Genomic DNA, 144179 nt, shown 5'->3' with positions numbered 1-144179 from the left:
TGACATCAGCCGGCAACTGGAGGCTGAGAAACATATCCGAATTTGCGATGAGGAAGTGCGAGTTCATGCAGTGTTTTATTTAATCATTACTAGTAGCAAGTCGCAATTTGCCACCTCCCAGTTATAAACGAATGCACCATTATTCAAGAGCTATAACTAACTGCCTGGGAAAACTGGTCAGTGGGTGCTTTATCCATAATATATAAGGCTGTGTGTCCACTGGCAAGCTGTATAGCTGAATAGCGCCAATCACAGCTGCTTAGAATGCATTAGTGCTGGAGTTTAGAGCTGGCTCCGACGTTTACACCTAACGTTAGCTACATTAGCAATGAGTGTCGTGTTTTGCAGACTGCAATTAACTAGCTAAGGCAAGATGACACGCACCCTAACCTCTTGGCATTAACACTTGCTCTAACTGGGCGGGCGCTGGGCAACTGCTGTTCTATGTTGTCAGCTCTAGAACACAGAAAAATAATAAATAATGTAGGATTTCTGGTGAAATACACAGTTCATTTTATATCTGGTGAAATACACAGTACATTTTATTTAAAGTAATCCAAAAGTAACTGAAAGTAATCTCTTACTTTACTTTTAAATTGTGGTAATCGGATTACGTTACTGACTACAATTTTTCACAAGTAACTTGTAACTGTAAGGGATTACTTTTTAAAAGTAACCTTCCCAACCGTGCATGTAAATAACAACGTCAACATCATAGGCATGGTCACAGGAGATGATAAAATACAAAAAAATTCTGACATGCTAGACTTTTCGTTTGGGTGTTGTAGACGCCAAATCGCTGATCTTTGATCATTGTCACACTACAAGGCTTTTCGTCGTTCCCGACGTTCATAATCTGGCCCGACATTAGACACTTTGTCGTCGACAAAAATTCAGCCCAAAATCATTAGAAGAATTAGAAGAATTTATTTGTCTCCCAAGGGAGAAATGTGTCTTGGGCATACAAGGGTTGTAGCGTAACAGCAACATATACACATAAAATACATAAATAGAACAAAACATTCACAGCAACACATGTACAGTGCCTGCCCACCCCGTACAGTATCACACAGAACTCACAATATATATTGTATACACATACAAAACAATTATCTCATAGATCTATCCATTCAGGGCTTAATTGAAAGAGGTACAAAAGAAAATGTATACTGTACCTATTTAGTCTACATTGTGGCAGCCCGAAGACATCAGCTCAAATTCCTTGTGGAGGACATGGTTGGGGTCCCCAACAATTTTGAGGCCCTGCCTCCTCGCTGTCTCATCAAGTATCTTCTGAAGGGGGACGGGGGCATCATGCCTATTATTTTATCTGCCCTATTTATCAAGTTAAGCAGTTGTGATTTGAACTTGACAGACAGGTTGCCATACCATGTTGTGATGCCATAGTGAATGAACTATGCAGCTCTAGTCGTTAGCATATTTCCCGTACGAATCTTCACAACCAGCTGCTCAGGTCTGTTTGATGTGGCCTGAAAATCTGACCAGAAGAAATGTCTCTTTGTACAGTATATACTACTGCATGTACTGTATGCACATACTGAAGGGCAGTTTGTTATTGATGTGCATTATGTTCTGGTTCCTATCTAGGATTTATTGTCGCCCCCATCTTCATCCATCCATACCAAATCACCTGAGCCATTGGGAGATATAGTGCTGTACCAGGTGCTACTGCTCTTTTCACTATGCATCAAACACAACAGTCATTTTTACTGGCTAACGTTAAGATATGTGGCCTCTACTTGCCCCCTTGCCCCCCCGCCAGGTGCTAAATCATGCAGAAATACCCAACACTGCACTTCTCATCTTTTTGATCCATTAGCCTGCCAGCTTATCGGCATCAATCAACAGACATTAACGATGGCCGGGAAGTTTGCGACCTGCGTGATCTATCGTAATTCCTGTGTTTCTACTCCCGCTCAATGAAAGGGAGCAACAACTCATTCTGTTTCCTAGAGAAAAGAACATGGACACGATGTTAATCGTCGGAGCCGTTCGTTTCTCTTTAACTCCCGAGCCGGCCGGAGGCCAGGGGAACGGCCGAGTGCTGATATCACTCTCCATGGCCGTCTTATCGCAATATTAATTGTCCAGCTCCGTCCCTTCATTATCAATCTTTCCCAATTGTACTTTATTAAATAAAGACACAATTACCTCCTGGCTGCTGGCCTGCGCTGGTGGTCTTCATCATTCCGTAACCACATCAGTCTCCTCAGGGGAGGTTCTGCAGGGCCTGATACAGGCAACACGGAGAGGCCACTAACTAACTGCCTGATGATGTGTCGGTAGATATCCCCTTCCCATTCCTTTTACCATTAGTGTTTGCTTCTACCGATTGATAGCACATGCTGGTACATGTGTGTGCATGAGCATGAGTAGTCTAAAGTTTGAACGTATACAGGTATGTGTGTGTGTGTGTGTTTGTGTGAGAGAGAGAAAGAGAGAGAGAGAGAGAGAAAGAGAGTGTGAGAGAGAGAGAGAGAGAGAGAGAGAGTGTGTGTGAGAGAGTGTGTGTGTATGTGTGAGAGAGAGAGAGTGTGAGAGAGAGAGTATGTGTATGTGAGAGAGAGAGTGAGAGGGAGAGAGAGAGAGAGAAAGAGAGAGAGTGAGAGAGAGAGAGAGAGAGAGAGAGAGAGTGAGAGGGAGAGAGAGAGCTGGAGCTTGAGTGGAAGTGGCATTGCTCTGGGACAAGAATGGTTACCTGGCTGTTCTGCAGCTTCCCAATAATGTGCTGTCTAACCCCTTCTGTAAGGACACAGGGGCACTGATGGGCTACATAGATAGCACACACAGCAGGGAGGAATTCAGATCTTTACTGTTGATGGGAAGCACCTTATTTCCTTTATGAGCAGTGGATTCTAACCTAAAAGAGAACACTGTGACAGTCTCCAGGTGGAGCAGATGACCCAGCAGAGTGATACAAACTGACCCAAGAGGATTCTGTTCGAGAGTACTTGGTGATTCTCCTCTTTCAGGGCAGTAATTGGAAATGAGGTGGCCTGAGGCTCTGTTAGTGCTGGTTGATTCTGAATACAGTATATCCAGTTCATTTGAGATCCAGCCAGCCGACTAGCATATGACAATTTATATTTAGGATGGCAGTTTGCAGAAGGCAGGCTTGCTGGTATCAACCAAACAATACAGTTCTCTCAAGTGTTTCCCTCTAACCAGAGTCCAGCTATTGGAACTTACCAACGGCCCCAGCTTTGCACAAGGCCTGAAAATAATACAACAAACAATAAAAAAAATAATGAATGCCTCTTCGTGTCCTTTGGGTTCTGCAGAAATCATACATGGGAATTGTTGGAAACCAGAGCACAGACAGATGGTTCCATTGGTGTTTCATCTCAGGCCTTGATTCCATCGGAATGTAGAACATTCCCAACTTTGAAACGGGACGTTAGACAACTTGTTTCGGTTTTTGACCCTAGAAGGAAAGTGGGTCACAAGCATATTTTCCATAAACATGTGATGTTTTCTTATGCTGTTCATTGTACTATACACATTCATAAAGTATTAATTCAGAACCTTTCATTTTTTCTAACATGGATTACATAATGTGTTTTCTCATCAATCTCACACAATGCCCCATAATGATGAAGTGAACACAAGTTTTTAGTTTTGTTTTCAAATGTATTAAAAACAAATAAACATAAATATCACATGTACATACTGTACATATTCAGTCCCTTTGTTGAAGCACCTTTGGCAGTGATTACAGACTCAGGCCTTCTTGGGTATGACGTTACAAACTTGTCACACGTGTGTTTGGGGTATTTCTCCCATTCTTCTCTGCAGATCCTCTCAAGCTGTGTCAGGTTAGATGGGGAGAGTCACTGCACAGCTATTTTAAGGTATTTCCAGAGATGTTCAATTGAGTTCAAGTCTGGGTTCTGGCTGGGCCATCAAGGACATTCACAGACTTGTACCGAAGCCACTCCTGAATTGTCTTGACTGTGTGCTTAGGGTGATTGTCCTGTTGGAAGATGAACCTTCGCCCCAGTCTGAGGTTATGAGTGCTCTTGAGCAGGTTTTCTTCAAGGATCTCTCTGTACTTTGCTCCATTCATCTTTCCCTCAATCCTGACTAGTTTCCCAGTCCCTGCCATGAAGAACATCCCCACAGCATGATGCTGCCACCACCATGCGTCACCGTAGGGAGGGTATTAGCCAGGTGATGAGTGGTGCTTGGTTTCCTCCAGAGATGCTAGCATTCAGGCCAAAGAATTCAATCTTGGTTTCATCAGACCAGAGAATTTTGTTTCTCATGGTCTGAGAGTCCTTTAGGTGCCTTTTGGCAAATCAAGCAGGTTGTCATGTGCCTTTTACTGAGGCAAGGCAAGGCAAGTTTATTTGTATAGCACATTTCAGCAACAAGGCAATTCAAAGTGCTTTACATAAGACATTAAAAGCATCAAGACAAAGTGCAATACATAAAACACACACATAAAATGAAATGCAAAAAAAGGCATTTAAAACAAAATGCAGGAAAAATAAAATGCAGAAATAAAAGTTACAGTGCAGTGTATGAATGAATAATTATTTGATTTAATAAAAAGCAGTGGTAAAAAGAAAAGTGGCTTCTGTCTGGCCACTCTACCATAAAGGCTTGATTGGTGGAGTGCTGCATAGATGGTTGTCCTTCTGGAAGGCTAACCCATGTCCACAGAGGACCCCTGGAGCTACGTCAGAGTTGGGTTCTATGTCACCTCCCTAACCAAGGCCATTCTCCCTTGAAAGCAGTCAGTATATATATATATATATATATATATATATATATATATATATATATATATATAGACTTTATTTAACCAGGAAAAAGTCCCATTCAGATTAAAAATCTATTTTTCAAGAGAGACCTGGCCAAGATAGGCAGCAATGCAATCCAAACACAGAGTTACAGACGGAAATATACAACAGAAACACAGAGATGCAACAGTTATACAGTTTACACATGTGACTTGGTGATTTGGCTATATGGCAATACGCTAGTTAAAAACATGAACATACTGTTAAACCCACCTCTAAAGCCTTCATAGGTGATTTAAAAACATATATTGAGTACATCTATTGAATACTTTCCGAATGAACTGTATATTCCATATCTGAAACTATGCCATTTATTTTCTCTGCTGTAGTGCACAAGCATGAACCTGGGTTAATTTCCTTTGTGGTGTTCAAAATCCACCCACTGCTAGCTTTTATCAGAATGGTTATCTAATGGTGAAAACGCTCTCTGGTTAGACCTTGTGAAACATATCCAGTTTGATGAAAGCCTAAAGGACCTGGATCCTGTTTCCTCCCACATCAGCCTCACTCTCGCCGGCTCCGCCATTAACTCCGCCACCCATTATCCAACAGAACCATTATAGTAGTCAAAGTCAAGCAGCAGATCAACGTGTGCACATTAAACATGCCAGAGTTCATTGTTGCTTCTCCGACCCTCCCACTCACCTTCTATCTACGGATGACCTTAGGTGCCAATCGCAGAGCGTGTTAGATTATTATCCTGTGCAGCCAATCAGAACCTGACCTTTAAATCACCTCCAGGTTGGCCTCTTCTTGAAGTTGGCCCATGTATGGTATAGATCCCGATTCACGTATGAGATGAGGTATCCTGCCTCAGTGCCCTGAAGGTATTAAGTCTTACACATTAAGAGCAGCCAGATTCAGTGTTGTCCTCCCCAGATAGCAAGCGGATCTGGGCCATATACAGGCCAGATCTGGCCCTTGTGGCTTAGTTCCAGCCCATATATGGCCCAGAATCATTACACATCCGCTTGCTATCTGGGTATTTACTGTTCAATGATGTACTGTTGAAGCCCAGGCTAAAATCCACTTTGTACTCCGATTTACATGTATGTTTTATGATCTGGAGGTGATCCCAATCAGATGAAACCGAAATGATGATTGGATATTTAATGTGTCTTCAAAAGAGGCCAGAGGAGATGAATCTGAGGGAACTTGTGTCCTGTCTTTTTGGATGGGTCGTGAGTGACCACAGCTTAGATTTATCTTCAAAGATACTCTGCAGCACAAGTCCTCACTAAGACTAGAGTGCACACATCACACCAGTCTTAAAATAACTACACTGGTTACCTGTCAGTTTTAGAATAGAATTCAAAATTATTTTATTCATGTGTAAATCTCTCCACAGTCGCTCCCCTGAATACATTTCAGACATGCTTGTCAAGTACATGCCCAACCGACCACTCAGGTCCTCAGGTACTGAACTCCTAACAGTTCCGAAAGCCAGGACCAAGAGACACGGAGAGGCAGCGTTCAGTTTCTATGCCCCCAACCTCTGGAACACCTTGTCAGAGTAAGTAAGAAGGGCTGAAACAATGGACGTTTTTAAGCGAGATCTTAAGACTTACCTTTTCAGTCTAGCCTACAATCACTAGCCAGGACCTAGAGACACAGAACGGCAGCCTCCAACCTGCTTGTGAATCCTTCGTATACATTGGTGTATATCCTGTTACTGTATGCACTGTGCGTATATATAGATGCTGTATACAGATGCTGGTTGCCCTGCGACTGGCACGGTTTGCTTTAATATCTGTGTTGCTTCTATGGCTCTGCGTGCTACTAACCCTGTTCTGCCTCCCCTCTCCCTAATGCCTCTCCCTCCTATTTTCTAACCAGGTCCAGTGGATGTCCCACTGTCACCTGCAGACCACCCTGAGCCCGATAGAAAACCCTGTATCTGCTGTGGATGTCCAGTACAGCCATTAACCCTGCCTTCCTCCCTCCTCCCTAGTGTCGCTCACTCTTATACCCTAAATAGGTCCTATGGACACCTCCCTGTCTCCTGCAGGCCACCCTGTATCAGATCAAAATGTGGTGGGGGACACCACACAGGTCCACAAAAGCACCGTTTGACTGACTTTAATGTTAACCGTTAATAAATGTTCAAAGACACTGGGGCACGAGACATGTTATTATGTAACCATTAATAAGTGTTCAATGATCCGGCATGATACATGTTTTTACACATTGTACTACGATAATGACAATATACAGCGATTAAGATGAGAGTAGGCTAGCCTACTTTATTTTCTGAGAAGATCACATCATTATTGTGGTATAATGCAAAGAGAAGTAGGCTATCGTCTACTTGCCACAGATAATTCATATAATAAACCATATCTTTTTTAAACCATTTGGTAAATAGCCCAGCCTATTATTAATGGCCGGATTAGCTACCCAGGGGACAAAAGGGGGAAAGGGATGATCAAACGTTATCGTCTTTCCGCCTGCTTCAGACAAGCGGGGCGACTGTGATGTCAACAGTGTAGCCGGCTGGCGATGATTAGCCACAAACATCGAAAACATCATTTTCTGCAACAATGTTTTGGTTCGTGTGGACTTCATGCCAGTGTAACTAACTTACGTCTCAGTGGTGCAGAAGCTCCAGCGCTTTACCAGAAGACTGAAGTGGCTACAAAGAGAGGGTTGTCTAAGCATGTGTGCGTGCATGTGTGTGTGTGTGTGTGTGTGTGTGTGTGTGTGTGTGTGTGTGAGAGAGAGAGAGAGAGAGAGAAAGCAAGAGTGACAGAGAGAAGGGAGGTAGAGAGATACTGGTATGGTCCTGGCCGTTTTCCCCCTACTCACGGCCTGGACCCTTACCCCTGGACCCTGAGCTCCAGTGCCCCCCTACCCAGGAACCCCAATTTGCCCTGAGCCCCTATTCCCGGCTTGGATCCCTGAACCTGAGCTCCAGTGCCCCCCCGGACCCACCTGGACCCGGAGCGCCCCCCCTCCCAGTGATTACCCCTGCTCTCCCCCCAGAGACTTTAACACATGTTGCTCACATTGTCACCAGGTTTTGTTCTGCCTACTTGTGTGTGTATCATCTTGTCTTCATGTTCCTGTCCTCCCTGTGTCTTCCCAGCCTCTTCTCTTCCCCACAGTCTCGCTTCACTCCCTGTCCTAGACTTCTAGCCCCCTTCTAGAGTTTCTGTTTCTGTATTCCCCTCTCTAGTTCCCTGTCCCTAGTTCTCTGGTCTCCTCTAGCTCCCCACCCTCTAGTTTCCCCTAGTTTTCTGCCCAGTCCCATTCCCATTCCCAGTCCCAGCCTCGTTCCATGTTCCCTTACCTTGTATCCTAGTTCCCTCTGTCCTTGTGTTGGTGTCTTGTTGGAATCCCTCCATGTCCTTGTCTGGGTGATTCTCTGCACCTGTCTCCTGTCTTGTTGCACACCTGTACTTTGTTCCTTGATTGTTCTCCCAGAGTATCTATGTCCTCCTGTTTCCTTTGTTCTCTGTTGGTTCATTGTATGTTAGTGTGTTGCTCCCAGCGTTTCCCCGGTTTTCTTTTTGAGTTTTAGCATTAAAACCCATTTTGAACCAGCACTGCGTGCCGTCTGCATTTTGGGTCCAACCTCCACCACCCAACCTTAACAGGTCCATTGTCTTTGTTAGTGCATTGCTCCCTGCGTCCCTCTATTTATTTTCCTTTTATTTTTTTTGACTTTTGCCGTCTGCATTTTGAGTCTTACCTCCAACACCCTCGAACCCTAACAGATAAAGAGACAGACAGACAGAAAGACAGAGAGAGAGAGAGAGAGAGGGACTGAGGGAATGTGTCACACAGTTTCACATTTGTGACGTGAAGTCTTTCCTGCCATGAGAGAACCTGTGCTGTTTTTCCCCTGTCTCCGCCAGCTCACCCAGACAATGCTGCCGTGTGGCGGGCCGGCCAGGTGTCATTGGGAGACTAATGAGATGGCACCGGGCCTGTGAACGCCTCATTGGCCTGATGCACATTTCTGCTTGTAAGTGTTTCCTCATCCCTCTCTGGCCAGCCATGCAGCACCCCATCAACCTGTAACTGAAGCACAGCCTCAGTCTGAAACAAAACACAACAATACTCACAGAGCCTATGCATCATTACAGCAACCATGTAAAGACTTGAGTCATTCGTCACACAGCAATATGCACCTGTACCTGTGCACTCAACCGAAGACGGCAACTTCACCATGCACAGGCACAGCATTGCGAAATGTGATAAATAATACTGTACATACTGTACATGTATGTTGTTGGCCTTGATAGCATCCATTCTGTTATCTCTGTGGTAAATATGAGCAGATCACTACTACTGCAATGAGATGCGATTGATTAAAAGGCAGTGTTCCAAAAAACCGTGGAGAAACTCCCAGCCCAGTGCTCTTATTCACATTCCTCCTGCCTGATGTGAGAGCTGCGGCTGAGCCCAGGGCTGGATCTCTCCACGGTTCTCGTCTCCCCGCCGGCCCCCCCACACACCCTGAGAACCAGGCCAGCGCGCCAGCAGAAGCAGCAGGGTCCCAGAAATGGGAACACATGAGCGGGCCATGCTTCAGCCTGGGAGGCCCAGGCAGCCTTTGGGGAGGTAATTAATTAACAACAACAACAAAAAGGTCTAGGCGGGGACCTCCAAGGGCCCCTCACACAACCCTCAGATCCCCGGCCAGGAGATGGGAGCGCCAGGTTGGACGACGCCATACAACCAGCCCTTCAGAAAATCTGTGCCGCGTGAATCAAACATTTGAAGGAGGAGAGAGATTGAGGAGAGCCCAGCACTAAGACAAGACATCTGGAAGGCTCTCTATGGTGACTGTCTCTGGCTCACTCTCAATAGCAGCTAGCCCATGGATACCTGGAAGGCCAATTAAATCCCTGTCAGCAGCAAGTCTGTGTGTATGTGTGTGTGTGTGTGTGTGTGTGTGTGTGTGTGTGTATGCGTGTGTGTGTGTGTGTGTGTGTGTGTACTGTATGCGTGCGTGTGTGTGTGCACGTGTGTATGTGTGTATTGTGTGTGTGTGTGTGCCTGTGCGTGGGTATAACTATAATGATGGAGCAACACACCTCCGCAACAGCCATGTGTTGAATGGCGGAATCAGTGAAGTAGACAAATATGGAATCGTTTTTTCATATTTTTGCAGAGCATATGATTTATGCTGGTGGTGTATGTGCTGTTCGGTACATAGAGGTAGAGGAACAGGCAGTACCGTTCCTCTAATTCTAATTAGGCCTAAATGGGGTTAGACTAAACAAGGGATAAATAATGCCTTGACCGTTTTCCTCACTCAGAAATTAAGCCAGTGGGAACTATTTGTCCAGATTAACCATGCTTGATCCAAACAGATGTTTAGGTATTGTGTATTTAAGCTTTCTGTAAGAAAACTCACTGTGTGTAGTAGAACAACAAGGTATGAAAGTGCTTGGCTTGTAATCCATAGAACCCAAGATCAATGTCAGCCAAGGGCAGCCGGTTTTGTTCTGCTAATAATGCCTTCTCTTCTGCTTAGCTTAACTCTACTCGAGTTGAATATCTAACTTAACTGCATCCGAATCACGTAAATTGCATTTCTATGCGTCTAGCTGTTTACTCTTTGCTTTTGTATAGGAGAAAACCCTATTAGCAGTAGGGAATGTGTTTTGTGCAGTTTTAACACATTGGAATGAGAACATGTTGTTATAAAAATGTTCATCATCTAGCTGGCAGAAGTGTGCCTTCCACCTCTGTCTATCATGAGGTGTCAACGTTGACACCAGTGAGTGACGGGGAATAGATCATTATTATCACCTTAGAGAGAAGAGCAGGAGCAGGGGAGGAGAGAGATGGGGTCGATCTGACAAAGAAACATGACACAGAATGCTTGGTAGTGATGTGACGGCAGAGTGATGTGTGAAAGAGCGTCACCACGAAACGCTCTCGCGCGCACGCACACGGGCACACACACACACACACACATATACCGTACACACACACACACACACACACAAACACACGCACACACACTCCAGCAGCCTTGTCAGGTGCTGTCACTCTGAACCTGAAGTACAGTGAAGCTGGTTTCTCCTCAGACAGCGAAGACGCTCAGCCAGAGCCGTCACATGGCAGTCAGCGCAGAGGCAACTTTCCAACACTGTTGAACTGTAATGATGTTTGGAATCCTGTGTTTACGACCCCACCGTGACTCTGAATTCTTAAGTACTGTAGCCTACATAAGGAAAACACAGAGTTCTTTCATTGAGGGAAGGAACATAATGTGCAACTAATAAGCATACAGAGATTCACACTGTGCCTGACACAGGAACATGGTGCAGGAAGGATCGTTTGCCAAATTTAGTCAGAAGAACAGAGAAAACATAAAAAATATTTTCCATCATTCCAAACTCCACTAGTGCACTACTCCACTACTTGTTCTAAATAGTAAAAATGAAATAGTAAAAATGCATATATGATATCAAAGTTTAGTGTCTCATTAAACATCCACAATAATCTGAGTGAAAATAAACATTCATAACTATTAGCAAACCTAGTAAAACAAGGCCAGGTCCAGCCTGGCTTATGGCTGATGGGCGCACATACTGTACAGCTTTCATGATAGTTCTGGACACATTTCATTGCCTGCCCTATGCACTTCCCTTTAGGTGGTAAAGTAAGTCTTATCTGGACATGTACACATATTTGACTGATTCAGCAGGTAGCATTACACCATGTTCAGACTGGATGTCGAGAGCGTCGTGAAGCGTCAACTCTCACCAGAAGTGCATTTCTCCGTGCTGGTAACCAAGCAGTCCTGCTCCTCTTCACTTTAAGCACACGTGTTCGCTCCCAGCTTGTGAAAAAAAAGACGTCAAACTCTGCAGCGCGACGCGGCCGGTGTGAACAGTCACATTGGTTAACGTGGGCGCCGAAAGGAAAGGGGCTGCGCTTTGCGCAATGTCAAAGGGATGATGTGCTAAGCAATAAGACCTCACTTCCTGCTTGCTCAGCGTTTGGTTGCGTTGCCATTGAGTGGCGGCCATGTTAAATTTAGCATATTTGCCCTTATGGAGTATGCATATTAAGTAGAATGTCAAAGGGATAATGCGTTAAACAGTGAGACCTCACTTCTTACACAGTATTGTATTGATGTTGAGTGGCGGCCATGTTAACCCAGTCCGCCCGTAGGGTTTAGGAAAGAGGGGTTTGGCCAAACTCCAGTATAGGGCTGTCAGGCTCTACCCTCAGACCATTTCTCATGACCATGAGTTTCAACGCATCACTATACGCATCACAATGTGCGCTCACCATGATAAGTAGGGCCTTGTGATATCATCAGGCCCTGTTTTAAAAATCAGGAAAATTAAAATACAGTTCACTAACTCCTCAATTCAGTTAGTTCACAGACTTTCCAATATTTTCAGCAAAACTTTGTGTAACACATGTAATGTGTTTAAAAACAAATCTTGTAATTCACTTTTAAGTCTACAATAAGTGGATAATGTTACCACTCAAGAGGCTTCATTAGCCTACTATTTTGCCAACGGCCTGTATTTCACGTCATCAATTACGGGATCCAATCAGGGGCTGCGTCCCCACTGGGGGGCAGAACAGCAGTTAGGACGCAGTCCCTGATTGGCCCAATTGCAAATCGCAATCTCTGGTAATTGTTTTAGATAGGGGGAAGTCCAGACTGATCTGCAGAGAGAAACTGAAAGTGGCTGGTGTCCGCGGGGCCAAGATGGCCGCTGTGTACGGTGCTACAGTATAATGTACAGCATGCTTGGTATGGAGATAGAACATGGCCTTGCACTAGGGGGCTGTAGCAGCTTTATTAGCTTCCCTCAAACCCAATTTCCATTTAATTTCTGAGCTGGCTGCCGGAGTCTGTGCCTGGCGGCAAAGGTGTAAATCTGGCCTTATCTGGTCCAGGCATGCACAGTTCATATCCACACACACACCGTCACCAGGCCAACAACAGATCTATAATTCATTGCTGCGCAGAGGCATGTTATTGGCTGTCTATGTATTAGAAAATACAACACAGGCGGTTGGGAGAATTTCAATGTGGTGTCATCCAAGTGCTTCAAGAGAGCGCAGGTGAGGGAGGGGAGGGGAGAGGGGGGGTTGGTGTTTCTGAGGAGAGACCCATAACATGAACCCCTCGTGTTAGTGCACGGATGAGACTGGGATGCACCAGCATGATGGGATGTCATTCATATCCTGCTGTGTGGCTTCGCCTGTCGTCATGGCGAGGCAGAGGTCAACGTCAAGTCCCCGAGCTGAGACCTACAGGTCGCGGCCGTAGGCTGAATTGCAATTGGGTCCCAATTAGACTAATTGAGGCAGACATGTCTGGGTTAAGCCAAGCCTTCTGAAAACAACTAAATAAAGGGACCAGGGTGAAATACCAACACCTGCCTTGGAGGAACATTCCATAAGGTTTGTAAAGACACATCATTAGGTGATGCTATACTCAAGAACACAATTCATGTGTTTTTCTTTCCTTCTTTTTAATAGAAAAGAACCAATGGAGTGTGTCTGGCAGCAGTTATAATATTTGTTCTGGAATGTTCAAGCGAGGGCCAGTATTGTGTCATTATCTAATAGGGTCGTCTCTGGAGATTCGCTGTGTCCTTCATGACATCTCTTCCAGGCCGTTAGAAAGCAGCCTCATCAATAATTGAAACTATGTCCCCCAAAACGGCTCCTCAAAGACACTGCTGAACATTCACAATCGCACGACTCTCTTTTTCTTTCTCTTTTACCCAGAAATATTTCAATCATCAGAAAGAGTCTCTGGAATAAGTGCTGATATTGTTGAGCTTGCAGGTGAACTCTGAGAAAGTTTTCAACAAAGTGAACTGGCTGCCTCGCAGTTTTTATGAGGAGAAGCTGTGTAACCAAACGAAAGGCTCCCCTTTGTGTGTCATCAGCTGGTCAGGATGTAAGGTCATTCATAGGGCAGCGTCTCACTCTTCCACACAAATAGCAGGGGGTTATGGGGATGGGAATGCGTCATGTCGAGGTGAGGAGTGTGTGTGGGGATTGTCTCCTGAGCTCTGTCAGGCTGTGTGGAAGTGAGAGGGCAAATGGAGGCCGGGTGATGAAGATTCAGGGCTAGTCCCTCCTGTGTTCTTCTTAATGAGGATCACTGTGCCAGGAGAGGACAGGAAAGGAAACAAGAGGAGAGGAGATGAGAACAGAGGAGAGGGGAGCAGAGAGGCCTGGCTGGGGACCACACATGAAGAGGAGAGGAGAGGAGGGGATAGGAGAGGAGAAGAGAGGAGAGGAACGAAGATTATAGGAGAGGAGGGGATATGAGAGGAGAAGAGAGGAGAGAAGATTATAGGAGAGGAGAGGATAGGAGAGCAGAAAGGCCTGGCTGGGGAACACACATGAAGAGGAGAGGAGAGAAGAGAAGGGGAGAGGAGAGAAGATTATAGGAGAGGAGGGGATATGAGAGGAGAAGAGAGGAGAGTAGAGAAGATTATAGGAGAGGAGTGGATAGGAGAGCAGAAAGGCCTGGCTGGGGAACACACATGAAGAGGAGAGGAGAGAAGGGGAGAGGAGAGGAGTGGAGAGTAAAGGAAAGGAACGGAGGGGGAGGAGAGGAGAGGAGGGGAGAGTAAAGGAAAGGAAGGGAGGGGGAGGAGAGGAGAGTAGAGGAGAGGAGGGGAGAGTAAAGGAAAGGAAGGGAGGGGGAGGAGAGGAGAGTAGATGAGTGGAGAGGAGAGAAGGGAGTGGAGAGTAAAGGAAAGGAAGGGAGGTGGAGGAGAGGAGAGTAGAGGAGAGGAGAGTAAAGGAAAGGAAGGGAGGTGGAGGAGAGTAGAGGAGTGGAGGGGAGAGTGGTATGCCCGGCTGGAGAACACGAACGGAGAGATACATCAGACACAAGATAATTAGGAGCTCTCTGGTAGCGAGATACCACTGCTAAACACCTCCCTCGTTAGTCCTCAGGGTCATGCTTGTTTTTGCCTTGATATCTCTCTCTCTTAACGAAGGTGAGCTGTGTTTATCGCCCTGAAGGGACTGCTGCCAGGGGCTGCAGGGTGGGGTTGGGGGGGGCTATGACGTTGCAGCGTTTTGTTTTTGTTTTTCCGAAGCAGCTGGAGGCGACGAAGAGAAACACAAAAACAATTTCCAAAGTGTCGTGTGAACGGATTAGCGCTCGCTCATCACAAAATCATAAACGCACATTAACGCTGTGCCATGAACACACACCTGTTGTGACACAGAGCATATGAGGTATCATTTCCACCTACAAAATAGACGAGTCCACCTGGATTACCTGCCGGCGTGTGATCATGAGGACTGAACCACTCGGGAATGATCAGCAGTATGCTGCCTAAAGGTAGCCAGATATCAGACAGAATGTGGTTACACTTCGTTGAGATCGTCAGTCTGACATTGTTTACACTCTAACCAGTTTCCATGCGGGAGGGAGATTCAATTTTCCCTAACCAATCATTAGAGACCAACACAGAGTCATTGCTGATGCATAGCCATGACAAACAAAGACTCTTGACAACACGTAGCAATGTAATTGTAGTATACTACATTTACTTTGTTACTAATACTACCAACTACTACCAATCGCCCTCCTCTAATACATCCATGCTCTCAAGTAGTCCTCTAAGTAATAGCCTTCGGGTGTCGCATTGTCCCAACGCACAGTTTGACAACGCTCGACAACAGCTTGACAACGGTGTTAGTCCCGCCCTTGGCGGTGATTTGATAATAGTTAGAACCCGCGGCGATCATTGGTCAGATGTTTCATGTAGCAACACCAGACCAAGAAGCTGTCAACTTCGGTGGAGTGGGCGGATTTTAATGTCTGGACCCAGGCTTTATGTCAGTCGAACAGTCCTTTCAGTGAAACCCTTGGCTTTATAGGCATGCTGTGATAACATAGTCTGTGAACTTGTCAAGCAATGCATAAATGGTCATGGTAAATGGACTGCACTTATATTGTGCTTTTATCCAAAGCGCTTTTCAATGAAGGCATTCTCATCTCACCCATTCACACACACACACACACACACACACACACACACACCAATGGCAGCAGCTGTCATGCAAGCCTGCTCATTGGGAGCAAGCTAGCACAGTGTCTTGCCCCAGGTGCAAGTGTACTTCGACATGTCGTCAGGCGGAGCCGGGATTCGAACCACTGACCCTGCGATCATTGGACGACCCGTTCTACCTCCTGAGCTACAGCCGCCCCAATGCAGTGCGATCACTTATCAACACACCGTCTGAACATCTGCCCCAGGATCTTTCCTCTGTCAACCTTATCTGGTCACTCTTACCCTAACTGCCCTCTCCACTCCACTCCCCCTGTCCCCACTCTGCCCTCCCCCTCACCCCTGCCCACCCCTACCCTTATTTCGGCCCTTTATAAAGGCTACCTCACCCCAAGGCTACCTACCTCATCTCCTCCCATCCCCCATCGTCCACCTCACCACCCCCCCACCCCTCCTCAAACCCCCATCCTCCACCCTGTCCAGATGTTACATGTATTCATGTGCCTGATGAAATATTCACACCTGTGCGTCTCTCGCTAGCTCACAGCCAACTCGGTCCCCTCTGCAGATGTGGCCTGTCAATCCAGATCAAGAAGAACATGGCCAGCTAATCAGAGCAGCGCGGGGGCCGGCTGCGCTAGCCTTGCTCCAGGGCTTTTTAAAGGGGCCTTTATCTTTATTTATATTTTCCCTGGTGCTCCTCCAAGTGGATTTATATATTCCAGGGTCTGTGTTGCTGCTCTGCAACCCGATCCCCCAGACAGTGGCTTGCTCTAACGGGCACGGCACCTGAGTACGTAATGGCACCATAAAGGCCTGTTTATGGGTGTTATGTTTGTGGAGATCATTGGAAACGTGTTAGCTGTTAACCAGATTGTGTCATAAACACAACAGCGTGGGAGGGTGGGGGGAACCCATGGGGAACATAATGAGTACTACAGTATATTATCATCAGACTTGGCCATGCGCGGCAAGCGCAATGATTAATACTGGGTGCCTTAAACATTTTGTGTATCGGTCGTTGCCGTGAAGTATTGGAAGTGTCTTGCCGAGGCATGGGCATCGGATTAAATGAAGACGCAGATGTGAGTTGTTTGGAGAACAGGATCACTACGAACAGTCTACTGGTATTTGATCACCCTTTGGTGTAAGTGATAGTATTGGATAGCCCTATGTAAGCAACATGTTAACCTTCCATTGTGTTTAGACTGCACAAATTGGCACTTCAGAAGCTTTACATATTTTCACATACAGTACATTCTGATCTGCACAGGCGTTTTACAGGTATGCTTGATATTGGCGAAAGGGTTGACTTATTAGACCATTTGAAAAGCCGTTGAAATTTAATCCACTGACTGAAAAATGTGAAAGTTCTCTCTAAAGGACATGCAGGGTTTAGCCATTCTCCATATCTCCTTCCCTCTATTGGATCCTGGCTGAATAACGTTTCAGGTGGTGGATACTGCAAGTGTGAATCCAGACAAAGAAGGATATTAAGACCTTTAAAGGTGAGTTTAAAGATGAGGGCCACCTTTGTGCTTCTAAGGCTAAGAGAGAGAGAGAGAGAGAGAGAGAGAAAGAGAGAGAGAGAAAGAGAGAGAGAGAGAGAGAGAGAGAAAGAGAGAGAGAGAGAGAGAGAGAGAGAGAGAGAGAGAGACTCCTCTGGGGATCTACCATATATACTATTACCTGAACCCTGCCTGATGAAAAGTGCCCAGAGTCCCGCCCGACAAACACTCACAACTGAAGATAGCAGATTCCATCTCCCAGACACCCGCCCTGGCTGGAATGGATATCTCACGCGGAGATGAGTGAGGGAGCGGAACAGTGACCATATGGGCTTGCCACAGCCGCAAGGGGATCGATCGGTGAATATTTAATTATAGCCTGAGCTCAATTCTCTCCCAATGCATTATGTCCCTGAAGGTCTTGGGCTGTGTAGAATTTGCATTTTTCCCTTCAAACTAATATAATTTATAACATTCCATACAGGATGTAGTGTTACAGCCCAAGTGGCATTTGACTAAGCAAAGGGAATGCCAGAGAGTTAATTACCACAAGTCTTTGATGGAAGTCTTTGGTGGAACTCCTAAATAAAGACCATTTGGGTTGGTGGTTCAGAAATAAGAGCTCAGTTCAAGGAAGCTGATGAAGTCCTCTTGTGGACAGATACGGCGGGAAGGTCCAGTGGAGGATATGATGGGGAGGTGAACACCTATTTCAAAGAGGGTTTGATTCTAACCTAGAGTACCAGATGGCCTTGTGCCTTTGTATCATCAAACTGTTCAATGATTGGTTGATTTAAATACTATGCTTACATTGGCTAAATGAATGTTTCGGGGTGTATTTAAAAGACAGTATTAAGACAAAGATTTTTATTTTTTTTAAACCTCTAGGAAACGGATTTGCTTGGAAAACATTCCTCCACTGCAGTGGTAAAAATAAACTAGGTCTTATGCAACTGAGAAACAAGGCTACTTCTTTTTTCCTTTTTATGAGTTTCCCTCACCAGCTGCCATACAGCAGGCATGTTTATTCATACAGCGCCCCTGCTGCCTGTAGCAGCGATGGACAGAGGTTATTAGCTTCCGCTGATCCTGTTTAGCCTCCTTGCCAGCCAGGCTCTTGATTGCAGTGAACACAGAGAGACTAGATCAAGTTAGTCTGGGGTAAACTGATAAAAACAGGCGCGACGTGCTGTGCATATGGAGCGTGCTACAGCGGAGGCTGTTTGTGGCAGGTGTTGAACGCCCGATGACGCGGACGTCGGATCGGGACAGCTTTATTGCGGTCCCGTCGCGGCGCATCTTTCTCCCGTGTGACGGGGGGCAATTACTAATACGCCCTAATCTTCATCTCCTGCTCCAGCAACAACAGGAAGAGGAGAAGGAGGAGGAAGACGAAGAGGAGGCCAATAAGCCTCTGTCAAAGCTCTTTATCGCCGTTCCCCCTCTCATCTCTCTCTCCCTCAGCTACCGTCGTCCTACTTCAACCTTTATCTGTCTCTGTCTGTCAGCCGGTATCTCTTCTGCTCTCTCCTCTCTCTCTCTGTCTTTGTGTCTCTGTACAGAAGTGTTCCTCCCTCTCACCCCACTCTTTCCCTTTCTAACGTTTTACCTTCTTCCACATTCTCTCTAGCCTCAGTGTTGACTTGATCTGCTGCTGCCATGTGGGATTCAGTGATTGGTTCTTTGGGGAGCTCTGCTTTTTGGAAGTGCTTCACATGAGCATCGTTTTCTCACACAGGCTCACTGACATTTGTGCACCATGTGATAGTTTGTTTGAAAGATGATACTACAGCAGCACAGTAATGATCCTAAATCTTTCAAACTATCATTTCATCCCCTCTTACCCATATTGTTTGCTTCTTTCCACTGAGGGCGAGTGCACATTGGCTTTCTCATCATACCAAAGCACTTTATAAATCATTGAACTCTACATTTCCCTCTCTGTATCTCATTCTGTCATATGAAGCACCATATTGCCTGGGCTGTACCAGCTGGGGCATACAGTAGTTTTCATTATCATTGAAACACAGACAGCATTAATCATACTCTATGGAGTGACCTGTCACACTACAGTCTTAAGATGAGCTCATCATGTTAGACAGGGCTCCAGTTTCCTCCGCCGGCTACATATATGTGCGGCTTGACTGACTTTAACAGGTCTATCAGCGTGATGACAGGCTCTGCATTACAAATCCAGCAGTACTGTTGAGACGGACTACTGATGTCCTATTAGCTAGTTACTGTATAGAGACGGCTACTTCCCACACTCAAATCGGACCCCTCTGCACAAGGAAGAGGGATGACTATGTTTGACTTTCACAGTCACTTAAGATTAATAATACGTAATAGCACTCATGCACTATGGCCTTTCAAATAATGGGATAGTAAGAAAAACATCTCTCCATTATCTTTTTGTTTGGGGTGAGTTGGCTGTTCCAAAAAATAAGAAAATTAAATTAAAAAATCTGCCCCCTGCCCTCCCCATTCCCTCTGTATGAGGACAGGGGTCCCCGTGTTCCAGATGCCATGAAGCAAAGCTTGACTATAACCACACTAACGTTCAGGAGCCATGTTCAATTTATTAATGCATATAAATATGAAATTAGATCCATGGTAACTATTTGAAGGGGGGTGTGATCAGATTATATACTGTGAGTCTCATTCGGTAGCTGTGAGCGAACCTACAGAGTGTGTATGGAATGTGAATGTTTGCATATCCATATCCATGGAACACCAAGCAAGCAGATTTTCCTCCGGGGAACGCTCCTAGCTCCAGTGACTAATGATAACTCCCAGCCTACTACATCTGGTATGAAATGCCCGACTTAAACTGCTGTCTGCCTCCCTTTTGAAATGTTTGCTCACGTTTGCTTTCCTCACAAGTTCTTACATTTGATGCAGCACCATGTGGCAGCAGTCTTCTCCCAGGTTTTAGCGCACAAACGCACAGAGAAGTGCAAGGGTAGTCAAAAGGGTCGCTCTGTGTTGAGCGAAAATAAATCATCTATTTTGCACATCACAGGGTTTAAGCTGCGTGTTTGTAAGGCGGTTTGTAGAGATAGCACTTAGTGTTTGTGTTCGTGTGTGTGTGTGTGTGTCGTGTGTGTGTGTGTGTGTGTGTGTGTGTGTGTGCGTACCCGTGTGTGTAGGTGCTGACGGGTGAGAGGAAGGTATTTTTAATCACTGTAACCCTGACACTTCGCTGACAGCGTCAGAGGGGACCTGGCTCACCCCCTCTCTGTGATCAGCATCATCAGCTGTCGGCTTAGCCCTCTCTTCATCTCTTCATTATTTATTTATGTACCTCTAGTTTGTAAACACACGGTCCCTTGGGAGCGGCTCCTCTGAACGTTTAAGCGGGCGCCCAGCTAAAAGCACCTTAGCACAGGATCCCTTCATTCTTCTTCTGCTTGTGTACGGTTTGCACACGCAGCAGCAGCAGCAGCATCAAGGCTCAGAGTTTAACTTTGACATCACTTTTTTCACTTTGACAGAGCTTTTTTTTTTTGAAGGATGGAAACAGACTGATCTAGGGCAGCGTGTGGAGTTTGACTTGATTGATTTTGCCTCAACATCACATTGCAACTCAGCACCAAAAATAACCACGTTAATGAGAGGCCAATAGACGGCGAATCAATTTGACTGGCTGTGTGCCGGTATTCATTTTGATGTAGAAATCACAAACACTATGACTGGACTTGATGTTCCTTCACTTATTAGTGTTTTCATGAGGAAGGTTATGAAAAGTCACATTCCGCCTTTGGAGACCACCTTTCATCCTCCAACCAAAGGAGCTTTTGTAGTCAAAACATTTGCCCACGCAGGACTCAGCAAGACCTTACTTCCCCCCCCCCCCTCCACACACACACACACACACACACAGCAGCAGTCTTTTCACGCCTCCCAACCACCAAGGTCAAGCTCTGATGTTTGGTTACAGTTACTGGTCCTCTGGGGCAGCTGTTGGCCAGGGCATGCGACACCAGCTTGTGGCGAGAAACCAGAGCTGCCCCCCTTCCTGATACCCACACCACAGGGGTAAAAAGGGGTGATGATGGGGTCTGCAGGGGTAGAGGGTATGAGACCAATGGCCCTCTGTCCAACAGAACCTCATCTAAGAGGTGTTTAGCGCAAACCACACATACCCAGAGACCTTAGACAGAGAAACAGGACCCAGGATCCACAGACACACAGGGATTCAACTTCCTCTGAAATAGTGATGAAGAGGGGAGAGCAACACCCCCCCCCCCCCCACACACACACACAAGCTCCCCCCCAGGCGACAAGGGGAGAGGAAAATCTGGTCAAGGACAGGGCCACCCTCCATCTGCCCACTTTACTGTAACTATAGACTCCCATAAGCACCCTGCAAAAGTCAAAAACACATTCAATAACTCTTCCATCCGACAGATAGAAATTGGCTGGCTGTCAATGGCTTTGATCACTCTCCATGATACAGTACATGGGCATGGGAACAGCAAAGCATTGAGACCTTCACAAAGATGATACACCTCATCCAACCAACCCCAGGTGAGTGTATTAACATACAGTCAAACAGTAAAGTCTGCACACACCATTTCACCTTCTCCACGTTTTATTATGTTACAGACTTATTGTACAATCATTTCTTGCCTCAAACATCTACACACAATAGCCAATCATTGCAAGCTCCATCAGGTTGGATGGGGGAGCATCAGTACACAGCCATTTTCAGCTCTTTCCATAGATGGTAAATGGACTGCACTTATATAGCGCTTTTCCACCTTAACGGCACTCAAAGCGCTTTACAATGACTTCTCATTCACCCATTCACACACATTCATTCACACACATCCACCAATGGCGGTAGCTGCCATGCAAGGTGCTAACATGCTCATTGGGAGCAATTTGGGGTTAGGTGTCTTGCTCAAGGACACTTCGACATGTGGACAGTCAGAGCTGGGATTCGAACCACTGACCCTTCGATCATTGAACGACCCGCTCTACCAACTGAGCTACAGCCACCCCATAGATGTTCAATTGGATTCAGGTCTGGGCTCTGGCTGGGGCACTCAAGGACATTCAGACTTTCTCCAAAGCCACTCCTTTGTTCTCTTGGCTTTGTGCTTCGGGTCATTGTCATGTTGGAAGGTAAACCTTCTCCCCAGTCTGAGGTTCAGAGCGCTCTGGAGCAGGTTTTCCTCCAAGGATCTTGGTGTATAGTGCATTCATCTTTCCTTCTATCAGGACTAGTCAGCCCGTTCCCGCTGCTGAAAATGTCGGGTGCCTGCTCACCTCCTTGGCCGAGGCCTGTCTTCCCCGATTGCCAGGTCTAGGAAGATTCTTGGTGGTTCCAAACTTCTTCCATTTACCAATTATGGTGGCCACTGTGCTCTTTGAGTCGTGTAAAGCTGCAGACATTTGTACATACCCTTCTCTAGATCTATGCTTTGACACAATCCTGTTTCTGAGGTCTACAGAAAATACATTTGACCCCATGGTTGGAGTTTGCTCTGATATGCACTGTCAACTGCGGGACCTTATATAGGCAGGTGTTGGCAATCCCCAATCATGTCCAATCAATTGGCTTTACCCCAGGTGGACTCAAATTATGTTGTAGAAGCATCTCCAGCAATATCAGTGGAAACAAAATTTGGGTGTCATATCAAAGGGTGTGCACACTTGTGTACATATGATATTTTACATTTTAATAAATGATCACAAATGTCTAAAAACCTGTTTTCACTTCGTCATTATGGGCTATTTTGTGTAGAATGTTGAGACAAGAAATTAACTCAATCTATTGTAGAATAAGTCTGTAACGTAATAAAATGTGGAGAAGGTAAAAGGGATGTGCAGACTTTGCAGCGTGACTTTAGGCTGAAGACCCACACACACACACACCAAGCCCCATGGACATCCAATCACAGGCAGGGAACACTTACTTGCTGTCTTACATGCAGACAGAGAGACCTCCACACATGCCCTCATTGATTTTGAGATACAGATACAGATACAGGAGATATCCGCCATGCTCCACATCACACATGAATAAGTCAATGTAATGATGTGAGCAGTGGTCTAGCGCAGGGATTAGGGCACCCTGAGCCAGACAAGAAGACTGGGAGAATCCCCAGTCAAAGGCCCAGAGGTGTGATTGATGGCCTGGGTGTATGTAATACTCCCCCCTCCCCCTAATTCACATCTGTGCTGCTGAGCGCTTCTACTAGATTCCCTCACTTTCCTCATGTTATTCATATGGGTATAAAGATCAATCCAAGTGTTACGTTACCCCGGGCTGAAGAGCTTAGCAAGCCACAAACACATCCAAAAGGCCTCATTTCTCTAGGAGCAAACAGGTTCCTGCACTATCTCCCTCTCCAGAACCCCCCCCCCCTTCCCATAGGTACTGTACACTAAAAGAACACACAGACTTGCTTTGATGTAACAAGAATTGTAATAATCCACACACCCCCAACGCCAGATGAAGGGGACAAGGCCAGCTTTAACCCAGCTTCACCTGGTGGCGGCGTCTGCTGGTGTTCGAGCAACGGGCATTGCCTCCAGCGTTCAATCTGTCCAGCTCCATTTCGTTAAGTTTATACTATTCTAGAAGGCCCATTAGTGTTCTCCAACAATTGTCCATTTGCTGTACTTCCAATGGTTTCGCAGGGAAAGAGTACATTTGAGAGAAATCCTGTCCCTGTCCCTCATGTGCTCCAAAACAAACAAACAAAATATATATTTTATTGGTCACGCAGTGAGACACAGGACATGGCGTTGGAAAACAAATGTGTCAATATGAAAACACAGGAGAATGAAATGAATGATGTCGTAGATTATCACAGCCTATCCTTAATTATCTACATTTAAACAACACTTGCATCAACACCACAACAAAGGAGAACAGCTGGGTTGCAACCTTACGGTAGTGTGTTGGAAAGCGGATGTGTGATGACGCCTGCACTTCCATCGAAACAGTCTTGGTGGTCGACTGTTGGCGAACGCTGAGGTTCGCGGAGATTCAGATTTCAGTTTCAGCGCTGCTCAATGTACAGCAACTGAAATGGCTGAGAGTTTAAAAGTCGCAAATGTCTTGTTCAAACCTTCTGCTCTCTCAAGAAGTGGATTGTTTGAAGAGTTTGTGGAAGTTCTTTAGACCCTGCTCGTCAACTCACAGATATCTTAAAGAGGTGGTAGCTTTCCAGCAATTCAATGGAGACAGATTGATTTTAATCTATCAGGCATAAGCTTGATTTATGCTTAACCTTTAAGTTACACGTTAGAAAACAAGAGTACAACACAAGAGAGAGAGGGATCTGTCTGCGGTCCCACACATATAAAGGGCATGAACTGAGGTGTGTCCTGTTTGCAGGGACAGTGACTATTGGTCACTCACACAGAGTGAGGGGTGTGGATGAGCTCTGACCACCCACTCACTTCGGATCATAAAAGGGGAGCCAAGCTCTTAAGATTCTGGAATCACCAAATATGCCTGTTATGTTTTCAACATGATATCACATTTTCCAAACATGCATAATCAACTGATTCATGATTTTAGCTTCAGATTGATACCAAACATTGCTAGGTTGACTTAGCAGCATATAATCAGTTATTTACAAAACACAATAACACTTGGTTACAAATACAATGCATCATTGCCCATGCTTTATTCCCAGGGCTCATTCTCATCGTGGTTGCATCACATAGTTGGGAGAAAGTAATTCAACTTAATCAATGAAAAAAAGAGAAAGAATGTATATCCTCTTTGTTTCACTGTGTGGAGAATCTGCTGGGGCCATGTGGCCTAAAGGAATGTAGAGGTTGGTTTATTACCCTGAGGGGAAAAGGAGAATGACCACTGTGAGTAGAGGAAAAGTTACTGATTCCCCCAAATCCCCTTTCAAGGGACCATGGCTTTTGACTAGAGAGGGTTCTGTCAGGTTTACTGTGGGTTTGAAATGAACCAGTGATTGATTAGTCACTGTGCAGGGGAGATGAGGATGTCCCTGGCTCAAGCCTGGAGGCCTGCAGATCTTTATTAGCTTGCTTGAGATCCCCAACATTCCTGTATCAGTCCCACAGTATGGTCTGTATAATATTTGTCATGTCCAGAATCTGCTACAGGGAGAACCAGAGACGGGCTCTTGTCTGCGACTTAGACTCTAGTCGCACTTAAGTTGCACTCACGGTAACTTGTGACTCGACTTCAGACTCCTACTAAAAAAACTCCAGAAACTTGTGACTTGACTTATACTCAAAAAACTCGACTTGGCTCAGACCCGAGATATGGGACTCGGGAACAATATTTGTTTTACAAAACAAACTACCTACGTATTTCCATCACTGTATCCATACTACAGGACCTCGTCATTGGATGCAGTCTCCCTCTGTCTTTGATTGACAGACCTAGCTTCAAGAATGTCATGTCAGTGGTAGATGAGAGATACTGCCAACAAGACGAACCACCGTAATCAGACATCTGACTGAGCTAGCAGCAAACAAAGAGTCCAAGATCAAATCCAAACTGGAAAAGACAGACACTGTGTCTTCTGGAAAAGGCATGCAAAGGACTTCTGCTTCTGCTCGCTGTTCTTGCCTCCAGTGTCCCAGTGGAGAGAGTATTTAGTCATGGAGGCCTTATCATGCGCCCTCACAGAGCCAGGCTTAGTGCAAGGACACTGTCAAGCTTGATCTTTTTAAGATGGAACCATTCTGTTGCATAAAAACTTAAAAGGTCTTAAGCCACTGGAGGCATCATCATTAGGAAGTAAACTGCAGTGTCGCTTTACATTTCAAATTGGTTTAATTGTAAGCGACTTGAAACTAACTGCTACATACATTTTGTACAGTGTGCTACATGTAAACATTTTTTATGGCAAATAAAACGTATTCTATTCCATTCCATTCCTATCAATGCTGATAAGGTAAAGAGCATGCAGCAGATGATAGAACGCTCATTACAGCCATGGGGGACTTGCTCAAGGACACTTGGGCACACCGCCGGGTGCCGGGGTTGAACCGGCACCTTTCGATCCTCAGCCACTTCGTCAGTGCTCCATCCGCAGTTACTCTGTGCATAGTCTCTACGGGAGAGAGTCTGGACTTCAGCCGCTTAGAATTTGTAAAAGGAAGTTCTTAAAGGATTAACATGGTGGTTCAATATAACACTTTCCAGGTATCTTTAGGCAACAACAAAACACATGTGTTTAACTATTTCAGAATTCATCCATACAAATTCTTTTAAAACATGTTTTTAGAGGTCTGAATCTGCCACTCAAAAAGTTCACTCACTCAAAACTGGGCGTGATTCATTACAACTGATTGACAGTTCTCTGAGCAAATGACCAACTGGAATCATTATGATTGACAGACGTGTGCCCCGTTACCATAGCTACCACCGCTCCGAGCTAAACAACACAAGAGCTAGATCGCGCAACAGCCAGATCAATAGCCATTTTTCTAGCTGCTAATCAGGGGCATTTACAAAGTCCTTAATATTATATTAACCCCCAAACATTATAAAGATACACGCTACCTAACAGGCCGTATCCTCGAATTTGCATTAGGCCAATTTGGGAAAAGTACGATAAAAGTATAACGACGACACGTCTCCCCCACGACACCGAGGAAAAGCACCCTGCAGCCGGCCACGCAAGCTTGGAGGCTTGGGCTATTAGACTTATAGCTTTCAGCCAGCTACGAACAGTATAGACCTAGTTAGTCAAATAATTGCAACTGTGGGTCTTACCAGAAGACAGATCATTTGCGCTGTGAAACCGACATAAAATCCGCATTGTTCACCAGTCTAACGTTATTTATCTTAGTAGGTGTCCAACAAAGCCAGTTGAACACTGAAACGTTACTGTTCTGGGAACATCTGTCAGTTGTGGTGATGTAAAGGAATTGAGTGGAATACCACCGCAATAACTGATTATTAGTCAGATCAATTCAATCATTATAGCTTGTTTCATATACAAAGGCAACACAATGTGCGCTTTACAGAAAGGGGGAGAGGATGTAGCCTACATGTAGCCTACTTATCCTACCCCGAATTATGTGGGAGACTGCATGCGTTTGGAGAGATAGCGGGCCGTGCACCACGACTCCGTGAGCGCAGCGGTCAAGGGGGATAGCCTACTCCGGAGTCTGGAGACTAACAGGTCATGCAGTCAATAGATCTCGTTTTGAATGTTATTGTAATGCCCTCTGGTTATAATAGAATATATCTACTGGAGCTGTTTAATCCCAAAATGCGCAATGCTTCCTGAAGTTGGGTCGGATCGAGGTGCTGGGATGATCAACATTATGTGGAGCAGATGCCACAGTGATGATAAGGTTTACACAACTTTCAGAATGAGCCTCTATATGCGCATCACAACGCTGCAATACAAGACCTTAGGACAAACGATTCAGTACACAGGTGTTTGATCAAGTTAAGATCTCAATGTGAGAATAAATAAATGACAAAAACCCGCACGGGTACTGTAGGACTACGTCTTTATTTTCCGAGGTAATTGTTGCGCATACAACATGACATTAAATTAAGACATAGACTACTTTCTCATAAAACAGGGGGTGTTGTAACATATTTATAATATCATTAGGTGACATTGGCTGCAACCTGTCCTCCAGGACCTGCACACCTCCAGAGCCCTGAAGCGCGGGACCTGGACCTCCCGAGTCCCAGTATTGGAAATGTAGTGATCGGGTTACAAGAAAAGGGGACAAATTATAAAAGCGATTAGTAATAGCATCGATATTTTGCATATGCAAAACAGCATAAATTACAACAATAGGCTATTTATCAGTAAATCTAAATTATATCGAATTAAGTTTGAGCGAGAGATAATCGGGAGATTCTTGTGGAGACAAACTGACTTATATCCAACTTTGACTTCGTAACTTTGCCTATTGTATTGGCCTATATACAAGCACGCTCACAACAGTTATGGTAGGCTATCGCTCCGGAAACCTTACAGCACAGTTTGCACCTGGTGCAAGTAGATTTTATGCCAGGGAAGAGTACAGTATGGTGCGCTGTGTTTATACCAGGGAAGAGTACAGTATGGTGCTGTGTCTCTGCCAGGGAAAGGTACAGTATGGTGCTGTGTTTATGCCAGGGAAGAGTACAGTATGGTGCGCTGTGTTTCTGCCAGGGAAGAGTACAGTATGGTGCGCTGTGTTTCTGCCAGGGAAGAGTACAGTATGGTGCGCTGTGTTTCTGCCAGGGAAGAGTACAGTATGGTGCGCTGTGTTTATACCAGGGAAGAGTACACTATGGTGCGCTGTGTTTCTGCCAGGGAAGAGTACACTATGGTGCGCTGTGTTTCTGCCAGGGAAGAGTACAGTATGGTGCGCTGTGTTTATACCAGGGAAGAGTACACTATGGTGCGCTGTGTTTCTGCCAGGGAAGAGTACAGTATGGTGCGCTGTGTTTCTGCCAGGGAAGAGTACAGTATGGTGCGGTGTGTTTCTGCCAGGGAAGAGTACAGTATGGTGCGCTGTGTTTATACCAGGGAAGAGTACAGTATGGTGCGCTGTGTTTCTGCCAGGGAAGAGTACAGTATGGTGCTGTGTTTATACCAGGGAAGAGTACAGTATGGTGCACTGTGTTTATACCAGGGAAGAGTACAGTATGGTGCTGTGTTTATACCAGGGAAGAGTACAGTATGGTGCGCTGTGTTTCTGCCATTGCACTGGAGGGCTAACGTTACCAAAAGCAAATGCATTGAGAGCTAACGTTAGCATGCTAGGATAATTAACACAGCTAGCTGACATTCCAAACATTAGGCTAGCTAACGTCAACATGCTGGATAAAGACAAATAGCTAGCTGGATCAGACAGCTTTTTAAAAACTGTTGCCAATTACAGCTAACGGTTATGGTTCGTTTATCTACCATTAGCTAGGTTGGCTACTAATCAGACACGATCATGGTAAAAACTTCCCAATTTGTATGACAACCACAAATACAATTAGGACTATAAAATGTACAAATTATATTAAAATAAGAGGTGGTCATCATTGAGACTGCAACTATTCAATTGTTCTCAAGATGAGAAAGGGTTCAGAGCTGCCTTACCATGTTGGATAGATGGTGAAACGGCGCAGACAGCAGGTGCGGGAGGCAGACAGGTTTCTGTTGGAGGCGGTGCAGGGGAGTGGAGGAGGGTTTTTCAAACTTTAGGGTGACGTCAACAATGGGAAAAACGTCACGAATTCGGAGTATTTTTACCCCAAGTCAAATTGGACTGAAAATGTTACGCTTCCAGTTTCTCAAAAATGACAAAACGGATATATTTAATGTTTTTATTGTGTTTCTTCAATGTCCTATTGTGCAAATAGCACGTTCAAACTCAAAAAAAGTGAAAATGACCATGTTAATCCTTTAATAAAAAAAACTCAGACTCTCTCTTACCAGACTCTGATTGTTTTTCACTGCGGTTGATTTCGCGTTTGGAAATACATGGAGGTGAATAGTTAGCCGTCAGCTGCATTCACTCCGATGTATTTCCAAACGTGAAAACAACGGCAGTGAAAAACAATCGGAGTCTGGTAATGATGAGTTTGTAACCCCGATAGTGTATTCAGCCTGTTATTTTGACTATTTTGGTTCTTGAAGTGGTGTTTTTACAGCGAACCTTTAACATTGAAGGCAACGGGCACTTCCGCATCCGCACCCCTCATTACATCAGACTGACCAATATGGCAGCTGAGGTGAATAAGGCGAATAGACAGAAAAGTCTACGGATGTACAGCAGTAGGACATCCTGGTATTTTTTTTACCATACTGCATCTGGCATACTATGTATTGGGACTACATTTTTTGGCATACTATATAGTATGGGAGTATATGATTCTGAATGCAGCCCTATCATTTTTAGAGTTTTTTGTTTTTTGAAAAGTGAGAAAAATAAGGAAACACTAAGGCAGCCATCACCAACAGGCGGACTGCGGTCTGGATCCGGACCCAGAAGCCATCCAATCAGGACCGCGTCTTATAACCCGATAAATCAATGAGAATTTCTCCCTTTTGTAGGCAACTAGTTTGAGCCTGCGCAGCCTTTGTAGTATTTTACAGCATTTGTCTCACGCGTCGCTAGCCAATCGAATCTGTGTGTTCATTGCCTGACGTCACCCAGTCTACATGCGACAGCCTAGCTATCGTTAACGTTACTGTTATCAGAGCGATTCCTTGCTAATATTAGTTGGAGTTGGACACTGCATGACCGGAGAAACGTAACAACAAACGAAGAGGGAAGTGAGATAATATAAGACAGAAGTAACGTCAGCCTATACATGCCGTGCTCTAAAATAAGAAAAATAGATGTTGAAATAGGGCGTTCCATCAAGTGTATATCATTCTCCCCGCGGGTAGCTCTAAACCTGTTTGTCTCATATGTTCCGAGAAATGTAGCCTACTTTATTTGATTTTAAAGTAAGTTGTGGACCATACAACTGAAGTCAACAATATTTTAACTTCCATGCGTATTTCACAGTAACATACCTGCTGCTATACAACAATTTGATAGGAATATGCAAGGAAACAAATCTGCGTTGAGGGCATAAAAAACGCACGGATCACCACCGGACCCTGGCTTGAGGCCATTTTATCAAACTGGACCTCTTAGAACTTTACTTGATTACCCCTGCACTAAGGGAAGGAAACCCACATTAATTGTAACATACTGTACTGCACATTTTGGAACGATACAAAGCTTAATGGTAATCGGTGAAGTGTCCCTTTAAGTACGCCTGGCCCACTTGATGGAGGTGCAGGACAAAGAGAGGAGAGCTGCGCAGAATCTCCGGCTGGAGATCCGCAGGCAGGGAGAATGGAGGGAGAGAAGGTGAGTTAGGGAAGCTAGAACGGACAGAATCTGTAATTGCGGGGCATTTGCCCACAACCTCCACCTTGCCTTTTCCACCATTGCAGCTCCCTCATATGACACAATTGTAAGCACATAGCCTTATTACACCAGTGTTGGGAATACGAGGGCTTCTGTTCTCACGTTGGTGCTTTTGTTGGATTTCTTTTTTTTGTGAGTAGTGACCTTTTGTTGGGCTGGAGTAGGCCTCCCACATTAGTTACAGTGGGTGTCATGAATTGCTACTGTCGTAGTAGCGGTGATTGAACCACAATTTTGTCACAAGTTGCTACTGATTTAGTTGAGTGACTAAATGCAGTAGTGCTGTGTGGTTGAGCCGTAGTAGTGACATTTTTTATTTTATTCGTCACATGTAATGTACGCTGTACAGTCACAGTGAAATGTTTCTGCCGGCTCCGAGTTTATGCTACAGATAAACTCTAATACTCATTTTATTATATTTTTTTTGTTGTTTCCAGCTCAGTGTTGCGTTCCCACCATACTGTATGAACCTCGGCATACAATGTTAGAGCCAGGGTTGAGCCCCTAGACAGAGGTGAACATCTGCTCTCTCTGCGATCCCATAACACTCACCACTAAATAAAGGAATATCTTAAAGGGGAAATAGCATGCACAGAAGGACAGTGTCTTATGCTGGTATTTCATGTCATGAAGATCATGTACTAGAGGCCATCTTTAATGCTGGGTATATGATCATCAATAGCTCATTTTACAAACGGTACATGCTAGGTTCAGATCGTTAAACAGGACCAGGCTATGTCGCTCTTGCACATCCAAGTTGAACATCAAAACACAGACAATATTATTCTATCCAAAATACTATAGTCACCTTTATATGAGATGACAACTGAAAGTAGGAATATTGCCTTCTTGTGCCGTCATCGTACCTTGCCTCAACAATTGACAAATCATGTGCGTAATGCTGTTTACTAAACGCATTATTATAAGTGTTAAACGGCTGTCAGTAATCAGGCAAACGGTGGGACTGATGTATTGTTAGCACTGCTGTAATCCATCATAGAAAACTAGCATTGTTATGCCCCCCCACCCAAATCTTATTCATTCATTCATTCAACGTTTAGATACTGTATGTCAGGGATGAAGGCCGGAGCTTCTGAGGCTCAAAAAGAAACATCTGCAAACAGAATAGGAGAAAAAGAAATTAAAAAAAGACGACATGCTTTCATGTTTGGAGGTCGCTACTTCTAAACTGTCGTGTCTCTGATGCATGAATAACGTAATATGAAACACCGTCAAAGCATTTCATGCATCTATGGACTTTAATGATCTAAAATTATACCCTTTTTTCCCCCAAGGTTTCTCCCTGTTGGAGGAGGAGAAATGAATTTGCCGCCTGTTTCCTGGTGTCCCTGCCAACGATGTTATTGAGAAACGACAGAACGGGGCTACGTCAGAGGGAGATGTATTGTTACGATATATTTCTTGGTGGGAACTCAAAATTGGAATTCAGATTCAATAGAACGTGATATGAAAGTGAGGTTATTTAATCCCCTGACAGACACAGCACTGTACGCAGCCAAAAGTCATGCTAGACGAAGCATTGCAGCAGGATGTACCCCCCCCTCGTACCCCCCCCCCCCCCCCCCACCCACCACCATTCAACAAACCACAGGGTGATTACAGTACCAGGCTTCTCAAAGTAGAAGGAGCAGAGGTCAGTGGCGTGGACCCCTGACCCACCTCCGAGCTTCCGACGACCTCGCTACGAGCAGCTGTGGCTCACACAGATGCTGCCGGAGATCCCAGAAGGTAGCCGTGCTAATTCATGTAGGGTCGGTGAGGTGAGATGCTCCATATATAGCTGTGTATGAGGGCAGGTGAATCATAGAAGAATAAGAGGACGGGAGAGGAGAGCAGCAAGAATCGAGGGTGATGAATCTGTGCTCCGTTTCCTGGGAGGTTATCCACATGACACGAAGAGCGATTAGGGTCCTTGTCCCCAATCCATCAGGGGACAAGAGGGGGGGGGGGGGGGGGCGGTGTTTCATCATCACATCTGCCCCCCACCCTCCCGCCTTCCCCACCCTAATCCTGGTGGAAACCGGTCATCAGAAAGAGAGCCATTTCAGTGTATGTTGCACGGACAAGGTCATAGTCTTGCGTATGTGTGTGCGTATGTGTGTGCGTGCCTCCAAGCACCTGCTACCGGATCCATCACAGAGACCAAAGGAACGGCAGAGGAGCTGAAACTTGTCCAGTCCCTGGGGAGCGATCCATCAGGAGCCTGGGTGACCCTCGAGGCCTGGTGTCATCCCTCCGAGCCCAGACACATCCAGGACGGAGCCAAGGTTCTGGAGCTGGAGCAGGTTACAGCTGAGGGGAGGGTGGGGGGGGGGGGTTGAGGGGCGTCTCAGGCCCCATTAGACACAGGGCCTTGTCGTGGAGTGGTCTCCGGAGAGACAGGTACCAAAGCTGGGCTCTGTCCTCTGGTCCAGTGTGCTCATCCGTCTTTCTGCCTGTCTACCCTTCCCTTTCTACCACCGCGTGTGGGTTGTTGGACCATGTTTCAGTCAGAGAGCCAGCTACGTCGACGCCGCCACTGGACTATTTGGAATCCAGTCATTGGATTCCAAGGTGTTCAAGATCAACTTTTGTCAGATGTTCTGAAACCTCAAAATGGGTGCTTTTATTTTAAACAGCAATGAAGTGGTGTTAGAAGTCGACCTGGAGAGCCCTGCGTTAGAATGGCACAGAGAGAGAGAGAGAGAGAGAGAGACAGAGAGAGAGAATATCCCGGTGGACAGGAGGATGCTCAGCTCCACTCTGTCAAAGGGACAACTTGCAGCTGAACCTTCCCATCTCGCGCCACACGCACGCACCACACACACACACACACACACACACACACACACACACACACACACACACACACACACACACACACACACACACACACACACACACACTAATTCCAGCCATTGCTGATCTGGGATAATGGCTGCAGCCCTCAGTTGACGGCCCAGACTCTAGTATCAGCAATATGATCCTGTCACTCTCCCTGGCTGCTACTCGCTTCAACTTTCTCTATATCTCACCTACTACTACTGGCTACTCTAAATACAGCTGGGCTGTCCTAAAACAACCTCAAACATGGAGTTCACCACATTTTTGTAAGAGGAGTACTCTTCCAACTGTGTTTTCGAGGAAGACGAAAAAGAAAAACAACCTTTCAAATCAAAAGAAAGAAGAAGGTCAGGGTCAGGGAACCAAAAAAATGAATCAAGGTCATATCTTTATGATTCATCTTCATCCTGAGGTATGCAATTTGTAGTAGTGGTGTCCATGAGAGAAGTGGAGGCAGGTTGATTGTTCCATGTGGGGTCTGTGTCAAAATGCAGAGATATAAATATGTCACTACTTGTCTCACCACACGACGACGACGACAACTAAAATTGAATCGTAATGATATAACCTTGGTCAGTCCTTGTGTTCCTTGACCCTGGCCTTGTTCTCTTTTCTCCTGTCCTCCTCTTCTGACTTGAAAGGTTGTTTCTTTCTCGAAAGCACAGTTGAAGTCACACTCATCTTACGTAAATGTGGTGAACTTCAGGGTTGAGGTATTTTTAGGATAGCCCAGCTGCATTCTGAGTATAATTAGTGCCTGTTTATTTGTCTGCCTCTCTCTCTTCTCTCCTCTCTCTCTTCTTCTATGTATTTGGGTGTGGGTGGGAAAGGGATGTATTGTTTATTATATATTTATTGTCTACTAGTGTGCCATATTTCTACATTTCTTTTATCTTCTTATTTCTGTCTGTGAAGCACATTGAGATTACTTTGTATGAAATGTGCTATACAAATACAATTTGATTGAGTATAGCTTCAGGGTATGTACAGCCAATGTACATTTGGTTGTTCAGGAAAGTTAGCAGTAACCACGGGTTATTGAACCCAGATTCATTTAAGAAGAACTTAGCGCTATAAGTGCTTCTTAAAGGGGCACTTCGCTGATTAGCATTAAGCTTTGTGTCATTCCCAAATGTGCAGTATTTTACAATTAATTAGGTTTTCCTTCCCTCAGTGTTTCCTGAAGGTATTTGATATCACTTTCAAAAAAACAAAAAACTCTAAAAATGATGTCAAATGACGCGTTTGATGTCAATTGTAGAGATTTGGTGCTTCCTGCTCAGAACCACAACTTCTAGTTCCACATTTTTCTGTGCCCGCCCTCACCTAAAATGAGGTACGGCACCCACGCTCCGGCAAGAGGGCCACAACACCCTGTAGACGAAAACAGACAGGATCCGCTTATGACCATGGCAATTTTACAGCTGATTTGCATGAACAAGTTTACTTCTAGAATCAGACATACGCGGCTATCTGTACAAACCGACGTGGCTATCTATACGAACTGGAATACAGCGAGGGTTAGGCTATTTTAGGATCGAGAAGGTGAACTGGAAACGCCACCTGGGAGAAACGGACGGCTAACCATGAAGTAAGCATTGTATTACTAACACAGCAATTTAGAAGTAATGTTATATTATATTATACATAAACCTGTTTTTAAAAAGTGCTATACATATAAAGCTTATTATATAACAGGCGTAGTGGGCTCGGTTTGAATTCTAAGAATAAATAAGCTTGCCTTGGTAATGTTCTGCTCTTTTCTTGTAGACAATATCGCTTGACAGCCTAGTGCCATTTCCTGGAGTGAATGTAGACTACCATGGATTCCAAGAGACTGCAAAGGCTCATGATGCACTATGACCACATTTGTCCTGAACCAACACATTACCATACTAGGCGAAAGCTCTCGACCTTCACATTCATGTGATCTTTTTCACAGAACACATTCTCTACACCATATCTCACTGTGTCAACCAATAGAGTACAATTACTGAGAGAAAAACACTGTTGAACAGCAATAGAAAACAAGAAATAAAAATATACATTTAAAGGATTAGTGTATAAATCACCAGTGAAGTTGCAACCACACCACTAGATGTCAACACAAATACACTTCATGTCGAAAGGTCACACTCGGGTCAAATGTTTAAGGTGTGGTCATCTTGTTGATTATAATTTGTTTTCTTTACAAACACACTAGTGTAAAATAAACCCATTCTTCTATCCAAGCGTCATAAAGATTTTGAAAAGAAAAGAGAATAGAACAAACCAAACTAATTCCATTAACCCTTAGTTGGTGAACTCAATCATTCCTGAGAAAACAAGAGGGTGATAAAATTCAGCACACCCCCGTTCAAAGAAGGCTGGGGGACGAAATATTTTTGTAAAACAAACAAACATGGTTGTTTTCTCTTTAAGGGGAATCAGGCTGTCAGAGAGAGAATTTACCCCAAAATAAATGTATTAACTAAGTTAAACATTTGTTTCCAGACAGGTGAATCATTTAGTTTCTAAAGATGTGAGGGACACAGCAGGAGTCCATACAAGACACAATCACATCTGATCGCCATTTCCCCATTGGGAAAGCAGGATGATAGGGAGAAACTATAGGCTACATTAAGTCAGAATTACCCAACATAGGTGGAACATGTTTTCTTACAAACATTAAAATAAGACTTAGATTCAGAGATTAGAGTAGCCTCTTGAAAACAAAGTAAAATTGAAACTGGGTGTAAAATCAAAAAAATGATCGAAAAATGAATTAATTAGGAATAAAACACTCCATGTGAGTTTCTAAGAAACATTATATTTCCCTCCCAAATGGCTCATTCATAAAGAAATAAAAATGAATAGAGTTGAGAATAAAAGAACAGAATATTTAAAACCTTCAAATTCCACCATTAAAGTGTAAGGGCATTAGAGCCTTCAACAATTAATAAGTTATTCATAGTTTAATGCTAATTAAACAATTCTTCTTAAGGAGGTTATAACCTTTCAACCTACACGTAATACTATATAATTTAAAGTCAGGGGTACCATATTTCCTATAGAACCGAATGAAAAATAAAAGAGAGAGTTTCCATTCCCTTTTTGCTTTATGGGGGAGATAGCCAGCAACCTCCCTATTGGGGGACAAAGAAGCATTCAGATTGTAGATTATTTCTTTTGAGGAACAAAAGGGCATTTTAGTGGCGGTAATAAAGTAAGTTAGCTTTCTGGGTTCTTCCTGGAGATAACAAGTAGCTACACTCTGACAATGTATCATCAGACAGTCTCCAAACATTCCAGTTAATGTTTGGGTCAACAACTCTAGGAAAGGGCAGAAATCACTCTGATCATGTGAGATTGTATGTGAGATTGTATGTAGGACAAGTGACAAAACATCTAGTTCATTCACTATAGAAAGAGAGTTACATTCAAGAGGTGTCTTAAGAAATTACTTTCTTAAAACTCAAAAAAGGTGCAGGTTGGGGTATGGAGATTACTGAGTAAGAGGGAAAGCCTCCTTTGTTATCACTTACATTCAGATTTGTTATCACTCACATTCAGACATTCAAGGGGGTGTTAGGAGAAGCGTTATCACACACATTCAAGGGGGTGTTAGGAGAAGCTTGCTGTAATCATGTTGCAAACATTTAAAAAATCTGATAAAACAGATTTAAACAGATTTGTGTTTTGGTCAGGAAACACAGGATTGAAAGACAGATGCAATAAGATAACAATATGGAATTGACACATCTTTTGATCAAATCAATATTTTGAAGCTTAACTCACATTAACCAGACGCCCCCCTGTTATAGGGATGAAAGGAGACGGTACATGAACTGCAGCTGCCAGTCAGTTCAGGAAAAACTCATTGTTATCCAATATTTACAAAAGGGGAAGAAAAATTACAATTGTCACAGAACACAAATGGTTTCCCAATCAAAATATCAAATTAAATCCCTTCTGTTGTAAGACAAAGAGATAGATACAACAGAAAACATTTATCTCATGGTGACTCAGTCAGAAAATAGAACAATTTCATTTAAAAAGTCAAAGTCGTCAGTCAGTCAGCGAGGTCAAATTCTGTCTATAAAGCCAATTAGACAGGTTTTCAGATAGCACAATAAGAAGCTCTGCAGTAGCATTCTGGTCGTAAACTCTCTATTTCATTACTCTTAAATCTGTTTAGGCCGGCCTTTACCTTATGCATCACGTGAAATTAACAGAACATTTAAACAAGTATTTCTATGAGATTGCGCATGCGGACGCGCGGAAAATTCAGCCCCAAGCGGAAAAATCAATTCACGCCCGCGGCCCGTCCACATGCCCGCCCGCTGAGAACAGCAGCATTCGTTAACATGGGAGCTGAAGTGAAGCGCAGCAGTGGGCGATGCGCTTCTGCTAGTTTGAGGTGTAATGACTGAAAGTGAAAGCAAGCGAGCTGGGGCCTACGGGGAGGGGGCGGGGCTCTAAGCGGCCGCTTACTTTGCTTAAATACTTTGCTTAAATACACTTATATAGCGCTTTTCCACCTTAGCGGCACTCAAAGCGCTTTACAATGGCCTCTCATTCACCCATTCACACACCAATGGCAGTAGCTGCCATGCAAGGTGCTAACCTGCTCATTGGGAGCAATTTGGGGTTAGGTGTCTTGCTCAAGGACACTTCGACATGTGGACAGTCGGACATGTGGACAGTGGGATTCGAACCACTGACCCTTCTAAGAGGAGCTATGTTTATCAGTATACTGCACTGTAACTTTTATTCCTGTATTCTATTTGTCCTGCTTTTTGTTTAAATGTCTATAATGACTTGCTTTTTGTTTTAATACTTTTAATTTGTCCTGCCTTTTGTTTTAAATGTCTTTAATGTCTTGCTTTTTGTTTTAATGCTTTTAATGTCTCATGTAAAGCACCTTGAATTGCCCTGTGGCTGAAATGTGCTATATAAATAAACTTGCCTTGCCTTGCCTTGCCTTCGATCACTGAACGACCCGCTCCAACTGAGCTACAGCTGCTTATAGGGTGGCCGGCTCTGCACCTCACTCACATTAGACGTGCACCACACTTCCCCCCCACCTTAAACTCCTCCGTTTAGTTGCTACCTTTTGTTTGTCCCCTAGTTTTAATAAATAGCCCTTGGGCCGAGCATCTCTGTGTCCATCTGTCTGTGGGTCGTGCTACACGGGTCCAGGCCCCCAGTGCGGGTCTCCAGAACAAAAACGTACATTTAAATAAAAATAAAAAGATCTTGTCCAGTCCTTATAACTTCGCTCACCTTCTAAACATTTTTTTTCCCTTCCAATTTCCTCGCTCTCCCCCCAGACACAGAAACGTGCGTCCCATGATTTGAAATAGCTTATGTCCTCCTCACATTCTTAACCAAAGTCAAATCACTCATCGTACATCTAAGTTTAAAAACACATACTAAGTTTTCTGTCCTCCTGTTACATACCTCTTTCCCTTAATGCCATTACTTCATATGAGGAACGGTCACAAAATAAATGTTTACAAAAATACATGATAGCATTAAACAGTAACACAGATTCAAAGCCCGAAGCAGAAACAGTTTGGCAGAAAAATTATGTGTACCATAATCAAACCAGAATACAATACTGAACACTGCCAAAGACCTAATTAACGCAAGCAATGTTGTCTCACTCTATTGAAAAGAATAATGCACAACAACCAAATTAGAGCTACAATTCAGGCAGAGAACGTACCTTGTAGACTTTCAAAGCAAATCAAACCATGATGTGTGGATCCAGCAGGTCACTTTAAGAAAGTTTAAAAAATATTATAGGGACCCACATTCCAAGATTAGAACAAGAAGAAAAAGGATGAAGAAAAACAAACGCTTTAAACCCTAGGATAAGAAAACAAAACATATAGCAAACATGTGTAAGGAAAACTACATTACCAAGGCAACCGCTTCACGGTCACCTCACGCTTTACGGCAATGTGTCACAAAAGTGTCACACACACACACAAGCCATGCTGGATAGCTGGCTAGGACAGTAACTAAACACATAACATATAGGACAGGGCTGAGTTTCCCAGAGGCATCGTAGCGCTATGATGAACGCCATAGCTTACGATGAACGTAGCGCTACGATGCCTCTGGGAAACTCAGCCCAGGCTCAGAACGTATGAAATGTCAAACATTACAGCGCAACGTATTGCACCTAAACCATTAATTAGACAGTAGCGCTAACAAAACATATAAGACAGGCTCAGAATGTATGAACCGTAAATAGCAGTTACACTCATCGAAACTAAACAGTAGGCCTACACAGTGTTCGAGTCAGTAGGCAAGCTATCCAGATATGACAGCACATGCTGTCATACACAGAAATCAATCATACATAGAATGTAACCTACCCCGGGGCTCTTTGGAGAAAATAAAAACCCAAATTGGACAGACTAACAAACACACAAGGCAAAACTACTCATTAAAATTGTGGGTTCTAGCTATCAAACGTACGGTAATGCTCAACGCTGCCCTGTGGAAATCTACAGTGGCAGTTCCTCAATAACACATATGAAATACGCAACAGGAACTTTGAATGCCGATAAGTGCTAATTACCTCTCACATCTGAGAAGATGTAGAAAACACAGATAATCGTTTAAGAGTCAAAAATTCGGTAGAAGGACAATCCTCGTCACCATAATTGTGAATGTATTCTAATAATTAAGAAAAGAGTAGTGGAGAATGCAAAGGTTCATCTTTGCAAGTCCAAGCTGGTTACATTTATTCCAAATAGTTCATGAATTTGCAAAGTTGGGCTCTTAGAGAAAGGAAATCGACCAAGAGCAAACATTATCATCAAACCAGAGTATTATAAACACTGTGGGTAGAAACCATACATATGCAAGACTTCACTAACCAATTATCAGTGAGTAGGCTAGGTCTGAGGGTCAAGAGCTGAAGTGAACATTTGCAGACATCAAAGATAATTGGGAGGAGGGGACCCCTGGAGGAGTCTTCTGCCATACATTTTAAGACCTGGGGAAGTGGGGTCAGGGACAAACAAACAGAAGACAGTTGCATCACTGTATAAAACACAGGATTCAAAATGTAGATTTACTAAGACAATGTCTCGAACAGAGAATACACATATTTGAATTAATCTATTATGTGGATCCAGTAAGTCTCCTTCCTCTTTTGTCCCTGATGGTTGACAGTGTAAGATGAGAGGATACTGTCACGGGCAAGGCCCTGCCCTAGAGTAAAAATTAATGCACCATTTTAACTTATTAAAACAGATTTTTGTATTGAAATCAGATAACTATTTATGTACATCCCAATTGCAAAATAATTTGACACTTAAGTGCATAGTATTGATTCATTCACCATTTAATTGTTTGTCACCTCTCACATGCTGCCTCCCTTTGTTTGAGTAGGAATGGATCAAACCAGAGGTAATTATACAGGAATGCCTAGGGAAATACCAAGTTGGGTACAATTAGAGGGGGTAAATCGGGAGCAATTTTAAGCCTTGTGTCATTGTTTGAGTACCCCTAGTTAAAACGTGTATTATAATCTTTTGAACTGCTGTTGGGATGTTTATCTTGAGACTGTTATGGTTCTGTAGGGCTTTTTGAATGGGTTATTTATATCCATATAGAGCATGTACATAATCCATCCATACCGGTATCTTATCTGTATACTGTATAGATTTGTACTTCCTGTGTGATTTGTTAAATGTGTTTTGTAGTTATCTGTAATGAGCACATATTGGAGCCGGCAGCAATATTTCACTGTGACTGTATATCACTGTATATTACATGTGATGAAATACATAATCTGAATCTGAATTAGAAGTGTCAGGAGGGACATCTACGGCCCATGTAGGATGTAACTTTGTCAAGTTTAACCTATGCGTAGTTGTTGGTTTTGTTTTCTTTTTTTCTTTTTTGCTTGACCTATCCCAGAAAGAATCTCTGCACCTCCATTCCCTTACTTGTAAATAAACCTTGTATGTTGACGCTATCTTCAGCCTCAGAATCACTTTTCAGCTTCCTGCCATTAGGCCAATCTAACAGCTATGAATACTGTAAACAACCCCCTCCCCCTCTCTCTCCTCTCTGAATGGCTGATGAAAAGAGAGAGGCCTCTGAACCCAACAGCAGACACTTCCAAGGTCTCTGGTTGCGTGTCTCTCACAGATCCGTCTCCTGGCTGATCGATAGGCAGCAGCATCCTTTCAATGAGATCTCCCTGCTCTATACAGGAGTAAAGAAGCGTTGCTCAATCAGACCGATAACTCCCCCTCTCTTACTTTCCATTCCTCTCCAGATGTACCGTCTCTTTCTTCCGTTCTGTTGTGTGCTGGGCTCAGGGAGGATGATGGCGAGGGGAGAGGCCGAGGGGGGGGGGGTGGGGGGTGCGGATGAGGAGGGAGGCTCACGGCCGGAGCCTTGTTTGAAGATCAATAGGGAGGGAAGCTGAGGGTCCATCGCGCCACCACAGGCATTTTAAATGACCTCAGATTAATGTGGGGCCGGGGGGGGGGGGGGGGGGGGGTGGTGGCAGGACCAGCATAGTCCCAGCAGCAGCAGCTCAGGCAGACCCACTCAGCCTTGATGCCGGGCTGCATGTACCAATCCCTCTGAGAGCCAATGGCTGGCCCTCCAGATGCCCGTCCAGACTTTGTTTCTGAAGCCGCCACTGTGGTGATGTGTCTGTCTAGCTGTCTGCCTGTCTGTCTGTCCGTCTGCTTGTCTACCTGTCTGCCTGCTTGCCTGTCTGTCTAGCTGTCTGCCTGCCTTTCTGTCCATCTGCTTGCCTAACTGTCTGCCTGCTTGCCTGTCTGTCTACCTGTCGGCCTGCCTGCCTGTCTGTCTGTCTGTCTGTCTACCTGTCTGCCTGTCTACCTTTCTGTCTGTCTGCCTATCTACCTGTCTGTCTGCCTGTCTGTCCATCTGCTTGCCTACCTGTCTGCCTGCTTGCCTGTCTGTCTACCTGTCGGCCTGCCTGCCTGTCTGTATGTCTGTCTGTCTACCTGTCTGCCTGGCTACCTGTCTGTCTGCCTGTCTGCCTGCATGTCTGTCTGTCAGCCTGTCGTTCTCGCTCTTCATTTCTCTTCCTTCATCCCTCACACTCACCAGGTACTGGTGTGTGTGTACAGTATGTGTATGTATATGTGTGTGTACAGTATGTGAATGTATATGTTTGTGTCTGTGTCTATTGCACTGCATTAGACATGCAATGCAGCGACTGTGTCAGCATATTTATTTCCAGAAATCCAACTGCTATTATCAAGCACCGCTGGAGGACTTGGGTAAAACAACAAAGCACTCAGCAACTCACTAGCACTGCCTTGCTGTTGTGTAGGTGTCCATCTGTGACTACCTACTGTGAAACATAATCCATTGTCTACAGCAGGCACATGCGGTCATGATTTGCCCATCATAGCAAATAGGAATGGATTAGTGTGCCATCTAATCTGTGTGTGTGTGTGTGTGTGTGTGTGTGTGTGTGTGTGTGTGTGTGTGTGTGTGTGTGTGTGTGTGTGTGTGTGAGAGTGTGTATGTGTCTGTCTATCTGTGTGCGTGCGTGCATGTGCCTGTGTGCATGTCTGAGCGTGTTTGTTTGTTAGTGTGTGCGTGCTTGCGTTTGTTTGTTTGTGTGTGTGTGTGTGTGTGTGTGTGTGTGCGGGCGGGTGTCGTGAAGTGAGTATACACTAACTGGAGTAGACATGTTCCTGGATAAGGGAGGATGTGGGAGGGGCAGTGGAGGTGCTTAACGTACTGTGGCGTTCCTCGTTGCACAGATGACTTTTTAACTGTGCAATTAATGTTGAGGAAATGTAGTCTGGAGACCACTGATGGGGCCAATAGCCTTGGTCAAGCTATGAGGGATCTGAGAAACACTTAACAAGGCAACAAAGAGGGTAGGAAATGAAGGAATAAGGGGAAGAAAAAAAAAATCACAAGCAACACAGCATCCATCTGAAATACTTGAGTTCCATCTAGAGGGTACAGTAATAATTATTAGGATGATTGTGACAGCAAGGATTTTCTTTCCTTATTTTTTCCATGGCTGTTTTTCATTTTTGTATTCTTCTCAAGGTTCCACATTCACAAAAGGGAAGATCCCCATCAGCGACTACCTATTTAGATGTTCCTTGCACTCTAATCGATGTTCACCGTTAAACGGTTCTACTGGGAACTCTTTAATGGAAACAAGTAAAATAAGTAAGTAAAACTTTATTTCTCTAGCGCTCTTCACAGCACGAGTGCACAGAGTGCTTCACAGTGGAGATAAAAACACAAATCACACAAACTAAAGATATAAAATACAAATACACATATAAAATACAGGCAGCCTATAAAATAAAATACAGGCAGCCTACCTGAAAAGGTGAGTCAGCTGTCTCTTAAAAGAGTTCTCCGATGTCAAGACTCTCAAGTCCTGGGGGAGTGCATTCCAGAGCCTAGGGGCCACTGCCCCAAAAGCTCGGTCGGCCTTAGTCCTTGGTCTGAGGCACCACCAGGAGCCCCTGGTCGGACAACCTCAAGGACCGGCTGGACGAGTATAGGTGGATGAGGTCGCAGATATAGGCGGGGGCTTGACCAGGGAGGGCTCTATAGGTGAACACCAGCACCTTGAACTGGATCCTGAGGTGCACTGGGATCAAAAAATCTTGAACGCACTTTAACCAACTGTCTTTGTATCTCCACCAGAACAACCTCCTGGACCTCCATCAGTCCGGGTTCAAGGTTGGCCACTCAACAGAGACGGCCCTCCTTGCAGTGACAGAGTCACTCCACACCGCAAGAGCAAACTCTCTCCTCCATCCTGATACTTCTAGACCTGTCAGCAATGTTTGACATGGCAGACCACCAGATCTTCCTCTACACTCTCGAGGAGAAAGTTGTCACAGATGATGCACTCTCCCTGTTTGTATCCCAACTGACAGGTCGCTTCTTTCCCTCTACACTACATCTCTAGGTTCTATCATTCGCATAGCTGTGTGCTTGTGAATGACAGAACCCACCACCTCAATCTCAACCTGGACAAGACTGAGCCGCTGTTCCTCCCGGGGAAGAGCTGCCCACATCGCGACCTGGCCATCACCATTGACGACACAGTGGTGACTCCAAGTCGGACTGCAAGGAATCTGGGTGTGACCTTGGATGACCAAATGTCATTCTCGGCACACATTACAGCCATTACACATTGATTCCTGCTCTACAATTCACTGATGAAACGGCTCAGGTGCTCATCCAGGGTCTGCAACTCCCTCCTTGCTGGGGCTTGTCCAGAAGTGTAATTGGATGTTCTATTCTGGCACTACCAGCAAACACTATAAGAGTGACTGAGAGCAAGGAGCTTGGGTGTTAAATCTTAACTTACCCCTAACTGTATACTGTATAGAAATGGTACTCATTGTGTAATTTGTAAATTTGTCATTTGTAAATTGAGTATTTTATCTGTATTGAGTATAATCTTAGAGCCGGCAGCAACATTTCACTGTAACTGTACACGTATATTACACAAGACAAATAATGAAATATTGAATCTTAAACCTTAAATTGACTGTAGGGAAACATACTTTGTTATTCTTCCCAGGTGAAACTGTAAGTCTGCACTTGCCAGCGTCAACATCTTTTTATTATGCCAACCTTACATTTACTCCCAAAGTGCCGTTAGGATTAGAATGAACGTGGGCGTAACCTTTTTCACGAAGTGAGTAAATCTTAGAATAGCGTCATATTCGATTTGGCTTTGTCAAACAAGGTTGGTGTGGCGGTCATTAAATATCCATTTGACATCAATTATCCAATAAGGTACACTGGGGCAGGATGGATGGGGAGAAAGAGGTTGCGCCACCTCCATCTAAGAGCATTATCCTCCAATCTGGTCACTGTTCTGCCATCCTTCTTCCTAACGATGTCAACTGGACTCTGTTCAATGACTATCCGGTATATGGGTCTGGAAGCTCTCGGGCGGGACACACCAAGCCAATACAAATTAACCTGGCAGGTGCGTGTTTGCCTGCAAACTGCTGTAGGAGAGAGATTCAGACTCTCTGATTCAGACTCCATCTCAGGCCCCTCTCTGATTCAGACTATCTTAACCCCCTCTCTGATTCAGACTATCTCAACCCCCTCTCTGATTCAGACTCCATCTCAACCCCCTCTCTGATTCAGACTCCATCTCAACCCCCTCTCTGATTCAGACTCCATCTCAACCCCCTCTCTGATTCAGACTCCATCTCAACCCCCTCTCTGATTCAGACTCCATCTCAACCCCCTCTCTGATTCAGACTATCTCAACCCCCTCTCTGATTCAGACTCCATCTCAACCCCCTCTCTGATTCAGACTCTATCTCAGCGCCCCTCCCTGCTCCCTCTGCTCCTCTCACCCCAGATCACCCAGCCTGCGGACTCGCAGGGCAGGAATAAACGCTAACAAAACATAAAGTTAATTCACTTTAAAGTCCATCAAGTGTTTTCCCCTGTCGCCAAGAATCCATCAGCACACAGCCTGCATCGTGCCGGCAAGCCTGCCTCTCTCTCTCTCTCTCTCTCTCTCTCTCTCTCTCTCTCTCTCTCTCACACTCTCTCTCTCTCTCTCTCTCTCTCTCTCTCTCACTCTCTCTCTCTCTCTGCATGTAGAAAAACAGCCATCTGCCTCCCCCCTGCTGTTCTCCGGGAGAACCAGAGCTATGGGCTCGCCTGGGAGGGCCACCCCAGGGAAGGCATACCGAGGGTGGGCAGGCGAAGGAGGGTACTACTGTACACATTCACCCTCCAATCTCTTTTCTCTATCTAGTCATAATGTGTGTCACTGAGCCGCATCGGCTGTGGCCTGTGTTTGAGCCCTCTAGTGAGGGAAGCAGCACAACAGTAATCTGTGTCTAGTCAGGGAATGAATGGTAGTGCTATTAGGAGCAGAGTCTACATGATTAGGGATACACTCTGTGCTGTGCACTGTATGCAAACGTTTCGGAGACGTTCAGACAAAAAGGCATTAGACACCTCAAATTGCACCCACAAACCCACATCCGTGCCCTCTTCTTTTCTTGTTCACTCCAACACAATCCCACCCACACACGCACACTCAAATAAGCCTCCCAGGGTGAAAAGGGACCTCAGTGTAATCAGTGCAGACGCAGGGGGAGTTAGAATTAAATTTCTCGGCTGAAGGAAATGTCATAAACACTATACAACACGGTCATATTCCATTATACTGTCAGTGGCCATGAATCACAATGAACACAGTGTCATAACAAGCTGCTTCTGCCTGTAACATTGAATGTAAACGATGTTCCTCTAACCCCGGGCTAAGTTTTAATTAAGTAAGTGCTTCCTGCGAATGAAGTCCACAGTGGGAAACTATTGTTCCAACAGGGCAGTGGAACTGGATTGGAAATTAGTTTCTCGAAATGTCAACTGTGAGACTCAGTCTGATGCTATTTTCTTGATAGTAATCTCCATAGCAAGCTGCCTGGGCCTGCCTAAATTCCCACAACAATTATCACTTCCCCACCTCCACAGACACTGTTCCAGGTCCCCAATGCCCCCGGTCCTCCACGCTCAGTGACAAGACACTGTCACTGGTTGTGGGAGGGAGGTGTTTCTGTCTGAAGAAGCGCCGTGGTGCGAAGATGTGAGGGAAAAAGACTACTTCAAACGCAGAGCGGAAAAATCCCCCGGGACTATCAGTCACAAGACTCTAGCACTTAGGAACTAAAATAGAGCCGGGCAGAGAACATAATTAAGCATTTTAAGTGCTTTACATAATACAAGCAGTCATAATGAAGGACTTGTGGGAGAGAGAGAGAGAGGCTTTGCTGCTGTCGTTGTCACTCCATGGCAGACCTGCCAGCACTCACATAACCACCATGGGGGTGGAGAGGGGTGGAAAAGACTGAAAAGGATCTACGTTTTATCAACTGAGAAAAACTGCATTATCATTGTGTAACCTTCAACAGTCAACAAGTGATTTAAACTTGTTTTTATACTGATTCAGGTCAGTTAATCCAACTTTCACTTATATGTATTTTGGTTCCTAAGAAATAATGCATTGGCTGCAGCAAAGAAGGTCAGCTGTGGAAATTATTATTGTACTTAAAGTAAGTGCTTGAAACAAGGACAACGTATTAAATTACATTAGCACAAACTCTTTTGACCATATATCACCTCTCTCTCTCTCTCTCTCTCTCTCTCTCTATCTCTCTCTCTCTCTTTCTCACCCTCTCTCTCTATCTGATGAGCAGATTGATACAGGTGGTTAATGAGTAATGTTTTATTAATCTGGCTCTAATAAGATTACCAGCAGGGGGACAGGATCCATCCATCTCTCTGCTCTTCTGCCACCAGGAAGAAGGAATGCAGCCACTTGTCCCTGTCCTGACTCTTCACACCCATGCTACACCCAGCCGAGTTTCAGGAAAATCCAGGAAAATCAGTCTTGTAGTTATATCAGTAAACCTGGTCTAAAGAATGAATGGAGGAGAATGTCTGGCTGTGTTTAGGCGGCTCCTGGACCAACCCAGTGATTTCGATCTGCTCCAAAATGTAACGGCTTCTATGTTGGCCCATGCTACACCCCTCCACGAGTTTCATGAACAGTAGTTTTTGTGCAATCCTGCAAAGAAACCAACAAACCAAGACACAGCTTGTGGAGATGCCCCGTAATTCGGATCCACTCCAAAATATAATGGGTTCTCTTTCATGAAACTGGTCCAGTATTTTTTGAATAATCCTGGTCCAAAAAATGAATGGCAGTCAAAAGCGGCCCAGTAGTTATTGCATAATCCTGCTAGCAGACAAACACACAAACGCACCCGCACACACCACTGAAAACATGACCTCTCGTCCTGTGCTGTGTCACTGGAGCGGCGATGAAAAGAGAAAAGTGCAATATAATCGGACGTATGATTGTATCGCACTTTTCTTTTTTATTATTATTATTACCATCTTGTAAATTATGATTCTGTTGTTGCTTCAAGCCTGAGGAGCCAGAACCCAAGCATTTTACTCCCTTATTCTTGTATGAAGGATGTAACAATAAAGATATCTTGAATCTTGAATCTATCACAAACAGTAGAAAATAAAGCACCGCAAGGCATGCGGTTGACAGTGACATAAAAACTGCCTTTTCAGATCATCACTCATGACATAAAGCTGTCAGATTTGCGGTCTAGATTGGACACGCTCACGTCTACTGTGCTGCGTCAGCAGTCCCCAAGGGCCCTCCACCTATCCTGGAGAGGTGAGCAGGAGGTCAGTAAGGTCAGATCCACACACGAGTGGAAAGACTGGCTACCACAACATGGTGGCTCTGTCTTCAGGGAGAACACTGAGTCAGCTGAGTTGACAACAGTAGGTTATCAGCAGGCCCAAGGCTTGGTCCCCCCCCCGCTTCCAACCCGAATCCTCCTCCAAACTGAGGACCTCGCTGGTTTAATTAGAACACCCCAGAGCAACCTGTCTCCTCAAATCATTCATCCAATCCCAATCCCACTCGTCCACTTCTCCCTACTCAGGGAAAATGGCACAGACTGCCTCATCAGCACCGGGTCCTGATGGCCTGACCCATGAATGAATAACATGGGGGGTGGGGGGGGAGGGGGGGGGTGACTTTGGTAAGACCGTGAGAGTGACATCCAGGGCAGGCTGTCGATTACCTGGCTGTGCTCTCAGACAAACTGGAGGAGAGGATTACAAAGTACAGGCCATGCCCCTTCATGTCACCATGGAGACACGCTCTCCCCTCAAGCGTCCTAATAAACAGACTCCCACACTCGCTGACGTACGGAGATTCAGCTGGCTGTGTTCAGAAAAGGCTAGGCTCGGTGCCACTGTACCACCCCGGTTACACCGCCACCCCAGTGCCCGTGGTGAGGCTCCGTGTCAGGGAAGCAGGGTTGGGTGGTTAGGGGGGGGTGGGGGTGGGGGGGGTGAACTTTTAAACGGTGATTTATGGAGCCACTATGATTGAGGTGTCAGGATTTATGACCAGACCCGCTGACAGCAATTACTCCCCAAACGCTTTGATAGATCTGCGTATTAATGAGAGTACACAGGTACGCAGCCACTCAGCGCTCCCCGGAAAACGTTCGATTTATCATGCTTGACATTTTGCTTGTATTATGCACCTACATTTCCCCCGGTGTGGCCCACGGAGAGGTGGGGGAGGGGGTGAGGTTGGCCCCCACAAACTCACCTAGCCCCCCAATAGAAGGAGATGAAGGTCCCCAAATAAGTTGAGTCATTAGCTTCCTTTGTGTCCATTCACACTATCTGAATAGCACAACAGCCTGTAAACCAGATCACATTGTAAAAGATTGATTGTATTGAAAGAGCAAATGGACCAATATTCTTATTACTCCGGCCATTACTCACACAGCAGAAAGAGAAATAGAGGAAATGAGACAGAGGGAAAGAGAGACATGACAGACGGGATGTAATAATCTTATTTTCGATATAAATGCTGTTTGAAATTGAATCACGTCAACCTCTACCTCAGGACATAAGATGGCTGTCGTGTAGCCATTTGTCACGATTATTTACGCTCACTGGAAAACACATTGCAGTGCGCACAACCATTGCCGCCCGTGTGTGGGAGTGTTTGTGTGTACATGCGTGTGTGTGTGTCTCTATGGTTGTAGTGCCTTTCAATAGGCAAGCGTTAAAACCCAGGACAGCAGGTGAACTGTCCCCTTGCCTGCCCAGCCGTTGACCTTCATGAATCAATGTTCATGTGATGTGTAAGTGAGGTGGGAGAGAGAGGGGCCCTCTTTCCCCCGGCGTCTCACATGCGTTGGGGTTGATGTGTTAATGGAGTGCAGCCTGCCTTGGGAGCTGGAGGGGGAGGATGGGTAGGCGGGGAGATGGACTCCAAGGTGTTCCCTCATGATAATCTGGACTCTGAGGAGCTCCACTCGGCCCCGTGCCCTGACTGCTAATGGGACAGCGCTGAATGCTACCCTCCATTGAGGAGCCGGGAGACTCCCTCTGCCCGAAACGCACAGTACAGCTGCAGTAAACATAATGGCAGATCTAACCTGGATAGACAGATAGGGGGAACCTGACAGTGAACCTTACAAACTCTGAGTGAAGGCAAGCCAGACATGTTTGTGAGAAACCGTATCTTCAATGCGCACCGGCTCAGTGTGTGTGGATCGTGCTCGTGGTGCTGTTTGTGCCTAGAAAATACTCCATACTCGGCAAAGTAACCGTATTGACATCTGAGAAGCCATGTTTGGGAAGGACGATTCAGACAGGGTGGATGCATGAAGTCAGCAGGGAGCTTGTTGAAACCAGCCAAGAGAGCAAAGCTCAGTTTAAGAGAACTCGTTTCCAACCGTCTTTCCTGTCCAAAGATCATGTGAGGTATGATATGTTGAGATATCCCTAAGCTCATGGGGAGCCACGGTCTGTTTAAGTGTGGGTGTGTGTGTGTGTGTGTGTGTGTGTGTGTGTGTGTGTGTGTGTGTGTGTGTGTGTGTGGGTGTGTGTGTGTGTGAGTCTTTGGTGGCATATCATCCTTATTCCCTAGAGGTACAGTAGGAATAGACTCACAGATGGAAAATGCAAGCCATGCATTTGCACCCAAGTTGTGTGTGTGTGTTTGTGTGTGAGTGTGTGTTGAGTATGAGAGAGAGAGGGAGAGAGAGAGAAAGAGAGAGAGAGAGGAAAAGACAGAGGAGTTAGAATTGCCAGTCCACAATGTATGCATTTATGCAGTAGAAGCAGAAGAAAGCAGGGCTGGTCTGGAGGGAGTGCGGCATGCCGGCAGGTGGGAGCCAAACCATGCAATAAAGATTAAGGTGGCAGACGGAATTATACAGCTCCAAGGCTAAGGCCAGGAGGGTCCTGACAGCCCCTTTCACTCCGCAACACTGGAACCTGGGGGGGGGGTGGGGGGGAGGGGGCGGCACTCCGCTCACCCCTGCGCTACTAGTGCCTGTTTGGCAGGAAACAGGTTGAGCTTAAAGAGGCGTTTGACCCTGAGAGCACGCACACCCTCCTTCTATTATTTAGTGGAGTCAAGACTGTTGGCGGGTCATCTAAGAAAAAGAGAAGAGAGAGAGAGAGAGAGAGAGAGAGAGAGAGAGAGAGTGGGCTAGAATTCTCATTGTAGCAATCTACATGAAAATGAACTGCGGACACCTTTAGATCGATTGATCCTTGCTAGTTGTCCCACTCCTTCTGCTGAGTGGGAAAACTATGCTTCTTTCTCAGTTATGGAACTGTGCCATACTGTGGCCGAAAATTACTAAACACACACACGCACACATACGTCCGCACGCGCGCACACACACACCTGGAATTTCACGGATCATTCTTCTGTTGCTGGCACGTAAATATTCACAACTATTACACAAGTCCCTTTTTGCGACTGCCACGGGTGATTGGATTGTTTCCACAAATTTGTTTGTTTCCTCTCCAATCCAGCTGACCCTTTCTGGTCATGCTCTAGAGGAAGGCTGCTCCTGCTCGTGCCCAGATATGAAAGTTTCACAATTCTCTCAGTTAATGTTTAATCCTGGGAGTGTAAGGCGGGCAGAGCAATATGTTCTCTGTCACCCTTTAGGCATGTTGGCAGGCATGACCCTCAGTGCAGCTTGAGACAAGGCCTGCTCGCCTTAGGGAAGGAGGGAGGTAGGGAGGATGATAAGGGAGGGAGGGAGAGAGGGAGAGAGAGAGGAGTGGGGGGAGGAATGTGGAGAGGGAGGAGGACAAGGGATGGTGGGAGGGAGGGAAGAGTGGGGAGAGGGGGGAGGACGAGAGAGGCAGAGAGGGAGGGTGGAGGACAGGGGAGGAAGGAGGGGTCCTCCAGAATCAGGATCTGAGGATCAGGAAGGCTCACTAATGTGCCCAGTACTCACTGAGTGTTCCCACTGAGTTTTTCAGCTTTTTCCGCGAATAAGACCCACGTTTGCGCCTAGCAATTAAACTACCGCGGCCAAAATGAAGCTCGAACCCGGAGGCAGATCGATACAGCCAGACCTACGTTTTGGAAATCCAGAGCTGCCTTCTAGTATAATAGGCAGATCTGCAGGCTTTTGTAAAAACGATAGGAATAGGACTACACTGTAACACTGTGTTCACTTTACATTATAACAATCAAACAGGTGAATTACGATTTTGAGCTTTATAGTATCTTAGTGGATACTGTAGTTAATATCAATTTGGAAAAAAGAATAACAGGAGTCACGCAAAAAACAGCAAGCGCGGACAATAACGTAGGATGAGCTTCAACTGTATTCAATGTTTTTTTGTGTTTTTTAAAGATTTGTTTATGGCATTTCTGCTTTATTAGATAGGACAGTGAAAATTATAGACAGGAAATGCAGTATAGAGAGAGAGGTAGGGGGGAACATGCAGCACATGGCCCGGGCCGGATTCGAAAACACAGGCCGCTGTGGTAAGGACAAGCCTTTGCGGTACGTGCCTTAACCCAGTGAGCCACCGGTGGTGCCCCAAACTGGATTCAATGTTTAGTCTACAGGTTCCCCCCAAAAAAGTAGACATTTCAAATCATGACTCAAACAAGAGTAGACACTTCGAATAATAATGTCCTCTCTTCAAAAAAGTAACTGGAAAAAAGTTTCTATATTCCATTAACATAAGATATGCCACTATAAACATAGGTAGGCTCCCCAGCTCACTTTGTGTTCCTGACGAAATAGCTCCTTCATCACACCTGTCTGAACATCCGAGCACTCCTGCCCTTTTCTTTTTGAATACTATTCTCTATTCAATAATCTGATTCAAAATGTTCCAATATATAGTCGTTATAATCAGTTTATTTTATGTCCTTCATCCATTCCCTCACATTATATCTCTCATAATATCACGGGAGGTATTGAATGAGTCTATGTCAGCATTCGTGATCTGAATCGTTGAGCAATAGCCTAGGAATTGGTTTGTTCGCGTGTGAGTCATTGATCAAAAATCAAAATAGGAATTGGAAATGGAGTTTGGATTACTGGAAGAAATGGAAAGAGGAACTTAGGAAGATGGGAGGCCCGTCTGTGGACGACCTAATGATGTGGTGAGCCAAGTAAGGCAGTCCTTATCTAGGTCTACGGAACGCTGCGCTCGAGGATGAAGTTGGGTGAATGGATGGACTTAATTTTGTCTTCTTGGTAAAAGTTGATTGCGAACAAAAACATGAAAGAATATAACAACAAAAAATGCAGCAACACAAAGTAGATGAAATGGTGGTTGGGAAGCTAAGGGAACTGTTTCAATTAATGGCAGTATACCTGGCTGAGTTCATGGAGTTTACAACCATTCGTCTTTTACAACATACAGTACATAAATAAATAAGGTGAACAGTTAGGCTATAATATTGTTATCACAGCAGCGCAGATTGAGATTGAACAATTAGAGATTGAAATAAAATCATCTTTTTGGATTTGTCACAAGAAAGAGATTATTTTTAAAGCAGGGAATGTGCACTAGACATGGAACACAAACTGGGATGGAAGTGTATTTGTTGGTGACTGTTGGCATTGGTTGGATGGCTCGACAGCTGCTTTTTAATCTCACAACATTCTGGACTATGCTACTAGCCAAGAAAAATAGACCCTTGATTGTTGTAGCTCAAACTCTTAAATCACCTGTTTGATATGCTCTTTCATGGTGGCGTGATATACGTTTTCAGGCGTGTTAGTATAATAAGAGATATGAACAGATCTTTACGTGCAATTCCACGTGGATCGTTTTCCCCATTCGAAAACGTAGCCATGGAGATCTGCTCTAGTGTAATCCAGGCCTTAGACAGGGTCTGATTGAGGATGACACACACACACACACACGCGCTAAGATCAACACGCTCAGATGTGGATTTCTACTAAGGATTTGTAGAGTTTGACAGATGAAAGTGGACAGATTGCAGGCAAGGATATTTTGAAGATTAGAGGTAAAGTCTCGTAAATCAAATTATTCCTTGAATTTAGGAACACCTTGGTCACTTGATTTACCCTTGCATTTATAGATCGCCAAGCAATGCCGATGGATGAGAGAGAGAGAGAGAGAGAGAGAGAGAGAGAGAGAGAGAGAGAGGAGAGAGAGAGGGAGAGAAAGTGAGAGAGAGGGAGAGAGTGTGTGTGTGTGTGCGTGTGCGCGCGTGTGTGCACGTTAGTGTGTGTGTGTACAGAGGGGGATAGATGCTGGTGCAGAGATGAGTCGCTTACACCTCGTCTCTGTACTTCCCTCTCTCTTTGTGACAGATACACGCTGCTTCTCACACACAGCTCTGATGCTATCTGCTTTGGTCAGTATACACAAGCCCCCACCTGTTCCAGCCTGTTTATGTAGAATAGTCTGTGTTTACGGACCCCCTGCCTGTGACACACACCCCTCTACTGTATCTGTAGAAAGATGTCCCTCTGTGTTCCGGAGCCAGTCCTGTTTGTAGCCTGTCTCGACTGTCTATCACCGGTTTATCAGAATGTTTCTCTGAAAATGATTCTGGGCCCAAACAACAAGATTAAAAACAAAATACATTCTGTTCGTCTGAAATGTTACCACTGAAAACAAAATAAAGAAAGTTGCACACTCATTTGTCGCCTCTCTGCTGTTTATTGTCACCGACGTTTCGCCGTTTGCCTTCTTCAGGGTGAATGGAAATATCTGAAATGTTCCTTACCAACAATATCTATTTTAGTCCCTGAGCTCAAAATCCACCATTGCTAATAATAGTAACTTAAACACACAATTTCTACAGGCGTGACTAAGCTCCCAGTCAGTTTGACCTTACACCAACATGTAGAGTGACACACTAAAATCCTTCCGCCCTGATAGACAGATTTAGACACAGTATGGTGAAGATCTGCGCTTTGTGAGTGATACTGCGAGCTTTAAGAGGATTATATGTATGAGACGTTTCCCTTCCCATCTGCATGATAAACCCGTTAACATTAGGGCTCTGGTGCTAAAGATAGCGTTTAAAGGCCATTCTCCAGCTGCTTTGTGCTGCTTCTGAACGATGAAATTAAGGATCAGATCCGCGAGAGAAAAAGTGTGCTTTTCACTTCCACTGTGAAGAATGGCCGTGGAGATGTGATTTACAGATATGGCTGTCAGACTGCTGGCGGGGGCTCTGGAGAGGACCAGGGTAATGAATCCATCCTGCTTCCCCACGACGACGCGCCTCAACACTGCAGGCTGGGTAGTCTGCACTTCCCGCCGACGCCTTTGTTTCCCTCTCCCTTAATAAAGCAGGCATCCCTCTCTCAGGCCCCCTCTCTTTCTCCTCCTCCTCTCCCTGCACTCCTCCTCCTCATCCCCCCGTCCGAATGAACCCAGGGCGTCCTGATGACCCTGAGGGAAGTTAGTGCAGACGATTGAAATTACACTCCGCACACTGCACTGGCAATTAAGAGTTACTGAGGACCCCAGACCTCCCTTCATCTCTTCATCTCTCTCTCCGTCCATCCCTCCTTCCTCCCCGGCAGGCTGTCACACAACCCTGCAGGTCAGCCGGCAGCAGATTTAATTAGATTCTCTGTTGCTGTGGGGTTTACTACCGCTGCTGTTGTTGTTGTTTTAACTGCTGCTGTAATTTAAAATTGGGCTGAACATTTTACACATACACACACGTACACACATTCACTTATGAACGACCATAATTCACACACGTACATACGTACGCATGCACACGCAAGTGCACACACACAAACACACACACACACACACACACACACACACACACACACACACACACACCGACACACACACAAGCAATAAACATTAAAGGATGATGTATGATGTGCTGCTCGTCATGGTACTTCTCCTGACATAAAGACAACACAGCATTGTATGTGAAAATTATGTGCATATTATGTTATGTAAATGGCACAAACACTGATATATGGGCCACCGATTACTTGAATCAGCTGTGTAAACCTTGGCAGGAGCAAAGGTCTGCACATCGGAATCTCCCCTTGGAACAGATCTAAAGTTACAACCCCTCACAATGTCCGGCGAGTTGATAGGGCAAGAGTAATGATGATGTTATGACTAGGACAGAGAGCGCAGCTGTCCTTTCAGTACCTCGAGTGGTTAGCCCCCTGAACAGCTCCTGAAGAGTCAGGACCCTGGACAACTACTCAGGACTCAGGACCCTGGACAGCTCCTCAGGGCTCAGGACCCTGGACAGCTCCTCAGGACTCAGGACCCTGGACAGCTCCTCAGGACTCAGGACCCTGGACAGCTCCTCAGGGCTCAGGACCCTGGACAGCTCCTCAGGACTCAGGACCCTGGACAGCTCCTCAGGACTCAGGACCCTGGACAGCTCCTCAGGACTCAGGACCCTGGACAGCTCCTCAGGACTCAGGACCCTGGACAGCTCCTCAGGACTCAGGACCCTGGACAGCTCCTCAGGACTCAGGACCCTGGACAGCTCCTCTGCAGCCAAGCACATCCAGCTGGGGGAACTCATCTCACCAGCTGTAGGGGCAGTGCTGCAGTCAGCCAGGGGCCAGCACACCCACTCAGCTCCATGGATACAGAGATTAGACTAGGACTGCACCACGGAGAGATACAGCTACATTGTAGAGCCGTGTAGCCGATGATGGCCAACATATGTGACTAGAACTGATCAGAACTTAAGTTAAGACTGTCTGCTCTAGACTCTAGCCTCTGAGGTTTTAGCGTCTCAATGTGGCTTTGGTGCCAAATTTCCAGTGGCAGTATAGATAAATTAATGAAGTATTTTATTGGACACTGGTTGTCAGTTTGATTAATTTTTAAAGTGAATATAAAACTGACAAAATAAATGTCCAGTCTACAACGGGCATAAGTGACTCCCTCAGTGTGGTGTCTGAACATTTCCCATGTGCTTTGTCTCATTCCCCATACAGAATATTACTGTAATAGCCTGGTATGGAGACAGAAGTATTACTGTAATAGCCTGATATAGAGACAGAAGTATGACTGTAATAGCCTGATATGGAGACAGAAGTATGACTGTAATAGCCTGATATGGAGACAGAAGTATTACTGTAATAGCCTGATATAGAGCCAGAAGTATGACTGTAATAGCCTGATATAGAGACAGAAGTATGACTGTAATAGCCTGATATAGAGACAGAAGTATGACTGTAATAGCCTGATATGGAGACAGAAGTATTACTGTAATAGCCTGATATGGAGACAGAAGTATTACTGTAATAGCCTGATATGGAGACAGAAGTATTACTGTAATAGCCTGATATGGAGACAGAAGTATGACTGTAATAGCCTGATATGGAGACAGAAGTATTACTGTAATAGCCTGATATAGAGACAGAAGTATTACTGTAATAGCCTGATATGGAGACAGAAGTATGACTGTAATAGCCTGATATGGAGACAGAAGTATTACTGTAATAGCCTGATATAGAGACAGAAGTATTACTGTAATAGCCTGATATAGAGCCAGATGTATGACTGTAATAGCCTGATATGGAGACAGAAGTATTACTGTAATAGCCTGATATGGAGACAGAAGTATTACTGTAATAGCCTGATATGGAGAAAGAAGTATTACTGTAATAGCCTGATATAGAGCCAGATGTATGACTGTAATAGCCTGATATGGAGACAGAAGTATTACTGTAATAGCCTGATATGGAGACAGAAGTATTACTGTAATAGCCTTATATAGAGACAGAAGTATGACTGTAATAGCCTGATATGGAGACGTGTGTGAGCCAGCAGTGTGTGGTGATGAAACAGAGTAAGGGTTTGAATTATGAGTCTGGGGAACACAAGACGACATCCCCCATTACTGCGTCTTCCTGCCATCTGTGCCATGTGCCCTGTGTTTGTGTCTGTGTGCGTGCGTGCATACATGCATGCGTGTGTATTGTGTATGTGTGTGTGCGTATGTTGTGGATATGGGTGTCTGGTGTGTAGAGATTGGGATTTGGACTAATATTGGACTGCCTTTGGCCATATAAAGTATCCAGAGAAAGTCTCCAATAAGGTGAGAATTGATCATTGCCTCTTATTGACTTAAAGAGGTGGATCCATTTTGAGTGTCTCCCCTTTCAGAAGCTACTGAACACTTTATGTTAATTCCTTTATCTGGCATAAAACCAGTCAAATTGGACTTGTGCAACAACAGATGCTGAATATAAATTATGAACAAAAGGTCATTAGAAAATGATAAGATTTTTGAATGTTGCAAAATGTTTGGTGAAGTGGCACACACATACTCAAATAAACACACACACACATACACACAGACCTCGTAAAACTGTCTGGGCTGGAGAGAAAGAGAACAAGTGCTCAGTAAACGTGTTGTCCCCCTCGAATGATGCATCGTTCCTTTATGGCTTTGGAGCAGTTGAAGCGTAAAAAGTTCAGATTAATTTCTGGCTTTATTCTGTTGATAATGTGATCAGATGGGCAGGTCGGCACCAGTAGGTTGGGAATAAACACACAATTTAGTAGACAAGGGAGAAGCAACATTTATTTTTTTTATTTTTTCTACAGTGACACTCAGGATGAATGACACAGGATGAATCAAGCAAATGCTAAACTAATTTTGAAGTGTTTAAAATTTAGTATTTGTAGTATTTGACATGATGAAGTTAAAGGATAGTGCATTAAATACTACATATATAGTAGTATTAATAATTAGGCTATACCATACTGGCAGCAAGAGATATCAATTACAGTGATGACACTTGCTGGTGGACAAGGTCGAGGTCTGTATGATGCCGTCTATATACATACATATACATACATATACATACATACGTATGACGTTTGGAGGCGATGGACAAACGTTGAATTTCTGACGTCTGCCGGGTGAGACCAGGTTGAAATAAAAGGCACGTCACGTCATTTTAGAGATTATAATGATAATTGACATGTCAAACTCAGTAATGTAAATGTTAGATTTTTATACATAGGGGCTTTAAGGAAATTGTGTGTACTGTAGCTATGACCTCGCAACCTGGTCTCACCCGGCAGACGTCAGAATTTGACGTATGTCCATCGCCTCCAAACGTCATGACGTTTGGAGGCGATGGATAAACGTTGAATTCTGACGTCTGCTGGGTGAGAGCAGGTTGTTTCTTTTTTAAGCGTTGCAGCTGATTCATATGTGACGTGTGTTCGTGTGTGTGTGTGCGTGCACGTGTGTGTCTGTTCATAGCATGAGATTTAGACTAATGAGGAGTTGCCAATACTGTTGCACACCAGCTGCTGAGGACAGGCATGAGGAAAGCATGGCTGGCTTCAGACAGCTCTAGCTCATGCATAAATGTCACAGCTTGGATATTTACACCTTAACTGCTGCTAGAGTGGAGCACTTAACATACCGTCATTTGTGTGTATGGCAAGCATGATTATTATACGGAATATTTCAAAAACTAATAGTCATCTCTTAGATATTTGAATGTTGGAAATCAGAACATTTTGGTGTATACTATATGAAAGTACTACTGGTATGAAAATTGCAGGAGTAGTGGTAGTTGGAAACTTTGTGGATATTTTTAAATCACCAACTACCACCACTCACAACACAACTGATCATCATTCATTTCAATGAGACTAAAACTATGAATAAAACCTAAGTGCAGACGCTTCTAGGTGATGTGACATGTGTGTGTCCATTCAGTATAATGTGACAGCGGGCTAGAGTGTTCACGGACTAACCTCTACCCTATCCCCAGGGCTGGTGTCGTTATCTAAGGTGTAAGTTTACGTAGCTACTTAAGTAGGTCCTCCTCCCTGTCCCGATTACAAGAATAACCTCACATGCTGACAACCCATGGACAGTAAATGAAAGGAGGAGGATGGCCTACCTGAGTCGCCGACAGCCCTCACGTTCTCCTCTCTGTCCCCGGCTGGCTAACGTGATCCTGGCCAGCCCAATCCTTCCTTCCAGTCCATTCAATTGGGTTGAAATCAGTTCTCAAAGGTAGTAATTAGTGATGTTACGTATGAGACCGAAGTTCTGAGGCATTTGTCGAGTACGTAGGGCACCATGGTTCATCCCTCATTGGCCGAACGTGCTGTCCCAGAGTGCGCGCGGCTTCCGCTGCCACAGTTTATTCGGGCAAATGGACAATGAACAAACAGGTTAAGTCTGGTTTATTGAGAAAACATACGAGCGCAAGGACATCCTGGACAACGCAACATGAGTGGTTCATCCAAAGAAGTGCCGCCTCTTGGTCAGTGTGGCCTTTATTCTCAAGCAAAACACAGGTATATCGCTTTGAGGATGTGATTGGCTAACCCATTGTACGTCATATGAAATGGCAGGCGTGGTCGAGAATACAGACACGTGACATGAGAAAAGGCGATAATTTATTGGAGACAAAGGGACAAAGGATGGTTATTCTGGAGTAGACAGATTTCTAGGTGTTTGGACCTCCTGGAGGTCATCCTGTCATGAATTAGGTTGAGGGAGGTGGTGAATTACAAAAGGAGAGAGAGGACAAATGTTTAAGGTGTTTGGAATAGCAAAAGACAGGGGACTGGATCAATAGATTTTAAGAACAAAAGCTGAGATCTGAAAGGTCTTGAGGCCAGTTGTAAATTCTATGACAATCTCCCCCGTTTGTGCCTGACCAGGCACATACAAATATATACATCAAATATAAAATCCAAACACAAAGTGTAAACATTCAGCTATGCTATACATGTGGAAATGAAATAATCTCTGCCTGTCCACTAGGTGGCGTGGAGTAAAAAGGAATTTTATTGTGAAATATTTAACAAAAATTAGATTATTTTCTTTCCACATGCAAATCACGCACCAAAAATCCTGTTTCAGAAATTTGACAGGAAACAAGGTAAAAAAAAGATGACATGATTACTAGTCTAAAAGTGGACAACCATTCACCAAAAACCTTGATTTAAAGTTTGACAGAAATGGTTGATAGATGACATGGTTACCAGTGTAAAAAGGGCAAAAAACCTATGGTCAATTTAGAGGAAAAACCCAAAGAAATAACTCTTCAAACTCATTTATCAACTCATGTTTCAACCATTGTAACTCTTCTAAACAAATATGATATTTTTTCAAGATTATTTCAAAGTTCATTCACTCCTGTTGTGAACAATCGAATGTCATTTCCTCTTCTGGATCGTAGCTTCCATGTTTGCGTCTCTGAATGTCCAATGTAGGTTCCAGTGTGCGTGTTTATGTGTTGCAGTCATTGCTGTTGAGCGGCAAGGTCACTCTCCGATTGCTCATCAGAGGAGAGGACAGTGTGGCGGTGACCGGCAAGGTCACTCTCCGATTGCTCATCAGAGGAGAGGACAGTGTGGCGGTCCACTGCTTTGCTCTTGAGATCTCTGGTTCGGCTGCATGGACCGTCCTCTCAGCTACTTTTCACAGCTATTCCACACAGGCCTGAATGCCATGGTCCTGATTGTTCCGTCTTTACGGGTAGATTCACCCCGCTACTTCTACTTCTCTTCCATATCTTCTGGCCTCTTCTTCTCAGGCTGCTTGTCTGCTCCCTGGTTTGGGACGCAATGGCTCTCATGGACCCACAAAGTTCTCTCAGCTACTCTGGCAGCCGTCTGCGTGGTGAGTTGAATCTGGTACGGCCCCAGGTCGCGGATCAGGACCCAATCCCCAGGCTTGGTGTGATGCAGGAACTGCATCTGGATCAATAGATTTTAAGAACAAAAGCTGAGATCTGAAAGGTCTTGAGGCCAGTTGTAAATTCTATGACTAAAGGGTTATCGCTCCCGAGTCCTGCTTGGTTGAGACGATTTGGGATTTTCTTCAACACCTGATGGGTCATAGTGACGGTTTAGCGGCATCCACTATCAAAGTGGATCCCAAAACTACGTTTTTTGGGCTTCCCCTGGTTAAACATTTCCTGAGCAGCGTGCGCCGTCTTCGCCTAGTGTGTAAAGCTGCGACGCTGCCTTGGGATTTGCTCTTGGTTCTGAACGCGCTATGTGAAGCGCCTTTTGAACCAATGGAGCAAGTCTTTTTCAAGTGGCTCTCTGTGAAGACCGCGCTGCTCCTTGCGCTGACATCGGTGCATTCAGTACAGGATTTGGAGCTGAGAACCTTCTATCCTCCGCCTCATGCGAGCGAGGAAGAGGCCCGCTTACATTTATTGTGTCCTGTGCGTGCGCTGACTTATGTTCAGCGCACGGCTGGTAGTCAATCATGCTAAGTGTTAAAGCAGTATTGAGTCTGAACTTACTGATGGGTGGTTATGGCACAAAAGTCAAAATTCCAGTTAACATATTTTTCATCAGAGACACGGGCGAGTGGTCATTTCTTATGTGACGTCACATGAGAAACGAGCTGAAAACAGGACTAAAACAAAAACTAAATCGTCTACAGTAGCTCTCCAAAACTAAAGAACACACACATTTGATAGTTTGATGGTGTTCACATAATGCCTCTATGTACCAATATCATACAAAACATCAGAAAGTAAGGTTTTCACTGTATTATCCCTTTAAAACCTGTAGTTTTAGCTATGTGTTTATTTCCCCCATTTCAAAATTCCAGTCGAAATAATGAAATATTGAAAAAAAAAGACGTAAGTTAACATGCTGTATACTGTAGGCTATCAGATCAAACGTTTGAGAAGCTTCTCCTCTTGAGGTAGGCCTACATTGGTTTGAAGGAATGTTGTAGGTCACTGGCCAGAGATGAGGTAGCTTGGCTTCGCCAGACCCAATTTGCAAAAATGCAAAGGGTCTGGACAGTTGCTTTCTGATTCCCAAGGGGCATTACCAATGGGTGTAGATCAAAATGCCTCTGGATGCAATTGGATAGACCTACAACCAATCAGTGAAAATGCCTCTACGGCGCTCTGTTCCGTCATCTTATTAAACCCGCCCCATATTAGATAAACGGTTGTGATTGGCACAAACCAATCTCAGTTTGAGTGGACTGATGTGCGGAGTGAAATGGAATGTGAGCTCGCAAGATCAGGCTGGCGATGCCAGGCTAGAGATGAGGTAGCCTAAGAGTTATTGTTAACCGATTGAAAGCTGGGTACCTTAGGCTACACATAATAATAATAATAATAATAATAATAATAATAACTAGAATGGTACCATTTACATTTTCTGAAGAAAATGTGTGATTGCTGAAAGCATGCATAGTAATTTATAGCTTTAATAGTACAATAGTAGGCTACTATTAATGCATGATTATATATTAGATTAAAATGGTATGAATGGTATTTGAATTAGTAATAAAAGGCATGAAAAGTAGGCCAGACCATTATCAAAATGGATATAAGAAAACAAAAGACAAAAGTACATAGCAACGCAGTTCACTGAAGATCTGTATAGTCCAGACCAGTATGTCAAAGAGATGATGCATTAAGCAATTAGACCTCACTTCCTGTTTGCATGGCATTGCGTTGTCATTGAGTGGCGACCATGTTAAATTCTGCTTATTGACCCTTAAAGTGCATGCATATTAAGTAGAATGTCAAAGGGATGATGCGTTAAGCACTAAGACCTCACTTCCTGTTTACGTGGTGCTGCATTGTCCTAATGACCAACACCAAATGAACAAATTAATCAGTCAATTCTCCTTTACAGACAGATTGTCACAATCATCATCATCCTTGTCTTATTAGCTAGGGGCTTACCCTTAGGAAGCTCTGGAGAATGTAACCATTCAGCACAAAACCTGAGCTCACCAGGAGGGTGATGAAGAGGAGATGGACAGGATTGGTTTTACCAAGTAGCCTACCGGACCCATGGAATTGAGGGAAGACGCTACAAACATCTCAGGATCAACCAAGCTGGCAAAAAAACACATTGAAACAGAGACATATATAGTTGTTCAAGTCACTCATGTTTTTGTTTTTATTGTATGCCATGGAAATTATTAGACATTAAGGATAAATCAATATCCTTTATCAATCAGATCCCTACGGAAGCCCTAAGCGGCCATGCATTCATACATTTTTTTCCCACCGTTTTATCGTAATAACGAGTTCATTTCCTTCGTTTTCCTGTGATAATGAGATAATTGTATTTATTTTCTCTAGATAAAGGGGTAATTTTCTCGAGATAACAAAACACGGGCCAAGTCTAATTGCAGGACAGCGTGTGACATTTCTATTCAATCGAGGCCGGACACAGGCTAAAAAAGTTGTGTGCCTTGCCGTACAGATAATGAGAATATTAGTGTGCGTCATCTAAGAAGATTGTTAGCAAGGCTTCAGCTTTATCGGCGGCGCAATCAAAGCGAGCCTGATATCTAAACTAGGCTACAAAGCTGACCAGCTACGGGGACCTGAGCGACTCCATGGGTAGCCTACCTACCGGATGATGACTGAGAGATGCAGATCAGCTGGATTGTGGGTCACTAGAAATCTGGTGTATGAAGTACAATCCTCCTTCTCTATATAAGAAGCTCCTCTTCTCTCTCCCTGTCTCACATGCCTAAATCACCACCCCTGTCGCTCTGTATCTCCAGGTTGTTTGGGACCATAGTCATGCTGATACTGTGACTTCTTGCCAGCTTCATCAAACTCTTACCAACCTGCCTCCCTTACAATGTCAAGTTATACAGCTACAGGAGGGTGTGTTTGTACTGTTGTTCAGCCACTGTTCTTTCCGCTCTCTGGTTTGAATGTTCTTTTGTAGCTGATTGAAGTGTGTCCATCTGGGAGTGTTATTGTACTGTATGTCCTATACAGTAGGCTACATATACTGTATGTAACATTGTGTTTGAATGTGCTGTGACTAGGCGATTATAATACTGGTATAAAAAATACCAACTTGCTTTTGATTTCTTGTTAGGAATAGTGCTTAATGTTTGACAAGAACCTGATCTGAGATTCTCAAGTGAAACTAATAAGCAAGCTATTTGGTGTTCCTATTTGTATGAAACTGGAATCTGCAATGACTCTGCTCCAGAAAAAGTAATGTCTCGAGAGAGAGTGATTGGGGGGGGGGATGGTGATTGTAATCTCACCTGTAATCCCCGTTACTAAGCAAATGTAACTGTAATCTAGATTACAATATTTTAAATTGTACTGTAACGGATTGCAGTTACTGCTTTTTGTAATCTGATTATGTAACGGCATGTAGTCCATTACTCCCCAACCCTGGCGATGAATGTCATGATAAATAGGATTTGGGGAGAAAAGAGAGAGGGGAGGGGGCAGGGGAGAGAGGGAAGGGGGACAAAGGGGAGGCGCAAGGGGGAGAAAAGGGAGGGGGAGGGGGAGAAAAAGAGAGAGAAACAGAGGTGGGGAGAGTTGCATCTTTTGTTAATTTTTGTGTTCTATGTTCTATGAAAAGTGGAACTGAACCATTTTACAGTTTCCCATCATAATCACCTATTTCCCGCCTGGCAGCGACAAGGTCTTTGGTGTTTGTTCATTCTGTCCTACTCTGCATATCTGATGGTGTTTCAAAAGTGCTGATTGAAGCCTTGATTCTCACTCAGCTCAACCTGACTTTTGCACTATAATTGGACCGTCTGTCTGTTGCTCCAATCTAATGAAAGACTCTCATCCATAGCTAGCCCGTTTACTTTGATGGCTTATATGTTTCTTCTTTGTTATCTGTTCCGAAAAATCATTTTAAGGTGGAGATGCACTGATGTACTATTACAAAGAGGTGGAATGAAACAATACCTTAGAGTGTCAAACTTCTTACACTCATCTCTCTTTTTGTAAGAGAAGATGAATTGGATTAACTGATTACAGATAGCAAACTTTTAAAAGACTCAAACAAGTTTTCCAGAACAGCCACAGTATGTTATTTTCATGAAATAGATGCTTTCAACTGTGAGCTGACTGGAGATGGTTGAGTTGAGTACAGCCCGGGTCTAGGCATGACTAGGAGGCTGAGCTTAAATGGGCTTGCAGGTCCAATGAGTGATTCCGAATTAAATTTTAATAGAAGCACCACTTGCCCCGTCATTGCATAATCCTGCGCTCCTCTCCACCCTTGTCCTAATAAAGATGGTAAATGAGGAGGCTATGGCCAGGGCCAGCGATTAAACGGCCATTTGTGTGGGTAGATAACTACAGACAGGTAGGTTGGAGCAAGACACAAATATCTTGTGACAGCTCAAGACACACTGGACTTTCTTCCTTATCTCTATTTAGACGGCTAATTCCAGTGGCGTTCTGGCTACGTTAACAGGCTTGATGGTGAGATGTCAAGGATCACACACTGAGCAGAATGCCCAGAGAGAAAACACAGAGGAGTTAGAGATTATACTACCCACGTACCTTTTCTATTTGTTGTTCGGGTACTGTAGCTAATCATTCATTGGTAAAGGAAACCATCTTGATGCAGACTACTGCATTATCACTCCACACACTAGCTGTTCCTGATAATGACTGTCATCACAGGAAAGGAAGGAAGAATTCTGGAGCAAGAACACGCAGAATGCCGAAATGATGGAGGGAGAAGTAAGGGGGAGTGGAGAAAGGACAGTCATTGTTCTAAAGATCAGCTTTCCCTCCCCTCCTCTGGCAGAATATGGGTGCTACCTCTGGCGCCCTCATCAGGCCAAGAGTATTCATCCTCAGATACTACTGTAGTCACTCTCCACCCCAAGTGTCGATCTGATTCTTTTGTTCTTTTCTGTCTCTCAGTTGGGCTGACTAACAGTTTAATTACAGCCAACTCAATTACAAGCAGATGATTGTAGTTGGCTTTTCAGGTGGGAACAATACATTTGTTTTCAGCCGGGAAATGGGAAGTGCAACGTTTGGTAAACATTAACAGTTTGCCCTAGAAAGCAGAGATAACGAGCTTGTTTTCGAAAACAAAAGAGGAGGAGGAGAGAGAGGGAGGGGTAGTAGGCAGCGAGCGGGGGATAACACATTCAAGTGCACAGCGTGGAATCACTTATCCCAGGTAAGGGTCATCATCCAGATTCATCTGATTGGCAGCAAAAACAACAGCCTTTATGGTCCTCTCTACACCTATGTGGCATCAATTAGTTAAAGTGAAAAAGTCTAGCTCTGGAGGAGAAGAAAGGGGAGGGTGAAGGCTCAGGGGGGAGGAGAGGAGGTAGAGTAAAGACTGATGGAGAGAAAAAGGCGGCAAGAACTAGAGAGAAATGGAGAGGGAGCAGAACAGACAGAGAAAGAAAGGGTCACTTAAGAAAGGGGAGAGGGGAGGAGAAGATGTACCCTCTTGACGCACCCTCGAATGAGATTTGATCGGTGCTATTATTCTGTTGAGGGGTGTGTTTATGCTTAGCCTATTTGAGAGGGAAGAACAGCTGATAGTCAAACGGCCGCATGTTGGATTTAGTCACCATAGTTTGTAACCTTGTGGTTATTGCTTTAGTAAGGTAACTAAGCAGAATGATCAGGAATGGGCAAGTAACTGATCAGAGAAAGCACCTCAGTCTCAGCACAAAGGAAGGGAGTTACATTTGTTCAATTTGTCTTTAAACCATAGTGAAATGTGATATGATTGGGTTGGGGAGATGTTTCATCCATTTTTATGAAACTGTGTGCGTGTGTGTGTGCATGTGTGAGTGTTTTTGTGCATGCGTGTGCATGTATGTACAGTATGTGTGTGTGTGTGCACACGCGCGCTCTCGCACATTAGTGTGCACAAATTCCAGTCCCTGTTGATGCACACAGAACAGGGTTAATTACTTTTCTGACCTTCTCTGGAAGCTTAAGGAATATTTTGATCATAACTGAACAGATAGTAAAAGCTGGGGATGCTGAGTCAATGGACAAAATGAAATGCAGCAGGATCTTTAAAGTGTAACCTTATTTACCTCAGCCATGATTTATCAAACATTTCAATAAGCTGGCCTCTGATGCTGATTTAATGTCACAGAGGCCACAGATTGCTTTTTTTTCTCCAGGTGCTGAGCTCGCTCGCTATGATAAAGCTTCTGTGCAAGCTAATGTTACTAGACTGAAACATACATTGTGTTCTCTTGCACTTCCCCACATAACGGCAAGGACTGGCATTAATGTGTGTGTGTGTGTGTGTGTGTGTGTGTGTGTGTGTGTGTGTGTGTGTGTGTGTGTGTGTGTGTGTGTGTGTGTGTGTGTGCGCGCGTGTGTGGGGGGAGGGGTCATGGTTCTCACAGTGACATCTCTCAAAGAGAAAACAAGTGAATGTTACAGATTTTTGGTAGATTTTAAACATTGAAATATTGCTATAGCCTATTGTTATGATAAATCAAGAGAAAAAAGTGATTGAGCTCCTCTGTGAAAACTGCATGTTTGACTCTGCTACACTAATACAATATTATAATTTGGTGACAGGTCGTCAAAGAGCATGAAAAAATGCTTGGAGGCGTGGCCACACCTAGTTCAAAGTGTGATACGTACTGAGATCCAATCAGTAACTTGGCATTCTTCTATGGCAATATATATAGTTTGTAAAATATATGGAGGAAATATACAGAATAATATATGATACATAATATATTGAACTAGAAATGGTGCTCAGAGAGAACAGACCTCCGCCCTTTAATGCATTTTGTGGCCCTGTGCACGCCAAAATTGAATGGGTTCTAAATTGGTCCATGCTACACCCTTCCACCGAGGTTCATGAAACGCAGTCTGGTAGTTTTTGTGTAATCCTAGTCCAAAAAAATGAATGGAGGTGAATGGCCGTCCAGGCTGTGTTCAGGGGGCTCGTGATTCACTGGGGCGGTGGTAAAAATGACTGGAGGTGAACGGGTGGCTTTATTTGGCCGGCTCTGTCGCCAGATCACAGCTGGCGGGGGGCAATGTGGTGCACTCCAGGCTCTCCCCCTGCACACCCCAGTCCAAACCCTGTGTCTAGCACGCCCACACAGGGAGCTGGCTTTGTTTTCATTCGTGGATCCAGCCTGTGACTCGGATCTGTTCCAAAATGTAATGGGTTCTAACGTGGTCCATAATACACCCCTTCACTAAGTTTCATAAAAATCGGTTTGGTAGTTTTTGCATAATCATAGTCCAAAAAATAAATGGAAGTGAATGGCCGGTCATGTTTGGGCTGCCCATGGACCCAACCCATGCTTCAGATCCACAAATTTAATTGGTTCTAAGTTGGACCATGCTTCCACTGAGTTTTGTGAAAATCAGTCCGGTAATCCAGCTAACAAAGGCACGCACACACACACACACACACACACACAATTGTGCATTTAGATCCTTGTGGGGTCTGAAATATAAACCTAACCCTAAACATAACCTTTGACCCCAAACTCTAACCTTAAAGGACAATGCTCGTTTTTGACAACCTGGACCTTATTTACGACATATTATAAGACGTTTGACTCACCGAGATCACTTTGGTGTAGTTCGGAGGCATGTAGAAGAAATTTAAAATCCTTAAAAAAACATGCCTCTGTAATATGATCTTTAGAAACGTCTTTCGAAACGAAATACCTTCCTCACTTGCTCCAGCACGCATGCGCACAGCGTGCTGGAGCAACGATTGCGCGCTGTGCGAGGAAGCTATTTCGTTTCGAAAGACGTTTCTAAAGATCATATTACAGAGGCATGTGAAAACCCACCACAGGCCTATGCTCTATGTAAGCACAACTAGCGATTCATGAAGACAGATTGATGAAAACAACCGTTTCGCGGCAGAAAATAGACTTTTAGAAACTGCATTCTAAGTGCCCCGACCACCGACATTACATGGATATACTGGCTCGTGCTGGATTTTAAATTTCTTCTACATGCCTCCGAACTACACCAAAGTAATCTCGGTGAGCCAAACGTCTTATAATATGTCGTAAATAAGGTCCAGGTTGTCAAAAACGAGCATTGTCCTTTAACCCTACTCCTAGGCCTTATAACCCCAGAAAACCCCTAAACCTAACCTTTAACCCCTAACCCTAGCCATGAAACCATAATTGTAACCCAAGCCCTAAACACTAACCTTTGACCGTAAAATTAACCCTAACCTTATGGTGCCCATCAAAATGACCCCACAAGGACATATTTTTCTTGTTTCATTATTATTGTGGGGACATCCACAAAGGTAGTTTTACAGGCGCACACACGCGCACACACACACACACATACCACCCAGTCCTTCAAGTGAATTTCAATATGAAAGACCTTTAAGTAGGGTATTCCAGGAGGTACTGTAGCAAGTTGTTGATCTCTGTGACGCACTGTTATGCTTGTTTGCTGTGTAGATCCAGTCATAGAAGCGGGCATCTCTTCCTGTTTATACCGGTGATTTGAAACAGCTGGTCAGTTCACCCCGACAAGAATAGCCAAGCGAAGAAGGACAGAAATTAAACCACTACTGCTGGTCTGGAAACAGCTGTGCTAGCCTACTCGTCCTGATGGCTAGTTCCATATGAGAACACTCCTGGGTCCAATTTCATACAGTAGATCAGCCTGTGTCCACATAGTTGGTAGCTAACTGGTACAGCAGGTAGCTACAGTAGCTAGCTGACCCCTGACATCTGACCCCTGTGTCACGTGAATGGTGTTTGTGTACGGTGCATGTCTAGCCTATGATAGAATGCCTAAGCATTCTATCAAGCAGGAATGGGAACTTAATTCGGAAAAAATATGTACGGTAGTCAATGGCGATAAACAAATAATGTCTTGATCCCGTTTGAATTGTGCCATGACCACCACATATGATGTTTGTCAATAACAAGTTTGAAATTATTAAAATAGGTGTAAATCACTGTTAATCTGGCCATGTTTAGAGCTGCAGGAATGCGAAAGGAGAGTTAGTTCTGTGAGTTGGCATGCAAGATCAGCTTTACAAGGTTGTGGTGAGTGTAAAACGAGTGTCAGCTAGCTAATATTAGCTAACTTGTGAGTTAACCGGGATGATTAAAATTTATGTTTTAAATTGACAAATATTATATGTGATGGTCATGGCACAATTCAATCGTTATCAAGAATTTTTTTTTCTCACACCATTCACTACTGTACCATTCATAATTTTTCTGATTTAAATGTGCTCTGTTCGATTTACTGCACTTTTTGTTAAAAAAAAATCCAATATATGCAATAAATAGGTCCAGGGGAGTCATAACTATCTTTACAGAAAATATAGCCAACAGTGTAGTGCCTGTGGAGCAAATGCAGAATTTCTTTATATTATGAGCGAAGCCGGCCCAGCACTGAGCCCCACCCCCTGAACGCATGGGCGATTTTATAGGGGCAGAGAGTTTAACATGTTTTTGAATGATTTTTCAAGATGCCCATCAACATCCATTGTATGACCAAAACGGTGGTAGAACAATTATCAACTTTCTCGAAAATGCTAGCTTTGTCAGCATTTTGATCTGAACCATTGTATATGATCATAAGTAACCTTAAAACAGGGCTAAACATGCATTTTCCCTTTACTACTCCTTTAATTCCCAACCGTTTTGCTTGTCCATAGCGTCCATACATAAAACTACGCCTATGGCTTGGGCGTCCATGGCTAGCTCTTCCTCAGGTGAGCAGGGTAAACATAGCCTTTGAAATGATACACTCATCTTAAATCGCTTCAGGCTTGGGATAATGATGATCATCCTGGCTAGGGAAGTAGGGGGAGAAACACATGCAAATCTCCAGTGGTTAATTATGATAGTCAAGATTGTTGAAAAGCAGGTCAGCACCATCTTTAAAATGCTAATGTTTGCTTCCCGACATCATTCCCAAATGCTAATGTCTATACAGTATGAGAGCACATTTCGCCATTCATTTGGTATTCTGGTTGCTGTTTGTGGTTGGTGGAGCAGATTGACCTCCTGTCATTTTCTGAACATGCAACTTCCATAAGCCAGAACTGAGGCCACTGCTGTAGATAACCACATAGGCAGAAGGAGAACAGAGGCATGGGGAGATGAGAGAGTGGAGGGAACGTTGCTCTTGTTTTTCAAAGGAAAAAACACAAAATAACCATCCCCATTAAGACACACGCTCACACACACAAAGATGTTCCTCTGTCTGTTCAGGCTGTGGCTAGATGTACAGTGTACAGTATAAATGTGTTACCCAGAGGAGGGTGGAGGGAGGGACAGAAGTTCAGCAGCTGTGCGTGTGTGCCGCCTTGCCCCCTCCCCTGCTGCAGAGGTGGTGCAGGACAGCTCAGGGCAGTAGTTCAGCGGGGCACGCTGGTCTGGTCATGGCAGAGAGACAGCAGAAGTGTGTGTGGAGGGTGGCAGGGTCAACAATATGCTCTGAAAAGGTGCCCATGCAACTCCGCTGCATCCTTAGTTACGGTAGATTACGGTACACATTTCCCATCACCCAAACCCTCTGCGCAAAAGATGCCCAGTGTTATCAATGGTGCATAGTCCTCCTCATTCCTCACTTTACACATAAATAATACATGCGGGCGCGCACACACAAACATATGCAGACACACTCACACACAGACAAACACACGCACAAACGCAGACACACACACACACACAATAAAGACAGTGCCCTCTGGAGCCAGAATAGAATGTCCCTCCTCTTGACTGATAAAGAAAGAAGACAGGGCTGATTATGATAACCACAGATTATCCGGCCTCTAAAATACCACGTTACCCCAGGCTGCGAGAGGGAGAACTTCACGCCGAGATCAATAGTGCTGATTAAACTCCAGAAACCCAGCAAGTCTTGACGGTTTAATTGCAAAGTTTATAGTGTAGCCAATTCTCTATGTCCCTCCCCTCTCTCTCTCTCTCTCTCTCTCTCTCTCTCTCTCTTTTACTCCCTCTCTCTCGCTATCTCTCTATTTCTAGGTTATTTGGTCTAGAACAGGGGTGTCAAACTCTGGCCCGCGGGCCAAATTTGGCCCGCAGTGTAATTATATTTGGCCCGCGAGGCAATACCAAATGACTACTAGAGCTGGCCCGCCAGTATTATACAGCGCATTCACCGCTAATACTACAAATCCCATAATGCTCTGCTGTTGGTTTGGCGCGTCAATCAAAACAGGACCCAGAAACGCCCTCTCTTCTGTGACAGTAGTCATAGCAATCTCATACTACAACTGTAACCGTGTTACCCCTTCTTAAAAATGGCGAAAAGAAAGGCAGAAAACAGAAGCTTTACGTTATGTAACGTCTCACTGTGATAAAGACACCTGTGTTGACCTAGCCGGCCGCTGTGTTTGCTCTGTTCCTGTTCATTCAATCCTGTCTGCCTTCTTGCCGGCCTGTCTGCCTGCCTGTCTGCCTGCCTGTCTGCCTGCCTGTCTGCCTGGCTGTCTGTCTGCATGCCGGCTGTCTGTCTGTCTGCCTAGCTGTAGGACAGTCAGGGTTTTACAAGCTTCTCTACTGAGCAGATGGAGCACCAACACTTGTGTCTGAGGGCGTATTCACATATATTAGTGCACACCATTGATGCGCACCAAAAGCGAAAGTGATAAGTGCATATTCAATGTTAAAGCAAAACTTGTTTGGGTCCATATTAAAATTTTCATTTGTTCAATGTTGGCCCGCGACTTTGTTCAAGTTTTAAATTTTGGCCCACTGTGTATTTGAGTTTGACACCCCTGGTCTAGAAAGACAAAACATTAATTTCGTTTCTCCATCCCCGTGTTAACAATACCCTCCCTGAGAACAACAAAGCCACACTGTGCATGCCTTTCACAGCCTCTAAAAGTCCAATACAACAGCCTCATCAGTTAGCCGGAGGAGGCTGGAAATCTGCATCAGAATGACGACCATACACCCCCCCCACACACACACACACACAGACAAACACACGTACATAGTCACACATGTTCACATGCACACACACACACACACACACATACGTACATAGTCACACATGTTCACATACACATGCACACACACACATACACAGTCAAAATGGCTTCAACGCCTTAGCACTCTGTTCATTAATAACCCTTTGTTTGTTTTTAATTACTGGGAGAGAGCTTTTCCACTCAGAGTTCTCCGTTCCCTTCAGACTTCATGACCTTGGTTCTGATGGAAAACAAGACTGTTCAGGCTTGAGTGTGAGTACCCTCAGTTTTTCTGCTTCCTGTCTGTACAGTATATGCTTTCTGTGTGTGTGTGTTTTGTGTGTGTGTGTGTATGTATGTGTGCAGGCATGCTTTCCGTGTGCGTGCGTGCGTGTGTGTGTGTGTGTGTGTGTGCATGCTAGCATTGTATTATTCAGGTCCTTTTAGTCACAATCTGACGCTTTTCACATTATCTGGCCCGGGGGTTTTGTCTCTGAGCAGCAGAAGGATGGGCGTATACATCAACAATGACACTCCAGCCCTCTCCAGCTGCCCTCCCCGGGCCTCTACAGGCCTTCACCTCGTCTCTCATGTTTGGAGCTTCAGAGCCCCAGCTGGAGAGCTGGAGATCAGGCTCAGTCATGAGAATCCCCCGCTGAGGAGCAGTGATGTTCAGTTGAGGTGAACACCACTAACCTAGAGAGAGAGAGAGAGAGAGAGAGAGAAACACACACAAACAAACAAAGCTGCATATATTTGGATGGTTTTGATGTTAATATACTGTATTTATATAATGTTGTGTTATTGCTTATATTATTTTTTGTGTATCTAAATGTATAAACAGTACTGTGCAAAAGTCTTAGGCCGCCACCAAAGAAAATAATGTTTAAAGTTATTTATCTGGGCAATAAGTGTTTATTTGCCTGTAAAAACACTATATAAAACATCGGAATAAACACAAATAAGCATTAATACAAAAAATGTATACAAATGTCTAAAAAAAACAAAAAACAGTAACTGTCCATGGTGTAGGTTGGCAGTCTGAAGAGGCACTCTGTGAATTAAAAAAGAAAACAAAAAAAACTTACTACAAAAACTAACAAAGTGGATTAATTGAGTGAGTGGGAGTGAGAATGTACTTTATGGAGTTAACATACATAACATACAAGTAAAAGATACAATCTTGGCAAAGATCAGCATCATTCAATGCAGCAGGAACACAAATATGAATGGTTCAATGGCAGCTTAAATAAATGAGGTTTGATGATAAATAAATTGAAAGGCTTGCTCTAAGAAGAAAATCTTATGAATATGATTATTATTATTATTCTCTGATAATTACCTCTGATAATTACGGTTTATGATACAAGTGTCACAAATGTCGTTGTGGTTTAAATTAATACCATCATGTTTTCAATTACACAGCTTACTTGGGATTTCGTACTTGTTCTGTTCCAACAAATACGGTTTCTTATACTGTAGCTATAGCTATAATAAATAATTGTGTGGGGTGAGATATATTGATATTTGCATTTACATGTATGGTTATGTTTTATACACTAAATATTCTGATCCACTCTATTTAGTGGTACTGTAGTGGTACTTTACATTAGATAGTCATTCAGATGCCAGATGGCTTGGGGAAAGAAGCTCTTCCTGAGTCTCTCCGTGTTTGCCATGTGTGTGCGGTACCTTTTACCTGACCGAAGCGGAGAGAACAGCCCATTGCCTGGGTGGATCTTGGATCAGGATCCTGTTGGCCTGGGTCTTGCATCTTCTGGTGTAGATGTCAAGGTGGGGTAGTGCCCGTTCCAAGGTATGTTCAGCTGACCGTACCACTCTCTGTAGGGCCTTGGGATCCGGTGTGCTGCTGTTCCCGTACCAGGTGGTGATGTTCCCAGTCAGGATGCTTTCAATCGTGCATGAGTAGAAGCTCTGTTGAATCTGGTGGGATGCTCTGAATTTCTGAAAGTTGTCTGAGGTGGTACAGTCTCTGGCGTGTTTTCTTCACTACAGTGTCTATGTGTGTTGACCATGTTAGGTACTTGGTGATCTTTCCCGATTCCATCCAAAGTCCACCAGCATCTCCTCTGTCTTGCTGACATTCAGTTTGAATGGCTTGAACACAGTTAGACCCAGGAATAGCAGGTACTGCATAAGCAGGCATAAAGAAGGCTTAGGTGAGTTTAAGTTGTAACATTGTGCTACTATGGGAGGGCCTGCTGATGTCGCTCCACCAAGAGAGTGAGAAGAGGGTGAGAGTAAAGATGTGAGAATGTTTCAAAATCTGCTAGTGCAGCAAACACATAAATTAAAATCAGATAAAGAAATCCAAATTGTGAATATGTTCTCATTGTGTCGTTAACTCAAGGTAAATTAACTGGAGGGAATAAATTACCTTCCTCGCATATTTCATTTCCCCAATTTACACTTTGATCTCCAGATGCTATGCTCTCTGTAAATTAGATGAAACTATTCAATTTCACACATTTACCTGCTCCATATTGGCTTGCTCATGAAGAAACCGTATTTGTTGGAACAGAACAAGTACGAAATCCCAAGTAAGCTGTGTAATTGAAAACATGATGGCATAAACCGTAATTATCAGAGGTAATTATCAGAGAATAATAACCATATTCATGAGATTTTCTTCTTAGAGCAAGCCTTTCAATTTATTTATCATCAAACCTAATTTATCTAAGCTGCCATTGAACCATTCATATTTGTGTTCCTGCTGCATTGAATGATGCTGATCTTTGCCAAGATTGTATCTTTTACTTCAATGTATGTTAACTCCATAAAGTACATTCTCACTCCCACTCACTCAATTAACCCACTTTGGTACGGAAACATCCAAGGTGTCCAATACCAACATATTCATCAGGGCCGGCCCTAGGATTCTGGTGGACAAAACACTCCCAGCGCAACCACCAAACTAAACGCATGCACGTACACACATAGAGATGGACAAGTGAATTAACAACAAAGCTCTTGCTTTATTTGGAAAGGAAATCAAACCACAATCAGCCTTCAACGCTCGTTTGAGATACAATACCACACAAACTATCGGGTGTCGCCGTGGAAACTCATCACTTTACAAGACTCTAAGGGGCGAATTCACTAAAGGATTGCGCAGCTTTTCCTGACGCAAAGCCTGTGCAAATAAGTCAAAAATTATGTTTGCTATTCACAAAGCCCTCGCAAAGGGTGAAATACGGTGTTAACTGCGTTGCGTTCGTCATTGCGTTGCTCTGCGCCGGTGTTATTAGCTCATATTTAAATTAGGTAATATGGGCGGAGAATGTTCCCCTTTCTATGCAAATGAACATTATTGCAAAACCCGCCCAATTCACAAACATCGGCGCAAATTGCCTCACGCAGTTAAAGTGAAATTAATACCGTTTTCAGAAACGTGGTGGTATTTAAGCGCAAGGGGTGTGTCGCGGCCAGCTGATCCGCTGATCATGGCAGCAGTGATTGTTGCGAGGCGAAGGCATCGCAACGCCAGGCATGTTGTTCGTGAGAGAATATTTAGAAGAAGGTCACTTTTTGATTTAACACTAGAACCACCGCGGTAACTGTTTGGACACCAGAGCGCGCAGCTCTTCAGCCAACTGGAGGATGAAGTCACGTCTGGGGAGGCTCAGTTGACTATGCGTCTCTCCACCCGTCCCCAGCGAGTCCAAGCTCCCCCAATGAATATAATAGCCTACATAGCACGAAACTGTGCGTATAATAGTCTATACGCGAAACTGCGCATTCCCTATAGCTGTTCATTGAACGGCTGGGGGCCGATATAGGTATAAATAAATAAATAAAAACATAGCCTACACAATATTTGTTTTATTTGAATGGTCTTGAAAATATTTTGCTTTTGTATCATAGGTGACGGCAGGTATCATCTTCAGCCATGGATGATGACTCCCGTGCGTAATCCTTCCAACGTTGGAGAGGCGGCGTACAACTGGCCTCACATCAGGACGCGCGGTGTGATTGAGTGCACATTTGGAATCCTGAAAAGCCGTTTAGATGCCTAGATCGTACCGGTGGGGCAATGTTATACACTCCCCCAAAAGTATGCCAGATCATCGTGCTGCAACTTGCATAACATAAAATGACAATTTTTCCTTTGTTCGTCTTTTTAAATCATTCCACCTCCGTTTGCAGTCTTCCGCGTTTACACACACAAATGGCACTGACTGATTGGGAAATTAAACCCCAAATATGATTTTTTGCTGCAGTCGTGATATTTTTTGCCGAAAGCTGTGAGACATGTTTTTGAACCTCGTCCGTGAGGCCTTCAAGTTCGCTGTCTGAAAATCGTATCTTTCTTTTTCTGTCTGCCATCGTCCAATGATATGCATACGAGTTGTATGCGCTGTATGCGCAGTATTTATAGTCATTTCCTATATCAGCAGCAAATTGCACTCAGCCGCAAACACCGAATGGGCGTGTTTGCGCTGGGATATTATTAGCGCAATGTCTTTAGTGAATAGGTTTTTAAAACGGAGCACATAGCGGGCGCAACTGACGCGCAATATTATGGTGCAATTAGCGGGCGCAATTTGCTTTAGTGAATTCGCCCCTAAGTCCCGTGAATCTCGCCGCGAGACGAGTGAAATAATTTTAACTGAACACAACTTCTAGGTAGCGAAGATCTTCAAGTCGGTCCTCTGACAGGGTAAAAGCTGCCAATCGTCCCTCTGTGTGATTTGAGACATCGCCTATGCACCTGTGACTGTGCACTTTTTGTGCGTTTTAAAGTGATGATGCCCTGTGGACCACACCATCGTTCTCCACGAGGGGAGGTATAGCTAAAGTAGCCTATAAGCCAGATTCAACGGGAGATTTGGATAGAGTTGGGGAAGGAGGGAGGGGGAGGGGCCACAGGTGGATTGCATTCAACTGCATATGGCTTATTATAAAATCATTCTCTTATGAGATCTTTTGGTTTTATTGCATATTAAATAAGAATGCCAGTTTTTGGATAGGGGATACATGACATAATGTAACAATATGTAAAAAAAAATATATATATAATTATTCCTCCTGTGATGTGGCCCCCCCTAGTGGTTGTGGCCCTAAGCGAGCGCTTATATTGCTTATAGCAGCGGCCGGCCCTGATATTCATCACCACAGCGGTATGACCAAGTCACTATTTTGCAAATCACAAAGTGTGAAGTCCAAGTCACGTACCACATGCAGTACCTAGAGCCTTCACACCTAGAGCGGGCCGTGCACACACACAGTGTGCACACATGGTAGTGTGCCGCATGATCACTTACATGGTCACAGTTAATTTTCATTGAAATGCTTCTTTTAAGTAATGCAATTTTATTGCAGTTGTTCAGTACTGTGTGTGTGTGTGCGTGTGACACAGACACACACAAATATGAGACACAGAGAGTGCCTGGCAGCTTGCCAGCAGCGTTTATCAGCTACTGTCAGGTATATAATTACTGTAGCGGCCCTCATCAAGCTAAAAACCATGGATGCCAATTTCTCCCTGTTACATTCCACCTCACACATATAAATGGCCATGCTCCGATTAAGGATGATCATTCAACCTGAGCAGTCAGGAGGAAGAGGACAGCTAACCTCCCACATGACCTTCAAGCAGAGTGCCCTGGGGAAAGAGGTGGAGTGTTTCGTTCCAAAATGTTATTTACCATATGGAAAATGATTGATCTACACTAATAGCGGGCACAAAATATAAACTGTCTGTGCAATACTTACATGAACCAGCTAACAAAGTTAGAATCAGTCTTTATTATAAAGATCTTGAGGGATAGACCAATAAAGGGTAGGGTTTTGGAATGAAACACTTCAGTTATTATTCCAAGATGAAAAACAACTGTGCTTTTTTGATATAAGGAGCGGTGAGGAGCAAGGGTAAATGTCAGTCAGGTTTGTGAGATGACAGCAGCTGAGTCCACGAGACCATGTTCATCTCCTCGTCTCATCAGAATCAGTTTTATTGACCATGTAGTTTTTATGCTTAGTAGGAATATTGACCAAAGCAAATTCATATTATGTGTAAAAAGAAGCTGGCTAATAAAAAAGATTTTAGTGAAAAAAAATGATTCTGAAAACAAAAGTCAGAAGCATATATACCATAACCAAGCTGCTGTTCCATACCCCAACCAGGCTGCTGTTCCATACCCCAACCAGGCTGCTGTTCCATACCCCAACCAGGCTGCTGTTCCATACCCCGACCAGGCTGTTGTTTCATACAGGGCATCTCCTGATGATTACTAATCAAGCTCTTCCAACACTGACTGCAGCAGAGCAGGTACTCTTGATATTAAGAATTGAGAATGACATGATTTCTTCAGCTTTGCTAATCAACCCTAATTATGCATGCAATTATTTTAAACAAGAAAGGGATTCAATTTGCACACATTTTCTGCACTGCCAGCTAGTCACAACAAAAATCATTTCAAAGGTTGGTTCTTTCCTTTTGTTTTTCTCTGAGACAACTATAATGTCTTTGGAAGACGGACGGTACATTTCAAAGTATTTTAATGTAATATTCCCTTCCTATCATTAGACTAAAGTAATTGTGAAGATAAAATTATAGCAGCTATACAGAATGTACGGCAGTTGGTTTGAGAGACAGAGAAACACCATGAGAACAAACTGGAAGGAAAAGTAGGAAAGTCGTTTATTACTGTCACACGGCTTGTCACACACAACACACATGCAGTGGGCGGCAATGCAGAACACACATACATGCCGTGGTCGCCCGGTTAAATTTATCTTCTGCCTTTAGTCTATCCGTGATGTCCTTCCACCAAGGGCAGCCAGGAGCAGTGTACAGGCCTTGCAGTGCCCGGGGACCAAGCCCAGGGGCGGACAGGAGAGTGATCTGTAAAGCACCTCTATTCCTCTCATGATACCAATCACTTCTGCCTAAGCAGATCAGTCAGTCCTTTGGTTCGGTTTGTCTGTCCACTGGCAGAGAGCAGTGGGGGGGAGCGGGACAGGCTGTTCTCTGTTCTCTCTCTGCTCTCTGACTTAAAACAATGCTCGTTTTTGACAACCTGGACCTTATTTACGACATATTATAAGACGTTTGACTCACCAAGATCACTTTGGTGTAGTTCAGAGGCATGTAGAAGAAATTTAAAATCCAGCGCGAGCCAGTATATCCATGTAATGGCGGTGGTCGGGGCACTTAGAATGCAGTTTCTAAAAATCTATTTTCTGCCGCGAAACAGTTGTTTTCATCAATCTGTCTTGATGAATCGCTAGTTGTGCTTACATAGAGCATAGGCCTGTTGTGGTTTTTCACATGCCTCTGTAATATGATCTTTAGAAACGTCTTTAGACACGAAATAGCTTCCTCACTTGCTCCAGCACGCATGCGCACAGCGTGCTGGAGCAACGATTGCGCGCTGTGCGCATTAGTGCTGGAGCAAGTGAGGAAGCTATTTAGTTTCGAAAGACGTTTCTAAAGATCATGGCATGTGAAAACCACAACAGGCCTATGCTCTATGTAAGCACAACTAGCGATTCATCAAGACAGATTGATGAAAACAACCGTTTCGCGGAAGAAAATAGATTTTTAGAAACTGCATTCTAAGTGCCCCGACCACCGCCATTACATGGATATACTGGCTCGCGCTGGATTTTACATTTCTTCTACATGCCTCCGAACTACACCAAAGTGATCTCGGTGAGTCAAACGTCTTATAATATGTCGTAAATAAGGTCCAGGTTGTCAAAAACGAGCATTGTCCTTTAAGGTCTCCCTCGGCCCAGAGGTCAGTGGGACTGCCACTGAGCCAACCGCTGGTGTGTCAGCTTTTAGAGTTCCCCCGGATGAGACGTCGGTTCTACTCCCATAGGGACACAGAGAAGAGCACTTAGCTCACTCATCTGTCCCCGCTGATGCGCTGACCTTCCAGTGGTCCCTCCAAGTACCTCCAGAGGGTCTCTGGCAGAGAGGGAGACGCTCTAACCCAGCACTCCTAGCCCCTCTCAAATCATCCAGACTCACAGGCCAGCTCCCTGAGTGAGATCCAGTGATACTGTTAAAAGACGCATTCAGACTGGAGGCTAGCATGAGGGGCAGGAAACTGATACTGCGAATCGAGGAGGAGAATGGCAGGAGATGTCAGGACATGATGTCTGCCTAAAAGCCTTGAAAATGACTGTATGCCACTTCAAGAACTTTCCTTCTCCTGACATATTTTCTGAGACCTAGCAAGGAGGACACAATCAAATACACTTAGTCAGCAGAAAGACATTTAGTTATGTTAGAAAATATGAATACAGAGGACACAGTATGTACTGTCTGTATGAACTATCCCTGCCCCAAAATATATTATAATCAGGGAACATTTTCATAGAAATTATAGTTTCATCATCTCCTTTTGTAATTCACCACCTCCCTCAACTTTTCACATAGCTGTGCTAACCTAATTCATGACAGGATGACCTCCAGGAGGTCCACACACCTAGAAATCTGTCTACTCCAGAATAACCATCCTTTGTCCCTTTGTCTCCAAGAAATGACCGCCTTTTCTCATGTCACGTGTCTGTATTCTCGACCACGCCTGCCATTTCATTTCAATCACATCCTCAAAGCGCCATACCTGTGTTTTGCTTGAATATAAAGGCCGCGCTGACCAAGAGGCGGGGCTTCTTTGGGATACCACTCATGTGCGTTGTCCGGAAGTCCTTGCGCTCGTATGTTTTCTCAATAAACCAGACTTAACCTGTTTGAGCGAATCTTGGTAAATCCTTTTTGACTATATCAGTTAAAATCCATTACAACATTTGCCCAATGCATTGCCCAGGAATTATCTGTTCTTGAACTCTTCTATAGCACCATGATGGGAGGCTGACTTATAATCATGCACCTAACAATAGGCTTTCTGTTAATGTTTATTTTTTCATTTTATAGAAGATAAAATGGGAGAGGTCATTGCAGTAAAGGTATTGTGATATCTTATTATCCACTCTCCTTCCATTCCATATCATGGATACAGTGATGACAAATGGCTGGACATCAGCTGCCATGAATTCTGAACCAGGAGCAAATCTGCATGAAGAGCCTATGAGCATGTGACCGGTGAGGAGGCATTTATGTATTTTCACCCAGTAAAGTAGCCTCTTTAAATTCATGGGAATCAGCAAATTTGGCCCCGTCTGCCTGAACTCTTTGTTCGACAGATAATTCTGTCCCCACTTCATGATAGCAAGTTCAGTTCCAGTCAGATCGTGCAAATGTAAAAGTTTGCCGCACTCGGATGTAAAACATGCAAATTCGATTGACTGTTCCAGACAGCTGTGGTCATTTTTAGATGGAATAGATGGAATCGGCACTAATCTACATTTGGAGAGAGAGTCAACTTTTGCTGAATCTACAAAGTCACTACAAATCATGGCCCTAAGAACTTGCATTGTTACACATTGTTATGTGAGTAACCGCCAACACTACAGAACCATGCTAGAGTAGTATACTGTGCTGCATAGCATCAACCTGTTTGGATTGTTCTGTAAGGAACAATGTATGATATGCAACAATAAACTGTATGTATCATGGATTGTATTAATATTTAATTATCCCAGCCAACCCCCACTCTCACTGACCCCAAAGTTTGAAAGGTGATGACTCATCTTTGTTTGCAGACAGAGAATAATGAGACATCAACCACATGGAAACAATGTTCTGGTGTGCACTTTCTGTGACATAGACAATGTTGCTCTATACTGCCAGAGGCTGCTTCCTTTCAGAGCTCACCTCTCTAATTATGAGGGGATAACGTGTGGAGGGTTGTTATTGTGAGACCTGTGTGACTTCTTTCCTTCTATAATTCCCTATCAGAGTGCAGTGTGGATGCCATAAAGACTGAATCTGTGGTCAGCTTTGCATGAGGACTGGGAGCCAACTGGCCTCCACGAATAATAGACAAAGTGGAATGACTGCCTAGGAAAACTGAAATCTTAATGTTAGATGTGAACGTAAATATACTATGTTTTTAACTGAAATCTGGCTAAACATGAATGGTTCAGCAGCTCTTTTTGAAGCTCCTCCCAACTGTAGTTATTTATTTATTTATTAAGTCCATTATAAATGGAAAAATTGGGAGGGACAGCCACCGCATCCACAGATGCTCTGAGTTGCAGGTGTTTCCATTAATTAATCCCCCTTTTGAATATCATGCTATACTGTAGTTCGAAAGTGCCAGTGACTGTGAATAGGCCAAGCAATGTCCTACCTTGTTAACAGATTTTTCTGAACTGTCCATTATCCATCCAAATTATGATAATATTACCATCATTGGTGATTTTGATCTGCTTGTGGATAATGAGGCTGACTCAAAGGCCAGGGATTTTATCAGCCTCATGAATAGTACAACAACACCTGAAGTGGGGCCATCACATGATGATAATAATCTAGTAACCTCTTTCAACACCAAATTTTAAAGGGCAGCTCTGTACTCTAAAGCACCTATGAAACTGAAAAAGGTTGTTGCCAAACAAAATGCTCCATGGAGAAATAAGGAAATAAATCAACTGAAGAGAACTTTCAGAAGGTCTGAGCATGGAGAAAGAGCAAGCTGCAGATCCACCATGATATTCTTAAAGAATATCTTTCTGCCTTTAATAAGGCAATAAGAACTGCTAGGTAAGACAATTTCTCAAAATTGATATATAATCAACGATCAATAGCCTCTGTTTTCTACCTCCAAATGTGAAGAATGTGTAGTGGGGCAGAGAGGCATCTACATTCCCCAAGGCTTTATTTCAGATGTGGGGGCAATTTGTATCTGACCACTGGTGACCTTGAGAGGTCATTGACCTCAGCATTGCATTTTTCCAGTTATGCCCCATCAGTGCACTCTCCATTATAATCATGTTTGCCAAAAGTGCAGTTTTGCTCTAATCAAGATAGTTATTTGCTGCCAGCTGCCTCAGCCATGGCCCCATGACAAAATTAATCTTAGAGCATCAATCTGGCCAGCAGGGCTCCTGACCCCACCACATATGGGGGGTTCTTCAATAAGGGCAACTTTTATGTCTCCCGGCTATACATTCTTGTTAGAAACATTTTATTACAAAATGCAAGCAGGACATGTTTAGTGTTGCTGTATTTGTTAGGTTGAGAGCTTTATGCCAGTGAGATGAATGGCTGGCCATGGTTGGGCAGCTCATGGACCCACCCTGTGATTCAGATCCACTCCAAAATATAATGCGTTCTAAGTTGGCCCATGCTACACCCCTCCGCCAAGTTTCATGACAATCAGTCTGGTAGGTTTCGGATAATCCTAGTCCAAAAAAATGAATGGAGGTGAATGGCCGGCCGTGTTTGTTTGGCTCATGGAACTGCCCTGTAATTTGGATCCGCTCCAAATTTTAATGGTTTCTAATTTGGACCATGCTACACCACTCCACCGAGCTCCAGCTTAGTTTTTCTCCATTTATGCTCGGCTTGTCTGCATTTCTTCTTTAATTCAATGACAATATTGGTTCTCCATGGTGGTTTTTGTTTAGGCTTAGTTTTCTTGAGTTTGGCTGGTGCCACAGTGTCAATGGTGGTCTTCAGCTTATTATTAAAATCATTGACCAAGTCATTACAATTTGGGGAGGGAGACTGTGGGTGTAGGCTATTAAAATAGTTAATAACGTTTTCAGCAGCTTCAGAGGCGAGATAGCGCTTTCTAACAGTCTGCTCAGTAACAACATTCGGTAATAATGATAGAGATGCTGAGAAGAAAATACAGTAATGGTCTGAGATTGCCAAGTCGGCGATTGAAGATATATCAATATTCAGTCCATGAGGGATGATAAGGCTCAACGTGTGTCCACGGTTATGAGTGGGTTCTTTAACATGTTGAGTAAAATCCATGGAAATTAGAACATTTAGGAAATCTCCAGATTTGGAATCAGCTGCATTGTCTATATGCAGGTTAAAATGTCCCAGTACCAGGATATTATCATAGTTGGTGCTAACAGTAGACAATAATTCAGTGAACTCATCTAAAAAGATAAGACACTGCTTATGTGGTCTATATATAGTTATGGCTAGCACACTGGGGTGGGAGTTTAGCAGTACAGCATGATATTCAAAGGAAATAAAAACACCAAGTTTTATATTCATGCACTGTAATGCATCAGAAAAGATGGAGGCAGTCCCACCACCCTTTTTCCTTGTCTTGTTGAGTATTCAAAACTATAACAGGACGGGGATGACTCAATAAGAACAGAAGGTCCGTCACTCTGAAGCCACGTCTCAGTTAAAAATATGCAGTCAGGTTTGTGTTCAGATACAAGTTCATTAATTATAAAAGACTTATTGCACAAAGATCTGACACTGTTAGCCATGGCCGTGACAGGTGAACACTTGGGCTTGGATTTCTTTAAAGCTGAGCCTCTACACCGTTTACTTTCCTTGGATCCAACCGTGAGGGGCTCTGAAGCTATCGGCGCATCATGGATAGTCACAGGCTCTGTTAGCCCCTCACACGACCGCTAACCTGACGGTATAGCAGTCCCTTATCCCCCCATTAGCGAAATTAGCGAAACATCCAATTTAGATATTCCTGGATACAGACCATTTTCGCCAAGTGCTAGCAAAATGGTGTACACCGGTTTCAGAATGAACTCCCCCAGGACTCTCAATGCCTGAGTGGTCAGCTCTCAGTCCACTGCGTGGTTGGGGTGAATACTAGTCACTCGTGATCACCTTTCAATAATGTGTCGTAGCCTTAATTAAATAAATAGTGAAATCAAAGTCTTTTGTTGCATACAGAATGGGGATTTTTAACTTGTTGAGGCCGCATCCACAATGATATGAATCAATTTGAAGCAACAATGGTTGACGCACAGACCATGTTGCGGTATAGGTACAGGTATAGGTATAGGTACTGCATTTGTAACACGCTCCCCATCCAGTTTTTACACTGGCCCGGAGCGCCATTCACACACCAATGGCGGCAGCTGCCATGCAAGGCGCTTGCCTGCTTATTGGGAGCATTTTTTTTTTTGCGGTGCGGTCACTTTAGCCTACACATACGTGACAGCGGTCAGGAGGAGTAGGCTACTTTATGCAAATCAGGTGTAGCCTCTTGCTGCAACACAGCTGTTAAAGATCAGAGGAGATTGCTCATTTGAGCCTCTTCATTTTTTACATGAATAATAATGAGGGACTTCAGATAGGAAAAATATCCATTTTCATTGCATTATTTGTGCTTTTCCGAATAACGTATTTGTATTCGGGTACACCCCTAGTATATGATCATAAATAATCTTATAACTGGGCTTATAATGTTAAATACCAAACTATTCCTTAAGGTCATCCTAGATGACCCCTCCCATCCCAGTCACGGTCTCTTTGACCCACTCCCCTCTGGCAGGAGACTGTAGTCCATAGGGACCGGGTCCACACGCCACAAAAACAGCTTCTTTCCCATGGCCACCAGACTCATTAACAAGCCTTCTCTTTCACCCCCAAATAAACACAAAAGACAAAACATGAACAGCCTTAAATGGAAAACAGCAAAACACAGTGCTAGGGTCCAGCAACAAAGTCCAAACTAGGAATCAACAACAAAGCCCTTTGTTGGCACACACCGGTGGGACGGGGAACGGCAACCCATCCACAGAAAGGGTGGGCCCAGCTGGAACAGACAAGGCGTGTTCACATTCCACCCACACAGTCCCTTGCCGCTGGCCCCTTGCCGGAGGGGACGACAGAGATGCCAGGTGGGCAGAACGCCTCATGGCGTGGGCCATCCTGGGAGACAGGCAACACCATGGCAGCAGGGAGAGCAGGAGGCACAGGTGGCAGGCACGGTCCTGGGAGCAGATTATTATGCTCGGCAGAGTCGTTGTCCGGACATGGCACCGGAAGGGGTCGGCCGTCAGACACATTGGGCAGAACTCTGAAGAAGACATTCTCACTCAATACAAGATGCGTAGCGCAGCTGGGACCCCACAAACCTCCTGATATTGCAGAATGGGGGGTCCACAGAGACAATCAGGTACCAGTCTCATGCCCAGGTCTTGTCCCTGTCAGAGTGGAGGTAGATCAAGTCACCAACCTCAAGGGCGGGGACCAGACGTCTCTGTGCAAGGACCGCTTTTGGGCACTCGCTGAACAGGTGGTTAGAAAGGTGCAGCCAGTGCTGTGCGGCCACCAAGGCATTGCCGTCATTAGAAAATCATTGGGTACCCTTCTCCGGCGACGACAGACACCGTGAGTGAAGTCGGGAGTTCAATGTAGCCACAGCGATCGCCAGGGTCAGGGGAGTGACAGCACCACCCAAAGGTCTAGGCGCAGGAGTTCGCTGTCAAGCTCCTGGGTAGCCCTCTCTGCAACAGGGTTCTCTGAGGCTCTTAGCATGCCCCAGTTCCAGTGTGATCTTGTGCTGGCGTGAGACCTCATCACCGACCAGGGTCTTGAACCCGGGAGCAGGGTCGGTGCGGACGATCGCTGGGGGACCATCGATGGGGCGTGTTTGACTGCAGAGTCGTACCGGTGCACCTTGCAGCGTCTCATGACGCTCATCTGGGAGCAGCAGGGTGGATGTGAATGATGTCACCGTCTCTCTGAGAACAACTATGGATTGACTGGAATGCTTGAGGACATTGGCCGCGAAGCACAGGCCCAGCATCCAAAGGGGAAGGACAGGCCCACTGCATCCAGAGGGGAAGGACAGGCCCACTGCATCCAGAGGGGAAGGACAGGCCCACTGCATCCAGAGGGGAAGGACGGGCCCACTGCATCCAGAGGGGAAGGACGGGCCCACTGCATCCAGAAGGGAAGGACGGGCCCACTGCATCCAGAAGGGAAGGACGGGCCCACTGCATCCAGAGGGGAAGACGTGGGTTGCAACTGCCGACCTTGAGCTGTTTTCTCTTTCTTTGTCTTTTTTGTCAAAAGCCATTGCAGAGCCGCTCCTGCTGCTCTGATTCTCTGGCCAAACTCCAGCTGAATAGTCTCCTCACTCTTGAACAAGACTCCCAGATACTTGAACTCCTTCACTTGGGGTGAGGACTCATTCCCTACTTGGAATGGACAATCCACCAGTTACCTGCCTGCTGAGAAAAATAACTATATATATTTATAATAATATAATACTATATAATTATTAATATAATATATAATTATATATTATTATATTATTATTATATATATATTAGGGATGCACCGATTCAAAAATTCTGGGCCGATGCCGATACCGATGTTTAAAATAAAAATCTGGCCGATGGCCGATGCCGATGGCCGGTGTTTATTTTATTTAATTTGTATTCCCTCTTTTGTGCCAGGGAAACAAAGAAATGCAGATTTTTATTTCACTTTAATTTGAAAGCAATCTACACGTGCGTTTGCGGCGTTATGTCACAGATCTCCAAATCTGCAGCTGGGTAGGCTACGTTTTGCAGCACAAAAAGCCATAATTGTTGCGACATAACATCGGCCACTACCATCGGTGACTGTCATTTTATTTGCTGATGGGCCGATGGCAGTCAACAATAAATATATATATATATATATATATTTATTTATTTATTTTAATCAAGTAGTAATGCAGAGCATCCAATGACTCACCCCCAAGTAACCCAGTAATGTGCACGGTGCACCACTGCTGCAATACAGCGAGAGTGAGCAGCATGGCAGCAGCATCACCAAAGTGTGCTTTCAAAGGCTGGAAATTCCTTTAAAAAAATAAATCTGAGAAGAACACCAACATCACGGTGCAGTGCAAGCTATGCCTGTCAGCAGTTCAAACTCTGTCAATGGCCCTTACTACGTCAAACTTGAAAAACCATTTGCAGGTAATGTCAAACGTTAGGCTAGTTACTTCCATTGTAGCTGACAGTACTACAGCATAGCACTAATGTCCAATTAGAAAACCAGACCTAAGCACCCATTCAGCATATTCACTTACTCAATAGTGCCCGTCAGTGTTATTCAAGATATGAGCTAGAACTGGGAAAACAGTGGGTGCCTTAACACTTAACGTTCTGCTCTAACTGAGAGCAGAGCTACTGTTCGTTAGCACCAGTTACAGTAGCTAATAGACATAAGCTAACTAGGGATGTGCACAACTCATACTTCATAGTCGATTGATCAGTGGGTGGTATGAACGATTAATCGTTTTTTGTCCGACAATCGAAATATCATATCAATATTTTCAAAGAAGTGTTTATTTTAATTAAAAAAAACACAATTCCATTGATTTTGATGCTGGAATTTAGCCCCCATTCCAATCAATATAGCTTGCATGACATTAGTTCAGTTCAATTTTAATATTTTTTAAAGGACGGGTTTATTTGAGTGACAAAAAATGAATGACCACAATTTGACCAAAATCGATTAGTGACTAAAAATTTACTTTGACCGTCATGAACAATGAATCGATTAATTGGACCCCCCCTAAAGCTAACCCTTGTTATGTTGACGAATATTACATAGAAGCCCCCACATAGCTAACAGGTGAGCGAACGTTATAGAGAGGGCATCTCTTGTTGTTTCTTGATAACTTGCTTGATGTCAAGAAAGTGGACTTGGTTAGCTGAACGTTAGCTAGCCAGCCTGTAGCTGTAACACAAACAGGGATCCTGACCCCCATTTTTCAGGTGAGCACTGCACAAAAAACAGTCAAACTTCTTCACACTTGCATCAATCTCAAATATAAACCACTCATCTCAGAGCCACGGACATCGTCTCTGAAGTATGGGGGCTTTTTGTGTGAAATAGTCCATAGTTTACGAGTAGCAGGTCTTTTTATCTCATAAAACGTTCATATTTGGTATAAACATTCTTGGCTCGTATCAATGTAAAAACATGTTTTATCTGGTTACATAAAGGGTTTATTTAAAAGTAATTGAAAAGTAACTGAAAGTAATCCATTACATTACTTTTAAATTGTGGTAATCAGATTATGTTACTGATACAAATTTTTAACAAGTAACTTGTAAGGGATTGCTTTTTAAAAGTAACTTTCCCAACCCTGGGTGCGATGGCATTTACTGGGCAGAATGGCACAAAAAACAGTCAACAATAAGCCAGGGAGAAGCTCTCACGATAAATCAACTAACCAAGTACCGTTGTTGGGACTGGCGATGTATGTTTCTATAATGTAGTATGCTATATACAGAAGTGCTTTGTAATATGTGTCTATAATATAGCTAACACAGTACTCAACATTTTCCAGGAGCTTGTGATGTAGATTTCCTCACACCGAATTAATACACCGAATTAATACTTTTTAATGTAGAGTTCAACAGATGAGAGAATGGCTTACACATGTGATGTTGGTTTTATTAACAATTGCAAACAACTGAAAAGATAGGATTACATTAGTATATAAAGCCTTCCCAAAGGTCACTAACAGCGTCATATCAAATGTGGGAGGGGTGTTTACCTATATCAAATTGTAGAGAGATTGCAGACCTCTATGGTTTAGGAAACAGAATCAGACCTGGGGCCGGTTGCACAAAACATCTTAAGTTTTCCCCTTAAGTCTGACCCTTAAGGGTTAATTTCCCCTTAGTTAAGGGAATTACTTAAGGGTGTTGCACAGAATCCCTTACAAGGTTTCCTTAGCTAAGGAGAAACGTTTAGGATTTTCATACAAGGAAAGAGATTTTACAGCAGTAAAATTGTAGTTTCCATGGTGACCAGTGGTTTGCTTGCACGTGACCGGCTATCTGTCACAACGCTACACTGGAACGTCCTGCGACGTTGTGAGGAAAAAAATGGACTGTCGATCAAATCTGTAATGAAATATCAGTTGCTCCTCACTAAGAGTGTCTAGTAGGTTCTCTCTGTCACGGAACACTCTTCCTGGGACGCGATTTCCATCGTTTATGTTCATAAACGCAGCCATGTGACTTAGCTAAGGTTGGGGTAGAGGTCCCTTACGTTTTTTCCCTTATTTTGCTTGCTAAGGTCTTTTGTGCAACACCTTAACGGACTTTAAGGGACTCCTTAAGTATTAGACCGAGATAAGTTGAAAACCTTAAATACTTGAGGGACATCTTAAGGAAAACATAAGGGGAATACTTAAGGGTGTTTGTGCAACAGATTTTATTTCAAGGAAACCTTAAGTCAGAACTTAAGGGAAATATTAACTTAAGGTGTTTTGTGCAACCGGTGGTCTTTAGCCAGGCCTAAGGGGGAAACTCTTAAGTCACCAATAGAAGATTCTGGGAAGATTCTGGATCCAGAATGGCACACCTGTCCTCGAGCATCTACACACCGCATGCACTGGTCATGCGGCTCTAAAGTTAGTGGTCAGCTTAAAGGTTACTTAGGGTCAGCTCACCAAGGCCTTACAAAACAACGTCACTTGCTTGATCATCTCGTTGAGAGAGGACAGGGAAGAATTTTTTACAGTTCTCTTATATTGGCACACACGGGTGAACTGTTTTTTTGCTTCCCTCTGGAAAATTAGCATCAGGATGTACTGTATTGTACCCCCGCCCCTTTCTTCTTTCTGTGTAGCACATTGGGCGCGTTAAGTAGCTGCTCTCTCAGTCAGCGATCAGTGATCAGAATTAACTTAACGGGTTGCTCAGTTACGCTCAGACTGATCTGCTCAGAGCACAAGTGAGCAGTTTTGAACTATGATCTGCTTGAGCCAAACACCACGTCATAATCATCATCATCACCTGAGCAAAAAAAAAACAAGGGGTGCGTTTTGGCTTGGTTTTAAAAACCGCTCAGCGCTCTAAGTGAGCATTCGAACACCATTGTGTTGCCTCTATGTATGAAATGTGCTATATAGATAAAATGTGATTGATTAATAGATAATATATGCATCTGGAGGTGCTGTTATGGAATTCATTTGTAATATGGCGGTAGGATAAGTGGATTAAATCAGAGTGATTGATGCCCGTTGGGCTCTTCCAGAGGGTGGACAGCAAGCGCTGAGGGGCTCCTGTGAGGAGAAGTGCTTTCTGCTGGAATACTGAGAGATGGTTGGGTGACCTTCAGGGAACAGGTGTTGGTGTTGGTGTCAGCATTTACTCTGTCATGGCCCATTGAGCAGTGCTACACACACACACACACACACTCGGGGAGAGAGGTGGAGGAGACAGAGAGCATGAGGCAGAGAGAGAGAGAGAGAGAAAGAGAGAGGGAATAAAAGGAGGAGAGAGAAGTAAGAGACATGGTTGTGAGATCAGGGGAGACCGGAGAGACATGGAGAGAGAGACAGAGAGATGTGCAACAAGACAGGTGGCACAGGGACACAGACACACACACACACCTACAGATCATGAAAGCACAGAGAGTAATGGAGCTGTATCAATAAATCAATAAAGTAGTAATGTTGCCTTTAAGGTCTAAGAACAGATTGGTTCAATGTACCTGAATGTCACTCTGACTACTGTGCAATCATCCGATAGAATGTCCATGTGAATGTTTTCAATAACCATTTCTAAAAGCTGCATACCAACAGAAACAAGAAAACAAGCATTGCCTGTCTATTCCCTGAATGAGCAATAAATACATGTTTATGATAGATTGAGTCTGAGATGAGGGTTGACATAAAGTCAAAACAAAGCATTACCAAAATCAGTAACACTTTATATTAAGGTCCAGTAGTGCACAGGAGCTGCAAGGCCCTACAGAGGTATGGTCAGCTGAACCAGGCCACCTGAAGGACTTTAACTAATGTATACAGTGCCACTATATCCAGTGGGTCAGAATATCTAGTGTATATAACATCACCATACATTTACATGTAAATGCAGATTACAATAATATTATATATTTTATATATTACCGCAGGATTATTTACTATAGCTACCTGTTTAGCATGTACATAACACACGCTGAAGCTGAATTATACATTTATTATCCATTAATAATGCACTAATTGATATTCATAAGAAACGCATTAACAGTTTATAAACTGCCTAAGAGCATTAACCAAAGCCTTATTAGGTTCTTACACACTTATTAGCCGTATTATGCACATTCCTATGCATTTTGCAGGTACTGGATCTAAAGTGAGAAGTGCCTTATTAAGGTTAATAAATCATTTCAGCTTCAATTTGTCTGCAATATGTATTTTTATTTTACAGGGTCTCCCGTGGGACAAACTGTTCTAACCAGCTACGCCACCGAAAAGATAGCTAAAGTATATGGAGTGATTTTAGGGGGATGAATGTAACCCAGTAATTTTAATTGTATAAAGTCACTCGACTAGTATAAATGATGGCACTAGTATGAATAGAAAGACCTGTGATGTACTGTACCTTCCTTTTTCTCCAGATGGTTTGGTTGTGGTTTGGTTGTGGTTTGGTTACATGGTGGTTGGTCTCATTCAAATGACTGACAGTAGGACCACACGTGTGGGGTGAGACGAGTACTTGCTTAAAATGCCGCAGGAACCAGGCAGCATGGCGCGTCAGACTGAATTGTTTTCAATTTTCCCCCAAAACATTAATCTGGACTATTGTCAACAGCAGATCGATGGGAGTAAATAAAGACAGAATACCCTGTGATATCACTGCAGCCCGTGGACCCAGATCACTCAACTAGCAGGCCCAATAAGGGTGCTCTACTAGGGCATATTGACTTATCCAGTTAGGTCAGGTGTGTGTGTGCGTGTGTGTGTGTGTGTGTGTGTGTGTGTGTGTGTGTGTGTGTGCGCGTGCGTGTGTGTGTGAGTGCGTGCGTGCCTCTATGTGTGTTCATCTGTGTGCGCTGAAGCGGGACCATTTTAAAAAGCTTCTCAAACGCACTGCTGAACACAACTCGGCACACTGTCACTGCTGTGAGATTTCTGTGTTCTGCTAAACACTTCATTTTTCCTCATTATGTTGGAGTCTGCGAAAAACACGCATTCCCTTCAAATCGTTGTTTAAGCACAGATCAAACGTGTCTCTAATCTGTGGCTTAGGACACGCATCCTGGAAGCACTGCAGGGGCTTACTGAGGTAGACAAACACAGACCGGCACAAACACACAAACTCCCTGCAATCCAGTGGCATAAAGGCAGAGAAGCACATGCTATTCCTGTGCACATGTGCTATTACTATTATTAATTTAGGAGGGATAACAGGAGTCACATTAATGGACATGAAACATTGCATGTCAGTACTTGAGGCAGTAACAGAGCTGCACTGAGTAGGATTCCGTAAACTAATTAATCAGCAGAGGCTGAGACAGAAGTGTACAACATTAATATGCAGTGGGTTATTAGTGCTGATTTTCACATAAACGAACGAGATATTCTTCACTGTCAAAACGGAGGATGGGATTTGTGAGAACGCCATATCTACATGCACCATCTCTATTCTATATTCATGATTGATATCTGCGGCAGGGTCCTCTTGTTGGTTGAGAGATTCAGACCCCTACATTGTCAGAGCTAGAGGGAAGGTAGAAGTAGAGGTGAAGGACATTGCACGGGAGAAATACAGCAGAATTTCTTTACAGTCTGGAGAAGCTTTTCCGGCCACGGCCATATTCCATTTTGGCTGTCTTTTTCTCTGAAAAATCATTCATTCTGCAATACTGCCATCAGAGCAAAGCTAACAGATGACACGTTTGTGATTGGAGCAGACCTGAGATGGATTATGATAGGCCCTGGAAACAGAACAGGAAGCATTATGTGTTGCTCCTACGTCAAGGCAGATATTCAATTACACCTAGGTCCGCCATCCCAATGCAGGGACGTTAATTGCTGCAAACAAGATTAGTAGTTATAGTGCAAACTAATAGACGATGTACTGTGAATAACTTCTCTCTCCCACACAGTAGTTACCTTGCAAACCATTAAATGATGTGCTGTAAATAATCTGTTTTCCCCACCTCTCTCTCTCTCTCTCTCTCATGCACTATCTACAGGCAGAAGAGCAGCTAATGACGGATGTGTGTGGGCAGTGTTCAGATAATTAGCTCCTACTCGACTCTGAGAAATCCCATTAAGGGGATCTATATCTCTAGCTGGTTGAATCTTCTTGGATCTTGAATCGGTTACATTTTTACCCAAACATGTCCTCAGAGGCTTTGACAGAGGGACAGGAGCCATATGGACATGTGACCAGCATCTTCAAAACATAGTCAATGAAAATACATTTCAAATGCAGGACCAGGGTGGACAGCGGACTGTGCTTCAAACGTGTGACGCAACACCGGACACTAGAGAAGGCTCTCTTAGAAGTTCTCACTCGGCGCTCAATATTGTATTTTTCGGATACACTCCAAGAGAGAATTCAACAGATGCATATCAGTTCATATCATGATTCAACCATCAGCACTCTTCTAACCTACTCTCCTGATGTTAACTTCTACCATATGATGTGGACCCCAAAACACATGCTGTCTGTTTACAGAACACGTGTTAGTCTCCCCCACACTCTGAAACATCTGTACACCACCGTGTGTTGCCTCTGAAGAGGCTCAATTACTGCTGATGCTATCAGCTTAAGTGGGGCTCCACATTGTGGGTTTGTGGGGTGTTTGTTAAGTGGGCCTTTGTCACTTCAGTTGCAAGGTTAATGCACAGTCTGGGCTAATCCACTGGCCACTCGATAGCCTTAACAGCGCGTGAAATCTCTTTTGTTAATAAGCCCTGAGCTTCCGGCCATATTTGAAATTGATCGCTGTCCTCTCTCCCCTTGCTCTCATCACCGGGCTTGGGTCTAGGGAATATCGACAGTATGCCCCTTTCTGCAGTGGGGAAGAGAGAGAGAGAGAGTTGCTGCAGCACGTTCAGTCATTTAATTTGCTCCCGCTACACAGCTTAAAAAAAAAAATATATATATATATAGAAATCTTATTTTGTTTCCTTTCGGTTACCTTGTTTGTGGTGTAGCCAAATTCAACAGCTGTTAAGAAGCTAATGAATTGAAACAGGCAAACACTTTTTTAATTGTTCTGGGCCGCGTTATCCAATTCAGATGTACCTTAGCGATCTACGAAGGCTCTTAAGGTTTACCTTAGAGAAGGAGCTGTTTTTCCTACAAGTGTTTCCCAGACTATCCCTTAGTGGGCGACTTAAGACACATCGTAAGGTACATCGTTAGGTACATCGTTAGGTACATGGTTAGGTACATTGTAAGCTGCCTTTTTAAAAGCATAAGCATGCTCTAATTGAGCTAAAACTATAACAGGATGAACGGAGCGCATTGTTAAGGGACAGCATAGTTGGTTTCAGATCGCCCTTAAGAAAGTATCCCTTAAGTAAGATATAACTTAGCTAAGGAGGTTCTGGGTAACACCTTCTGAAGATACCATCATAAGCTTGATTTACGATGTACCTTCTGATGCGCTGTTTGTCAGTGCCTCTTTAGCCAAGGTATACCTTAACCTAAGGAGGCTCTGGGAAACAGTGCGCCACCTAAAAGGAGAGCTTACAATGTATCTTATGATGCATGTAGTGCTACAATGACTCTGGGAAACACGGCCCTGTTCTTGTTCAACAAGAGGGGTGATCTGTGCTCTTTATATACACATACGAGAAAAGTTTGAAAACTTTTTTTCCCCAACTGCTCACACTCCCTTCTACTAGGCCTACTTTACACCCTGGCACTGTACATTATAGTTCAATCAATTCGTGTTAAAGTGATGATGGGTACACGCTTCCAGTGGCATGGCAGATGTGTGGCACAGAACACTTAACACGTTGAAACAATGGCATGCTGTGACAGACAGCTGATAGCACTCAGCAATGTGGTCCAGAGAAGAGAAACTAGAATGGATGATCACTCGCCCCTCTTTCTCTCTGAACTGCACCACAGCTCTCTCTCAGCATGAGCCACAAAGTTGTTCCTGTATCTCCTGTGGCTCTAGTCTGTGTCTATATGATCATGGGTGTCTGAAATGTCTCTCACTCCAGACCCTGTCCGCATCACCCCCCCCCCCCCCCCCTCTCCTTTCTGCAGCAGTCTTTGTGGCTCATGCTGAGAGAGAGCTGTGGTGTTGTGCTTAGCTGTGGTGTTGGGGAGAGCAGCTGCCTGGCTCTTTGACTCAAGACAAGCATTCGGCTTTAATCCATTTCCTGTAAGGAATCATTAGCAGCAGGGAATGCGGCTGTGTAGCACAGGATCACAGCTCAGTCACAATAATCGCTTTCCCTCCGTCAACACCTAGAGAACAGAGGTACGGAGCCACTCTGCCGTGCCACAGCACATCTTGTTCCATTTCATCTTTCTTTCTTTCTTTCTTTCTTTCTTTCTTTCTTTCTTTCTTTCTTTCTTTCTTTCTTTCTTTTTTTCTCTTTCTTTCTTTCTTTCTTTCTTTCTTTCTTTAACAAGTTGACCTTAACGAGCGCTGACAGTGTGGCTGGCTCCTGGGTGCTCTCGTCGCTGCCACCAGGACAGCCCCCCCCCTCCCCCCTCCCCCTGCGTGTTGGGCTGGTGTCTAAATGGGGATGTGAGGAGCGCCTGCGCCATGTTGAACCAGCAGAGCCTTGCCAGAGACAGTTCCGTCTCACCACTCGGCAGCGTCCCCGGCTCACAATTCCAGAACGCTTATTTATGATTTATCTTCCTGGTTTGGAACATCGCTGGCTGAGAGATAAAAGTGGGTCTGTCAAGCTGTCGTTTTCCTCACTTGACACACACACACACACACACACACACTTGGAGCTGGAGTAGATGACATCGGGGGCCATGTTGTCATGTTACAGTCGACTGCACTTTTTTTTTTTTATACGTTTCCAGCGTTCGCCTTCCTCCTGCTGACTTTAAAGGCAGACATAACCCGCCACTGCTGTTTTAATGAGCTGACAGATAAGACACTTGAACAGTTTGCATTGCAACGGTCCTGGTTAAGCAATGCAAAACCGTATGCTCTCACTAGCTATTTGCCCTCTTAATGGCTCGTGAAGGAATCGTGTTGAATTATAAAAACAGACTCTCAGACTCTGGTGAAGTCTGAATGTACATCTCCAACATAGATACCAGGTCTGGTCCCGGCAGGAGCAGCTGATCATTCTACACAGGACTGGTGTCAGGTTCAGCTTGTCTTGCGTTGCAATAGATAACAAGGCTGTTTGCTGAAATTAGAATGACAAAACCATGATTTCTGGAAATACAAATTACAGTGAACTTTTCAAATCACAGCCAAATTGAGATAACTAAACACTACTGAACGATGGTTATGTATTGTAACCCTAGTTCTATGAGTGGAGCAGAGCCCCACAGGGCTAGCTCCTATTGGCTAGTGAAACCTAGCCAGCTACAATTGACTGAAGAAGAAAAAAACATACACGCACCTGTGCCCAACCAGGTCCGGTGCACCACTGCATAAGCGTGACGCTTTGGCGACCAAACTTTCCTTTGCCGGTTGATGTACAGTAAGCTACTGTGGTCGAGATTTAGATGGTAGCAGGTGCAAAAAAGCCATGGTGGCCACAGGGGGTAGAATTATTTCGGGGCATCACGGCCAGAGGGAGGGGCATTGACGGCCGTGGCCGTTGGGTAATTCCCACCCTGTTCGTATGCTTCAGAAAAACTCCATCATAAGACAGAGGGAGGGGGACAGCATTGGTGCAGGCTGCTGAAGTGGAACGCCGAAATCTTCACCCCCGTCTGAGCCACCCTCCTCGGGTACAGGATCTTCGTTCCCCCGTGGCGTTGGCAGGCAGTTGAAGAACTGTGCCCGGTGTGAAGCCTCTCCAGAGGCTCACATTGAACGCAGATCTAGCAGTCAGGAGACGGCACCAGACACGCCCTGGCATGCTGCTGCCCCATGCAGAGGAGCAGACTGGGTGTCCCACGTCACTAAGAGGGCGCCTCAACCGCAGAACTTCTCAGGCAGACTAGGTAGCATTGGCCAGGGTGTCCTGAGGCACGCCGCCGGCGCCACAGTGAGTCGCTGAGAAGTCATCTTCTTTCTTCTTACTTGCAGTCATCTTGCGAGCTGAAAGTTTCAAGGAGCAGATATGCAGAAAAAGCCGGCTTATACAGTGATGCACCGGACCTGGTTAGGCACAACAGGTGCATGCACAGGTTTTTTTCTTCAGCTAATTGTAGCTGGCTAGGTTTCACAAGCCAACACACATACACACACCTCTAAAGTGGTTCACAAAATATGTCACACAATACACATAGGTATGTATAATTTGCAAACGTGTGTGTGTGTGTGTGATGGGAACGAGTGTGTTGCACATGTTTCTGCACACTCATTTTTGTTATAACTCTAAAAAAGTTTCTAATTTTCCTCTGTAGAATCCTTGCCTAAGTACAGCTTACACTTGTGCAATAAATTGCTATACCACACATTTATGGGGAAGATGCTGAGGACTGTTGCTGTGAATAGAGTTTGCTGCTAATGCCTTTATGTCTCTCCACTTATCTGGAAAGTTCCTCTGTGGATTAGCCCTAATCCCCCAGCAGCTCAACCACAATGATTCCATTAAATAACCCTGGCATATTGTAGTAAAACTGTGTTTGTCATAATGAAACTACCGAAGATACGCCAGGAGAGCACAAGGAAGAATGGCCAGAGTGAGAGAAGTACATTTTGCTTAGCTTACCCTAATATCACAAATGACTGGGCTGGTGGTGGAGACAGCCAGAGTATTAGCAAAGAAAGGCATTTTATTCCAGAGCATTCTGAGCTGCCTCAATAAAGATTAATTAAGATTAATTGAACAAAGGGGGAAATCGTTTATTTGCTAAAAAAATAAATCTAATACCACTATGATGAAGAGGGAGAAAAATTGTCTGAGAGAGCATGTTTGATAAAGCCCTGCGGCACACATTCTTAATAGTTCAGTTGCAACTGTCTACTGTAGGCTTTTTTGGGGAGCCAAAATTGTCTTTCAATATTGTAACTATTGTAACCCACTAGTAGGGTTTGTACACCTCACGCCTAGGTTCATATGAGCAAGAAATAGGAGCAGGACACTGGATATGAAAGATAGTGACAGATAATGACAGATTTTTGTTAAGATGAAAGTAACTGAAACATGAGTTGTAGGACACAATATGAAGACAGTGATGAATTGACAGTGAACCAATGTCTTAATGACAGTAGTATTAACCTGCATTTACAGTAGTATTAACCTGCATTACTGTAAAACATTTGGATAGACACCAAAATAGAACCCATTAAACTTTGGAGCAGATACAAATCACAGAGCAGGTCCATGAGCCGCCCAAACACAGCTGCCCATTCACCTCCACAAATTTTTTGAATTAAGGCCCAGGAGCAAAAAAACTCCCTCCATTCATTGTCACTGGGGGGGATTGAAACGGCCTTATCTCAACATGGGAAGGCCACAGAGACATGGGTTTTGGATTGGCACAAAGCTTTCGATCTAATGAGTGCAGCAATAGCACACACGTCCTGCTTGCCCAAACATGCGCACGCACAGAGCAATGAAATGCATTCTAGTTGCAACTAAGATCCCTGGACAGATTTAGCTACTACGAATGCACATTTCACATGCATTGTTATAGCTATCCCAGTAAAAATGGCAGCACGACAGAAGGACTAATGTAGTCCAGTGTCAATAATGGGTAGCATGTCACTAGCAACATTGATTACAGAACCAACTATATCCTTCAAAATACACAAAACTCATCTTCAATGATGATTTTAACTTTTCAGAACGAGATCGTATGGGAATTTCTATTCTGTCAGTCTCAAACACAGACCTTTTCTGCATTTTTTTCCCATAGGGATTTTAGACAGAACCAAATGGAGCCAATGCTAGTCTTTCAGCCTACAAAGTGACATCAGTCTTCACCATCAATTATCCCACCCCTATAATGGATGCACATCCACTGACTTAGATACTTACCGTGAACTAAATACCAAACTGACCACACTATCCAATAAAGTATGACTATAGCCTTTTCCAACGCCACCATGTTTGAACCACTAATTTACTAGCTAGCATCCAGTTGTTGCAGGATGTGTGTATGATCATTCAGTCATTTGATGACTGTGACATTGTCTATCTATTAAGTGTCGGGAGAAACCAAAATGATGGTATTTTGCATTAGTCTATGGGAAACCCCAGTGTGTTCCCCTAACTTGTGGATGCAGCCTCACAACACGTCATAGCCATGGATGTTTATACAAGGTGGGACCTCCCTATACTTCAAGTTAGTTAGAAATTATGTTCTTTACTTCTACTCTGACAAAGATATTATTAACTCTTTTTGTGACTGGGTTACACTACGTATCTACCAATATCCACACATGCATCTATTTGCACATTACATTTGATCTATCCATTCAGCATTCTAGGAAAGTCAGAATAGTACATGAGTCCATTGCTAGCCATTCAGGTTAATTGCCAGAACACATGTCTCTGATTTCTTCCACTACTGTACAGTACCAATACCAGCCAGGGGTTTGTCCACTGGTATGCAGGAATTCGCATTAATCAGCAGAAATGGTATTTATCATCAGTTTTTCATATTCTTTGTGGACCACTGTGGTTTAGATTTATGGAGTAATTAAGGTTCCCATATGCCTCAATTTAACAATAAGAGCTCTTGATGCCCCATGCTATGTCCATGCTAGCAAATCCAATGAGAGCCAAATCAATATATTTAAATGTGCACTTCATTCCATTATAGCAATAATTAATTCCGAGCAGGAAACACAACAGACTGCATTATTCATGTGCTAATGTTGCTGTGGGGAGGTGCTTTGTTAGACACACTCCGCAACGCCTCTCCTCCATCTCTCAGCACCTCCAGAGCATTAAGAATAGAGAGCCTTTTGAAGGCATTGCTTAACTAATTTTTTGGTGGCGGTACATTTTATGCTGCACTTGCAAGAATGACTGTAGCCTGCCTCTTAGCTGTAGCTTGTGAGCACTTTGCCAATGTGTGAAGTGTTCAGTCACTGCCTCACCCCTTGTCCCTGGCCAAGCTGCCCAGTTCCAAACTGTCACACCCTGGACTATTTCATACCAGTACCAGCCACACTTCCAGGTAAGTCGAGTAAGTTGTCTTTATGATTTAAAATAAAAAAATAAAAAAAATAAAAAACATTGTATTAATCGTACTGTAATTGTCAGAATTCAGAGTCCAAGGTGTTGCCCTGACCTCCTCAATAGAAGACAGCTTCTCTATAGCACTGCTTCTCTATAGACAACTGCTATAGGCAGTCTCTTAGATACTGTTACTTGTCATCCTGGCTAATCACCTGAGCTGTCGCTGAGAGATGAACCACTATATAGCAACAGCAGGTCAGTGACATCACTATGCTGAGGTGATGAGGGGAGCTTGTGTTGTTCTCTATCTCCATCTATCTATTGATTTACACTAAGGAAGATTGTTGTAATCCTCTCGGCACTTTGCTAATTTTAGAGATGGTGGATAAGTGTAATTAGGACCCACAGACTTAAAACCACACACACACATGGGAAAACCATGTTCGCAAACAGGCAAGGACATAGTAAACAAACTATGTACAACAAAGTATTGATCAGAATACCAATGTGTTGTGTGTTGAGTAAAGTTGCTCTGTGAGTGCTAAGAGAGGAATACAGTGTGGATTGGAAAAGAGAGTGTGTGTGTGTGTGTGCGTGTGTGTGCGTGTGTGTGTGTGCGTGCGCGTGTGTGTGCGTGCTTGTGTCAGGAGAGTCAGGAGGCTTAGTGCTCAGCCGGGTGTGGCCTCAGCTCTGACTCAGCTCTCCCAGCTCCCAAGGTCATAATTAATTGAGTGAAAGCTGGTGGTTCTGCGGGACCGGCTGTCCCCCACGCGGATGTCAGAGGACAGAGGATCTCTCTGTCATGCTTCTGGAGGCGCCAGCCATTCCCCCAATTACCTGTGGAGAGAGAGGAGACGGCCACGCTGTATTTCTGGACTATAAATGAAATGAAAGGGCAAGCTGAGGATCATCTGGAGGAAAGAGACAGAGAATGCATAGGCCACAATAATTGTCGGATCATTCATTATAGGCAGGGGAACTACGCATACTAATGTATTCACTTGAACCGGGCTGCACGCCTCAAGAATTCTTGGTGTGGGCAGTAAAGCTTTAAAAAGCTGAACCTACAGTACAGTATACAGTGGTTGACTCTATGGCGAAGAACAGTGTGTACAGTGAAATGTGTAGCTTGGTTCTCGAATGGAGAAATTCTCCTAAATGGGCCCAGCTGTAGGCACTGTCCAGCCAAAAGATGATGGTACAGTATGGACTACTGTCTTATATGTTTTCAGGGCTGGTGTTGACCGGTGGTGAGATCGCAGGGAGATTGGTAACATTCTACCGGGAGGTCTTATCTGATGTTTTGTATATATACTGTAGGCAAACAAAAGACCTTGCATCTTTGGAGAACTGTCTTTGTAGCTAGAGTCAAGGTCTCTCGGCTATGCACACAGCCATTAAAATCAAGACAGTCATTGTTTGCTTTATCCTTGATTCCTGAAACATCACATCCTCTGAATATAGAGAATACACAATAACAATCAGTACTATTATGTATTTATTTATTTATTAATTATTACAGCCTAGAGCTCGCCTGAATCTGTTGCTGGCCAGTTTTTATTTTACCTTTCAGCATGCCGGATGGCTCCATTAACCGAAGCTGTTCCCGGGACCCCCCATATCCCACCCGCTGCTCCCAGTGTGACTGGAGGAGCAACAGGGTTGCTACCCTGGAGGGGGAGTTCAACCAGCTGAAGGACATGCTAATGAAGAAGGAAGGTTTTCTGTTGAGCTACATGAACCTAGCCTGTGGTCAGGCGAGAGAAATCTCTGCAATATCTGCAAGCTGTCTCACACGGGTGAGCCCTTCCCTCCAGCCCCGGTCGCCTGCTCCACCCCGGCCACCTCCTCACGGAGATCCACTTCCTGGTCCCAGCCCTGGGAGAATGTGAAAGGTTGCGCGGAAGGGAAGGAGAACCAACAACTTCCTTCCACCACAGGCTAGGGTTCATTTAAAAAACAGGTGCACACCACTGGAAAAAACTGACGTGGGACACGGTCTTCTGGAGATTGTGTGTTCGGCGAGGGAGCTGACATCACCATGGGGCCTGGCGCCGATGCGCCCGGGGACAGGAGATGACATCGCCACGCAGCCTGCCTGAGCCGCACCCCCATACCCCTCCCACTCTTCCACACACAGTCTCCTCCCCAGCCCCCTGCCTCTACCCCTCCACTCGGCCGGCTCATCCTCGCCTGCTCCTCCCCCCTGACTCAACCACCTCCACCATTATTATTGGCAGCTCTGTAGTAGACATTTACATCTCTCCTCTATATGGAGGCTCCTCCAGAGTTCACTGTTTCCCAGGTGCTCAAGTCTGTGATCTCCATCAGAAACTCGCAAGCATCCTGGCCGGTTATACCAAGGCCGAATCCATCATCTTACATGTAGGAACAAACGATATAAGAGCCCGGCAGTCAGAAGTCTTAAAAAGATGATTTTAAAGCACCGATATGTTTCCTGCTAGACACTGGAAAACAGATCATCATCTCTGTGCCCCTCCCTACATACCGAAAGGAGTGCTGAGAGATGACCCAGACTGTTTGGTTACAGGACTACTGTGCTTCCCTAGGAGTCCCCTTCACCTCTAGCTTCGACCTGTTCTGCGAAAGGCCCAGCCTATTGAAGCGTCCCTCAGGCGTTGACATTGGGTCTCATTCATGAAACGTGAGCAGAACGAATTTGCAAGTAAACTGTGAGCAGAGGGAAATGTACGTGCATTTCGGCATTGACCATTATTTTAGTAGCTTTTCGTAGCTACTTACAAAATCTACACCTGCTTCTGACTGCATTTAGGGCTTGTGTAAATACCAAATGGGCATCAATAGTGCTTGCCATTATTAAGAAATCACAATTTTAATTTGTATTATGCTCTGTTAAGTTTACAATATGCAGATGTCTTTGAAGCACATAATTTAAACATGACAAATGATTAGAAATATAACACTTTAAGCTAAATGAATGGATAATTAGCAGGTTTAAGCTTCTTATTACTTTATAAAAAATGTGAATGGGTTAAAATCAACTTGGGCCAGTCTCCCCACCCAGAGAACATGTCGATGGCAATTCTTAATATCAGGTCCCTTGCTGGCAAGACATTTATCATAAATTATTTTATTATGTGAACATAAACTAGACTATGTTTCTGACTGAAACTTGTTTGGATACAAATGGATCAGCAGCCCAGATTGAATCCTCTCTCCCCAACTACAGTTTCTCACAGTCTACCAGGACTGCGAAAAAGGGGGAGGAACAGCCACCATAGCAGCTGATGCTCTGAGCTGCAGGAGCATTTCCTTTGATGATTTTACCTCATTTGAATATCACACCGTAGTTTTAACGTGCCACTCCCCAGTTCTAGCAGTAACTGTCTATAGACCACCCTAGAAATGCCTTACCTTTTTAGCTGTTTTTCCAGAACTCCTGTCTATGATCCACACAAACCATGACCAGATTATTATCACTGGCGATTTTAATCTGCATGTAGACAATGATGGTGACTCAAAGGCAAGGGATTTCACTAACCTCCTGAATTCCATGGACTTCAGTCAACATGTTACTGGGCCCACTCACAACTGACGCCACACCCTTGACCTTGTGATCACAAAGAGTCTTAAAACTGTTGTATCTTCTATCTACCTTAAAGGATAAGGACACTGAATTTCATGTTTAGCCCTGTTCCTGGCTTCCCTGTATCTGACTAGTACAGGTTAAAACATTATTTTTTTTGTGCAGTACAGAGTTCTGTGTCAATAACGTCGGCGCACGCACCCTGGCTCGTTGCTAGCTATGGGCACACTCGAAAAACTCTAAAAAGTATGGATTTCAAGTTCAGGAATTACATGGTTTATGCTTACCAAGCTCTTAAGTCGTCCTGTAAACACCATAGGTCCTTTCGCCTCTGGTTCGAGTGTACAGTGGTGGAGAGTCAGTTGTTTATAGTACTCTGGTTGTACTATACATAGGTCCTCACTCTAATTATAACAATGGCACACATGCCACCCCCTGGACCAACAAGTGAACACGTGACACCTTGCACCTTGTCTATACAATAGACAACTGACTATGCACCACTGTACACTCGAACCAACACCTGACAACACTTGAGCAATTGAACACCTTGTCTATACAATAGACAACTGACTCTGTACTACTGTATACATGTGCATTACATGCCTCTCTTCTTTACAAAGATGGTCACAACCACAACATGTCCTGAGAGCACATGCAAAATAATAACGTATGGCTACTCTTAATGTGCATGTCTGTATGTTTAATAAAGCATTTAGGAAAAGTTCTCAAGCTCAAGACTTGAGTATTACCTATTCTGTTGAGTACTATGTTTACAATTGTTCATTCATGATATTATTACAATTGACAAGTCTGCCTACACTTAGGTTACTTAGCTAAGAACCATTTTAATTACAATTTACTTCTAAGGGCAAATACTTTACTTTCATATCTTCATATCAATATAATATCAAGATCCTAGTATATGTCCAAATAACCCACTGTGTCCTGGGTCTACTTATTCACCACCTAAAGGGAAGTGCAAAACAGCAAGTCATGACCTTTATCCAGAAACAAAAGTTGAACCCATTGCAGCAAAATAGCTAACATTACAGGAATCATCAGTGTAACTGCTTTAGCCACTGACCACTACCATTAATGTTATGGAAGCTGCTGCTAGCTGTTGTGAGCCCATGAGCTTACTGGCTATCCCGCTCTCATTATGCTGGATTAGCATTGGAAGCATTGGAACTGATGTGTCCAGGTGACAAGACCCATCTTTATTTATCGGACATTACCTTCCTACCAGTCCCGCACAGAAACAAGCCAGCCAACACACATAAGCCAGGCTTGACCTGGCCTGGTTAAGTAGCGACAGTGCAGTGCTGTTGTATAAAAACATTAACACATTTAAGGTCGTGCTTTGGTTATTGGCACAGCTGTGCCGAACGATGGCACTCCACTTTCCATTGTGCCCTATGCCACGGCTCGGCTGTGCCAATAGCCACGATAAAGCACTCCCTCTTGTGTGTTATTGCTAAAATCACTAACTGCCACCACTACTGAACATTCCATCATTTATTTCAATGGGACAAAAACTATGAATACTACAAAGTGCCACTCGTATTGACCATTGCATGGAATGTTCATGGAATGTTCATATTCAGAACAATAATACCACAGTTACAGTGCAGTTTACTTGGATCAAGAAGCCGTTGCATTGGTAAAAGCTCCATTGGTTCCATTGAAAGGGTCTATACCCGTGTGTGTGTCATGGAATCTAAAACAAAGGAAGGGACATTACAGCACTGTGTAACACGTACATTCGTGCCATGTGTGAAAACGGTCAAGTCGATTGAAGTGAATTTGATCGCCATCTCTTCGATCATGACTTGCCATTTTAATAGGTTATAAACCTGGAAGAAAAAATAATAATTGGTAATTTGTTGCATTGTTAATTTGCTAATGTTTGATATATTGGTTGATGGTCCTCAGATAGCTTGTTTAGTGGATGTCAAAAATCTGTTGATGTTATGGGCTGGACATGATTTAGTGACCAGCTGGCAACCAACAGACATTGTGTTGATAAATATGTGTTGAATATTATCGGGTAAACCAACATATCAAGAGTTAGGTAGTCTCAGTCTAAACAGTGAGCCAATCAATGTCTACTCTCCACTCACTGGGAACTCCCAAGTATATAATGTGTAATGTATGTAGTCTTTCAAATAAAATTAATATATTTTAAATTAAAAGTCTCCCTCCTTCTCCCCCTCTCTCTCTCTCTCTCTCTCCCTCTCTTTCTCTGGTCTCTGACCTTTCCTGGCTCAGTGGAAGGCGGACAGTGGCCAGCAGGCGCCAGCCACTCCCTGAAGGAGGCAAACTGAGCAAGCTGTGTCAGTGGCGGGAGATGGACAGATGCATGCTCCGTGGCCCCCGGCCTCGTGGCGTGCGGTCGGCTTTGTCCTCTTCCCACGGACGGTGTCCCTTAGCAGGACGTCACACTGTTTGTCCTTGCTTCACGCAGGTGGATCTGAGACTGCTGGGGTTTGTCTTTGAAAAAGGAGAGGGATTGGGAGGAGAGCTGCTAGGGACACTCTGCTGGATCCCCCTACCTGCCCACCCCTCCTTTTTTTCTTCTCTTTTCTACCTTCTTTCTTCCCTTGTTCCCTCTAAACCACGTTTTCACAATTTTTACATGATTTTATCACACATAAATTCAATAAATGTGTGTCCACATATGCATAATCACAATCCCCCCTGTTCCACACACACACACACACACACACACACACACACACACACACACACACACACACACACACACTTGCCCTTGAGCCACAGCTAGGCGAAGGGTGAGAGAGGGAACACTTACTGACAGAGCAGAGCGATTACATTGGGCCTGAGCCTAAAAACACTTACAGGACTCTCATTTTGCAAATAGATAAAGCTTATTCATGACTCTGCAGATTAAGATATGCAAACAGCTCTCAGCTGAATCAAATCACCAACCAAATGTAAACCCCCAAACCAAACAGAACCAGCGGGTGAGACTTTCCCTCACATAGTAGGTTGGAGGAATTGAGTACCTTTGCAGTTTTCTCCCAGGATTGTGTCATTTAGAAATGCAGGATGCCCTTGAGTTCCCCCTCCAAGTCTCTCATTGAGGACTCAGGTCTACCAGGACCTGAGATCACTCTACCTGAGACAGGGTTCAGTCAGTGGCCTCCTCACCTCACTGCACTGCCGACGTTCTACACTCTCATTCCCAGCCTCCAAACCTGGCACCCTGTCTCTCTGAGTTCCCCAAAACTGTCACAGCTAGTGACAGCAAAGAAAACCTTGCTCCCTGAGTCTCAGAGTATCGACTCCAAGGCCCAAAATTCGGGAGCACGTACAGACACCGAGGAGCTCCCAGCATATTGGCCCAAAACAGTCAGCATGTTAACAGCTGTGCCCCCCGGCTCTCTGAACACAATGAGATTGATCTTGTGGCTGACAGCATGTCGATGGTGGGATAGATCCCTGTACAGTTACCAGTTAGAATCACAGACCCCTAATTGTTAGCATATTGGCAACGCTCCCCCCAAACATCTGATGTAAATCCTCGTGTCACGTCTCTCCGATTCCCTAGCTCAGAAGAACAGATGCCCCTATTGCTGATTCTGTATTGCTTTAGGTTGAGTTATATCCAACCAGATATGATATTGGCTAAAGCTTCACACCGTTTCTAAAAGATTGTCAGAGCACTGCACAAATTAAGAGTAATATTTTGGTTAATCAGATAACTTAATTGTTCAAGGAAACTGTCCGACGGACAAAAATTTGAACATTTGTACGTTAAGAGAGCATTTGTCATCTGAGGAAAGATCAATGACTCCCCGAGAGAACGCTTGTCAGCAGGTGCCGTAGGATCCTTCTGTACAGTATGCAGCAATCACTAGAATTAGCATTATAAACCGCATCACTAGCCAGCCCCATGCAGAAGACATTTCTGGTGAGAGAGGTTCATATACCAATTGAGTTCTCAGATCCTCCAAAGGGGTGCTTGGTAGTCTGTAGAGAGAGAGAGAGAGATGTAATGTTATCAGACTGTAATCATAGATCACGCACAATCCAAGATGGCCACACGCACACTTGAGTGATTGTTTATTGTGGAAACTTTTGGGGGATTTTATGTTTTTTTGCAAGGCTCTATAACCTTGAGATAGCCTGCCTGTCAGTAGGTTACACTCTCCTCTTATCCAGAGCGTAAACCAGTATATTTTTATGCTATCTTACCATCGACTGGATTACTCTTCGCTTGCCTGCCTGTATGCTAGCCGGGCAAGGCTAGCTATCTGTCCCCCGGTCTGCCTTCCTCCACCCCTCCGCTGCCTCCGTTCTGCTGCCTGGGTCCACCTCTCGCTCCTGCCTGCTGCTCCCCCCCTCGGCTAAGGTTTCTCTCCCTCCCGCCTCTGTTCGCTTCCAAGCGGACATGCATTCGCACACACACCTCTATCTCTCCTCTACCCCCTGCTCTTGCACACACACAAACCGATCTGCGCACATAATACTGACTCTGAAACGTGACATTGACTGTATTACTTGCGTTACTCTTTGCGCTCGTCGCTGTGTGACTCTCGGTTCCTGTATCAGCGGGGTTTCACACCTGTGCTGGTCCCCGCGGTTCAGATCAGCGCGGTTGCTGGTGGGGCTGCCCTTTTGCGTAATGGACACACAGGTGCCGAGTTTACACCTCGCGGACTCTTCTCTAAACTCTCTGAGAGTTTTATCTCTCAGAAACCACTAAAAATCTAAATGATCCTAAGAAGTTTTGGAAAGTTATAAAATAATTTTCGGGTCATGTATCCTCTACTGAACCCCCTACATGTATTGTTAAAGTCGCACAGAAATGAAAAAAATTATTCTGTCCCATTTTGGCTCACATAATTGGTCATAGTGTTTACCTATTCAACAATGTAAGAAATGTTAAAATTCTACTTTTGCTGTAATCTTGTATCAAAGTATATAATTTCTTACTTCCTGGAAAACGGTAGGTCACATGCAATTACGACAGCAGGTCCCTTAGATTTTAGGCCAATAATCTCACGACATCCACCTTGTCAATCAAAACGTCAACTACTCTGCAGCCTCAAGTGTTGAATATCCCGCCCTCGATAACATTCATCTAAACGTATGTCCCGCCCTTACAGCCCGTTTCAGGCGGAAATACGTCAAAGTACGGAAGCAAGATGTTCTCCAACGTCCCTTTCGGTGTATCTTTAAAGACTCTTGCACTGTAACTGACAAATCAGAAATGCTTAACTGTTTTAATGAATACTTTATCTCTGCTGGGTTTTATTTTAATTTTAATCTGTGTATCCTAATTTGAAAAATTCTGATTCTGATGTGCATGATGGTATTGCTCTGCCTGTATTATGTGAACCTGTTGATGGCCCATTTCACTTTATACCTGTATCTGCCTCTGAGGTCCATAGAGCCTTAAAGCAACTGGAGTCACTGGACACAATCAGCAGGTCCCGATCAGCTTGATCCATACTTTCTTAGACTGGCTGCAGATTTCATTGCTGAGCCTTTGTCAGTGATGTTTAACCTCAGTCTTCTTAGTAACAAGCTCTCAAAAATTTGGAAATCTGCCTTTCCTTGTCAGCAATCAGCTAAAAGATTTTTTTGATGAAAATAGTATTTTATCCAAATATCAATCAGGCTTTAGGAAAAAGCATAGTACTGTTACTGCTGCCCTCAAAGTATTAAATTACATCATTGAAGCTTTAGACTGCAAGAAAGTGTGTGTAGCACTCTTTATTGATTTATCAAAAGCATCTGACACGGTTGATCATAGCGTTTTGGTAAACATGCTCCGCTCTATTGGCTTATCTGAGCATGCAGCAGCCTGGTTTACCAACTACCTAACGGATAGAATACAATACGTTTTGTGGCTTTGTGTTAGGACCTATATTGTTTTCTATCTATGTCAACAACATTTGTGTACAATTTATAGTCCTGCCTGCAGAAATTGAAGCTGGTCTTGAATAAAGATAAAACAAAGGTAATGCTGTTTTCCAAAGCTACTGAGACACAAGATCTCCCTGTTTTAACTTCCCATGGAAAAGTACTTGAACTAGTCTCAAATTATAAGTATTTGGGCATTCACATTGACCGCCAACTATCTTTTAAGTCGCATATCTCAAAGTTTCTAAGCTCAAGGTAAAGTTTGGTTTTTATTTCAGAAACAAATCATGCTTTTCCCGTGGAACCAGGACATATCTTTTCATCGACCTTCTTACCCTTGCTAGACTATGGTGACCTCCTGTACATGACTTCTGCCCAATGCCTGCATTCTTTGGACTCATTGTGCCTTGAGATTTGTCACCGGATGTAAACATCTTATTCATCATTGCACATTGTATGTAAAAGCAGACTGGCCATCCTTGTATGCACGCAGGTGTACCCACTGGTTGAGCTTTATATACAAAACTCTACTTGGTCTGGTCCCTACCTATCTGTGTATATACCTCCTCAGAAAACAGGAACATTATAGCCTCCACTCACAGGACACTTTGCAAATGAATGTTCCGCATGTTCGTACTGATCTGGGAAAAAAAGTGTTTAAGTACACTGCCCCCTCTGCCTGGAATACTCTCACGAAAGACTTAAAATTACAAGAAGTGATCAATTATGATGCTTTCATATCGATTTTAAAGGACTTAAGAGTGTGAAAGTATTGGAAATTGTCATTGCTTTTAATTCAGTGTCTGTGCTCGCCCAAACCTGCTTTTAATTTCTTGTTATGTTGTATTATTCTGTCTTTGTGTATTGAACGTATGCATGTGTCCTTGTGCTGCCCTCTTGGTCCCTCTTGGAAAAGAGATTCCATATCTCAATATGGTCACCTGGTTAAATAAAGGTTTAATAAAAAAATAAAAAGAGAGCAGTTAGTGAGTGTATACTGTAGTTAGTACAGGTGCCTTAGTACAGCTGAAAATTAACACCTGCCACCGGCCAAATGCAGGTAAAATGTCCAATTGGCGAATAGATTTCGGAAGGCTATCTGAAAAAAAAAAAAAACTTGGCCGGTAGATTTTTTCATCTACAGTCCCCTTGGCAGGTGACTCACCATGAGCCAAAAAGTTAATTTTCACCCCTGCTCCCCATCCACACGCTGTGCATACACTCCAACCACTCGCTCCCCCACTGGGGTTTTTGATTCGAGAGTGGGGATGGGAGAGGGTGAATGGGGGTGGATGAGAGGATGGTGGGATGGGAGCTGGATCCACTTGAGTGCTTGGCATACATACCACTTACGATCTGCCTGATATCAGTAATTAATTATGATGAGCAAGCGGTGTGATTTGATCAGCCATGACAAAACCTCTGTGTGTGAATTAGCCAGGTTTTATCAGGCTCCATTAATGCGTTGTCAGGAGCCTCTAATGGGCTGATGAATATGTTATTCATTCATGTCTGGAGGAGCATCCAGGGCTGCCTGTGCCATCGCTGGCTGCATTGTGCTGGGTCGGATTGTCACGCGACAGCATAGCTGTCAAACCCCGAAACACAGGGATCCCACATCTGTCTCTTGGGTAGCCAGCCATGCGGTTCAAATCTACAGACACTAAATGACAAATTCATGAAAACTAGTGCACAGTGCCCGTAGAGCCATGGTGATCTATCAACCAATTGATCTAAAACTGACATTTTGGCTCTTGAGTTCCAAGTCCAAAAAATGAATGGAGCTGAATGGGCGGCCGTGATCGATCTGTGGTGGTCGGAGCCACTGGGGGGGGGGGGTGTTCAGTGCACTCGGGGCTCTACCCCTGCACACCCATCCAAACCGCGTGTCTCGGTGACCTTCCCACATGGAGATATGGCTATATCAATCATAAGCCTTGTGTTTGTTGTACTGTCCATTAGGTAATATGTATGCTCACTCTTTGTTCTGCTCACTCTGCTTGGTATCCTGAGAGAGAGAGAGAGAGAGAGAGAGAGAGAGAGAGAGAGAGAGAGAGAGAGAGAGAGACATGTAGGCTACTGTATGTTTCATCAATATTTATAATGGTGGATAATTAGCATTGTAAAGTACAACACATTAGTGTGTTGCAAAAACACATTTTCAGGTCCAAGAGGCCTAGATAGTGAATTGCTCGCCCCCTGTTCCAGAGCGAATTAATTGCGGTCAGGATACTGTCATCAGATTGAATAACTCAGTGGGGAGTGTTATGGATGGGATGGTTTTAGGTTGGGTTTGTGACAACAAAAGATTATTTTGATATCCAATTTCATAGATCAAATTTCATAGGAAGTACACACAAATTAACAAACACTCAACAGAACATAAAAGGTCATACTGTACTTATGCATACTCTGGCACAATCTACAAACAGTTTGAGGAAATTAAAGAATGAAAAATAATTAATCCAGTTGGGAGGAGAGAAAGAGAGTGAGAAGGAGAGAGAAAGACCATCTCAGGCTGGAGTGAGGGACAGTGAGTGCTCTCTTGGTGATTGCAGACTAAAGGATAACAATTTTGTGTTTCCCCTCTCTCCTGGGTTATGTACTTGATGTGTTTATCTGAATGAGTTCCATCTTCTGAGTGCAAACAGTATTAAACCTCATGTTGACTGATGTCAAGTAACGATATGTTGACAAAGCAGATACTGCACCCTCCGATGGGCCCCATCTCCACATAGCCATGGAAAATAAGTAAACACAAATGGACGATTGGCCCCTGAAATATTGTTTTATCAGTCTGTCTGCTTTAGTTCAGATGGAGATGCAGTATTTGCCAAGTCAGTACCCCTGAAGTATGTTATTATCGTCATCCATTTCCCTCTCCACCTGCCCATTGGAGTGGGAGATATACTTGTCCCCCACTGAACTCTAGGTCTCATGCAGACAGATACATGAAACAAACAAATGTTTTTTGGAAAATGAAAAATGTTCTGCCTGGGTTAATTTCTCTGCTTTCATTTCTCATTATTGTGTTTGCTACTGATGGTCAGGCAGCTGGAACAAATAGATAGATGAGTCCGTCAGTCGTTCCTGCTGTTCCATTTATTCTATGACAGAACAACTTTCATCAACATGCCAAAGTCAAGATGAGGCTCACAGTCAGCTTAATCATTAAGCCTTTTTAGTCAGACATTTCATAATGCAGCCACACAGCCTTGGAAGAGTTATGCAGCCCTGTTTCTCCACTGCATAAATACTGCAACTAGAAAGTGTTCAAACTGTGAGGGACGGCTCTCTCTGTACCGTATCTGAGGGGTTTCATCCTGACCGTCGCTGTGTAACAGCACACTCTCAGGTCGAGTCGTCTGTTTGATGGGGTCACCTTGGAGAGATGTAAAGAGATTAGGGGCAGCAGCTCCCCCTGCGGAAGGTTGTGTTCCGTGGTGTGCCACTGCATGCTCCGACGTTAATTGGCTGTGGTAGCAGAGAGCGCCTCACCGGTACTGATCCGCATAGAGGTCAGGGGTCGGCGCCGTACGGCCACATCCCGTCACCCTCCCTGTCAGCCTGAAGGTCGCTGGCGCTCACACCCGTGAGGCTCTCAGGTACCACTGTGGACAGGTGTGCCGCGGGCTGACCTATGTGCTAACCGGGGGGGTGGGGGGTTCGGGAGGAGGCTGTCTGTGGTCAAGATGGCTGGTTAGATCCTGCTCCATCCCCCCCTCCCCCCCTCCGGGCCTCCACTAGAGAGTCACCCTGAGACACCGTGGGCGTGCCTCTGAGATGACAGGTGTTCTCCAGGCTGGTGTGTGGGCAGGGAGTTCGGGGAGGATGGTGGAGAGATAAGGGGAGTGAGGAGACTAGTGGAGTCACAGAGTTGGTTAGATAGAGGGAGGATCCAGAAGAGTTTTGATGGTGATTAAAGCAGAGGGAGGAGTATGTTGTAGATAGAGCAGAGGCCCGGGCCTGCGGCAGGTGAATGAGGAAGTGGAGGACAAGATTGGGGTGAGGGGGCGACATGGATATTTTGGAGGACATAAATGATTTCATGGCTATTTCTCATACTGTAGGACCGAGACAGGTGGGAGAGGGAACAGGTAAGACAAAATTATGTAGACAAGAGGGCATCCCAAAAGGGCTACAAAGGAAAAAGAAAAAGTAATTACCTTTCCCTCCCAGACATCTTTCTACACATAGATAATCTAGCAGTAAATTATCTCTAGGAAAACAGTGATGCTGAAAGTGAGGCTTAAATAGTTTCATTTTGTTCTCAACTAGAATCCGACAAAAATGTTCAGGCTATTTCGGGCCAAGACCTTTTTTGAGCTGAGCTGATTACACTTTGTAAAGATAGATGATTAAATTGCCTCGCTTCTTTTTCAGAGTTGAGGGAACTTTCATGAAGTTTGGCAAATCCTCTAAACTGCAACTGTGAATATAGGCAGACTGGACTGGCAGAGAAAGTACACTTTGAGCTATTGCCACAACATTATAACTTTTTACTTAACTTTATACTTTCTTGGCATCATTAAGCAGCATATTAATGCTACAAATTTACTTGCAGGTGGTGTCTAAGGGCTAAATAAGCTATTTTATTTGTTCCAAACTCATAAACCTACTTGCTGCTCACATTTGCATATCCTATCCCCCAGCCTTTTAAGTGTGACTTAATTAGAAAAACTGGCATGGTTTAAAATGACTGAAACAAAAATTGAGCAGAGAATCAACAACTTTGTTTAAACCAGATGATCAAGGTATTGGGTGGAATTAAAAACACAATTCAGACAGTGGGGAGGGTTTTCAAAGACCATTCCCCTTATCTTTGAACTTAATAATTTGAAAACATTCCCAACACTGTTCCAGGAATCTTTCACTTGCATAATGATCTTTGTGCAGGAGCAAACCCTCATATATTATTAACAAGAGCACTCAGAAGTAAAGAGCATGTGTATTTATGCTGCTTGTCAATTAAGTAAGCCCACTCCTACACCCACATCTGACAAAGGCTTGGCGGTGCACATTTAACTCAACTTTGTTTCTCCATTTCAAACAGACATACACCATGTAGTCTACAGTACACCCAGTCTATACACACCCACTCTGCCTCCCAACACATGAACAAATATACACACAAAAATATCAGCCATTTAAATCAAGCTTCTTCTTCTTCTCTCTCTCTCTCTCATTCTACATTTAAACCAGGTGCAGAGGGGATGTTCATGAGGTTGCCTGGTGTGTAAATATGGTGTCAGAGAGTATGATCAGGAAGCAAGAGAAGCCATGGTTACAGAGATGTTTTCTCCCCAGATGGGACAGACCTAATATTCAGGAGAGGGAGTTCATTGGACGTTTTATATTCTGACAAAAACATGTAATCTTGTCTTTATCACCCTCCAGTAGTTCATAAAAACACATTTTATATCAGAGAGATTTGGAAGTAATTTACTGATCAATGATGATGGTTTAAGTTCTAATATGACAGTTCTTACAGTATTTTGCTTTTTTTGCACCTGCACCTTTTTTCAGTAGATAATACTAAACTTATTTTAGGCTTCAAGTTCAAGTAATTTGGTAAAGTTAGTTTTTTTTATGTTATTGAATTAGGATACATGTATATTCCAGACATATGTCCAAAATGTTTCATACAAACTGTCTCTCTCTCTAGGTCATCATCAGATTAGCTCTCCTTTGACACTTCCAGTGATCCGCCATACATTTGGCTTGGTCGCCAGTACTTTCTGCTTCTGCATCCTTCTTAAGTATGTCAACGTATGTTAGTGTGAGATGCCTTCATGATTGGTGCTCATGCTATTTTCTCACTCACCCTGAGAGTCCCCCATACATATACTTGTTGGTCACATGCTCATTCTTGTTGATGTTGAGTACTGCACGCAAGCATTCTGGTGTGGCACCCGTCAATGGACTTCTGAAAGGTTGGCTTCAAGCTCCAATATCCACAGCCATATACTGTAGGAGAACTGATTCTACCATCGCATAGAACAAGCTGAGCTTGATTTGTCAGGGGTTGGAGTTCCGCACACTAGCCATGTCGTTCAAAGCCTTCCAAGCGCCTTCCTCACTTTAAGGTCATGCTCGAATAAGTTGACCCATGAGTCTAGGTATTTGAAGTCATTGACTTCCTTCAGAACAGTGCCTCCTGTTGTTAGAGGTGAATGGTCTGGGAGGATGTTGTAGGTGATAATCTCAGTTTCCTTGGCATTTATCTGAAGGCCAGCCTCAGCACACTATGTCTCCACTCTGCACAGGAGCTCCTGTGTTCGCTCTACGTGGTTGGAGAGCAGGCTGCTGTCATCCGTGAAGTCCAGATCTGTTAAGACTACAACGGGGTGTTGATGGGGACGAGTTCCTGCTCACGACCACATACAGTATGGCCTTCCTAAGCGCTTAGTCGAGGACTATGTTGGAGAGGAAAGGGTGTCCCTTGCAACATACCTAACTTGGCTCTTGTACCCGTGTACATGGTCTCTCTTTAGAGAGTAGATTGGGAGGGACACCGTAAGCTTTAAGTATCTTCATCATCATGCCTGTGTATTGAGTCAAATCCCTTTTTGAAATTGATGAAGCACAGTACCGCAGTCAGGTTGTTCTTTTCCACCTCCTCGATTATTCTCCTTAAGATCTGTGCCACGGTGGTCCTCCCCTCTTGAAAACCATTTTGGTACTCCCTCAGGTGAGTGTCGAAGATGCACCGTATTCGATTCAGTATCATGTGACTGTCTCCCTCCTATCCTCTAACCAGGTCCAGTGTCAGCTGTGGAGCTGTGGATGTCGTAGTATTTAGTACACACACACACACACACACACACACACACACACGTACACACAGACACACATCAGTCCACATCCGGCTTAGGCCTGGACCTGATGCTCTTAGCCTTTCTTGCTCTGAAAATGTAATTTAATGTAATTTATTGTTCTTTAAATGTTCTTAGCCATTAGACAAATATATTCCAGGAGCTTGCCCCAGGTTGCCTGTTTCAATATATGTGTGGTCTGTATGGCTCTATGTGCTCTCCATATTTAGGTACTGGGACGATGTTGGAGAGAGACCACATATCAGGCTGGTTGTTTTTTGTCAGAGCAAGGTTGAAAAACTCCAGGATGATGTCAACAATATTGCAGTTCTTAAAGATCTCTGGGGGAATGCCATCAGGCCCAGCACTTTTTTCCCTGCTTCGGCGTGGATCTCACTCTGGCGAACTCCCTGACTGTAAAGAGGCCATCATCAGTATTGAGATTTGTCAGGTGTGTGCCTAGGATATTCTGATCCTGATTCTGATCAATGACTCTCCATGCCTTCCCATACTGTTGTTCACAATGCACTCCCTCCACTCTCTGCACCCTCTCCATCAGCTCCTTCCCTTTGATCCTATCGTAGGAATTGATGAGAAGCTGTTTGGCCTCGTTCAATTCCCTGTGATTCTCTGCAGTCGGCTCGTGCTCAAAGCCTCTGCATGCTTCCTGGATGCCTGGACCTAAGGGAGATTCTTTACCTCTCCATCACTGGCACACACATCCTGGTCGCCTCCGTGTTTGCAACAGCTGAAAGCGGTTTCTCACCTCCACTGTGTACATGGTTTGAAGGCCAGGGTTGGCCGAGAACGCATTCCAGTCATACCGGGTCTTCGGGCTTGGCTTGGGGACGTTGAGGCTTAGTCGCACTCTCATGGAGACCACTCGATGATCAGAGCCCACAGAGTTGGTGCTGTAAGGTTCCCCCACCTCCACCTTACCAGTATGTAGTCCAGTTGATGTAGCATATCGGTAGCCCGGTCGTGGAAGGTCCATCTCTTGCCCATTCCTTTCTGGAACATGGTGTTCGCACCCAGTAGCTCTTGTTCCATAAGTAGGCCTACAAGATATTCACCACTGCAGTTGGTGGAATCATAGTATGTGAAAGGTGCTTCCTCTGGTTCGATGCATTGAAGTCACCCAGGATTGCTAGGAAGTTATGCGCCGGGACATCACCGACCGCTGTTGCAAGGTCTTTATAGAACTTCTCCACCTCCTCAGCTAGTGCCACGTTGGTGGGTGAGTACACGACTATGATGGTTGTAACTGGGTTGCCATCGAAGTCTGCGATGAGGATCCTCACGGTGTGATGGTGAACCCCACGCCACCTGTACCAGTCTGGGCCTCATTCCACAAGGCAGATGAACAAGCATCTCTCCACTCTGCGATACACGATTGGATCATCAGCATGCACTCTTCTATGCTCCTGGATTCCCAGGATCTCCACTCCCCTCGCTTCTTCTCTTATTCACCCATGGTGAATGGTCTCCGACAATGCATGAGTGCATTGGACTGTGAGCTGTGATCATATAGAACCCTCCCTTCAGGGTTTGGGGTTCCGGACAGAACCCTCCCTTCCAGGTTTGGGGACCACCGGGGGGAGGACAAGCGCCACCTTCCACTGTGTGATTCCTGAGGATTCCTAGCTTAAATTTTTGTAACTTTCTGCGGCGGATTCGCGCGGTGACCCATTGATCCCACGGCGAGATTGGGCGAACTGGGCGGCGCAAATTTTCTCGCCGCTCCTGGTGTGAACACATGCTGTCAAATCCTGCCCGCTGCGCGGCGAATCCTGGCCGCCGCGCCGCCGAGTTCGGCAATTCACGCCGCCGGTGCTGCCCGCCGCCCAGTTCGCGCGAATTGTATTGACTTTCTATGTAACCTCGCCATGCCGCAGGAAAAATTTGCGCCCGGTGGGAACACAGCATAAGGCTGTTGGTTTTCAGATTCAGCGAAAATGCTAATCTATCTCAGCCAAATGAGACAATCAAACGTGAGTTTGAAAAATACTGGGATGGCACATTCCCGATGGAGGAAAGGGGTAGGCTAACGGTCTAATGTAACTCTGAACATAATGCAAACTAACTCACTCAAAATGGTACGGTCAATTCTGTCCTTCCAAACTATGAGAGGCCATCTAAATGATCTAATATAACTGCACTCCAAAGATAATGTGAACAAGGTTGCTTAAAAGTTGGTAGGGACAATTTGGGCCTCCCAAAATGTTGGTAGGGACATGTCCCGACCATCCATACGCAAACCTACGCCCTTGGATCAATGCATTTGCCAGTCATATTGTACTGTAGAATCCCTGGTGCTATGATTGGCCCTGTAGCAGCAGAAAGCCCTGGGATGAGGAGGCAGCTTTAATTACTGCCCAGTGAGGAGACATGAAAGGAGCCACCCTCTCTGTACCAATACCACAAACATGAAAAGAGCAATGCTGATTTAAATACCATTACAGGAGCTTAATTTAAACTTAAACTGCCGCTTTAACGAACTCATCAACATAAAGAACTTGCATCTTATTTACTCTGGGGATGTGGGCCGTGGGAAGTTGTGGGTAGCTCCTGTATCTAGTGGAAGACAAACACACACTTTCCCATGACGAGCTAATGAGAGCTATGATCCCTCAGGCTAGGAACAAATGACAAGAGCTTTTAGGATGTATTTGACACATTAACACCTCCCCAATGCACGTTTTGTATAGGAAATTACAGGCTTGGGTCAACCTAACATATTCTTTTTGAGTCACTCTCTTCACATTCAGTGGTAGTGTGAGACTCACTGGTAATCAGCATAACAGTGGCAATTAAAGAGGTAGCAGTAGTAGTTGGTGACAGTGTGGAGCATTACATTACATTACAGTCATTTAGCAGACGCTTTTATCCAAAGCGACTAACAATAAATTGCATTTAACGTAGGAAAAGCCAATGTACTACTACTTGCCAGAACTCACAAGTGCATCTTCTTTCTAAAACAAGTGACTAAGAGTATAATCTAGTGCTGAATGCAAAGTGCAAGAATAGCAATCTAAAGTGCAGTGCAATACAATACAGTACAATACAATAAAATACAATAAGTGCTTAGGAGGGAGGATTGTTGTAGGACTTCTTGAAGAGATGAGTTTTGAGCCTGCGACAAAAGATGGGCAGCGACTCTGCCGTCCTGACATCAGTGGGCAGTTCATTCCACCACTGCGGGGCCAGGACAGAGAAGAGCCGTGACCGTGTCGATCGACCGCAGGGGCCTCAGAGTGACGGGGCAACCAGTCGCACCGAGGTAGCAGAGCGTAGCGGTCGGGAGGGGGTGTAGGGTTTGACCATGACCTGGAGGTAGGAGGGGGCTGTTCCTTTCATTGCCCTGTAGGTTCCAGCTCCACTGTATATTCCCATGTCTTCTACAATATGTTCCCAGTGGTCAATGTTCGCAGAGGTCAAAGAGAACGCTGTTTTTCCAGTCCAGTCCAGTATTCAGTAGTCCACTGTCCAGTATTTCCAGGTAGACCAAGCCTGAAGCCTCTGATAGATCCTTTAATGATGAGATGACAGTGGTATGGGACAAAAGAAGAAAGAATCGTCAATATTTTACACAGCCTTTCAAATGTCAGCCGGGCTCAGCTAGCACTGCCTGCTCTGGTATTAACCACCCTTGCTCACTAATGTAAGTAAAGACAGCAAAAAACAGATACCAATTGTGTATGTGGGGAGCAGATAGCTCTGACATTTGTGGAAGAAAGTGAAATGCTTTTGTTATGGTTACTGTTGTTTTCCCACACAAGACCATCAAGCTTTAAAAGCCAACCATAACAATATTGTCGATAAATCTCTGCTCAGACTTAAGTGTTGCCTTCTCTCTACCACTTAATGCCCTTTAAAGGCTATGAAAACAACATGTCCCCCTGCCAGAGAGCGAAGAGCTGCATTGTTGTTCTGGGGTTCAGTTTTTAAGTAAAAAGGTATCTCTCCGGTGATAGCCTGACCTTTCATTTGTAAGCTCATCATGCTATTTCAGATTCCTCCGAAAAATTGACATCACCATGATACTATAATTTCCTTCTGAAAAACATCACAGAAAGCTTTAGTCTAGTTGGAAAGAATAGTCTCTAAATATCACATTTCAAGTGCAACCCTATAGCCTTGACACTTGTGAAACCAGGTTCCTCTGTGTCCAAGGTGACCGGGTAGGTCATGTCAGGATGTCGGATTCACGCCAGAAATATCAATGCCCCAAGGCACACGTGTTTAAAAGAGAACTGCTTGTCACCCCACTCACTGAAGTCATTTGGAAAACTAATTAAAGTTTCCCCATACACACCCCCTGAAGCTTACACCGCCACGCTGTGGAGAGAGGAAGGGGGAGGGGCTGAGTGGGAGACAGACTGCCCCCAAAGCCACTTCTGGCTTATTTGTTGAGAGTGACATTTGGTTAACTCAAACAAGAATCAGTCCTTTAATCTACTCTAAGTTGATGAATCAAATGCAGAGGAAATGTGTTTTGTTTGTTCATAAGATGGCTCTCATTTCCCAGACAGCAGTTAAGGTTTACATTGCTTAGCCCTGGATTCCACACTGAATTTTGACTTTTTTTCTGTGCTTGGACAGGGTAATACACAAAACAACCAAAGCCACAGTCATCTCAGACTGGGCTATGAATGTGCTGACAGAAGTGTTAAGATGGAGCATCATAACTCTGAGGTTTGGGTGGACTAACAAAGCCATTAGCATGCACATGGACAGGTGGTGTTTGAAGTTTTCCTTCTCAATCTTCTCGTTTCTTTAGCACTCTAATGAGCAAATTCATGGTTTATGCATAAGAAGTAGTGCCTCCTCTCATAGATATTAATGTGATATTCTGATTCCGTAATCCTCTTTCACAGTGGCATAATATAATATTTATACATTAGCACAATTAGGCTTGTATACATTGTGGGCGCTAAAAGAGTGTATCTGGACAGCTTTTCCAACTAAATGCATTTTCCTAACATGGAGGTGTTGAGATTGGCAGCTCGGGGGACAGGCTGTCACAGGGGTGAACAGGAAGTGCTCCAGCTTTCTGCGCCATCCTCATGTTTTATTCATTTGTCTGTCCCTATATTTGCATGTTTGAACCTGAGGTGAGCAGTGTGGTGAAGGGTTCCGGTAATCAGTGTTCGTGGATCTAAGAACAGCAGGTCAGTGTGTATGAGGCCCAGATACGACTGTCTCCTCCAAACAAGCGCTGCTGTTACATTGAATAAATAGGAAACAAAATCAGTCTGAGTGGCTGTTTCTTAGTCTTCCAGAAGTAATGACGAGTAATGAAGAATATCGTATTTTACAGAAATATGTTTTATCTGGTTGAATCTAAAGTACACGAAGAAAGAGCTGAGGCAGACAAAGAAAAGTAGTCCTTATGAGAAAAGGAAAACTCCGGACTCACTCCAGAGTGACATTGGAGCAATTGCTCACAAGTCTTTTTGAGGAGTCAATTGAAGGAGAAAGTTGCTCTCCTCTCGAGGGCCATTTAAAGTGAACAAAGGGGAGGAGAGGCAGAGCACTTGTCTGAGTCTGAGTGGGTTGGCTTGCATGGCAGGTGGCTGCAGGCCTATGCAGAATAAATCAAGTCTTGATTATCCACCCAAGGCCTATAGCCGTTCTCTCCCTTCGTTCAGCTGAGTGAAATCTACGTGAGCTTCATCTAACTCTGTAATTAAGAGTGTCTGTCCATGTGTGATATTGTTTCTCATTACCTCCCCAAATCTCTCAGAACAGAACCAACAAGGACAGGGTGAAAAATGGCGTGCATTGCATGCCTGCGTGCGTGTGTGTGTGCGCGTGCATGCCTGTGGTGTGTGGCTATCTTTGAGTTTCAAACTACACAGAAATTACCTCTGCAGTGCCATCTGGTGGATAATGTGATAAACACAGATTTGCAATCTGCCCCTAGACACAATTAACAGTAGCAGTACATACATATACAGCACATACATGTAGGTTCTTAAGGCTGGATATGCATATTATTCATGCTTTACTATTCTTATATGTATATATTCATATCAAATAATGAACAACATTTTCTAGCAGCATATGGATCAGCAGAATACGGAATACGGTGCGCAACAACAACCTGGCCCTCAACACTGAGAAGGCCAAAGAGCTCATTGTGGACTTCAGAAAGATCAAAGGCGGCACACGCACCCAAATCGATATCAATGAGACAAAGGTTAAGCGTGTCACCAGCTTCAAGGTTCTGGGTGTCCCACATCTCCGAGGAGGACCTATACCAGCCAAGGAATGTTTGCCCTCCTCCCCTCTGGGAGGCGCTACAGGAATCTCTGTTCCAGTACCAGCAGGTTCAGGAACAGCTTCTTCCCCTCAGCTATCACCTTGCTGAACTCTGCACCATGGTGATAGTGTATAGTGCATATATTATACATACTGTAAATTACAATGTACTGCACTTTAATGCTTCTTTCACACTTATACTAAACTGCATTTCATTGTCCCAGTACTCGTACTCTGTGAAATGACAACTAAGTTGAATCTCTCTCTCAGCGAGTTTTGTGACTCCTGCTGTTTGTAGATTTACGGGACTGTCCATAAGGGTCAGAGGTCAATGACCTGTTATCTGCCAGCGGAGTAATGGATGGTCAGTCACATGACCAGAAAGTGACACTTCTCAGCACCAAGTGTTGGCCATTCATAATCCAGCAAAGCAATCAAGATGGTTGATCGTCTGATGATTCATCTCAACACATCTGTGTGTGTGTGTGCGTGTGCATGTGTGTGCGTGCAAGTGTTGAGAGTAGTAAAGGGTAAAGAGACATAATGGAATATTTGTGCTTCTCATCAACGTAAAAAAAATGAAAATTGTATGAGCAACTAAACACATGTACGATCATAGTTAATTAATTAGACTACATGAATATTTGATTAAATTTCAACAACAAAATCAGTCCATTGGGATATTCAGGAATTCCACACATAGTTTGTTTATTCACACCAAAGGCACACACACACACACACACACATCTAGTTTCAACAGGAAGTCTCATTGGCGGTTGGGAGTGTGCAACGTGACAGCCTGTGCAGGGGATGTGGGGATGGGCTGGCTAGAACTCAACATGACTCTGGGGCTTCTCTTCGCGCCATGCTTTATAGTTAAGCAGCCAGCAAATTGGGAAAGTGTCTTTATCTAATTAGAAAACCACATTCCTTTAGCGAGCAGTCCCTCAGGCAGAATCATCATTATTTAAGCCGGCCTTGAGAGAGAGGCAGCACTATTCAGATACATATCTAATGTTCTCCATGGTAATGGTGACGCCATTCGACAGATATACACACCACACAAGTAGTAGATTTGTATTCTTTCTTGACTCTCTCTGTGCATGCATCACTTATTCTCCTCCTCTATCTCACTCTTGAAAATTGTATCTCTGTATTGTATATCGGCCATTTGTATTCTCCGAAGAATATGATGGCACACTCAAACGCACACACACACACATTCATGCGCGCTCACACACAATAAGAAAAACACACACAGAAACACTTCAAAATGCAAGTCTATCTGCTTCTTCACTTTTATGGTTTCATTACCGTGATCAGACCTGTCGCATGAGGTGTCACAAAATGTTGTTGCGGCATATTTCCACCAATCAGCATGAATATGTCGCCACAGCCGTGACAGCAGTCTTAGACTCTGCATCTTAGAGCTTTTAAGCCTTGGCAGGCCTTGACAACACAAACACCAAAACAAGATGGAAAAAATGAATTTAAAAGAAGGGCAGAGAGCTATGATGGTATAATGTGATTAGCATAGATATGAAAAAATCATGTTTATAACTCTCGCATCAGCCCAAATGGACGTTTAGTTGCAGTGAAAGAGGAAGGCCAAGGCAGACAGGGATCAAGAACAGGAGGAGAGGCGTAGAGACGGGTCTTAACAGAAGACCAAGACAGCACAAATCCACTGACACGTCTGCTGCACGTCACAGGTTTCACTGCGACGCTCGTCAGTATCACTTCCATACTCGCTTGCCCACGCTGGGTTCGATCTCAGGTCCTTTGACTTACGAACACACGCGACCTTCTCTCAAAAACACTGCTTTATCCAGCTACACCACGAAAAGCTAGCAATTTGATGGAGCAGGTGGGTAGGATTTATACTTTATACTCGTCTGGTAGACTGGAGAACATCAGGTGCAGACGGGAACTGTGACAGAACCCGCTTCATGGTCGCACACTTCTGTAATGAAAGTTTCTGGGAGATAAACTGGCCCTATAAAAAAGTGTATTCTGCTGTGCCAAGCAGAGATGGCTCCAAGAGAAAATATTTCAGTTTGGAAATTCTCAGTCTTCCTTTGTTTTCCTTAAACCAATTGTTTATTTCTGGAAATTAGTGACAGCGTTGGCTGTCTGGGGCTCGCTTAATGACTTCCCCTTCTGTAAACACCCGGAAACCCATCTGAGTTTAGCAACATGGCGCACCCTGGAGAAACGCGACCGCCTCTCAAAAACACTGCTTTATCCAGCTACACCACGAAAAGCTAGCAATTTGATGGAACAGGTGGGTAGGATTTATACTGAGTGAGTTTAACCAATTCAACTCAGTTACACATACACACTGGCCAGCGGGTTTATAGTAACCCATGAGCACATGGGCGGGTACACACACACACAAATCACAGGAGTCATAGGCTTACCATTCTCAACACTGGATAGAGATATAGTGCCAAATGCTTACACAGAGAGAGAGAGAGGGAGAGAGTGAGAGAGAGAGGGAGAGAGAGAGAGAGAGAGAGAGGGACAGAGAGAGAGAGAGGGAGAGAGAGAGAGAGGGTATGGTACTGCACTCTGAGGCTCTGGTTTGTACAGGGAACAGGCTCTCCTTGTCTTGGGCTCCTGTGAGCCTCCTTCACGCCCAACACTGCTAATGAGGCCTCTGGGAAAGGACACAGAGGTGTGTGTGTCGACGGAGAGATCCTAAAGTTAGAAGTGTGTTTGTGCATGTGTGTAAGCGTGCATGCATGCATGCGTGTGTGTTGACATGGATGTGTTTGTTGATGGTGATATCCATTGTTGTCAGCCATTAATTTGAGCGGGGGGGGGGGGGGGGGGGGATTGTGGTACAGTAGCAGTTTGAATGTATATATGTGCATGCATGCGTATGTACTGCGAAATGTGAATCCACAGTATGCTACACAGAGGAGTGTTGCTTGGTCTAAGAAACATTGATTTAATAGAGCACTTAAACTGGCAAGGATAAAGATATGACAAAGGCCCAAAAACCATGGTACTGGAGATCAGCGAGTCTCTCCTCGCTCTGGTGGCTCAAATTGTCCCCTACAGAACCCCCCCCCCCCACACACACACACACCCTACAGCCAGGGCCGTGCAGGCTAACCGGCCTGGCCTGTGGTAAATGGCCAGTTTGAATCCTCGCCAGTGGTTTTTACAGTCACATTCCTTCAGACAGATAGAGCTCCTCCTGACAGACACGCCGAAGCTCCCTGGTCTATGATGTGGGACAGAGGGTGGGAACTGGGGTGGGAGGGGGGGTGCTTCTATCTTCTTCTGTTGGACACTGTCTCAGGGACCCTGGGATCACAATGGTCCTGGTGAATTGAAGAGGTGGGTATGTACTGTAGCCTACTTGGGAGAAAAAGAGAGACAAGGTCGGAGGAAACAGGGGATATTTACAGCGAAGGGGGGAAGTAGCATTTTCTGTCATCCAATCTCCCACGCCAGCCCTCCCAAGGTCCTATTTAGCAAGAGTTTCTGCTGCTGCTCGTCTGGTAGACTGGAGAACATCAGGTGCAGACGGGAACTGTGACAGGACCCGCTTCATGGTCGCACACTTCTGTAATGAAAGTTTCTGGGAGATAAACTGGCCCTAAAAAAAAGTGTATTCTGCTGTGCCAAGCAGAGATGGCTCCAAGAGAAAATATTTCAGTTTGGAAATTCTCAGTCTTCCTTTGTTTTCCTTAAACCAATTGTTTATTTCTGGAAATTAGCGACAGCATTGGATGTCTGGGGCTCCGCTTAATGACTTCCCCTTCTTTAAACACCCGGAAACCCATCTGAGTTCAGCAACATGGCGCACCCTGGAGAAACGGGCTGATGCTGAAGTTGAAAAGCATGAAATGAATATTTACAAGAAGGCAGGAGAGGGGGATTTGTGCTGTGGCCCAGATGAAGGGATTTCTGCTGGGTGGGAACAATGATGGAAATGGGTGGGTGAGGTGGGGCATGGAGGAGGGAGGTTAGGTGAGGGTACAGGATAGAGGTGAGGCAGGGGATAGAGGGGGTGGGTACACAGCAAAGAGGTGGGGTAGTTGGTAGGCAGATCTTGTCAATCGCCTTTCTTAAAATGAGTTAACTACTGTAATTTCAGAAATAAGAAAGTCTTTCTGAAACACTCAATATCTCTAAGTAGATAAGACTGGGTATCCTCTAACACAGACATCATAATACTTGATTCTTCAAAGCTGATTTTCTCAGAGGAATCGATTAAAAACTGTTTCCATTGTCCTGTCTGTCCACAGCAGAATTAATATGCAAGAGAAAATTAATTATGCACTGCCATGATTAAGTTTTGCTTCTAATTACTACAATTTCAGGCTTGACGAAGTTTAGATTGGCCAATTTATGGGGAGGTTAATGGGTTCTTATTATGGCTAGATTTCTCATCGCCGTGGCGACTGGGACCGAACAACACAAGGGAGTAACCGAGAGAACACAAAGGACTTCTGTCTCACTGAAACCTCTGAGGAACATCACATTCTATTCTATTAAAGAACAAAACAAACATAATACTTTCAAACCCTGTTGCACGTGCAGGTATTGACGTGCAGGTATTGATTGATTGATTGAAACCTTTATTTATACTCAGGTGAGCTCTGAGGTGAGGCCACCTCATTTGCAGAGCTGCTGAGTATTGACATTGGCAAAACGATTTTACTCAACAGACTGGGCTCATCCATCCAGATTTTCAGATAGCTAATCTGTTTTGGACACACGACCCTGACCAACATATTCGTAAGGGTGAATATGTCTGACTGCTGAAATGTTCAGTATTTCAGGTCTGTAGGACTGCTGTGATTGGCTCACACATGGACACAAAGACTTCATATATTTGGATTTCTTGTGTATATTGTATTTGGTTGTGCTTCTTTGTTTGTTGTATACTGATGCTGTAACAGTGCAATTTCCCCTCGACGATCAATAAAGTACCTACCTACCTACCTACAGTATAAACAAAGTTTACAGTGCAAAGGAACACTACACACATAGTATAAGGGACTTCTCACCTACAGTATCTGGCAGTCTAATTGAAGTGTAATTGAAACTGGTTCATGATCTGAGTAGTAGCACATCTTGACACAAGTAGTTATACACTGTACACCTGGAGAGGTTATTCTTATGTATATCTGGTCCAGGCATCTGCCCTTTATGTGAGTAGCTTGAGGAGGGTGAATTGCAGCTTGGAACTAATGTGCCTCCAGAAATTGCCTGACTGGATGATTGGTGTCATCTCTCTGGCTAAAGTTCCAGTCTCGCAGGATAAGTTCCAGTCTCCCAGGATAATGTGGGAAATTGAGTCATCTTGTATTAAATCTGATAAGACAGTCAAGAAGTCATGGAACCTGTAGGTATCAGTGATGGTCAGAAGATCTGATGAGATGGATGTTATTTTGTTATTATCGGGACTCCACCTAGTTAGCACATTAGCACAGCTAGCGTTAGCAAAGGCTAGCTAACAGTAGCATCCATCGCAGGTAATATAACAGTACATTCTCATCATGTCTCATCAAGCAATGACTCCTTACCTGTGACTCCTATCCAGCTATTTTCGGGACTCCACCTGTAGTTAGCACATTAGCACAGCTAGCGTTCGCAAAGGTTACAAGAACAGCTGGCTAGCTACTAAACATATCCCAGATAGCAAGCGGATGTGTAATGATTCTGGGCCATATATGGGCCGGAACTAAGCCACAAGGGCCAGATCTGGCCTGTATATGGCCCAGATCCGCTTGCTATCTGGGATTGGCATAACTTGTGCATTAAACTGAAGCTAACGCTATGTAGGTAGTATAACAGGACATTCTCATCATGTCTCATCAAGCAATGACTCCTTACCTGTGACGCCTATCCAGCTCTTTCCGGGACTCCATCTTGCTAGCACATTAGCTCAAGTAACGTTAGCAAAGGCTTTCCGCACAGGCTGTAGCTGTACCCCATCCAGCCACAACCCTGTGTTGTCCACAACACAAGACCTGTGTTGTGGACGGACTACTGCCTCTTGTGGTGCCAACAGAGCGATGCGGGCCAACATTTACCAGACCTTTTAGAAATACAGCAAGCCCATGTGTCACAACGGACGCATAGACAATGCTGCATATTTCTTTCAGCTAAATGAATAAATGGCAATGTTGACTTCTCATGTCAACAAGATTGCCAACTAAAAAAAGGTAACGCCTGCAAGAGACACCACATTTGCGATGCAGTCTGTTTTACTGCATTGTCAGAGGTTCTCAGATTTAGAATAACACTCGGTTTATTTTTATCATTTCCATACCCATAGTCAAAACTGGAAATTCTATTATTCAACAGGTCTAGGGTAAAACGCTTTTCTTCATAAATTAAGTGGCGTAACATTAGTCTCACCTCCAAAGGGGCTACTCCCTCAAGTATATCATGCATAATGTCAATGTATGTGTGCTCTGTGACATGAAAATACTGCATCTTATTCAAAACGAGTACTCTTTAACTCCAGTTGAGCTGGGATCATTAAGTCTGACATCCTGCTGATAATTTTCTCTGGTGCGCTTCTCAACTTTATCTTCATCGTAAACAAACTTAGCAACTGTTTTGTCCACAATGCAAGTGACAATTTGTTTGCTGAAAAGCTCTCTACATATTCACACAGGGAATGGATAGATAAATTGTCTGCCGTCAAGACAGATTGTTCCATACAGCTGATCCTCGAGGCTTTTGTCCTTGCGTCTCCACCTGTACACCAGAACTTTCAAGGAGTCTGATGTCCTCTAGGAGTGGTTCAACAGAAGACATAAGTGAATATTTGAAAGTGCTGAATTGTATTCCGGTGGCAGATTATTCAAAGCAAAATAAATGACACCCATTTTATGAATCTTGGAGCCCAAACGTTTCGTTTCTAAGTCCTCAAAATACAACTGTATTTGAAGGTCTTGAGGATATGTTCCAAACAGTGGGTGAGATGAAAATTGAGAGCCATCACAATAGTTGTGCATTTTACCTTCGGTTTGCTTACTCTGAAGGTAAACTTTTTGCATTTGGTCATTACTGAATAAAAAAATAATAGTCTCAATTACTGATATATATTGACATGTGTCTGCTGCCAATGTTTGTTTCACTTGTCCCGTTTTGTTTGCGGTGTCTGCCCTATGACCAAGAAATATTTATTTTGGCTTCACACAATCAAATTTCTCAGAAAAAATATTTGTTCATTTTGAAAGGTGTCCACATCTTTAATGGAGCTCATTATTAAGTAATGACAAATCAAGACATTCTGTCTGCCAGACTGTGACTCTAGAACACAACTGATTGGACACTGATTCCGACGGTAGATAAGCACCGTTATATACTGTAGACTGGAACAGATAACAGTCTACTCCTATGTGGCAGTATCCCATGCACCTGCACACGCACACAAACACACACACACACACACACACACACAATCCTCCCTCTCCTTCAGTCTCTGTCCTCAGCATTATCTGAGCTGGATTGTCTGAGCAGCTAAACTCTAAAGTCATGAGAAGCTTGAATGGCTCTGACAGCCACAACGGCGACATTTCAGCTCCGGCTGTTTTTCTATTAATGTTCCCCTGATGGGACTGAGCATGGGTTATTCGCCTCCAGTGGCCTCCACTCCACACTCACACTGCTACACACTGAACCAAGGAAGATGAGGGACAGATGCACAGATGCTTCATCACATTTTTTTTCTCTCTCTCATTGTATATTGTCTTTCACTTTCTTACCCTTCCTCTCAATCTCACTTACTCGGCCACCTCCACCCCCCACCTCTCTCTCTCTCTCTCTCTCTCTTTCCCTCACTCCCCTTTTCTTTCTATTTCTGCATGCCACAGACCAGTCTTAAGGATCGAAAGGCATTGAGACAAATATGGATCCTACCTGAAGGTCCACATGAGTAACGGTATGAGGGGAAGAGAGAAGAACAGAGAGACAACTGGAGTTTAAATGAATGAGGGGCAGACACAAGAGAGAGAGAGAAGAAAAAAGATTTGAGGGAAATGTATCTGCTCACCCACCGTTCATTTTCCAATCCCTGGCCCTCACGTTGGCTCAATCTCCCTCCATTAGGGGCCCAGACATATCCCTCAGCCTGTGAAGCCGCCATTTCCACCCTCGTGCCTCTCACTTACCTCCGAGGCACAGGCTCACAGGGAAATGACAAAACCCGGAGACGCAGACAGAGCCGGATGTTTTGACGGCGGCATGAGGGAAATTGCCCTTTCTTCCACATTCTGGTTACCACAATCGGGGGCGCTTACCTCCTTCTCTGGCCTAACTGACAATGTGCTCGCTTTCATCACCGCAGGCCACACTCCAACCCTGGGTGTTTCCAGTCTGGATGGACAAGTATTTTACAAAATGTATAAAAGCAAACACGGTGTACTATTTTAGTAGTAGTAGTAATAGTAGTAGTAGTTTATTCCAATATATCATAGAAACATACACAATTTCCCATAGTATAATAGATTAAAGGATATGCAAATAAAGACACAACCTTGAGTGTTGACTGAAAAGGCTGTTAAATAATATAGTATGATGTACCTCGTAACCCTGATACTACTAGTTTGGGTTATACCAAAAAACAGTCCATTGCAAGAAAGAGAAACAAACAACAACAAAAGCACACACAAAAACACACATACCCAAATATGCATATTACCATCATATTTCATGCACCATACAATACAGCTTTCATACACCATGCTACTCATGCCTCAGTTTTATACTTACTAATCATCATGTTTTCAAACCTTTTTTTAAATGGGAAAATTGAAGGATAGCCCCTCGGCCCCGAGCCTGGGGGGGAGTGAAACATCTACACCCAAATGAAGAAGATCAACTAGATCCCGAAATTTTTAAGCATGTAAATTTATAAATAATGCATTGGTTGGTTCGTTCTAATCTACTCGATTAATAATTCTTATGGCTCTCTTTTGTAGTAAGAAAATGTTTTTGTACTGTGTTTGTTTTGTATGTGTTACCCCACACCTCCACACAATATGTAATGTATGGAACTATAAGTGAACAATGCAGTATATATAGGGAATTTTGATTCAAGATTTATTTTGTTTTATATAAAATTGCTTTACTTTTAGACATTTTGGTTTTCACATTGTTTATGCAAGGTTTCCAGCATAATTTATGATCAATGATCACACCCAGAAATGTATTTTCATACACTCTTTCTATTTCTACATCATTGATCCTAATTGTGACTTGTTTCTTGACTTGCAGATTGCCAAATAACATAAACTTTTCTTTACATAAATTCTATGATAATTTGTTAATATCAAACCCGGATGCATTTAGCTCCCTTCCTCCTGTATTCAGAAGCTGTTCCAGCAGAAGCTGTTCCCAGAGCAGAATATGTTTGTATCATCAGCAAATAAAGCATATTTTAACAATTTAGACACTTTAAAAATGTCATTGATATACAGTATAAACAGTTTGGGGCCTAGCACAGAAGATTGTGGAACTCCACATGTCACTTTCATTCTGATTTGTCATTGTTCATTTGCACATACTGATATCTATCTTCAAGATAACTTCTTAGCCATAAGTGTGCTATCCCTCTAATACCATATCTCTTCAGTTGCATCATTAGTTGTTCATGATCAATGGTGTCAAATGCTTTTTTTTTAGATCTATAAACACCTCCACAGTATACTTATTGTCAATTGCAGTGGAAATCTCCTCTACTAGTTCCATCACTGCCATTGAAGTGGACTTGTTGGTTCTAAAGCCATACTGATGATCACTTAATAAATTGTGTTTCTCTATGAAGTTATCGAGTCTATGCACAAATAACTTTTCTATAATTTTTTAGAGCTGTGGAAGTAGAGATGGGTCTGTAGTTGGAGAATAGATGTTTTTTTCCACTTTCATAAATATGAATCACTTTTGCGATTTTCATTTTGCTGGGAAAGATAGAAAGATACCTGTTTAGAAGGATTGGTTGCAGATATGTTCAATGGTTTCACAATACAGGATAAACTGGGATCAGAGACACCCAATGATACATGAAAAGAAAAGAGAAAGCAGAAAGACTGGTGGCACTGATCATAATGTCTGTGTGAACAAAGTTTTGTTTACTGTTAACATTAAAGTGTTACTGCAAAGTGGAGGGATTAGTTGTCAGCCCTGTCTCTAATCCCAGTTTATCCTGTAGGGACGCTAGTATCCCTGAGTTGTTTTCTCACTTATATTCAGACACAGTATATGTCAATGCCTACGCACACATAATCACAAACCAGTAACCGCCCTTCGGAAATAATATCTTTAGCACCCATTTTTCTGTGTGTGTGTTTGTGTGTGCGTGCGTGCGTGCGAAAAAAAGAGGATGAGAGTGTTTCACTCAACATACTTCTTGAGAATTCAGAACTATGCTACTGTTCTTTCCAGTGAACCCTCACTCCCCTCTCCCCTTCTCCTCTTGAGTGATGCCAGAGACTGGCCTCCTCCCCTCTACCATGAAGCTGCAGTGAGCAGACTCCTCTCTGGCTCTGCACGGCCTGCCCCTGATGGAACCCATCCTTCCTTGCGTGAGCTCATCTGGGGCTAGCACGGGTCTTATCTTTGCCTGCTCTGACTCGACACCCGGGAGAGGGGGGGGGGGGGGGCTCGTCTCAGGAGTGGCCTAGAAAGGCCCCGGCTTCTGTGCTTCCGTGGGTGATGAGAAGTCGAGTCCCGAGTTTGTGGCGAGACAGAGTTTTCTCATTTAGACCAGTAGGTAATACAGATGAAGGTGGTTGGGGTGATGGCAGTGCTGATGTGTGGTGGGGGCCAGGATTGGTTGATGGAAGTGAAGTGGTTAAACATTAAAGTAACGCAAGAGGGTGCAGATGAAGAGAAATATATGCATTAAACTATACTATTTGCTCAAGACTGTCTGACTTTATCATGGAATAGAACCCCTGTCATCCTGATAGGCAAATGCACACTCTCTGTGAGATGAGACAGTTAAAAAATCCATGTATAAAATGTATCGGAGCAGTGTATCAACTTGCCGTGCACTGATAGTCTTATCAACAGCTACTACGGAGGCCTCACAATCCAACTTTTTCCATTTGCTCTCCTCTCCATGTTTCCATGAGAGAGAGAGAGAGAGAGAGAGAGAGAGAGAGAGAGAGAGAGAGAGAGAGAGAGTATCTGAATCTGAATGTGTTGCTTTCTCTATCACTAGTTTATGCATTCATCATCAAATAATAGAATGGGATGATAAATTCAAATGTGTGTGAGAAAGATAGATAAAGAAATGATTTTGTCACACTGATAATAATTCATATGACGAGCATTGTGCTCATTCACACACACCCACAAACACACACACACACACACACACATACATACATACACATGCATGAAAGCTTGACACACAATCATTGTAGGTGTATCAAGCTGTGTAAAAAGATGCCACTAAACATAATACTTTCCATAATATTCCCCAAATCCCCAAATACATTTAGTCAGTATGTTAGTCAACAAACTTAATTTGAGTAGTGTAACTGCTTCACTGTCCTAGTTATTAATATAAAGCATTTCTACTGTACCATTACAACACTTGATTTATGTAGTACAGCTGCAGCTCTCTTACTGTTGCACAAATACACACATACAAACACACACACACACACACACACACACAAGGCAGAAAAGGAATATGAGGGACAGATGGACATGTCCTGCTGTAGCTCTGGCAGATTGTACTTTTCAGCAAAATAAGCATAGAAAGTCACCCTATGAATTATGTGACTCATTCAATCTCCATCTCATACTGCATAGCCCTCATCCTGTAGCCTTACGAGTAAAGAACTTCAGAGGATGCATGATGAATTATCAACAACAACAAAGAAAACATTCCTTGGTGGGCTTCAGCAGTTACCCTGAAATGATGAGGATAGTTGAGTTCCTGACCCCAAGAAGAGGAGAATTAAAGAGCCAGAGTGAGTGGGCCCATATGGCTCTAGTGAATAACTCCAGAGCAGGGGCTTTTCTCACAGATCTGCTGTTTGTCTGCGTCGTGACTGGCCGGTGTGAGTAAACATGGCAGGCAGGTCAGAGCTGTCATTCGCTCCCTGGAAATGCTTGTTTCAAAAGTCAAACTGAAGTGTCGACATTCCAATGGAGAGCCGGGAGCCTGCCTAGTGCCTACAGTGTGCTCTGTCAGCCATTGATTTACTCTGTGCTCTTTAATAGGACGCTATACAAATGATTGTGTTTTTTCCTTTTCCCTGTGGTCCTCCCTGCTGACATTTAATTTGTACAGGTTAGCATGGATTCTAGAGAGGGCATCTAAGTTCGACTTATCATCGTTTCACGTATTTAACCTTGATGGCGGAGAGGTGAAACAGGAAGATGATTTTACTGCCACTGTTATCATGGACCTGCAGACTTTCTGCTGACAACACTATGTCATCTGTACTCCACTTTTTGGACTATGGACCACATTTGTAGCCTACCGCTCAGCAGCACAGACAGCAACTCCTTCCAAAATATTAATTTTAGCTTACTGATGACTGCCTCCAATTTTTTTCACAGCCAAATGCACTTCGCAAAGCTAATTCTTTGACCCATTAAATTAGCCAGAGACCTTTTAAATGAAACGATTCAGAGAGAGCTCTAGCAATTAATACGCCACTGAACACATCATTGGTGCTGAGGAAACTCTCCAAAAAATCTCCAAAGTGAACAATAAGAGTGATAGTGCTCTTAAACGAAAGCTTTGACAAGCTTTCACTACAGATGGTTTGATAATGTGCAGTCTATGCAAAGGCATTATACACAGTGACTGTCTAGAGGAGCATGCGGAAGCAGTCAACACTCTCAGAGAACATTAACTGTCATTAACACAGGGAGAATCATTAATGGCAGTAAAACCTTCAGCAGCAAACTACAAAATGTAAAAGCTCTAATTTAACTGATAAACATGGATATGATTATTATTTACTCTTGTGTTTTAAGAGTTTTGTGTTGATAGAGAAAAATTATGTGTGCATCCCCTCACTCACGGTAGACACACAGAAACACGCAGTATAATAAACTATTCTCAATTCAGCTCCCTTATTATGATAGATTAACTTTGGAAGTGAGAAGAGAGAAAAACATATTTGAAATCACACTTCTATTGTTCTATGAGCTAACACGGAATCGTTTTTATAATTCCATTTTCATATATTTTCTTCCTGTCGCCGTCTTCTACCTCCTCCATTATTTCTATTTTTTCTTTCTGTGGGAGGAGAATGAATGCTGGTGTTATCTCCCAGACTTTAATGAGTTTTATCTCTCCATGCAAAGTTTATCACTCTTATTCAAACTCAGATGTGGCTGCTCTTTAAAAAAAATGGGTTTCCTTAATATATGATATTTAAAATTAAAAAAAACTGCGAAGTGTCCAACAAAAGCCTCTATTATTCTCTCCTTTTTTCTCAAAGGGTTTCTGGGATTCGCAGCACAAAACAATGTCTATGCCGTACGTAAAGGTCTCCACAGCTGCAGACAGACAGACGGGCAGAGTGAATGGAATGGAAAAGTCACCGCTGCTGCCTGTCTGCTCGGAACCCCTTTCTCCTTCTCCCTTTTCTTCATTTCATTAAAGCAGTCTACAGTAGTACAATCCTTTACTGGACCTGACTCCCCACAGACATTGTGTGAATGGGGGATTCATATTCAAACTAGGATGAACTCTGAGGATACCTTTATAACTTCATGGTTACTAGACCCTGGTACTTCTACAAAACACTGACTGGGTAATAATTTAGATATATTGTACATATTTCATCTTCAAGCTCTCACATATATATATATATATATATCTTCATGTGCAAGGATATTTTCATTAAAGGCTTTCCTTCAATATGCACACTGCTTACACATGTATGCTGTGAGATTCTGCAGTTGCATGTCAAAACAAAGGCGGAGACTGGTTCACAGAGGGGAAGAGGTCAAATGTGTCAAATCCCATCACTTCCTCCCTTTGGCATGCCATTGTTATACATCCATCTCTTTTTTCCAGTCCAACCATGCATTTGTGCGCTCCACATATAATGATACAGTGAATGAGATTAGCAAAGGAAGTTTGCAAGGTTTGTCACAAAAATCAGGGAGGTGAGAATCATGCCAGCCATAGTGGTGGAAAGCAATGCTCATGAGGAGTTGAAATCAACAAGCCCATTCTTCAAATATAATTACCACCTGATTACAGCTCTTATGGCAAACCAGTAAACACAATATAGCAATTAGAGAGACATTACCATCAGGCTCAGTGCCTCCTCACAACGAGAAAACAACAGGAGCAGTCATCCGAACCCAACCCCCATCCAGATCTCAAACATGCCAGGGTAGCTCTGTCATGCCACAATGGAACCAACTTATGTACAGTAAACCATTCACACTCTGTTTGTACATTGTGGGTTTGAGGAACCTCAGTTTGTGAAGTTGAGACATCCAAAGTCAAACCTTTTGAGAAGGGGTAGTGGCCGCTAGGAGGGCGTGGTCTGGGTGGGAGGTGGGCGTGCGTGTGTGCTTGCGTGCGTGTGTGTGTGTGTGCGTACGCATGTGTGTGTATATGCGTGTGTGTGCCTGCATGCGCGTGTGTGTGTGTGCGTGCACATGTGTGTGTGCGTGCATGCATGTGTGTGTGCACATGTGTGTATGCGTGCGCGTGTGTGTGCGGGTGTGAACTACTATTCTCTCCATTTATCATCTGTTCTGTAATGAATCATCTTTGGCATGTCCTCATCAGCCTTCAAAACAGAGAGTAGCATCGCACTTGTGTTATTGGAACTGTCTGCCAGTGGCTGTAGTTCTGCTAATGTTTTAATGCCCTTATTGTATATACTGTACAAGGACCAGTCCCTAATAACTGTTGAGTTTTGGCAGTGAGTACTGTTGACATCAGCTGCCATTCACAATGTACTTACTGTAGGTATGCTTTATGTGAGAGTTCACTTGGTATCACAAGACTACCGGTTACTGTTGTAATGCTACTGTGGTAACGTGCTGTTTTCATTTCATGACATACATACAGTAGGCCTACATGAATCTGTCAGAGAAAAATTGCAGAGCTGAATCTGTTTCAGTAGTTGTGCCAGAAGTTGTTTACTATAACGGTTATTTACTGCAATGGTTGTGTACTGTAAACGTGTCACACGGTTGACTGCGTCACTTGTCAGTATCGCTTCCACGCTCACTTGCTCACGTTTCGATCTTAGATCCTCTGACTTGCCAGCGCACATGACAACCTTATATAAACACTGCTTTAGCCAGATACTGCACGCCACTGAACAGCTTGCGATGACGCGGGTGGGCGGTACGTATACTGAGGAGTGAGTGTAACCAATTATCTCCGTGGTACTCGTCTCCCTAAAGTCACTCCACACACCGCACCAACTCCAGCTGGTCGAGCTGGGAGTGTATACGGAGTCACCAGCACCACTGTCACAGGGTTCACTGCACCACTCGTCAGTATACCTTCCACCCTCACTTGCCCACGCTGATCTCGGGGGCCCATTGACTTGCTCGGTATCCCTCTATCCTTTTATCACTTCCTACGTTGTGGCTGTTCTTCCCCTTGTTTCCCCTTTCCCCTTCCACTGCTGTCACCTCTTCTCGCCCTGCCCCCCCCCCCGCCCCCCGCACCCCCCCCCCCCCCCCCCCCCCATCACTCACACCCGCTTGTCGATGAACAGGGTAAGGAGGGTTCATCGGAGACCACGTCTGAAAAGGGAAGCCACTGGTGCATACGCTATCCTACCGTTCGCCCCGGCGCCCGTGCAAAGATGTGGCATTTGAAAAAGACGAGCTCGCGTGTTAAAAAAAAACGACAGAGAGGAGATGAGGGCGGGGCGTAGTAGCGACCGGAGTATGGCAGCACGCCATCTTAACACTCCCATCAACAAAGCCTTAAGTGTTAAGAGTGGAGGGGTGTGGGGGGGGGGGGTTAGATCAGGGGAACATGACAGGGGAGCTGGCTGAATGACTCCACATCACCCTTTCAGCTCCACCAACTTCCCATTTATATTGTAATGCTAATCCCAGGCCTGTCCCAGATGGTGCTTTTCCAGCATTGTGGCTGCATAGAAATATGATTATTTATTCCTGCCCACTCTGAAGTCTTTTACTTCCCTCCCTTCCACTTCCTCCTCCCTCCCCTGTTCTTGGTGGAGACAAGACTGCTGTATTCTGTCTGTCAGTAAGGGTACAGAGTGGAGGAAGAAGAAGACGGAGAGAAGAGCTGGACAGAAAAAGAGGGCAAAGAAAGCAGGAGTAAAAGAGGTGGCTGGGAGAGAGAGAGAGAGAGAGAGAGAGAGAGAGGAAAAGAGGAGAAGAGCTAGACAGGTACAGTAGATCATTTGTCTGGCTGAGCATTAGGCTGAGAAGCATGAGCAATAACTCTCACGACTCAAGTACTGCTTAAATCATCTGCTTTGAGCAAACGCAGCTCACAAGCCCACATCATTGTTAAATGTCACCTCTCTGGCACACCACGCAAACAATCTGCACTGAATTATTCACTCTTTAATCTCTCCTGTGTGTGAGCTCTTAGTACGCCTGTTGTCTGTTCCGATCCTTCAGTGGATCAACACGTTATTGCTCTATTAATAATGGCCCAACTTAAGTTATATATATATATACATTATAAGTTATATATATATATATATATATATATATATATATAACTTTCCTTAAGGGCCCCCTGTCCATAACACTCGAAAGATCTGAACCACGCAGAGAGCAAAATGTCATTAAAAGTTGCATTATCCTAAGGTGATGAATATGCTGTCATTGCAAATACTCTGCTTTCTCCAGCTGATTTTTATTTGAATTGGATAACTTGTGGTGTCGGGGCTGATGGGACTGGTTGTTGTTTATGAGAGGACACTTATACTGTACAACGGTGTATTAGGGAATAATAACTGTGTTTTCCTGTGCAGGGGGGGGCATCCAGGGGGGGAGTGGAGCATCCATAATCAGCTGTATAACTCAGTCTGTTATGCTGTCAGTATACCTATGTTATCATCACAATGCTGCTCGCCAGATCTGCTGTCGGCCTCGGAAGCCTCTCTAAAAGCGCATCGCCGCAGCTGCCAGAGCCAAGTAATTAAATCACTTCCTGGTGTCAGACCTACTCCTCGAACCCTCTTGCCTCCTTAAATTACAGGTTTTGACAAGGTACTGTATGTCTCCCTTGAACTTGACTTACTTAAGCACAAAGCTAGAGGGATGCTGCAGAGGAGGACATAGAATAAGAGATGAGCAGGAAGCAGTACACAAAGGCTGGGTCTGACAGTACAGACAAGAGGCATGAGGAACCATACCTTTACAGAAGTTCTGCTTCGTTTAGCATCAAACAGTTTGAGTGTACAACTGTCTCTGTCAGTGCCACAACACTAAAATAACCCTGACTTTTATAAATTCAAGAGTTCAGGAGTTTAAGGTCTACACAAGCAAGAAAAGGCTGCTGATTCTGTGGTATTTTAACTTATTCTTATATGACTGTATTAGTGCAAAAAGGTCTGCCCAACCTATAACTTAATAAAGAACATGTTAATCATAAGTGAGCTTCAAGTGTGAAACAAAGGCTGTAGTTAATTAACCCTCCAACTACCCTCTGGAATTAGTGTTCATAGAAAGTCAATATCTTTGATTACTCATTATTGACAAAGTCAATATAGGCATTCCGCCTGGTGATTCCTCTACACATCTAAATTAAAGATTTAGAATGTTGCCCACTGTATTTGAGCATGTAAAACACCTTTAAGGGTAAGGCCTGAAAATGTGACAAACTCAGAAAGACCAGCATATGAGAAAGACAGTGGAAAACAGGTCAGGGACAGACTGTCCCACAACCACATCCAACACGGAGAAGTAGCTAGCTGGGGAAACTTGATCACCAATAACGATAAGCATTGCCTGTTATATTTGTCTGTGGAAATAACAGTTCTTTAGACATCAGGCATAATGTACAGTATCTCTTCTGGTTACCTCCGCCCCAGCGACAGCGCAGGGCGAGGGGTAATGTTTCCGGTGGTGTGTGTGGGTGGGAGCGTTTGTGCGTGCATTTGTCTTTTATGAGAATTACACAAAACTACTGGATCGATTTTCACGAAACTCAATGGAAGGGTGTAGCATGGTCCAACTGAGTGGATC

The sequence above is a fragment of the Borostomias antarcticus genome, assembly GCF_949987555.1.
Source record: "Borostomias antarcticus genome assembly, chromosome: 11".
In the NCBI taxonomy this organism is placed as follows: domain Eukaryota; kingdom Metazoa; phylum Chordata; class Actinopteri; order Stomiiformes; family Stomiidae; genus Borostomias; species Borostomias antarcticus.
This window is presented reverse-complemented; position numbering follows the sequence as displayed.